This window comes from Tubulanus polymorphus, chromosome 3 (assembly GCF_964204645.1).
Source record: "Tubulanus polymorphus chromosome 3, tnTubPoly1.2, whole genome shotgun sequence".
In the NCBI taxonomy this organism is placed as follows: domain Eukaryota; kingdom Metazoa; phylum Nemertea; class Palaeonemertea; order Tubulaniformes; family Tubulanidae; genus Tubulanus; species Tubulanus polymorphus.
In genome coordinates this window covers 23213325-23357503 of record NC_134027.1, presented here as the reverse complement: position 1 = coordinate 23357503, position 144179 = coordinate 23213325, and the positions used below count along the sequence as shown (strand labels likewise).

Here is a 144179-nt window from a genome sequence, read left to right as displayed (position 1 = left end):
TTTAGAATCATTTTTAGAAACGTTAGACGCAAACCGATATGATGAACATAATTACTGTAGCGAGATTGATCCTGTTATTGGGAGTTTTGGCAATGTGCGCGATGAGCGGCTATGGTGAGTAAACAATCCCGTTCGTTTGGGGAAATATTTGCAAGAGAAGCATTTCGAGATTTATTCCGACTTAGTAAATTTGAATAGATTTGACAGTTTTGTTTCCCACTGAAGAGCGCGATTTTAGTGATGCGTTCCAATTTAGCAACTCGGGATGAGCTACATTAGTCAAAAAGTATATTCCGAGTGTTTTAATCTAATAATCATCGAAAGAAAATTAAGTTGCTAACACAGATTAAACGCTGAAATTGTTCTATTGTACGAATATCAATCCCCAAGACGCTTCCGTAATACAAAACTATTTGTGATGCATATTTATCATATTTCACCGGTATTTTGACGACTTTAGCAACATTCAGATTACATGGAATATATCTAGTTGTTTTAAATGTAAAATTGATCGTTCAAAATGTGCAACAATGCGACATGAGAGTAATATCGAACATGCTGCGGGCAATTATTTTAGTTTTTTTTTGAACTGAATAATTTTGGTAATAAAAACTTTGCGAGGGTCAATTCTAACTTGTTTTAACAAACCGGCCGGCCATCAGAAAAAAGCATCTTTTCGCCTTTCTGTAAGATACTTTTCCCGACTATTGCAATATAGAGCCTGTGATAGACATAAAAAGGATATATTGTATAGGTATGGATTCGGGTTTAGAATATTACGAATTGAAGGCGTCATAATATTATTTGCTATTTCGACACATTTCATCAGATCTACATCGCTAACATTTTGACTTCTTTTACTGTTCTGACGTTTCAGGAGGATTACTTACATCCATCTTCAGAGATTAATTTGCATAAATCAAATAAATCAAATAATTAATGATGAATGATAGCAATCTCAAATGTTAAATCTCCGAAGATGGGTGAAAGTAATCCTCCCGAAACGTCAGGACAAAAGTAATAACTAACTGTTTGTTGAATCTATATTGTGGGTGTAACGACTATAATCCAGACTGAAAACAGTCTCAACTATCTAATTCTTTTACTATTCCCTGCCTCCAGCAAATAATCCACCTCAGTATAAACCATAGATTTTAATTAAATCAGTGGTTCAACAAATGATCGGTTGAAATGATTTTTCAGCTTGCCTTCAAAAGGGTGAGACAGGATGCATCGGGATAAGCGCTGGAGGTTGTTGTAACGGGCGATGCTAGTAATAGGGATAATGGGCTTTCAGGCCAAAGGTCGAACGGTCGAGCTCATTAAAAAACAAATATTAAAAGTAATTAAAAACTATAATATATTTTCATAACCGCGTGCATTTTATATCAAAACTAAATATTTATTCTAAGATATCAATAATTTTAAATGCATATTGTATTAAATCAATTGGTCGCTCCGCTTCGCTACCGCTCCGCTCCGCGACCAATTGATTTATTTACAATACACAAATTCATATAATCAAATATATTCAAATGATAATAATTATTCTATTGTTCAACTGAAATACACGCGGTTATGAAAATATATTATAGTTTTTAATTACTTTTAATATTTGTTTTTTAATGAACTCGACCATTAAACCTTTAACCCGAAAGCCCATTATCCCTATTACTCTTAAAATATTCATATATATGAATAACATTTAAATCATTGAACTTCTAAAATCAATTTTAATAAAAAATTTAGTATTAAAATGGAAGCAAATAAGTACTACTGCCCAACATGTAATATCGATATAGATAAATCCCAAAAAGCAAGACACAATAAAACTATAACACATTTAGAAAATAAATTGAAACTAGAATATAAAGATAATATATTAGAAACTAAATTAAATGAATTAAAGGATGAAAAGGAAACATACAAATGTGATACATGTAATCAATCATTCAGTGATAAAAGATATTATAAAGAACATTTGAAATCTCAAAGTCATATTAGAAATATGAATAATGATATTATAGGTGAAGATTATTTTGATAAGGATAATGATAAGAAACAAAGCGCAATTAAAAGAATAAAAAATAAATTAAACAATAAAAGACCATACATGGAAGATGTAAGAAATTATATTAATTCATTAGATAATAAAAAAGATATAGAGATAACCGAAGCATTTAAAAGTGATATTGGTCCAGCAGCTATCGAGTTTAAATTTCATAAAGGTAAAACATTAGAAGAAAATAAAAAACATTTAGAAAATATGAAAGAAATAATAAAAATAATAACTGATGTTGAATATCCTAAAATAAGTATTTCATCAAAAGTTAAATTCATAAAATCTGAAGATAAACCAATATATAATATAAATTCTCATTCACAACATATTATATCTAAACAACATATAGATGATAAATTAGATAAATGTTATAATGAAGTAAAAACTAAAATAGAAGAGAAATACTTTGAAGGATCTGGTTTAATATTTGATGAAATAATATTTATGACTTTACATGTTTATAACACAAAATATAATAAGTTAATAAAATCAAAACCAATTGATGAAAATAATGTATCATATTATAAAGAACCAGATATTGAAGCATCAAGTTATATTAAACTACCATTTAAAACTAATGCTGTAATAAATGTACAAAATGAAGATGATAAATGTTTTCTATGGTCTATAATAAGTTGTTTACATCCTGCAACTTATAATATTTGTAGATTAACTCATTATAAACCATTTGAAAATAATTATAAGATAGATAAGTATCCTGTTATAATTAAAAACATCCCAAAAATAGAAAGAGATAATAATATAAAGATAAATGTATTTGATTTAATCAAATTACCAAATACAACAGGTAACAATATAAAACATTATACATTAGAACCTTTATAACTATCAAAAGATTATGATTCAAATGATGTTATAGATATACTATATTATGAGAATCATTATATGTGGATTAAACAAATCGATTTATTTTTTAAATCAGAAAGTGATCACCATAAAATATATCTTTGTAGAAAATGTTTACATAGATTCAGTAATGAAAGTACATTATTAAATCATAAACAATTATGTGAAAATCATGATTATTGTAAATTAGTTTTACCAAATGAAAAAGGATAAAATATTAGAATTCAAAAAATATGATTACAAAAATAAAGTTCCATTTGTAATATATGGAGATTTTGAATCATTAAATAAAGAATTAACTGATCAAGATAGAAAAGAAGTATATTATAAAAGAAAGAAATTAAATTCTAATGAAAATGATTTTTCAGATGAACCACCAAAAACAAATACTATTAAAAAGATTCATCAATCAGCTGCTGCTTTCGGGTTATATATAAAATCTGATTATCCAGAACTAATGAAAAGTGAATATTATCATTATAGAAATGAAAATGTTATCAATCATTTTTGTGACTTATTAATTGAATATGAAATAAGATTTAGTAAATTATTGAATACAAATATAGAAATTATAATGACAGAAGAAGATAAAGAAGAATTTGCGTTTGCAGATAAATGTTATTATTGTGAAAAGATATTTAATTATAAAGATAAAAAAGTAAGAGACCATGATTATTTGAATGGAAAGTTTAGAGGCGCTGCGCATGAGAATTGTAACTTACAAGCTAAGAAAATTAACTTTGTACCAGTTATATTTCATAATCTATCAGGATATGATGCACATTTATTTATCAAACAGTTATGTCATAAAATAGAAGAAATTAATAATGAAATAGAAAGATTAAATTCAAATAGATCAAAAGATAAAATACCAACTTATAAATTCAGAATGTTAGCTAAAACATCTGAGAATTATATATCATTCCAATTTGGTTGTCTAAGATTTATAGATTCATATAGATTTTTAAATAGTTCATTAGATAACTTATCAAAATCATTAGTTGATGATGAATTAAAGATATTAAAAGAATATTACCCAAATAATGATGATTTTAAATTAATGAGATATAAAGGAGCAATTCCATATTCTTTCTATAAAAATCATAATAATTTTAAAATAACTGAATTATTGAAAGAACAATTTTATGATGAATTAAAAAATGAATATGTTAAAGATGAAGTATATAATAGAACATTGAATATTTGGAATCATTTCAAAATAGAAAATCATGGGCAATTAGTAGATTTATATTTAAAATCAGATGTATTATTATTAACCGATATATTCGAAAGGTTTAGAGATGTAAACCTAAAATATTTCAATATTGATCCTTGTCATTGTTATTCATCACCAGGATTAACATGGGATTGTGGATTAAAATTTACAGATATAAAAATGGATTTGTTAACAAATATAGATCAATTACTATTATTTGAAAAATCTATAAGAGGAGGTGTTTCAGGTGTATTGGGTGATAGATATTTCAATGTAAATGATAATCCTGGATATAAATTATTATACATAGATGCAAATAATCTTTATGGTTGGGCAATGATGGAACCACAACCTTATGGGATGTTTGAAATAACTGAAGTTTTACAAATTGATAAATTTGATTGGAAGAAAAGAATCCTAGATATTGCAGATGATTCAGATATTGGTTACTTCTTCGTTGTAGATTTAGAATACCCTGAAAATATTAAATTCAAATCTAGAAATCTAGCATATTGTCCCGAACATAAAACTGTTAAACATGAAGAATTATCAAATTATCAAAAAAGAATTAAACCCGATAATCATATTCATACCGAAAAGTTAATGGTAACTCAAGAAGATAAATATAATTACGTTGTGCATTATAGAATGTTGAAGTTTTATTTGAGACAAGGAATGATATTAAAAAAAGTACATAGATATATTTCATTCAATCAATCTAAATGGTTAGAAAAATATATAGATTTTAATACTACACAGAGAACTAAATCTAAAACTAATTTTGAAAAAGATTTTTTTAAGTTAATGAACAATGCGTTCTATGGTAAGACTTGTGAAAATATTAGAAATAGAAATGATATTGAGTTAGTTAGTAATGGTAAAAGGATAAGGCATTTACAATCATATCCTAAGTTTATAGGTAACAGAATATTTGATGAAAATTTAGCAGCAGTTAAGATGAGAAGAACATCAATGAAATTTAATAAACCAATTTATGTTGGAGCTGCAGTTTTAGAAATTTCAAAATTATTAATGTATCAATTTTACTATAACGTATTACAACCACTTTTTGGAGAAAAACATATAGAAATCTTATATTTTGATACTGACAGTTACATATAAAAGATAAAAACTAATAATATAACAGATGATTTAAAAACATTAAAACATCATTTTGATTTCAGTAACTATCCTAAAAATCATGAATTGTTTACCAATGATAATAAAAAAGTTCCTGGGAAGTTTAAGGATGAATTAGGTGGTGAAGAAATGATAGAGTTCATTGGTATTAGATCTAAAATGTATAGTTATAAAACTAAAACTCACGAAGCTAAAAAGTTAAAAGGAATTACCAAAAGCGTTGTTGAAAAGAATATTCATTTTAAAGATTACATCAATTGTATATCAAATGAAGAAGTTAGAAAACATAAGATGAAATGTTTAAGATCTGAAGATCATGAAATGTATATTGAAGAGATAGAGAAGATAAGTCTAAACCCATTTGATGATAAAAGATATATTTTAGATGATGGAATCCACACAGTCGCTTATGGTTGCAATTTAGATGAATATATTAAATTCAAAAGAGAAGAAACAAAAGAAAATGAGATTATGAAAAGGATTCTAGCGTGTTAATCAATTTCAATAAAAATTTGTATAATAAATGGAGAGTAAACAAGTACACAGTGAATTCTTAGATAGAATTAAAGATACTTCAAGCGTCAAATCTGTAGATTATAAATTTAAAAAACTAACTGAGTTAACAATTCACAAGAAATATTTAATTACTAACATTGAAACAATTACTAATAAATATGGAGATAAATTAGTAATTCATTTAGAATATGAAGGATTAAAAGGAAATAAATATAAATTCAGAACTTATTTACCAGATAGATTTCATAGATTATCAAGTGAAGATCTAGAAGAATTATATTCTGGTGATTTCTATTTCATATATAAAGGTAAAAATGAAAAAGGGCACCATGAAATAGATTTCGAATAAGAAAATATGTAAAATAAATGGTGGAATTAAAAGAATACAGAATATTTGTTGATTCTAGAAAACTTACAAATTATAAATCTCATAATTTATTAATACAATTAGATAGAGAATTTAAGAATTGTGTAGATTTAAAATTAGTTAATATAAGTTTATGTAATTCTTTTCATAATATATCGGATAAAACTATTGAACATAGATTGTTTATGATTTTTGATAGAAATGCCGATAAATGGTATCATATATTTATAAGACCAGGATTATATAATTTAGAAACATTAGCGCAAGAAATTAATAGAAGAGCTAGGGCAAAAATGGGCGCGGCTGCTGGATTTGTAATTAAATTTTTAAAAAGTGATATCAATAATAAAGTAAGAATAAAGTTAGATAAAGGTGAACAATATAAATTTTTAGTTAAAAAACCTATGGCTAAACTGTTAGGAATTCTTCCGGATAGACATTATTCAAATATTGATACTTATACAAATATAATACCTTTTACACATTTTTATATTTATTGCAATTTAATCAATCCTACAAAAACATTTGAAGCAACTAAAGATACAACATGTAATTCTAGTATATTAAATATTTTACCATTAAAAAATGTTAAACAATTTGGAACGCAAATAAATTATAATTTAGCTGAATGTGATTTCAAACCTTGTATTCCTCAATTTAATAATTTTAAATTAGAAATAAGAAATCATAATGGATACTTAATTGATTTGAATAACTTTCCTGTAATTTATGAATTAGTTATAAGATGTAAAGAGTAATTTTTCACCTATATAAATGAATATAACTGTTGGACCGAGTATATGTTTTGGGTTTGATTTTAAACGTGAGAAAGAAATGAAATTTAACATTAATGATGTAATAATCAAAAATATTGCATTTTCTAATGAAACAACATTTGAGTATGAAACAACAATTGATAAAGAAACTTTTAATGTAGAAAAGATTACCGAGTCTTTAAGATTTTATGAATTAGATGAAGATTTTATCATCGATGATATTAAAAACATATTAACCAAAATATATGCTAATCATAAAAGTAGTAATGAAATAAATGTTGAATTAATCATAAATAAGATAACTAAATATTTTGAAGATAGTAATTTTTTTGATAAATAAATGAGTGATAATAAGTGGATAATAACTGGATTATATAATGGCGCATTACTATCAGTTGGAACTGTTGGTTATTCAATGGTATTAAAAAAAGTATTCAAAATGGGAAGTGTAAATGTTGATAGATTTGATATCAATGATATCTTAAAATTAACATTAGCAGTTACTTTATCTAATTTAACTATTGATTATTTGGAAAAACAAAAATATATTCCTCCCATATAAATGCATAATTTTTTTGCTAAATAAATGGCTTCTGCAATTATAACTATTATAGGATCGGCAATTGTTAACGCTTTAGCATTTACTGGTGGTGGTTATTTATTTAAACATATTGATAAAAATAGTTCATTAGGAGAACAAAGAAGACATAACTTAGCGTTAGAGAAATACAATAAAGCTGCAGAAGAATATAGAGAAAAGAGACAAAACTATATGGATTACATCAATAAAGAATTATATGATCAGAAGATTTCACATAGAGATTTTCAATCAGTTGATGATGCAATGAGTTTATATAACGCAGTAACAAATAATGAAAAATTACATCTATACAAACCTTAATTATCAGATTATTATACCCCAAGTAAAGAACAACAGAAATATGAAATAATATGGATTTTAGGTGGAACAGTTATTGTTATATTTGTTGCTTATAAGTTTACTAATTAGTAATTTTTATTCTAAATAAATGGAAGATAAAGTTGATAGTATTGATATTATTCCTCATGATATAAATAAAACTAAATTAAAAACATATTTAGAAAAACAAATATTAGAATTTGAAAGTGACTTAAAGATAAAAAAGAAAAAATATTTAAAAAGTAAAATTATATATTATTTTATTATTAGTGGATCTGTTACAATTAGTTCTGTAATAACATTTTTAGCAATATTCAGCCCATTAACACCTTTAGCTATATCAATTGGTGTATTAGGATTAAGTTCAAGTGTTTTAACTGGTATAAGTTCAAAATTAAATATAAAAAGTAATAAAGAAAAAATTAAAACTAATATAAAAGAAATTAATAAATTAAAGAACACACTAGATTATATAATAAGTTTAAATGGCCATATAACAGTTGAAGAACAAGATAAATTATTAAAAGAATTAATAAATTATTAATTTTTTAGTTATATAAATGGGGTTTCCAAAAGCTTTCCAATATAATAAATCAATTAAATATAATATTCCGGCAATAGATTTTAAGAAAAATATTACATATAAAAATGTAGTTTTAAATTCATTAACTAATTTAGAAATTTATGTTAATGAATCACAGTTTTTTATTTCTAAAATGGAAAATATATTAAATACATATGAAGTTACTTTTACTCGAGATGAATATCATATATATAAAGTAAAATCTAATATGAAATATTGGCAGAATCAATTAAATTTTGCTGTTTATTGTGCAACAACAGGATGTGGAATTAGTTGGAATGATCATTTAAATAACTTAGATAAAAATTTGAAGTATTCTGATTTAAAATTAATTCACACAATATTTAGATTTCACACATATTTTCAAATCAGAATAATATTAAATGAATTAGAATGTCCTTTACCCGGGTCTAAATATTTTAAAGAATTGGATAATAATATTAATATATCCAAGTTTTATAAAATATGTAATGAATTTAATATAAATATTAATTCCGATTTCAGAGCGCATGGTAAATTGCAAGGTGTTGGTGAACAGTATGAAATAAAAAGAATTGATTATATGCATAGAATTGGAGCTTATCATAATTATAAAATTGATAATAATAATGGTTGGGTTAATTTCATTTTAGAAAATGGTGAAGGTTTTACAAAATCAGGTGTACAAAGAATAAATCAATCTATTAGAATTTATTTGATATGTATTTTAGGCGCTCAAGTTGAAACAAGATCCCCAATAATTGGAAATGATAACACTTCATTCGATGCGCAGAAACAGTTTAAAGTTTTATTTGAAGATTCAATTCATAATGATAAAAATAGATCGATTCCAGAAAACATTATAAGATATCAAAATTATTTAGATAAATCTCATGTAAGACTAAATTATTGTATAGGCCCTAATCTATTAATTATTTCTAATGATTTAGTATTGAAGATGGGAAATATAATTGGTTATATTAATCTAATTAAAACTGCAACAATAAATAATTCATTTGGGTTAAATGATATAAATAAAAAGATTATTACTGCTCCAAAATTAATAGAAGGTGAAAAAAATTAAAAACACATTCAATCAACTGAAACTAAAACTAAGAATATTAAATTGAATAATGATTCTAAAATAAAAGATTACAATACATCAGAAAATAATAGAACTGATAAAATTCAACATGATATGATTAAACTAAATGATGATAATAAATCCCATGAAAATACAAAATTAGCTATAACTTGTATAGGAATTGTAATTGGAGGAATATTATATTTTAAATTTTAATTTTTTTATTATGTAAATGGATGTAGAAGGTGGAGAAGATTATGAAATGGGAGAAATGGGAAATAATAATGAAGGATATATTGATGATGAACAACAACCTGATTTTAATGAAACTAATATTGATAATGATGATGAATCAGCATATAATTCTAATTTAGCAGATAGTGGTTCTAAAGCCCCATCAACAGATGAATTTGATAGAAGAACTAGATCGAAAATAAATCCTGAAAATGAAATTCCAGGTTTATCAAAGGAAGATATAGAAAATAATGAATTTATATATAAGTTTCAAGATGTATTTGAAAGATCTGGATATAATATAAATTACAGAGGTGCCAGATATTTAGTACAAGAATTAAAATCTTTAGATGGTGAATATTATTATCATTTGAAAGATGATTATTATATTGATATCACTAATCAAAAGACAAAACTAAATAAAATATTAGCGGAATCAACTTTGAGAAATTTAGAAACATTTAGAATTAAGAGAATAAGTATTAGTAATGAAATAACTGATGTTACACTAAAAGAAAGAGATGATAATATAAGAGTATTTAGTCAAAAAATTGATGACTTATTTAAGATAATCGATGATAATCCAGAAACGGAAATGGAAGAGAATAGAGATCGATTAGATAAATTAAGATCTTCAACACCCGAAACATCTAGAAGAGATATTCAACAAATTGATAATGATTCAAATCAATTACAATTAGGAAAACATTTTGATAGCATGTTAGATGCAATTCATTCATTTGACGAAGAGATGAATAGTATTTTAGATACACCCGGTACTGAAACTGGAATAAATCGAATACAATCTTTACTAGAAAAAGGATTATTTGATTTAACTGATGAAGAAATAAAAGAATTTCCTGAACAAGCACGTAGAGAAATTAAAGGTATGCAAGAATCAGCTGGTGAAATTGCGCATGAAAAAAGTAAAAGAGATATTAAAATTAGATTTTTAGAAAAAGATAGAACTGATAAAAATAAAGAAATAGAACGATTAAAATTAGATAGAGATAATAAAGTTATTGAAGAAATTGAATTTAAAAAAAGAAATGCATATTTAGAAAAAGTAAAAGATGATTTAGAATATAACATAGAATTACAAAAAGAAGAAATTAAATTATTATTAAAATCATATGATTATAATATTAATAGATTAAAAGTTATTTTTAAAGATTTGTTGATTAAACCAAATTCTGAAATATTATTAAAAGACAGAATAAGATTATTATTTAAATTAGAAGGAATAACAATTCTTTCAATTCTAACATCTGTAACTATGTTATTTACAACAATTGGTTTAGCAATATCAAATGCTTTAAAATCTACTCCTACTCCAAATAAACCAGATAAACCTCCAGACAATAATTCTATACAAGATAAAGTTAAAGATGGTTTAAAGAAATTAGCAAAATATTTATGGGAACTATCTAAAAAATCTGCTGCAGCATTGCCAGGAGTTATTGCTTCAATTGTTGGTTTTATATTGAAATCTGCAGGAAACATTATTAACTTTGCTGCTGAACATATTATTTTATTTTTAATTACAGTTGTAAGTGCTATTATTTTTGGTTTAGTAAATATGATATCAAAAAATATCAAGTAAACATGATATCAAAAAATATCAAGTAAACATGATCAAAAATAAATAATTAATTTTTTTGTTAAATAAATGAGTGGGAGTTATATCAATCCTTCTAAGAATCATAGAATATCTAATGCTATTAAAGCAGAAAGATCACATCATATAATTACTCATAACCCTTCAAATATTAATCCCGATGAAACTTTATATGTTAGAATTCCGAGATTAACACAAAATACTTTTTATGTTCCAAATAGTATTTATTTATCGGCTGATATAAAAGTAATCGGTAATAATAATAATTATGTCGTTGATAATGTTGGAAGATATTTGATTAAAAAGTTAACAATAAAGATTGGTCCAGAAACAGTTTTCTCATTAGATGATTATAATTTATTTTCACATTATAAAGATTTATGGTTAACTAAAGAAAATAGAAATAATATGATATTTCAAGGAATTCAATCAGAAAACCAAAATAAATTAAGATCAGAAGCTAATAGCGCAATATTAACTAATGATGTAGATAAATTGATAAAAAGTATATATGGAAGCAAATATAAAATTCCATTAGATTTTGAATTGATAAATAATAATGCACCTTTATATAAATACGCAATTCAAGAAGATATTATATTTGAGATAACATTTGCTCCTGTAAATGAAATTGTATTATCTAGCGTTAATAAAGATACGAGTTATAAATTATCGAATATATGTTTAGAATATGATACAGTAACTGATGGAAATATTTCAAGTATAATTCAAACTAAATATAATCAAGGGTTTTCATTATTATATGATTATATTGATAAATTTAAAACTGTAACTATTAATGCAAATGATGAAATTATTAATGAGAATATTAACTTTCCTAGAAGATCTATTAAAGGTATATTAATATTTTTTACCATTGGAACGTATACTAATGGCGCAATAAATGTTGACAATTATTATAATCCTGAAATAACAAAAGTAGAAATAACTATTGAAGGTATAGCGAATAAAATATTTTGTCAAGGAATGAGAATGATTGATCAATGGCCAGAAATTAGAAAACATTTTATGAATGAAAAAGTGTGAAATCATCTGAAAATTGTAACATTAATCAAATTGATTATTATACCGGTAATAAATATGCATTATGGTTAGATTTTAGAACAACTGAAGATAACTTATTACATGGTTCTGGGAAAAAACTACAAAATACAAAAGATGGAATACAATTATTCATGACAAAGAATAAAGGAATCAAAAATTTTAAAATGCACATTTATATTATATCTGACGCGCAATTAAATATTGTAAATTCACAATTAGATAGTGTTATGTATTAAAATTTTAACTTTAATAAAAATATATATAATAAATGGAAGGAGGTAAAGTATATGAAAGAATCAAAGCTGATAAAGAAATCAATGATGATTTGTATTATGTAATACCTTATAAAAGAATAAATGAATATATTGGAACATTTTTATTAAATGAATTAAATCAATACAAAGAATATTTAATTGAACGTAATAATAATATTGATATAAAAATAGAAGATAATATTGAAACAAAAATAGAAGATAATATTGAAACAAAAATAGATAATAATATTGAAACAAAAATAGATAATAATATTGAAACAAAAATAGAAGATAATGTTATACCTTCTATATCGAATGATGATAAGATTGAAACAAAAATAGAACATAATATTGAACCTAAAATAGAAAAATCAAATGTTCAACCAAAAGATAACATCAGATGTATGTATTGTGAAGAAGATTTTGATAATTATAATGATTATTTATTACACATCAAAAAAGATGAACATATTTTACAATTAGTAAAAATATATGCCAATATATATAAAGATAAATGGAAAGAGGATCAGAATTATTGTGCCTTCTGTAATGAATGTATAACAAAGGCTAATTGGGCAAAACATTATAAATTAAAAACAAAAGGTGGAAATGATTCAGCCCATGCAATACAGGTATTTAAATCTTGGTGTGAAAAATGTAAAGAATATGTAATATATGATAAACAATTGAATCATAAATACTCAATTAAACATATTGGTACAGATAATGTAATAGAAAATCCAACAGTTATAAATCCAAAATTTAATAAAATGAATATATTAGATTATCGGTGGTATAGAAAAACATTTATAGATTATTTCTTGAGTAATGATATAGTTACCATATTGAAAAAGTTAGATAACTTTAAACCAAATGTAACTTATGCAATGAACTTATTTGAACTTAAATATAATGATTTTAGAGAATTTTTAAATAAACATCCATCTAAAACTGAAATCGAAAATTATATTCCAAAAATATTTTCAAGAGTAAAATTCAATAAATATTATCTCAGGAATCATTTAGGAATTAAATCAATGAAAATGCAAAGGAATTTATGGTTAGAATACAATAAGCTTAAAGAAAAATATGAAAATGAAAATGAAAAAGATTAAGTTCCATATATATTGATGGATGAATGGATGAGTTGGATGAGTTGGATGAGTAGAAGAGTGGATGAGTGTAATAATATATATATATTTTACTTTTTAACACATGAATTGGAAGAATAGTATGAGTATAAATATAATATTTGTATTCTTTATCAAATTTAACACAATATATATATTATTAAAATAATATTTAAATATAGTATAAAATTGATAAAATAACTTCAAATCAAACTCTTACTGGTTTAAAAATAAAAAACATATGTAAATTATATATTATTACACTCATCCATTCATCCACTCATCCAATTCATCCAATTCATCCAATTCATCCACTCATCCATCAAACATATTCGAAATTCTCTAATATTTTAAATTAGGATTTTATTTTATAAATTTATATTCATAGGGAAATTGTAATCTCAGTAATAATTTTGAACCTTTATTATTCTTTAATTTATTCATATATTCATCATGTAATTCAGGATGTATAATTTGATTTTCTTCCAATGATTGTTGCATAGATTTTCTATCTTTGTTGTAGAATAAAACTAGAAATCTTATATTCTCTCTAAAATCTTTCACAATTGAATTATATTTCTGATTTAAAACCCAAGTTGTTATCCCAAAATGTCTACCAGAGAAAGCTAAATAACATAACTCACTTTCTCTAATTTTAGAATCATGTAAATTTGCGCAATCATCAATAATAAATAATGTATTAGATCCTTTATAAATATCTAATGCAATTTTTATACAATTATCTAAATTATCTTTCACTGTTTTAGAATTTAATATAATAAACTTTTTATCTTTAAAAACTATATCTCTATTATACGTTTCATTCATTTCATAAGTTGGGCAGACTAATATTATATTATCGAAATGATTTTTATAAATAGTTTCTAATAAATATAATATGAAGTGTGTTTTACCACAATTTGTAACTCCAGTAACTAACATATTATGTGGTTCAAATATAAACAAATCTTTATTCATTTATTCTTTTAATTTTACTAGATAAAATCCATTCATTAAATTTATCATCATATCCTTTATATTTCACCAAAGAATACTTTTTTCCTTTAAGAGTTTTTGTTTTCAATACTTTTTCTATTTTGTATTCTATTTCATCTGGATTTGGTACTAATGATAATTCTTGTTCATAAAAATAACCTAATATTTCTTCATCTTTTAAATCAAACAATTTATAAACAAATGGTTTAGTTAATATTATCTTTTTAATTTTAAATATTTCTTCAGTAAAATTAGGGGTATAACCTTTATAAAATGTTTTTCGATATTTAGAAATTCTAACATGTTGTCCTATTTTAAATTTAGGTACTCCAAAATCATGTGTAACAAATGCTCCATATAAATTATTCCAAACTATTTCTGAATTTTCTTCTTTTCTAGCTTGTATAGGTTTCATATTTATAGAACTATGTTTAGAATTATTATAACCTTTAACTAAATCATCTAATGTATTTATAGACTCATCGATATATTTATATGTTTCATTAGCGGTGAAATATTTCCACATTCTAGTTTTCAATGTTTTATTAAATCTTTCTATAACAGATGCTTTTTTATCGTAATGTGTTGAAAAATATTCTACATCGTTATCAGTTAATAGTTTTTTAAAAAGTTTGTTATAAAATTCTTTACCTTCATCAAATTGTATTTTATCTGGGATAGCTTCTTTAAATATTAATTTGAAAGAATTTGTAACTTCTATACCAGTTTTATTTTTAATCGGGATACTCCATGCGTATCTACTGAATATATCTATAACATTTAGTATCCAAAAATATCCTTTGTTATATTCTTCTTTGCTATATTCTAAGTTTTTCATATCAATTAAATCAGCTTGCCATTGTTGGTCAATATATGAAACCATTACTTTTCTTGTTAAATATTTTTTATCCATCTTTTTATGAATTTGATATGTGGGTTGATTTTGTAACCATGATTTTAATTCACTATATTTTATTTTTTCTTTATCAGATTTAATTTTATCCCATAATTCCGAAACACTTGAATATGAAACTTCACTTTCTGGATTATAATATAAATCTCTTAAATATTGTTCTTTTTTCATCATATTTTAATCCATCAATAATATTTTAGATTTATTTTCATTTGATTTATTTTCTGGTGGTTTATTGTCTGTACATGGGTAACGAAGTTTCCGTTCATCATTATCATTATCACTTTCATTATTATTAAATTTATATTTATATATTACACCAGAGAATATAATTACTGTGATTACTCCAATTGTAATATATAATTTATTATTACTTCCAGCATTATAAGAATTAGATGGATTATTATTTGAATTAATACCAGATTCATTTATATCAGTTAATTTCTTTTTCTTAGCTTTTTTTAATTCTGCAGATCTTTTACCTAATTTCTTTGCCCATTCAATTTGTTTCTCAGATCTAGGCTTTTTTTTAATATCACCGTGTGGGTGTTGAACGACACCATCATCACTCATTTATTTTAGTTAATTTTTGTTCTGATTCATCTTCTGTTTCGCGGTTTGGTTGTAGTACATCTGTTTCGTTCTTACCTGATTTACTTTTATCTTTGTTTTCCATAGGTTTGATATTCGAAAATGTTATAACTCCAGTAGAAATCAATGTCATAACCGATCCTAATTGGAATGAAGCATATCCAACCCATTTTTGTAATTCAGTCATAACTAAGAAGTCATTTTTTAAATCACTATATAATTTATTTTCATCATTAATTGGCATTAGCCGGTTACATAATTTTGAATAACATTTGATAATACCATTAGAAATAGAATCATTTATTCTAGCTAATCTTGACTCTTCATAAATCTTAAAATATTTGATTACTTTTTCTTTGTTCATATTATCTAATTCTTGAAAAGTTATTGTTTTACCAATAAACTCTTTAGATTTGCCACTCGCAATCAATAGTTCGAGTTGATGCTTAGAATATAAATAGTACTCGTAATCAATATTACTATCAATTTTATTATCACATTTAGTTGCCACATTATCATTATCATCTGTTAGGCCTAAATCTTCCAAAGTTTTTTCAACTTTAACATTATTCTTATTCGATTTCTTAGACATTTATATTAGAGAAATTTAATAAGAATAGTATTATAAGTATTATAAAATGATACCAGTATCTCTTTAGATTAATACTAGCTAGTTAAAGCTAAAGAATTCTAGTATTAGTTATTGTTTTTTTAGTATTTTTTATTTGTGATATAAAATATTCTTTTTGAAAAGAAAATATTAAAAATGAAAATAGAAATAATAGATAGTTGAAGGTATGTAATTTTTATTATATTTTATTTAAAATCTATTTGATATCACCATGTGGGTGCTGTACAGCACCATCTCACTACTTTTGTTTATCTATTAGGAGCAGTAGTTATAACTGTCCAGATAAGTCATTTCGGATCCTTGATATCAAATTCCTCAACGTATTGTTCATTATTTGGATTATTATTCCATTGATCAATAAATTTCTTTGCTTTTGTTAACTGTTCAAAATATAACTGTAAATCTAGTTTATTAGATTTGATTTGATTTTCTTTCTTTTCTAAAGGTCTTAAATTTTTCCAACCCCAAATAAGTTTTTTATTGTATTCATCATTCATGTTAAATTTAGATATTGGTAACACGTGATCAATATGGTAATAATCCCCATAATTATCTATATTCATTTTATCATCGAATTGATATATAATCCATGATTTGAGAAATTCATCTGAACAACCCAATAAATTAGATAGTGTTTCTGAATGTGTTTCTTTGTTGAATAATTGTGTTAATCTAGATCTTAAGCATTGTTTCAATCTAAAATTAAGATCTGTTTGATATCTTTCTCTCATATATTTTGTCATATAATAATTATAATGTTCTATATTATCTTCTCGATATTGTTTAGTATATAGTTTAATGCAAGTTTTACAGTAATATTGAAAACCATCTTTGCTAATCTTACGCTTACTAAATTCTGTTAATGATTTATCTAATTCACATTTAGAACACTTCTTGTAATATATGTTTATAACGCCAGTGTTATTTGTAATATTGATAGTTTGTGGTTGTTCTGGTTCCATTTATTATACATATTTTTTTACTAAATTGGTTAATATTTTATAATCCTCTTCCATTTCTTCGACCAACGTCATCCTTTTTCATTCTTCGTTGCTTTTGATAAGTTGTTTCGATTCCTTGATATCTAAATAATACCAGTTACAATACCCGCGTCACATGCGGCCATTTATGGCCGGTTTTGCTTAATGCACATGTGTTAATCATAATTATAAATTCATTCTATAAATTCTGTAAAATAGAAACAACTGAACATAGAAAATTCAAACGCATTCATGTCCCTCGTCACATGCGTTACATGTGTCACATGCGGCCATTTATGGCCGGTTTTGCTTAATGCGTATGCGTTAATCATAATAGAAACGACTGAACATAGAAAATTCACAAATCAGATTTACACAATACATTATACAAGTTGTTCAGTCATTTCTTCTAATACATCATTTGATTTCTATAAATACAATTTATAATTACAAACATTTTTTCAATTGCTGGTAAATATTTAACTACATCAACAAATGTTAAACTTAATCATTGGAGTCTCAATGTTTTTGAAATTCTTATATAGTTTCTTCGTTGATCTTTTGGTGTTTCTTAAGTTAATTTCTATTGGTTCGATATCCATTGCTGTTGATTCCTCAGTCAGAAAGAGTATCTTGAGTTTCTCTATCGCTTCTTGATGCGTATGACTTTTTATTAATCTAAAAGATATTAGCGGTAACTCTAGCTATCTAAAAGATATACTAAATACACTTAAATATATCTAAAGGTTTCATTTTTAATAGCCTTAATAACTACAACAAACAGTACTTACATTTAGATTTATAATTGTATACTATAAACTCCTAATTTCGTTTCGAAAGATAGAATATCCTGAGCACAATATTACGGCGCCTTTTCATTTCCGGGGTGATTTCTATAATGAACACGTCGTTGATTATGCCACGTCATCTGGTTCCGGTTCTAGAATTTTCTCTGCATGTTTGTAATAATGATTCATAATGTCTCGGCGTCATAGTAACAGCTGTAACAGCTGTGAATTTATAGATTTATTCTATAGCTCTGTACATTGAATGTATATAGGCTCAAATAGAATCATTTTCTAGTATAAACATCAGATCCTTGATATCAAATTCCTCAACGTATTGTTCATTAATTAGATCAATGCGGTGTTTATGAGACTGTTATGATACAGCGTTTATGAGAATATCCTGGTTATGACGCAACGTTTATGATACTATATCCTGGTTATGACACAATGTTTATGAGACTATATCCGTTGAAAAGCGATCGATATATGCTGGTATTTCGTTCTGTGTGTGTATACGCAACTAATTGCTTTTCACCCGTAGACTGTCAAGCGTCTGATGTGCGCGCCTATTTATACTATTCTATGCTCAGAAACATCTAGAACAAGTGTGTTGAGACTTGCGAATTATGAGACTTTTGATTGGTTAGAGCTTAATTGTCCAGAAACATCTAAAAAACACGTTGAGACTTGTAAATTATGAGATTTGTGATTCGCTAACATCCGCCGTATGATGTATAATACACAACGCGTTGAGATTTGTAAATTATGAGATTTGTGATTCGCTAACCTCCGCTGTATACACAACGCGTTGAGACTTGTAAATATAGTTGAAAAAAAAATCAATAATAAAAGCATTTAGATCAATGAAATTAATTAACTCTTTACAATTGAAATATAAGCTGGTAACATATGTTTACTAGAGCTAATACAACCAACTATATAGCTGAGTATTATCAGGTGTTTATAACGATTCAACATATTTTTCATTATGTGTTGAGTTCTATAATTCGATAAATGTCTTTGCTTTAACCAACTGGACTAAAAACAAATGTGTTATTGTTTTATTGTGTCTTGCTTTTTGGGATTTATCTATATCGATATTATATGTTGGGCAGTAGTATTTATTTGCTTCCATTTTAGTACTAAATTTTTTATTAAAATTGATTTTAGAAGTTCAATGATTTAAATGTTATTCATATATATGAATATTTTAAGAGTAATAGGGATAATGGGCTTTCTGGTTAAAGGTTTAATGGTCGAGTTTATTAAAAATAAATATTAAAAGTAATTAAAAACTATAATATATTTTCATAACCGCGTGTATTTCAGTTGAACAATAGAATAATTATTATCATTTGAATATATTTGATTATATGAATTTGTGTATTGTAAATAAATCAATTGGTCGCGGAGCGGAGCGGTAGCGAAGCGGAGCGACCAATTGATTTAATACAATATGCATTTAAAATTATTGATATCTTAGAATAAATATTTAGTTTTGATATAAAATGCACGCGGTTATGAAAATATATTATAGTTTTTAATTACTTTTAATATTTGTTTTTTAATGAGCTCGACCGTTCGACCTTTGGCCTGAAAGCCCATTATCCCTATTACTGATGCTTGAGCGGTACTTGTGTTGGTCGTTAAACGGGTTCAACTAAAACGCATGGACTACTGTTCCGAATGTACGTAACTTTCGGAGACGTCAAAAAGCTATGAATAAAGTCTATATATTCAAATTCATCGGTTTTTCCTTAGTTTTGTTCGTGGTTCACTTTATTCGAGAAGTAAACGTAGATTCCAACTTAACGTATCTTATCCATCGGTAGACATCGTTAACGCGAGTTTTTAGAACCGTATCCGAGAGGTATGGATGAGATTGCAGGCGATATAAGTTGCTAAAACAGCTTGTAATAAACAGTCAGGGGACCGATCAAATATAGTGTGGAACCAACGATGCGGTATTCGTACAGAAAGCGATTTTTCGGACAAACCATGAGTCCGGCAGCTAATCAGACACCGTGAACAAAAGAAACACGTGGTATTTCTATTTCAGTAAAAATACAGACAATTCGACTGGTTCAAGTCAGCGTTCAACGGGGCATCTTTATACACGTTGGATTATTAACTCAATATGATTAGATTACGAATAATAGAAATAAGTACTAATGGTATGAATTCTCTAGTTCCTCCTGCTTTTTGGCTGTTATTCGAGGGGGAGTGATGTTTTAGTTAACTTCGTTTGAATGGAAATAAAAGCATCGAAGTGTCTGAAACAGTACGTTGTATTATGAAGTTGACTCTCCTCGGAGGACAAGGACCACAGGCGCTGAAACTAAATGAATAACGACTTATAGGCGTAGAGTAAATGCTTTTTGATATAGATAAATTGCAGAGTTTTTTTTAAATCACAAATTCAAAAACACCAATGCGCAGAAGGCGGTGTTTATTGAACATAAACAATGAACAATATAGTTACTGCTCTATGCGGAACATTGGATTGTCGGTTATGCTCACTCTCGCTCCGACTTTTATAGTTGAAATGAGTAATCCAATGTTATATTGAACATTGTCTTAGAAATATTCAACAAGCCGCTGGTAAGATAGATGCTTAGACAATTCGGGGACGCAGCGAAATAGATCAGTGCTAAGTATCGTACAAATACGTGTCTGTCAGTTGATACTGGTATTATAGGGAAATCTAACAATGAACTCACTAACTACACAAAAACAACAGACATTATAACTTAATCATTAAACATCAAAACAACCTACTCCCTGGTGGGACATCATGGAATTGATACTTACACGACATTGATACTAACAGAATCTCTGAAGATATTCTGAGCTGAAATTGAAAGATTATCACTACAAAATATGCATTCTGGTTTCAAACATGAAAAATATGCCTGACTTCAAGGGCGGATCTAGCGAGGGGGGGGGGGGGTCCGGACCCCTTCCCTTTGGGGTTGCCCCTGTCATTTTCATCGAAATATTTTGCTCGATCATAGTCGAAATCATGAAAAAGATTAGATCTCGTTATGTCACCAATGGGCTTCCGTATAACCAGCTAATATTGGTAAGATGATTTTTATTTTTTTCGCTCGTAGCTGATATTGATACAGTTACTTTCCTCGCAACCAATACACTCTATGATTATGAGAACATTACCAGTAGAATAGCTGTAATCTATGTTTCGAACCTTAATTCGGACGTATTTCGCCGGTCTCAGTTTATCCGCGTTAGGCGCAGGTTCAAAACCTTTATCATTTAACGTAATGGTGGTATGTACTTGAAACATTCAAAAATCAAATGGTTTATGATACGAGATACTTCAACTATCACGTCAGATATCGCCACTGAGATATCAGACGCACACGATCAAAATTAGTTTAATTTCAAGTAATTTTGATCTCAATTTTCGGTCTTCCAATCCAAATTTTGGGCAAATCACGCATCGAAATAAACTCTAATTAATCTTTAGAGTTCATATGTGCCACGATTTTCATATATCATGCATAGAATTCGAGAAATTATTGTTAGATTTTAATTGAGTTTGAGAAGAAATCCAGCGTCGACGTCGTACTGTACACTAGCGATTATGGTGGAATTCCGCTTGCCACAAGTAGTGTTGCCGGAACCCCATTAACTCCTATCAGTCGCCTGCCGTTTCAGACTGGTTGAGAGATTGTTTGGATGAACTGAATTTCCCAATTATTTGCTTCGATTTAAACAAAAACACTGGATGCATTCAAATCTAAAGATGACCTCACTTACTACACTAGGGCGCTAACAAACGCCTAAACATAGAAACAAACTTACTTTCGACCGGAACAAGTGCATGGAATCAAAAAGATTCTTCGGTCTAGAGACAAATTTGGAAAAGGTAACGAAATGCTCGACAATCCAACTCTCGACAATTGCACCCTCCAGCGCCCCCTGGTGAAAAATTAACGTACGGACGCCAATGACATTTAATGTACCGCGGTAAGAACTAAACTTTCGAATTCAATGTGATATTCAGAATGCTTAATCACAATGGAATTCCAAAAGACTTACTTAAGAACAATATCGTTGTATAATTATGTATTTGTTAATCAATTTTTGTACACAGAATTATCGACAGAACAACGTCAAATTATTCAATGATTGAAGTTCTATATGCGAAACTCATTCATTTCGGAATCTAACTGCGGTAATGAAAAGCACTTTCATCCGTCAACGGACAAACGACTGACGATGACAAGTGAACGCAATAGAAAATCTAAAGCTTCATCTATCTGTTAGATCCGTATCGACGAATATCAATATAAACTATAGTGAATGCTCAATTCGAAAGCAAAGTGAAAATCATGTAAAATCATGTAAAAGCCCGCCGCGCTCTTAGAATCCGATTATTTGATCAATAACAGTCGATTTAGCCAGAACAAGTCACCAATAACTAGATGTTTGAAATCAACCGATTCCGCTGTTTTCCGCAGATCCGCAGGTTTATTTTCAGAGAACCCCACGACACTGGAACGAGTACACACGCTGAACACACACCCGACCGCGTTCATTTGAAAATCATAATAAGGTATAGCGAAAAGCGACACAAAAATTCAGATCAACGTTATATTGATAATTCGTGATATTAGAAAAAGAAAGGTTTATCCATTATTAGATGATGTTTAATTCTCCTGAATGTATAAATGTTTGGTGAGAATCCTGAGATCAAGTGCATTTCAAAGTACATGTACAGTGTTTCTATAGAAGATTCATTCATTTTCTATGAGTGTTTGGAATCGAAGGATTTCCATGTCGGTTTGGCTAAGAGTTCGATAAATATGTGTGGATTTCATATCGAAGTAACCGGTTTATATGAACTTATATTTTTTAGATATTCCTTTTACACAGCTGCGACAAAGAAAAAAACGAACTCGCTTCTTCTTGACGAGAGAAATCCCACAATAACGCATCCTCGCTTGCCAGGGGTCCGGTATCACTCCGGAACTCGCTTCCACCAGCCCCCTAGCCTCACGAAGCGTGATTTCATTACTGGCGCTGTTGCGCGTGACGTCATATTTCGATTTGCGAAATACTTCCTTGTTCGGTAAAACGTTCGCTGATTGGTCAATTTAACGGGAAAACCAACGGAAGTCTACTGACGGTTTGTTACAAGCGCTGTGATTGGTACGCCCGGATTCTGGTCGGCTAGTAACGACTCCAACGACTCGTGAGGTCAAGGGGTTCGGGGAACAGCTTTAGCGTAGTGGGTTCGAATCCCTTGACGGGTGAAGATGACAATAACGAAGCAAAGATTGAAAATTGATTCTATACCAGAGTGATTATATTTGAGGAGTGACGTTTCGGCTAACAAGTGTTAGCCATCATCAGGCGTACTTCGTTGGGATTTCTCTCGCCATCACCATACACGGATATTGTGTATCTTCTCGTCTAATCGCTTCTTCTTCTTTTTAAACCATCGCAAAAACACGCTTTGAATTCACCTTCACTATGCGAGCCGTTTTGTCATGAATCTTTAACAGCGCATGTTTTTTTACAGCCAATGCACGGTTTTAGTTTTCAACTCCTGCATGCAGTAGTTAAAAGCAATCTAAAACTAGTCCGACATCGGGTGTCAAACAATAGGCAATCGTTTAGAAAGAACTCATACCAATGATGATGGATCCATAGCGGACAAGAAACTGATATGTGGACAAAATGTTCCACAATATCGATTGGTTTGATAAATCTACCATCCAAGGTCACTTTTTTGTTATTCGAATTGGTGACATTTGTCCGTTAAACGGCTGGTGGTTGAGTGGTATCGATCTTATCGCCAACCATTGTTCCACAGTAAGTTGCTGATCAAATATAGCATAAATTGATTTAATGTCAGAAGTGCTGAAACATTCGAAGCTGTAAATGGCGTTTTTAATGTAGTTAATTAATTTGCAGTTTATCTGGTATTTCTTTCTTTTGATTCGTGATACCCCACGAACCGGATACTCCGTCGTGTCGTGAACACAAAACCAAAATATAATGCAGAGCAACGATAAGGGGTTTTCTGCTTAAATCGAGGATGCATTTTTAAAGATCGGTTTGTAGAACCGGTTTTAACATCGGTTTATTGCTTCCCAAGCCGGTTTGGCGTAGCAAAAACAAATTGCGATAGTTTACTGTGGGTAATTCCAAAATGGCTGATGACAGTGTTACCAGCAAGAAGCATCACTTCTATAAGGCTCGTCATTTTTGAAAAGTCGGATTGTGATGTTGCAAACCGCTCACCTAACGATTGTGTGAAGACTGTGTGAAGACACTGGCTCGTCAAAATCGGTTTGTAAACCGATATGAACAAGGACGGTTTTCCTTCAAACCCAAACAATGATTGCAAACCGATTTTAAACGAATATTGCGTCTTTAGGCTTGATATGCAAACATTAGAGGGAATATAATTGAAATGAAATAAATCAGACTTATTTTCGGCGTTTCTAACCTGATATGGTGACTGCATAGCGACGTTAACATGACATATCACGACGTGGTCCCCGGAATTATCTACTGGCGCTTAGCTCAATAAAATTTACTTTGAATTGATGTGTTTTGGATTCCTAAATCCGGGGACCGAATCTGAATTCAATTTCAATTGGATTTGTACCACCCGATTTGATAAGTGCTTTTTTAACGTTGATTCATTAACACAATGGTGGGGTATTTGTAGATCTTAAGGATATGCTATTGATTTCATCGAAAATTTAGCGGCAAGGTTAGAAAGACTATGTATACTTTTGCCAAAAATAGAAGAATTTTCATATCGCCAACGAGTTAAAGTATATTTGTAGATTTCATATCGAGGTTAACCGTGTTCGGAGTATATGAAGATATTTTTACACAGCTTTTTTCCTTTTACACAACTGCTACCGAAAAAAAACTAACTCACTTTCTATTCTTTTTAACCATCGCAAAAATACCATCGTTTGGAATTCATTTTTACTAAGCCGTAGTTAAAAGCAACCTAAACTAAAACCTGTCCTACATCGGGTGTCAAACTTGAGGCCAACGTTTAGTACTCGTATCCACGACGATGGGTACTAGCGGCATCGTAACTGATAAGAAAAACTGTACCATATGGATTGGTTTGATATATATATATATATATATATATATATATATATTATATATATATATATATATATATATATATATATATATATATATATATATATATATATATATATATATATATATATATATATATATATATATATATATATATATATATATATATATATATATATATATATATATTGTTATTATTCGAATTGGTGAGCGATATCGATCTGGTCACCAGCGATTGTTCCGCAGTCACTGATCAAATATCATACAAATTGATTTTGTGCCAGAAATGCTGGAACATTCGAAACCCGATATGTAAGTGGAACTCTTCGCATTCCATAAAACGTACAGGATTCAGCGTCGCAAAACACCCTAACTGGAAACCCTGCTGCTGGAGGTAAGTTGTCGACATCATTCTTTTTCAACGAAAAGGTAGGTACGGTTCTCAGAATGGTTTTCTATCAAACTGGTACCATTACAATAGTCTATTGAAATATCTATTTCGGCTTAGGTACGTTGGTGGCTGGTTCGGGTCTCATCGAAAAGAGAAAAAATGTCGCTGAATTTCCCCATCAATCTTTTTCACTTTTCGTTTGAACGACACATTTTCACAAAATCAAACGCTCTGTGCTTTGAAGGGCGTTTGAACGAAATATTCGTTTTAACGTGGTTTATGTCGATTTTAGGCCGCGCCAAAACTTATACTATTTGTCATCTAAAGAACTTAGTTGATATTAAGTGTCATGATATTGTTCTTTTGGTTTAGGCCTAGCCCGAAGTCGCTTAAAAATAAAAAAGTTAGTTTTAACTTGGGCGTTAAAACGAAAATCACTACTTTAAAACAAAATAGGTTTTAACGTGGATTAAAACAAAATGTAAAAATGTATAAAATGATTGAAATCTTTTAATGAGGCGCGAATCGGCCACATATTCAAAGAACAAAAACGTATTCGTATCAACAACCATTACATCGATAACAAGACTTCAAGCTTCTCGTATTCGAAATGGTTACTCTTTTAGTTGAGACTTAACTATTCTGAAAAGGATACAATCATCATTTTTAGAAACGTTAGACGCAAACCGATATGATGAACATGATTACTGTAGCGAGATTGATCCTGTTATTGGGAGTTTTGGCAATGTGCGCGATGAGCGGCTATGGTGAGTAAACAATCCCGTTCGTTTGGGGAAATATTTGCAAGAGAAGCATTTCGAGATTTATTCCGACTTAGTAAATTTGAATAGATTTGACAGTTTTTTTTCTCACTGAAGAGCGCGATTTTGGAGATGCGTTCCGATTTAGCAACTCGGGATGAGCTACATTAGTCAAAAAGTATATTCCGATCGTTTTAATCTAATAATCATCGAAAGAAAATTAATTCAAGTTGCTTACACAGATTAAACGCTGAAATTGTTCTATTTTGCGAATATCAATCCCCAAGACGCTTTCGTAATACAGTTCGTTAGTTTGGTTTATTATACATCATAATCATATTTCACCGGTATTTTGATGACTTTGGCAACATTCAGATTACATGGAATATATCTAGTTGTTTTAAATGTAAAATTGATCGTTCAAAATGTGCAACAATGCGACATGAGAGTAATATCGAACATGCTGCGGGCAATTATTTTAGTTTTTTTTTTTAACTGAATAATTTTGGTAATAAAAATTTTGCGAGGCAAAAAGCATCTTTTCGCCTTTCTGTAAGATACTTTTCCCGACTATTGCAATGTTGAGCCTGTGATAGACATAAAAAGGATATATTGTATAGGTATGGATTCGGGTTTAGAATATTACGAATTGAAGGCGTCATAATATTATTTGCTATTTCGACACATTTCATCAGATCTACATCGCTAACATTTTGACTTCTTTTACTGTTCTGACGTTTCGGGAGGATTACTTACATCCATCTTCAGAGATTGATTTGCATGAATCAAATAAATCAAATAATTAATGATGAATGATCTCAAATGTTAAATCTCCGAAGTTTGGTGAAAGTAATCCTCCGGAAACGTCAGGACAAAAGTAATAACTAACTGTTTGTTGAATTTATATTGTGGGCAAAAGGACTATATTCCAGACTGAAAACTATCTAATTCTTTTACTATTCCCTGCCTCCAGCAAATAATCCACCTCAGTATAAACCATAGATTTTAATTAAATCAGTGGTTCAACAAATGATCGGTTGAAATGATTTTTCAGCTTGCCTTCAAAAGGGTGAGACAGGATGCACCGGGATAAGCGCTGGACGTTGTTGTAACGGGCTAAGATGCTTGAGCGGTACTTGTAGTACCGGTCCCAGCGTTGGTCGTTAAAAGGGTTCAACTAAAACGCATGGACTACTGTTCCGAATGTACGTAACTTTCGGAGACGTCAAAAAGCTATGAATAAAGTCTAAATATTCAAATTCATCGGTTTCTCCTTAGTTTTGTTCGTGGTTCACTTTATTCGAGAGGTAAACGTAGATTCCAACGTATCTTATCCATCGGCAGACATCGTTAACGCGAGTTTTTAGAACCGTATCCGAGAGGTATGGATGAGGTTGCAGGCGATATAAGTTGCTAAAACAGCTTGTAATAAACAGTCAGGGGACCGATCAAATATAGTGTGGAACCAACGATGCGGTATTCGTACAGAAAGCGATTTTTCGGTCAAACCATGAGTCCGGCAGCTAATCAGACACCGCGAACAAAAGAAACACGTGGTATTTCTATTTCAGTAAAAATACAGACAATTCAATTGGTTCAAGTCAGCGTTCACCGGGGCATCTTTATACACGTTGGATTATTAACTCAAAATGATTAGATTACGAATTATCAAAAATAAGTACTAATGGTATGAATTCTCTAGTTCCTCCTGCTTTTTGGCGGTTATTCGAGGGGGAGTGATGTTTTAGTTAACTTCGTTTGAATGGAAATAAAAGCATCGAAGTGTCTGAAACAGTACGTTGTATTATGAAGTTGACTCTCCTCGGAGGACAAGGACCACAGGCGCTGAAACTAAATGAATAACGACTTATAGGCGTAGAGTAAATGCTTTTTTAATATAGATGAATTGCAGAGTTTTTTTTTAAAATCACAAATTCAAAAACACCAATGCGCAGAAGGCGGTGTTTATTGAACATAAACAATGAACAATATAGTTACTGCTCTATGCGGAACATTGGATTGTCGGTTATGCTCACTCTCGCTCCGGCTTTTATAGTTGAAATGAGTAATCCAATGTTATATTGAACATCGTCTTAGAAATATTCAACAAGCCGCTGGTAAGATAGATGCTTAGACAATTCGGGGACGCAGCGAAATAGATCAGTGCTAAGAATCGTACAAATACGTGTCTGTCAGTTGATACTGGTATTATAGGGAAATCTAACAATGAACTCACTAACTACACAAAAACAACAGACATTATAACTTAATCATTAAACATCAAAACAACCTACTCCCTGGTGGGACATCATGGAATGCAGGCATTTCAACAAAAGAAAAAAAAACAAACGAGGGTCCACGGATGCCGTGCCCATTAAGGAAGTGGCACTGCAATGCTCGACAATCCCAATCTCGACAATTTGACCATTCAGTGCCCCATTGGTGAAATACATGACATTGATACTTACAGAATCTCTGAATGTATTCTGAGCTGAAATTGAAAGATTATCACTACAAAATATGCATTCTGGTTTCAAACATGAAAAATATGCGTGACTTCAAGGGCGGATCTAGGGAGGGGGGTCTCTGCGGTCCGGACCCCTTCCCTTTGGGGTTGCCCCTGTCATTTTCATTGAAATGTTTTGCCCGATCATAGTCGAAATCATGAAAAAGATTAGATCTCGTTATGTCACCAATGGGCTTCCGTATAACCAGCTAATATTGGTAAGAAATAAAGATGATTTTTCTTTTTTTCGCTCGTAGCTGATATTGATACAGTTACTTTCCTCGCAACCAATACACTCTATGATTATGAGAACATTATCAGTAGAATAGCTGTAATCTACGTTTCGAACCTTAATTCGGACTTATTTCGCCGGTCTCAGTTTATCCGCGTTAGGCGCAGGTTCAAAACCTTTATCATTTAACGTAATGGTGGTATGTACTTGAAACATTCAAAAATCAAATGGTTTATGATACGAGATACTTCAACTATCACGTCAGATATCGCCACTGAGATATCAGACGCACACGATCAAAATTAGTTTATTTTCAAGTAACTTTGATCTCAATTTTCGGTCTTCCAATCCAAATTTTGGGCAAATCACGCATCGAAATAAACTCCGATTCATCTTTAGAGTTCATATGTGCCATATTCATATATCATGCATAGAATTCGAGAAATTATTGTTAGATTTTAATTGAGTTTGAGAAGAAAAGCAGCGTCGACGTCGTACAGTACACTTATAGCGATTATGGTGGAATTCCGCTTGCCACAAGTAGTGTTGCCGGAACCCCATTAACTCCTATCAGTCGCTTGCCGTTTCAGACAGGTTCAGAGATAGTTTGGATGAACTGAATTTCCCAATTATTTGCTTCGATTTAAACAAAAATACTGAATGCATTCAAATCTAAAGAGGACCTCACTTACTACACTAGGGCGCTAACAAACGCTTAAACATAGAAACAAACTTACTTTCGACCGGAACAAGTGCATGGAATCAAAAAGATTCTTCGGTCTAGAGACAAATTTGGAAAAGGTAACGAAATGCTCGACAATCCAACTCTCGACAATTGCACCCTCCAGCGCCCCCTGGTGAAAAATAAACGTACGGACGCCAATGACATTTAATGTACCGCGGTAAGAACAAAACTTTCGAATTCAATGTGATATTCAGAATGCTTAATCACAATGGAATTCCAAAAGACTTACTTAAGAACAATATCGTTGTATAATTATGTATTTGTTAAACAATTTTTGTACACAGAATTATCGACAGAACAACGTCAAATTATTCAATGATTGAAGTTCTATATGCGAAACTAATTCATTTCGGAATCTAACTGCGGTAATGAAAAGCACTTTCATCCGTCAACGGACAAACGACTGACGATGACAAGTAAACGCAATAGAAAATCTAAAGCTTCATCTATCTGTTAGATCCTTATCGACGAACATCAATATAAACTATAGTGAATGCTCAATTCGAAAGAAAAGTGAAAATCATGTAAAAGCCCGCCGCGCTCTTAGAATCCGATTATTTGATCAATAACAGTCGATTTAGCCAGAACAAGTCACCAATCGCTAGATGTTTGAAATCAACCGATTCCGCTGTGTTCTGCAGATCTGCAGGTTTATATCATATATTGTACCTTGCGTCTCAACGTTTTCCGAACATTTTGAACTCACTCAATTTAACTACGTACATATGCTTCACATGAACAGAGACATACATTTTTGAATTCGAGGTGGTTTGTAACACGTAGAATACGACATCACCATCCATGAATAAGTGCTGTGGTTTTATTTTTATCTTCGAACCAAAATATCAATTTTAGTATCATATCTACTGTTGTGGGACTGAAACCCCTGAATAACCTGTGTGTCGTGTATCATATCTAACGTTGTTGACCAATACTGCACCACTGGATCCTCTATGAAGCTTGTTCTTCTCGGTGATCTGCCTGTTTATTCTGGTTGTTCCACCTCGGCCTTCTTCTTCTTCAAGTAGGTATTAAGTACTAACAATTCTTTTTCAGAGTATGATCACGCTTTGCTTTCTTAATTATTTTCCTACGAGTTGCATTCTCTCTTCGTTCTTTTGATCTTCCCTGAGCCAAAAACCTTTGAATTACATACTAATTTGTACATTTCTCACATTCCCAAACCATGACCTCACCCGCTTCTAACCTTACCATATTTGGTATGTTTAGTCCCTGCTACCCTTTCTACTCCCCGTTCACTCGACCTAACATTCTCATGTATCATAATGATAGTAACTACCTGCTTTTTCTTACTTCTTCTCAAACTCTCACCCCGTCATTTGAGCCATTTCCCTACAGAGTCCGCACACGCATACATCTAGTGTGCGCTATCGTGCGCACACTGCGCACACTGCGCACACTATCTACTCCCATTCACAGTCCGAGCAATCATGTCATCATCTCATCTTGAGATGATTGCTCGTAGCATACACATACAACTATTGACTCTACACTACTTGCTAGTTATAACCGAAACAATACGACGATTAACCGCCCCCTAGACTGGGCCGCACGGTGCACAAGTAACGTCTTACATGAAATATGGAAAGACGGCAGAGATCGAGTGAAATAGTATTTTTCATCTTGTTTGTGAAACTAATCATATCGCATGCACAGTGTTTACCTAAGTCCCTCAATTACTAACACATATCGGCTGTTTTAAATAGCAATCTTAAACTGGCCCAAATGGTCAACGGTGTGGCTGAGAGACAGTATAACCAACGTTTTGACCAGTTTCATCTAAAAAGAGTCGAAATGATGATATATAATTCGGTGCTTGTTTCTTGATCGTACATTATCTTTAATCACCGATATGATGAATAATAAATATATGGATTTTTGTGTGAAGTTTAGAATAACAGTTCACATTTAATTTCACCAGCAAGGCATAGTTTACTCAGCTTATAGAGAAAATGTACTTGAGTTTATATGATATGTCTAGAATGCACATCTATTGTCGGCTTTTGTTACTCATTTGGTGACGCTGCATCTGTTTTAACAGACGGTGGCGGAGTGGTAATTTATCTCAATTTTCCGTCCGCTAACGACAATTTTGCTCTCACTTGTGAAACAAAATAATTGATTTTATGTTAGAAGTCAGATGAAATTTTCGAAATGCAATATCTAAGTGGAAACCATCATATTCCATAAATGTTAGTAATAATTTCAACAAGTATTCGAATTGCAAACTCTGTTGAAGGTAAGTTGTCCGACACTATACTACGGAAACGATGAAGTACGGAAGCAATAATACGGAAGCGATAAAGGGCCTCGAGATGTCACGTTCCAACTCGACAAGTCGCCATTTTTATGTCGACATACCGCGATATATCGCGTCAAGTCGACATGAATATGTCGATATATCGTGACGTTTTGACGACATATTTCGTTCTCTCGACCACTTTCCTCGCGACAAGTCGACATATTCATGACGACTTGAAACTCAGTCGTCATGTCACTGGCGTCCTCATCTTACATTTAGACGTGTCTCCAAATTACGGAAGCGATAAAGGGCCTCGAGTTGTCGCGTTCCAACTCGACAAGTCGCCATATTTATGTCGATATATCGCGATATATCGCGTCAAGTCGACATGAATATGTCGACATATCGTGACGTTTTCACGACAAATTTCGCTTTTTCGCCCATTTTCCACGGGACAAGCCGTCATTTGAAGACACGTCTAAATGTAAGATGAGGACGCCAGTGATATGACGACTGAGTTACAAGTCGTCATGAATATGTCGACTTGTCGCGAGGAAAATGGTCGAGAAAGCGAAATATGTCGTTAAAACGTCACGATATAGCGACATATTCATGTCGACTTGACGCGATATATCGCGGTATGTCGACATAAATATGGCGACTTGTCGAGTTGGAACGCGACAACTCGAGGCCCTTTATCGCTTCCGTACTTATCGCTTCGTATAAATGACTGAACGCTTAATATAAATGTTTATGATATCTATTATAACAACAGCAGAATATTTCCACCTTTTTGTATTTGAAGTTGTTAATCCTACGCATTCTAAACTGACTGTTGTTAATTTCTAGAAACATTAGACGCAAACCGATATGATGAACATGATTACTGTAGCCAGATTGATCCTGTTATTGGGAGTTTTGGCAATGTGTGCGATGAGCAGCTATGGTGAGTAAATAATCATGCTCGATTAGTTTAATTCATTATTCATCGTAAATCAAACTTACACGAGGAGTGTAGATGCAAAATATATTTACTGTTTTACAAAGCTTCGTATACGTAAGCGTCCTGGGGATATGAGAAAAACATATTTTCGAAATTAATTCTGACATTACATTCTGACGCGGAATAAAATCGACTAACTTTAACTCAATCGAAATCGTTTCTTTTTGTTGAGGTATTATGTCTAAATCAATTTCGAAATATTTTTCATCTCATGTCCCCAGCAAGCTTCTGTAGCGTCGTATAGTTATGCAAATGAAGAGTATTTAGATAATACGGAAGCGATAAGGGGCCTCGAGTTGTCGCGTTCCAACTCGTCAAGTCGCGATATATCGCATCAAGTCGACATGAATATGTCGTCATATCGTGACGTTTTCACGACAAATTTCGCTTTCTCGACCACTTTCCTCGCGACAAGTCCACATATTCATGACCCTTGAAACTCAGTCGTCAAATCACTGGCGTCCACATCTTACATTTAGACATGTCTTCAAATGACGGTCTGTCCCGTGGAAAATTGGCGAAAAAGCGAAATTTATCGTGAAAACGTCACGATTTGTCGACATATTCATGTCGACTTGACGCGATATATCGCAATATGTCGACATAAATATGGCGACTTGTCGAGTTGGAACGCGACATCTCGAGGCCCCTTATCGCTTCCGTACGTAACTGATAGGTATCGGCAGGCCGGATTTCTTATTTTTTGCCGAATGATTTCGACTTGTTTTTAAAGAATCGGCCTGCCATCAGAATTTTTTTCAGCCTAGTCACTTTTTCTCTCCTACTCTGCGGATTTGTGAATAAACTTTAAAAGAATATTTTGCTTACGTACATGTTGATTTGATTTGATTTAGAATTATAAATTTTGCACCATCGCAATATCATTTGTATTTCCACAAACTCCATCAGATCTACATCACTTACATTTTGATAGGCAATTTACCCTTCTTTTACTATTCACTGCTTCCAGCAAATAATTCGCCTCTGTATAAACAATAATTTCTAAATGATCGGTTGAAATAATTTTACAGCTTGCCTTCAAAAGGGTCAGACAGGATGCACCGGGATATATGGAGGTTGTTGTAGAGGGCTAAGATGCTCGGGCGGTACTTGTGGTATCGCCAACGTTGGCCGTTAAAAGGGTTCAACTAAAACGCATGGACTACCGTTCCGAATGTACGTAACCTTCGGAGACGCCAAAAAGCTATGAAATAAAATCTAAATATTTAGATTCATCGGTTTCTCCTTTGTTTTGTTCGTGGTTCACTTTATCCAAGAAGAAAGCGTAGATTCCAACTTAACGCATCTTATCCATCGGCAGTCATCGGTAACGAAATCATGAGTCCGGCAGCTAATCAGACACCGACTGGTTCGACTGGTTAAAGTCAGCGTTCACCGGGGCATCTTTATATACGTTGGATTATATACTCAAAATGACTAGAATACAAATTATCAAAAATAAGTACTAATGGTATGAATTCTCTAGTTCCTCCTGCTTTTTGGCGGTTATTCGAGGGGGAGTGATGTTTTAGTTAACTTCGTTTGAATGGAAATAAAAGCATCGAAGTGTCTGAAACAGTACGTTGTATTATGAAGTTGACTCTCCTCGGAGGACAAGGACCACAGGCGCTGAAACTAAATGAATAACGACTTATAGGCGTAGAGTAAATGCTTTTTTAATATAGATAAATTGCAGAGTTTTTTTTTAAATCACAAATTCAAAAACACCAATGCGCAGAAGGCGGTGTTTATTGAACATAAACAATGAACAATATAGTTACTGCTCTATGCGGAATATTGGATTGTCGGTTATGCTCACTCTCGCTCCGACTTTTATAGTTGAAATGAGTAATCCAATGTTATATTGAACATTGTCTTAGAAATATTCAACAAGCCGCTGGTAAGATAGATGCTTAGACAATTCGGGGACGCAGCGAAATAGATCAGTGCTAAGTATCGTACAAATACGTGTCTGTCAGTTGATACTGGTATTATAGGGAAATCTAACAATGAACTCACTAACTACACAAAAACAACAGACATTATAACTTAATCATTAAACATCAAAACAACCTACTCCCTAGTGGGACAGCATGGAGTGCAGGCATTTCAAAAAAAGAAAGAAAAACAAACGAGGGTCCACGGATGCCGTGCCCATTAAGGAAGTGGCACTGCAATGCTCGACAATCCCAATCTCGACAATTTGACCATTCAGTGCCCCATTGGTGAAATACATGACATTGATACTTACAGAATCTCTGAATGTATTCTGAGCTGAAATTGAAAGATTATCACTACAAAATATGCATTCTGGTTTCAAACATGAAAAATATGCGTGACTTCAAGGGCGGATCTAGGGAGGGGGGGTCTCTGCGCTCCGGACCCCTTCCCTTTGGGGTTGCCCCTGTCATTTTCATTGAAGTGTTTTGCTCGATCATAGTCGAAATCATGAAAAAGATTAGATCTCGTTATGTCACCAATGGGCTTCCGTATAACCAGCTAATATTGGTAAGAAATAAAGATGATTTTTCTTTTTTTTTCGCTCGTAGCTGATATTGATACAGTTACTTTCCTCACAACCAATACACTCTATGATAATGAGAACATTACCAGTAGAATAGCTGTAATCTATGTTTCGAACCTTAATTCGGACTTATTTCGCCGGTCTCAGTTTATCCGCGTTAGGCGCAGGTTCAAAACCTTTATCATTTAACGTAATGGTGGTATGTACTTGAAACATTCAAAAATCAAATGGTTTATGATACGAGATACTTCAACTATCACGTCAGATATCGCCACTGAGATATCAGACGCACACGATCAAAATTAGTTTATTTTCAAGTAACTTTGATCTCAATTTTCGGTCTTCCAATACAAATTTTGGGCAAATCACGCATCGAAATAAACTCTGATTAGTCTTTAGAGTTCATATGTGCCACGATTTTCATATATCATGCATAGAATTCGAGAAATTATTGTTAGATTTTAATTGAGTTTGAGAAGAAAAGCAGCGTCGACGTCGTACAGTACACTTATAGCGATTATGGTGGAATTCCGCTTGCCACAAGTAGTGTTGCCGGAACCCCTTAAACTCCTATCAGTCGCCTGCCGTTTCAGACAGGTTCAGAGATAGTTTGGATGAACCGGAACCGAATTTCCCAATTATTTGCTTCGATTTAAACAAAAATACTGGATGCATTCAAATCTAAAGAGGACCTCACTTACTACACTAGGGCGCTAACAAACGCTTAAACATAGAAACAAACTTACTTTCGACCGGAACAAGAGCGAAACTCATTCATTTCGGAATCTAACTGCGGTAATAAAATGCACTTCCATCCGTCAACGGACAAACAACTGACGATGACAAGTGAACGCAATAGAAAATCTAAAGCTCCATCTATCTGTTAGATCCTTATCGACGAATATCAATAAAAACTATAGTGAATGCTTAATTCGAAAGAAAAGTGAAAATCATGTAAAATCATGTAAAAGCCCGCCGCGCTCTTAGAATCCGATTATTTGATCAATAACAGTCGATTTAGCCAGAACAAGTCACCAATAACTAGATGTTTGAAATCAACCGATTCCGCTGTTATCCGCAGATCAGCAGGTTTATTTTCAGAGAACCCCACGACACTGGAACGAGTACACAGGCTGAACACACACCCGACCGCGTTCATTTGAAAATCATAGGTATAGCGAAAAGCGACACAAAAATTCAGATCAACATTACGTATATTGATAATTCGGAATATTAGAAAAAGAAAGGTTTATCCATTATTAGATGATGTTTAATTCTCCTGAATGTATAAATGTTTAGTGAGAATCCTGAGATCAAGTGCATTTCAAAGTACATGTACAGTGTTTCTATAGAAGATTCATTCATTTTCTATAAGTGTTTGGAATCGAAGGATTTCCATGTCGGTTTGGCTAAGAGTTCGATAAATATGTGTGGATTTCATATCGAAGTAACCGGTTTATATGAACTTATATTTTTTAGATAATCCTTTTACACAGCTGCGACAAAGAAAAAAACGAACTCGCTTCTTCTTGACGAGAGAAATCCCACAATAACGGATCCTCGCTAGCCAGGGGTCCGGTATCACTCCCGAACTCGCTTCCACCAGCCCCCTAGCCTCACGAAGCGTGATTTCATTACTGGCGCTGTTGCGCGTGACGTCATATATCGATTTGCGAAATACTTCCTTGTTCGGTAAAACGTTCGCTGATTGGTCAATTTAACGGGAAAACCAACGGAAGTCTACTGACGGTTTGTTACAAGCGCTGTGATTGGTACGCCCGGATTCTGGTCGGCTAGTAACGACTCCAACGACTCGTGAGGTCAAGGGGTTCGGGGAACAGCTTTAGCGTAGTGGGTTCGAATCCCTTGACGGGTGAAGATGACAATAACGAAGCAAAGATTGAAAATTCTATACCAGAGTGATTGTATTTGAGGAGCGACGTTTCGGCTAACAACTGTTAGCCATCATCAGGCGTACTTCGTTGGGATTTCTCTCGCCATCACCATACACGGATATTGTGTATCTTCTCGTCTAATCGCTTCTTTTTCTTTTTAAACCATCGCAAAAACACGCTTTGAATTCACCTTCACTATGCGAGCCGTTTTGTCATGAATCTATAACAGCGCATGTTTTTTTACAGCCAATGCACGGTTTTAGTTTTCAACTCCTGCATGCAGTAGTTAAAAGCAATCTAAAACTAGTCCGACATCGGGTGTCAAACAATAGGCAATCGTTTAGAAAGAACTCATACCAATGATGATGGATCCATAGCGGACAAGAAACTGATATGTGGACAAATGTTCCACAATATCGATTGGTTTGATAAATCTACCATCCAAGGTCACTTTTTTGTTATTCGAATTGGTGACATTTGTCCGTTAAACGGCTGTTGGTTGAGTGGTATCGATCTTATCGCCAACCATTGTTCCACAGTAAGTTGCTGATCAAATATAGCATAAATTGATTTAATGTCAGAAGTGCTGAAACATTCGAAGCTGTAAATGGCGTTTTTAATGTAGTTAATTAATTTGCAGTTTATCTGGTATTTCTTTCTTTTGATTCGTGATACCCCACGAACCGGATACTCCGTCGTGTCGTGAACACAAAACCAAAATATAATGCAGAGCAACGATAAGGGGTTTTCTGCCTAAAATCGAGGATGCATTTTTAAAGATCGGTTTGTAGAACCGGTTTTAACATCGGTTTATTGCTTCCCAAGCCGGTTTGGCGTAGCAAAAACAAATTGCGATAGTTTACTGTGGGTAATTCCAAAATGGCTGATGATAGTGTTACCAGCAAGAAGCATCACTTCTATAAGGCTCGTCATTTTTGAAAAGTCGGATTGTGATGTTGCAAACCGCTCACCTTGTTTGTGTGAAGACTGTGTGAAGACACTGGCTCGTCAAAATCGGCTTGTAAACCGATATGAACAAGGACGGTTTTCCTTCAAACCCAAACAATGATTGCAAACCGATTTTAAACGAATATTGCGTCTTAAGGCTTGATATGCAAACATTAGAGGGAATATAATTGAAATGAAATAAATCAGACTTATTTTCGGCGTTTCTAACCTGATATGGTGACTGCATAGCGACGTTAACATGACATATCACGACGTGGTCCCCGGAATTATCTACTGGCGCTTAGCTCAATAAAATTTACTTTGAATTGATGTGTTTTGGATTCCTAAATCCGGGGACCGAATCTGAATTCAATTTCAATTGGATTTGTACCACCCGATTTGATAAGTGCTTTTTTAACGTTGATTCATTAACACAATGGTGGGGTATTTGTAGATCTTAACGATATGCTATTGATTTCATCGAAAATTTAGCGGCAAGGTTAGAAAGACTATGTATACTTTTGCCAAAAATAGAAGAATTTTCATATCGCCAACGAGTTAAAGTATATTTGTAGATTTCATATCGAGGTTAACCGTGTTCGGAGTATATGAAGGTATTTTTACACAGCTTTTTTCCTTTTACACAACTGCTACCGAAACAAAAAACTAACTCACTTTCTATTCTTTTTAACCATCGCAAAAATACCATCGTTTGGAATTCATTTTTACTAAGCCGTAGTTAAAAGCAACCTAAACTAAAACCTGTCCTACATCGGGTGTCAAACTTGAGGCCAACGTTTAGAACTCGTATCCACGACGATTGGTACTAGCGGCATCGTAACTGATAAGAAAAACTGTACCATATGGATTGGTTTGATATATATATATATATATATATATATATATATATATATATATATATATATATATATATATATATATATATATATATATATATATATATATATATATATATATATATATATATATATATATATATCATCCGAGATCACTATTTTGTTATTATTCGAATTGGTGAGCGATATCGATCTGGTCACCAGCGATTGTTCCGCAGTCACTGATCAAATATCATACAAATTGATTTTGTGCCAGAAGTGCTGAAACATTCGAAACCCGATATGTAAGTGGAACTCTTCGCATTCCATAAAACGTACAGGATTCAGCGTCGCAAAACACCCTAACTGGAAACCCTGCTGCTGGAGGTAAGTTGTCGACATCATTCTTTTTCAACGAAAAGGTAGGTACGGTTCTCAGAATGGTTTTCTATCAAACTGGTACCATTACAATAGTCTATTGAAATATCTATTTCGGCTTAGGTACGTTGGTGGCTGGTTCGTGTCTCATCGAAAAGAGAAAAAATGTCGCTGAATTTCCCCATCAATCTTTTTCACTTTTCGTTTGAACGACACATTTTCACAAAATCAAACGCTCTGTGCTTTGAAGGGCGTTTGAACGAAATATTCGTTTTAACGTGGTTTATGTCGATTTTAGGCCGCGCCAAAACTTATACTATTTGTCATCTAAAGAACTTAGTTGATATTAAGTGTCATGATATTGTTCTTTTGGTTTAGGCCTAGCCCGAAGTCGCTTAAAAATAAAAAAGTTAGTTTTAACTTGGGCGTTAAAACGAAAATCACTACTTTTAAACAAAATTGGTTTTAACGTGGATTAAAACAAAATGTAAAAATGTATAAAATGATTGAAATCTTTTAATGAGGTGCGAATCGGCCACATATTCAAAGAACAAAAACGTATTCATATCAACAACCATTACATCGATAACAAGACTTCAAGCTTCTCGTATTCGAAATGGTTACTCTTTTAGTTGAGACTTAACTATTCTGAAAAGGATACAATCATCATTTTTAGAAACGTTAGACGCAAACCGATATGATGAACATGATTACTGTAGCGAGATTGATCCTGTTATTGGGAGTTTTGGCAATGTGCGCGATGAGCGGCTATGGTGAGTAAACAATCCCGTTCGTTTGGGGAAATATTTGCAAGAGAAGCATTTCGAGATTTATTCCGACTTAGTAAATTTGAATAGATTTGACAGTTTTGTTTCTCACTGAAGAGCGCGATTTTGGAGATGCGTTCCGATTTAGCAACTCGGGATGAGCTACAGTAGTCAAAAAGTATATTCCGATCGTTTTAATCTAATAATCATCGAAAGAAAATTAATTCAAGTTGCTTACACAGATTAAACGCTAAAATTGTTCTATTTTGCGAATATCAATCCCCAAGACGCTTTCGTAATACAGTTCGTTAGTTTGGTTTATTATACATCATAAACATATTTCACCGGTATTTTGACGACTTTGGCAACATTCAGATTACATGGAATATATCTAGTTGTTTTAAATGTAAAATTGATCGTTCAAAATGTGCAACAATGCGACATGAGAGTAATATCGAACATGCTGCGGGCAATTATTTTAGTTTTTTTTTTTGAACTGAATAATTTTGGTAATAAAAACTTTGCGAGGCAAAAAGCATCTTTTCGCCTTTCTGTAAGATACTTTTCCCGACTATTGCAATGTTGAGCCTGTGATAGACATAAAAAGGATATATTGTATAGGTATGGATTCGGGTTTAGAATATTACGAATTGAAGGCGTCATAATATTATTTGCTATTTCGACACATTTCATCAGATCTACATCGCTAACATTGTGACTTCTTTTACTGTTCTGACGTTTCGGGAGGATTACTTACATCCATCTTCAGAGATTGATTTGCATGAATCAAATAAATCAAATAATTAATGATGAATGATAGCAATCTCAAATGTTAAATCTCCGAAGTTTGGTGAAAGTAATCCTCCGGAAACGTCAGGACAAAAGTAATAACTAACTGTTTGTTGAATTTATATTGTGGGTAAAAGGACTATATTCCAGACTGAAAACAGTCTCAACTATCTAATTCTTTTACTATTCCCTGCTTCCAGCAAATAATCCACCTCAGTATAAACCATAGATTTTAATTAAATCAGTGGTTCAACAAATGATCGGTTGAAATGATTTTTCAGCTTGCCTTCAAAAGGGTGAGACAGGATGCACCGGGATAAGCGCTGGAGGTTGTTGTAACGGGCTAAGATGCTTGGGCGGTACTTGTAGTACCGGTCCCAGCGTTGGTCGTTAAAAGGGTTCAACTAAAACGCATGGACTACTGTTCCGAATGTACGTAACTTTCGGAGACGTCAAAAAGCTATGAATAAAGTCTAAATATTCAAATTCATCGGTTTCTCCTTAGTTTTGTTCGTGGTTCACTTTATTCGAGAGGTAAACGTAGATTCCAACTTAACGTATCTTATCCATCGGCAGACATCGTTAACGCGAGTTTTTAGAACCGTATCCGAGAGGTATGGATGAGGTTGCAGGCGATATAAGTTGCTAAAACAGCTTGTAATAAACAGTCAGGGGACCGATCAAATATAGTGTGGAACCAACGATGCGGTATTCGTACAGAAAGCGATTTTTCGGTCAAACCATGAGTCCGGCAGCTAATCAGACACCGTGAACAAAAGAAACACGTGGTATTTCTATTTCAGTAAAAATACAGACAATTCGACTGGTTCAAGTCAGCGTTCACCGGGGCATCTTTATACACGTTGGATTATTAACTCAAAATGATTAGATTACGAATTATCAAAAATAAGTACTAATGGTATGAATTCTCTAGTTCCTCCTGCTTTTTGGCGGTTATTCGAGGGGGAGTGATGTTTTAGTTAACTTCGTTTGAATGGAAATAAAAGCATCGAAGTGTCTGAAACAGTACGTTGTATTATGAAGTTGACTCTCCTCGGAGGACAAGGACCACAGGCGCTGAAACTAAATGAATAACGACTTATAGGCGTAGAGTAAATGCTTTTTTAATATAGATGAATTGCAGAGTTTTTTTTAAAATCACAAATTCAAAAACACCAATGCGCAGAAGGCGGTGTTTATTGAACATAAACAATGAACAATATAGTTACTGCTCTATGCGGAATATTGGATTGTCGGTTATGCTCACTCTCGCTCCGACTTTTATAGTTGAAATGAGTAATCCAATGTTATATTGAACATTGTCTTAGAAATATTCAACAAGCCGCTGGTAAGATAGATGCTTAGACAATTCGGGGACACAGCGAAATAGATCAGTGCTAAGTATCGTACAAACACGTGTCTGTCAGTTGATACTGGTATTATGGGAAATCTAACAATGAACTCACTAACTACACAAAAACAACAGACATTATAACTTAATCATTAAACATCAAAACAACCTACTCCCTAGTGGGACATCATGGAATGCAGGCATTTCAACAAAAGAAAAAAAAAACAAACGAGGGTCCACGGATGCCGTGCCCATTAAGGAAGTGGCACTGCAATGCTCGACAATCCCAATCTCGACAATTTGACCATTCAGTGCCCCATTGGTGAAATACATGACATTGATACTTACAGAATCTCTGAACATATTCTGAGCTGAAATTGAAAGATTATCACTACAAAATATGCATTCTGGTTTCAAACATGAAAAATATGCGTGACTTCAAGGGCGGATCTAGGGAGGGGGGTCTCTGCGGTCCGGACCCCTTCCCTTTGGGGTTGCCCCTGTCATTTTCATTGAAATGTTTTGCTCGATCATAGTCGAAATCATGAAAAAGATTAGATCTCGTTATGTTACCAATGGGCTTCCGTATAACCAGCTAATATTGGTAAGAAATAAAGATGATTTTTCTTTTTTTCGCTCGTAGCTGATATTGATACAGTTACTTTCCTCACAACCAATACACTCTATGATTATGAGAACATTATCAGTAGAATAGCTGTAATCTATGTTTCGAACCTTAATTCGGACTTATTTCGCCGGTCTCAGTTTATCCGCGTTAGGCGCAGGTTCAAAACCTTTATCATTTAACGTAATGGTGGTATGTACTTGAAACATTCTAAAATCAAATGGTTTATGATACGAGATACTTCAACTATCACGTCAGATTGCGCCACTGAGATATCAGACGCACACGATCAAAATTAGTTTATTTTCAAGTAACTTTGATCTCAATTTTCGGTCTTCCAATCCAAATTTTGGGCAAATCACGCATCGAAATAAACTCTGATTAGTCTTTAGAGTTCATATGTGCCACGATTTTCATATATCATGCATAGAATTCGAGAAATTATTGATAGATTTTAATTGAGTTTGAGAAGAAATCCAGCGTCGACGTCGTACAGTACACTTATAGCGATTATGGTGGAATTCCGCTTGCCACAGGTAATGTTGCCGGAACCCCATTAACTCCAATAAGTCGCTTGCCGTTTCAGACAGGTTGAGAGATTGTTTGGATGAACTGAATTTCCCAATTATTTGCTTCGATTTAAACAAAAATACTGGATGCATTCAAATCTAAAGAGGACCTCACTCACTACACTAGGGCGCTAACAAACGCTTAAACATAGAAACAAACTTACTTTCGACCGGAACAAGTGCATGGAATCAAAAAGATTCTTCGGTCTAGAGACAAATTTGGAAAAGGTAACGAAATGCTCGACAATCCAACTCTCGACAATTGCACCCTCCAGCGCCCCCTGGTGAAAAATAAACGTACGGACGCCAATGACATTTAACGTACCGCGGTAAGAACAAAACTTTCAAATTCAATGTGATATTCAGAATGCTTAATCACAATGGAATTCCAAAATACTTACTTAAGAACAATATCGTTGTATAATTATGTATTTGTTAAACAATTTTTGTACACAGAATTATCGACAGAACAACGTCAAATTATTCAATGATTGAAGTTCTATATGCGAAACTCATTCATTTCGGAATCTAACTGCGGTAATGAAAAGCACTTTCATCCGTCAACGGACAAACGACTGACGATGACAAGTGAACGCAATAGAAAATCTAAAGCTTCATCTATCTGTTAGATCCTTATCGACGAACATCAATATAAACTATAGTGAATGCTCAATTCGAAAGAAAAGTGAAAATCATGTAAAAGCCCGCCGCGCTCTTAGAATCCGATTATTTGATCAATAACAGTCGATTTAGCCAGAACAAGTCACCAATCGCTAGATGTTTGAAATCAACCGATTCCGCTGTGTTCTGCAGATCTGCAGGTTTATATCATATATTGTACCTTACGTCTCAACGTTTTCCGAACATTTTGAACTCACACAATTTCACTACGTACATAGGCCTATGCGTCACATGAACAGAGACATATATTTTTGAATTCGAGGTGGTTTGTAACACGTAGAATACGACATCACCATCCATGAATAAGTGCTGTGGTTTTATTTTTATCTTCGAACCAAAATATCAATTTTAGTATCATATCTACTGTTGTGGGACTGAAACCCCTGAATAACCTGTGTGTCGTGTATCATATCTCACGTTGTTGACCAATGCTGCACCACTGGATCCTCTATGAAGCTTGTTCTTCTCGGTGATCTGCCTGTTTATTCTGGTTGTTCCACCTCGGCCTTCTTCTTCTTCAAGTAGGTATTAAGTACTAACAATTCTTTCTCAGATTATGATCACGCTTTGCTTTCTTAATTATTTTCCTACGAGTTGCATTCTCTCTTCGTTCTCTTGATCTTCCCTGAGCCAAAAACCTTAGACTTATATACTAATTTGTACATTTCTCACATTCATAAACCATGACCTCACCCGCTTCTAGCCTTACCATATTTTGTATGTTCAGTCCCTGCTACCCTTTCTACTCCCCGTTCACTCGACCTAACATTCCCATGTATTTTAATGATAGTTACTAACTGCTTTTCTTACTTCTTCTCAAGCTCTCACCTCGTCATTTGAGCCATTTCCCTACAGAGTACGCACATGCATACATCTAGTGTGCGCTATCGTGCGCACACTGCGCACACTATCTACTCCCATTCACCTACGAGCAATCATGTCATCATCTCATCTTGAGATGATTGCTCGTAGCATACACATACAACTATTGACACTACTTGCTAGTTATAACCGAAACAATACGACGATTAACCGCCCCCTAGACTGGGCCGCACGGTGCACAAGTAACGTCTTACATGAAATATGGAAAGACGGCAGAGATCGAGTGAAATAGTATTTTTCATCTTGTTTGTGAAACTAATCATCTCGCATGCACGGTGTTTACCTAAGTCCCTCAATTACCAACACATATCGGCTGTTTTAAATAGCAATCTTAAACTGGCCCAAATGGTCAACGGTGTGGCTGAGAGACAGTATAGCCAACGTTTTGACCAGTTTCATCTAAAAAGAGTCGAAATGATGATATATAATTCGGTGCTTGTATCTTGATCGGACATTATCTTTAATCACCGATATGGTGAATATTAAATATATGGATTTTCGTGTGATGTTTAGAATAACAGTTCACATTTAATTTCACCAGCAAGGCATAGTTTACTCAGCTTAAAGAGAAAATGTACTTGAGTTTATTTGATATTTCTAGAATGCACATCTATTGTCGGCTCGTGTTACTCATTTGGTGACGCTGCATCTGTTTTCACAGTCGGTGGCGGAGTGGTAATTTATCTCAATTTTCCGTCCGCTAACGACAATTTTGCTGCAACTTGTGAAACAAAATAATCGATTTTATGTTAGAAGCGCTGAAATTTTCGAAATCCAATATCTAAGTGGAAACCATCATATTCCATAAAATGTTAGTAATAATTTCAACAAGTATTCGAATTGCAAACTCTGTTGAAGGTAAGTTGTCCGACACTATACTACGGAAACGATGAAGTACGGAAGCGATAAAGTACGGAAGCGATAAAGGGCCTCGAGTTGTCGCGTTCAAACTCGACAAGTCTTCATATTTATGTCGACATATCGAGATATATCGCGTCAAGTCGACATGAATATTTCGACATATCGTGAGGTTTTGACGACATATTTCGTTTTCACGACCATTTTCCTCGCGACAAGTCGACATATTCATGACGACTTGAAACTCAGTCGTCATATCACTGGCGTCCTCATCTTACATTTCGACGTGTCTAAAAATGACGGCTTGTCCCGTGGAAAATGGGCAAAAGGCGAAATTTGTCGTGAAAACGTCACGATATGTCGACATATTCATGTCGACTTGACTCGATATATCGCGATATGTCGACAATAATATGGCGACTTTTCGAGTTGGAACGCGACAACTGGAGGCCCTTTATCGCATCCGTACCTTATCGCTTCCGTATAAATGACTGAACGCTTAATATCAATTTTTATGATATCTATTATAACAACAGCAGAATATTTCCACCTTTTTGTATTTGAAGTTGTTAATCCTACGCATTCTAAACTGACTGTTGTTATTTTCTAGAAACATTAGACGCAAACCGATAAGATGAACATGATTACTGTAGCCAGATTGATCCTGTTATTGGGAGTTTTGGCAATGTGTGCGATGAGCAGCTATGGTGAGTAAATAATCATGCTCGATTAGTTTAATTCATAATTCATCGTAAATCAAACTTACACGAGGAGTGTAGATGCAAATTTATTCACTGTTTTACAAAGCTCCGTATACGTAAGCGTCCTGGGGATATGAGAAAAACATATTTTCGGAATTAATTCTGACATAACATTCTGACGCGGAATAAAATCGACTAACTTTAATTCAATCGAAATCGTTTCTTTTTGTTGAGATATTATGTCAAAATTAATTTCGTGTTTAGAAGTACCAGTCGCATTTTAAATAGATTCCATTGACTCGCTAGTCTTTAAAAGGATTTTGCATACGTACATGTTGATTTGATTAGATTTAGAATTGCAATTTTGCACCATCGAAATATCATTTGTATTTCCACAAACTTCATCAGATCTACATCACTTACATTTTGATAGGCAATTTACCCTTCTTTTACTATTCCCTGCTTCCAGCAAATAATTCGCCCCTGTATTAACAATAATTTCTTAATGATCGGTTCAAATAATTTTACAGCTTGCCTTCAAAAGGGTCAGACAGGATGCACCGGGGTAAGCGCTGGAGGTTGTTGTGACGGGCTAAGATGCTCGGGCGGTACTTGTGTTACCGGTCCCAACGTTGGTCGTTAAAAGGGTTCAACTAAAACGCATGGACTACCGTTCCGAATGTACGTAACTTTCGGAGACGCCAAAAAGCTACGAAATAAAATCTAAATATTTAGATTCATCGGTTTCTCCTTTGTTTTGTTCGTGGTTCACTTTACTCGAGAAGAAAGCGTAGATTCCAACTTAACGTATCTTATCTATCGGCAGACATCGTCAACGCGAGTTTTTAGAACCGTATCCGAGAGGTATGGATGAGATTGCAGGCGATATAAGTTGCTAAAACAGCTTGTAATAAACAGTCAGGGGACCGATCAAATATAGTGTGGAACCAACGATGCAGTATTCGTACAGAAAGCGATCTTTCAGAAAAATCATGAGTCCGGCAGCTAATCAGAAACCGTGAACAAAAGAAACATGTGGTATTTCTTTTTCAGTAAAAATACAGACAATTCGACTGGTTCAAGTCAGCGTTCACCGGGGCATCTTTATACACGTTGGATTATTAACTCAAAATGATTAGATTACGAATTATCAAAAATAAGTACTAATGGTATGAATTCTCTAGTTCCTCCTGCTTTTTGGCGGTTATTCGAGGGGGAGTGATGTTTTAGTTAACTTCGTTTGAATGGAAATAAAAGCATCGAAGTGTCTGAAACAGTACGTTGTATTATGAAGTTGACTCTCCTCGGAGGACAAGGACCACAGGCGCTGAAACTAAATGAATAACGACTTATAGGCGTAAAGTAAATGTTTTTTTTGGATATAGATAAATTGCAGAGTTTTTTTTTTAATCACAAATTCAAAAACATCAATGCGCAGAAGGCGGTGTTTATTGAACATAAACAATGAACAATATAGTTACTGCTCTATGCGGAACATTGGACTGTCGGTTATGCTCACTCTCGCTCCGACTTTTATAGTTGAAATGAGTAATCCAATGTTATATCGAACATTGTCTTAGAAATATTCAACAAGCCGCTGGTAAGATAGATGCTTAGACAAGTCGGGGACGCAGCGAAATAGATCAGTGCTAAGTATCGTACAAATACGTGTCTGTCAGTTGATACTGGTATTATAGGGAAATCTAACAATGAACTCACTAACTACACAAAAACATCAGACATTATAACTTAATCATTAAACATCAAAACAACCTACTCCCTAGTGGGACATCATGGAATGCAGGCATTTCAACAAAAGAAAAAACCGAGGGTCCACGGATGCCATGCCCATTTAGGAAGTAGTACTGCAATGCTCGACAATCCCAATCTCGACAATTTGACCATTCAGTGCCCCATTGGTGAAATAAATAAATATATATATATATATATATATATATATATATATATATATATATATATATATATATATATATATATATATATATATATATTTATTTCACCAATGGGGCACTGAATGGTCAAATTGTCGAGATTGGGATTGTCGGTTATTCGAGGGGGAATATATATATATATATATATATATATATATATATATATATATATATATATATATATATATATATATATATATATATATATATATATATATATATATATATATATATATATGACATTGATACTTACAGAATCTCTGAATATATTCTGAGCTGAAATTGAAAGATTATCACTACAAAATATGCATTCTGGTTTCAAACATGGAAAATATGCGTGACTCCAAGGGCGGATCTCGGGGGGGGGGGGTCTCTGCGGTCCGGACCCCTGCCTTCCCTTTGGGGTTGCCCTTGTCTTTTTCATTGAAATATTTTGCCCGATTTTTCAAATTTCTATAGTCGAAATCGTGAAAAAGATTAAATCTTGTTATGTCACCAACGGGCTTCCGTAACCAGCTAATATTGGTAAAAAATAAAGATGATTTTTCTTTTTTTCCTCTCGTAGCTGATATTGATACAGTTACTTTCCTCACAACCAATACACTCTATGATTATGAGAACATTACCAGTAGAATAGCTATCAATGTTTCGAACCTTAATTCGGACTTATTTCGCCGGTCTCAAATATCCGCGTTAGGCGCAGATTCAAAAACTTTATCATTAACGTAAAGGTGATATGTACTTGAAACATTAAAAAATCAAATGGTTTATGATACGAGATATTTTGGATAAAGTGTTATCGTCCTAAGACTGTTTTGAAATACGTGAATCAGACCTGATTGGAGTAAGTTGCTAGTTATTCGAATTTCGACTGGTACGTATGATGCACATGAATATTCACCATTTTCGTGCAAGAATATAAAGATATCTATACGGTATCGATCACTTAGGGCCAGTTCCATGGTTTCAGACTTTAATCCAAAAGTGATCCTTAATCTCAAAACTGGTCTTAAGTTGTTAGATTGGTTAGGATGGGCTTATTGCATTGCGCTATATTCCTCTTTTATCCTTTTGATAGCCATGCGCAAGTGTTTCTTTAAAAGCGTGACGATATCAAATTTGCGTATATCAATGAATGTCACAAAAAATCCTGCGAAATCATTATTTTCTTTGCTCTCTTCCGGCCACCTTGTAATATGTAACATGTTTTGTAAGACAAAATTATCTGTGCTCAAATTATTATTTTTTTTGTAGAATATGGAGCAAGTAAATAAAGTTTGACCTTGTTTATTCATCGACGGAGCTTGAACTGGTCATAAGTACTGACTGGGTAGCCCCAGGGGCTTTGTTATATAAGGCGAATATCACTAACACTGTCCTAATAATTCCGCGATACCAAAACAGTATTGCAGTAAGTAGATCCCCGGCGGTGCTGGATTATGCAATAGAATTTCCCTCGCCGCGTTGCTTGTCAACGGGTTCCGTCCTGAGCACCTGAAAAACGTGCCATTACGATCAGACAAAACAAATGAGAATAGGATTTTTTCTCTTCTTTTTCAATATTGTTAAACTCGACGTTAAAAAACGACAATTCAAGAAAGATTGGAATTGTTTAAAAGTTTTCCTTCAGTATTTCAATATCGCCTATATTTCATTGTCACTTCTGAATCGTTACAGTATCTGAATTTTTTACATTGATAGTGGTTGATTTTGTGAATTTGCAATTATTTGTCGCGTTAAAGGTTTGAATTAGTTGAAAATGGATTTGACGGGATGAAGCGTTCCTGGATAGTTAGTATAAGAGTCAACAGAGCGAGGCGTGATCCGTGCATGGTATACGGTAAAATGTCCCGGGAGGAAATGTCCCGGGAAGAAATACGTCCCGGAAGCAATGTCCCCGGAAGAAAATGTCCCAGGGAATGAAAGTCCGAGAAAAAGAATGGAAAATCTGTCCAAAAATTACCGTCAATAAATTACCAAACTTGGTAATTTAGGCAATTTCACACCAAAATAACATGAGAACACAATTACCAAGTGATCCTTGCCTTGTCGTCCCGTTGTGAAAGAATTAAAAACTCGAAGAATTTCTTGACATTCGATTTTATTCAGCGGACAGACGTGCGTGCATTCAGGGTTACAACGAGATAAAAACATACAATAACACCCTTTACAATACTGTTTACATTACAAACTGTAACTGTATCCATTATTCAAGGAGCCGTTGGCTTTTCAAAAGACAATTATAATGAATTTATTTTGTGGTTAGATTGATTTCATGATTTTTATTTTCTTTTTGATAATGAATTGAAGGAAGTGGAAGTGCAATACGTCATCATCGGGGCTACACCAGTTACGTGTCAATTCATTTGAATTCTCGATATATTCAAATTCGAAATAAATTTATCGACCGTTAACATTTACTACATGCGTATATCATCTATATTGTATATCATTTATTGTCGACAATATTAAGCAATACAGTGTATAGGGCTATGTGTTCTTTTTGAGGGGTTAATACATTACTTGTGGCAAGAAACCAGTTAAGATTTACATCTACTGATGGTGAAAAAATACCGTCAAAAATGTCAGTGCAGATGTATTGGAATGCATGAAGTAAATAGAAAAGAGAAATAGTCTAAAACCACAAAGGCAATATCTACAGCGAAGTTGACAGTCCAAACAGTTCGGATCCACCGTTCTACGCGAGCTGGGTTGGTGACCCGGTCCAGTTACACAAAAAAACTTTAACTCAAATTTTTGGGGTAATCGCTATTGGTTACTTGACGTTTTCAATGAGGACAATTCAAACTTAACCATTTTTTGGGGGTTCGTTAGGTTCCGACTGTAAAACCCGAAAATGTTATTCATTTTTCGTTAATCCCAAATTTCCAATGTAAAATTATCGATTAAGGTTTCACCCGTCATCTGGACTGCGTATAAATGCTCTTCTTTCGAGGGGTTTCCCCGCCTCAAGCCATCCACCTTCCCACCTATCTGTGGCGGCCTCACTCTCTTTATCAACATATCAGATTCTTCGAATGGCTTTATTTGTTCATTTCCGAAATAAAGAATCCCGTTTGTACATGTCGTTGAAATCCATTTATCCGAATCGGGCAAAAGGTTAATCCGATATTTCGAAGTTTTCTTCGACTGAACGCGTTGACACGCGAACAACTTCTTATTGCGATCGAACCAAGCGATGTCGAAAAGTTTGCATGAAATAGTGACGACTCCGCGAGGTCCTCGCGAGACAAACGAAACCGAGTAATTTCCCATCGCGTTCACGTCCTTTGAATCGCCGAAAACTAGTTTCATAGTATTCGATAACGATACAGTTTGACTGTTATCAACACCTTTGACCAGTTGAAGTTTTCCATTTTGACGAAGCTCGTTTTCGGCTTTCATATTCGCCCCCTCGCCGTGTACGATTCCTTTTTCGGTATCGACATTTTCGAAATCGTAAAAGTAACGGAATTTTGGGGGATTTAACTTCTCGATGGCGGCACCTAAAGATAGAAATTAAACGTTTTATGCCTTGAGTTAGTGATGCACTCAGGACTGACTTGGTCATATCGTTATATGTATACAACGTTGTATCGAAATGTTTGATTAGTTTACTGTGAGGTCACGTGATACTTTTACGAGGACAGTTGAACCTGGGCATATTGCACACGGTCGTTTTCCAAGAGTCAGAAGTTGGACGCAAAATCTTAAGACTTGTTAGATGAGCTATGTAATCATAAAGATGGTATTAGACTGGTCCTAAATTCTAACTTTTATTTCGCTATAATGGGTCCGAGTTAAAATTCAAATCATTTGAAGTATAAATATCTTACTTGTCGTTGCTTGAGGGGTAATTTCGGTACCAGTGCTACTACTGCTGGTGTCGGTGCTGGTGCTGGCACTGGTGGATGATGATTCACGATTGGTCTTCTGAAAGAACGTAGAGCACAGATATAGTAGTTATTCATGATTTCGAACCACACAGTGTAACGCTATCGAACTGGACATGTTACTGCCCTTAAACCTCTGCACTACGAACAACAATAATGATATAAAGATGTAATGTTATTGCCATTTAATTGCATGTAAAATACGTATTTGGCTTACAAATTATGATGCATGAATTAAAAAATGAAGTAAATGAACAATTAACATGAAAGAGTATTTAACAATGAGCTTTAGTAAAGGGATGGCTAGTCTTAATTTCAGATTTATACGTTAGCATCCTAGGATGGCTAAAGTACACAATGGTGCTGTAACTTATTTCAAAGAAATTGTAATATAAATGGCAATAGCAAAGGGTCCTATGACCAGCAAATACAGGTTCGACTCAAGGTGGACTAAAAATGATCGCACTATCAAATATTTTCATCATCAAAATAATTCTATCCACCCAGTTACTAATATTTTCAACGATTTTGTTTATTACGTAATGAATGTGCACATTTACTCTTACCTTGTAGTACTTGGTTTTGCCGTCAGTGGTGCTGCACTCATCGTTAATGCCAACATCGAAGAGGTAACAATTTCCCGTGTCCTTAGCGAACGACATCATTGAACATTTCTCATCGTTCATACAATCAGCACCGCACTCGATAGCGCTACGAACCTTTCTGCTTCCGATCACGTCAGTTTTATTCGCCCGGTTTGGCGAATTCGTCTCGTTTCGTTCTCTCGAACATTCCGGCAGTCGAACGAATTTCTGAAACTGAACCTCAGATAAAACCTTAGCGACGCCTAAACAGAAAATAACCAGCAAAATTTTGTTCGCGTTCATCGTGTCGAAGGTTTGACGACAAAATTGCCAGTTGAATGCGATGGATGCTCGCAACTAGTGGTAATATATAATCGAAAAATCTAGACTAACCCTAGTCTTAATTTGATTTGTTGTTTTTCGATTTCGTCATTGAATAGATTTAACTGCTCATTGGATCTCAGTTTATTAGAAGCTTTTCCTGAAAAGATTTTCTATATCAAGATGCTAATACCTAAATGTATCTCTTACACTTGACGAAGGCTATGAGGATCAAGAAGAATATGATTGGCCCAACATTTCTTCACGCATTGTATTATGCAGATATTTAAAATCTGATTGGCCCATTGTCTCATCAACCATTTGCAGGCACCAAACTGAAACATCGAGCTTACAGTGCGCCTGGAACAATGTATCTCCAAAATAGAAAACGACAAAGAAATTACTGCACCCAAAAGGCGTGAAAGATGTACAATATGAAAACAAGCCATTCCCAGAATAATTCATAGTTAAATACCTTGAAGTATTTCTAACCACGTGTATAGTAGACGTGTTTAACATATAACCTGAAAATGACACGTATGCAGAAAAAAAACATTCGTCCTTTCGTAGGGAGGATTTTCCTGGCTATTCAAATAGTGGAGCTGGCAGCTTTTTCATAAAATAATGAGTTTAAGTATATGACGATAAAGCTTTGGGTAATTATAGAACTGATCTCACTTGGGGCTGTCGTTCTGTAAAAGAGGATTTTCTCATTACACCAAATTGCGGCCCAGAGCCTCGAAGCCAAAACAATGGGAAACATTTCTGAATTGGTTAGAGCGTTAAACTCTGGGCTGGAAGGTCGTTATCGTGATCTCTGTTAACATTTGGCGACGCTTATCTTCATTGCCTCCCACCATCCAGGAGCAAACGGATTTTGGCGTTAGTGTCAATCTTTATCAGAAATGATTACAAAGGGTGCTTAATCTGTTAGGAGGATTTCCCTATCGAATGTTTTACGCTGAAACGTGTTGATGCTCGCAGCCAAAGCATCTCTGAATTACAGGATCGACCCAACAGTGGCAAAGTTTCTGGTTGGATTTTTATAAACAAATTGTTTTTGTCCAAATTCTCGAATTTTCAAAGTAGCTCATAATTTCACCTTATCCAATACAGTCAATTATTTAATGTGAGATAATTGTATCGCGACTATTCTGAATTTTCCATTCCTCGCGCAATTTACACAATTAAGTTTACTGATTAATCGACGATTGAAAATCCCAACGCCATTCGTCTCATACCCGCATATATTGGGGAATTGGGGGCCCGAAACTCACTAAGCGGTCGATAAATCCAAAACCTTCGCAAACGATTCATGTTACACCGAGCTCTGAACTGCACTAGTCATGTTGTCATCAAACAACTCATAAGCTGCAACAGCAACCTCTGGAAGGCATCGATTAGATTATTCTATTGTACATATGTTAAACCTCTAATGAATTATCTTCCATCGTCATATCATTTCACAAGGCACAAGACATCGAACGTACAATATCCAAGAAACATTTCCCAATTAAGTTTGTACTGCCCTACCAGTAGAGAGCAGGGCATTTTGAATGGTTCCGTTCACAAAACTTATTTTCAGTTACAATATAACTGCCTTCGCAATAAGATGAGCCACAGGACGAAGTTTTACATATCTTACAAAGCAGCGCACATAATTTATTTCGCACGTATTGCGGTATATGCGGGACCGGTGTAACGTTCTTTTGGATTCTCTGGTTTTCCGTAATATAACCGCATTGTTACCTCAAATCGATATACAGTAATAATAATGATAATAAATATAGCTGCAAGGCAGCGATAGCCGGTTTACTGCAAAGCTCCCTCGAATTCGAAATGACGGGAATTATGGAAAATTACTTAAGTTTGGCTGAATGACAACTGCCATTTTTCAGCCGATTCGTCGGGACTGAACTTACAGTCGTATCATAATTACCTCTTAGTTTATTAGCATCAGTAATCGCGAACCAACACCAACGTTTCGGGAAACAAAAACAACAGCTACAGCAACAACAACAACGAAAACAAAATTAGGTTGAAGTAAAATACCGATACTTTCTTCCCTTTTGAATTCACCTTATACATTTTTGTCGAGAATTAACATCAGTATTATCTTAACTTTGACTCATCTCACCCTACCACGCAATTCTAAATGTCCGGAAACCATTTATTACTGGAACAGAAACACCTTTTAAGAGTTTGTGTTACGTACGTGGGTTGACCACGAGCTATAGTACTACGCGTGCGCACGTAATGATAATCTGACTTCATGGGATGAAATAAACTTTAGTATTAGTTTGCAATTCAAGCGTTCGGGTTGTGTTGATCTACTCCAAGCTGACTTCAAGTCACACACACTGTCACACACTTTCACAATTTTCAAAGTAAAAAACTGTTACGTTCCTTTAATGACTTTTACCGAGACCAGATATATGTGTTGACACATATACAATAAGTATTCAAAAGTTTATATCGCTATTGAATCGGATTGAAAAGTCGATTTATTTTCATTCCGGCCGCGTGTGGGAACTCTTTTGTTACGGAAACTGGTATTTCCAACCGATTTTATGAGTACGTATTCCTCTATTAACAGTATTACCGAAATGGACGATATAGCTGCGGGTACGTATGATAATATAATCCTCGATTGTTTTACTTTCAAACGAGCTAAAGGCTAACGTACACGGTATTCGAAATCTAATAAGAACTTTCAGAGAGTTTGACTAAAAGCCGCTCCATTACAGTAAGCCTTTTTACTTGTAGTGAAGTATGTAGTATCGATTATTATGGAAATGTCGGAGGTCTTTCAGCATTTTTTGAGCTCGACCAAAGTACAGTTTGACCGAAATGCCGGTCAATAATTTCGTTTTATTAATTAAAAGCACGTACGCCATTAATTAGACAACAATTAGATTTTTTTTAATGACGACCCGGTGTCATCGTCAGTGGGATGATTGGTCGAATTTACATATTCTATTTTTCATTTTATTACTTTATTGGAAATTTCCATTTTGGTTTTAGCCTGTACCGAAAATGACAGTTTAGGGTTAACTATATTGGCTGTCTAATTCAATGCATCAAGATTTGGAAGAAACTAAGGGTTGAAAATGATGTATTGGCCATTTCTATATTTTTTGTTTGTTTTTTCCGACGTGTAAATATTACATGCTGTTTTAGACGAATCGATCTGGGAAGAGGTGAAAGAGGCCTTGTTGGCGAATCAGTTCTTCCTGAAAGACTGGAGATCGATGCTGAAGAAAATCGGCCTGACACCGGTGGACATCACCGAGTTAGAGTACGCTTACTATCGCGACAGTTTGAGGGTGAAAGCCGAAACGGGTTTGGACACGTGGAGACAAAAATACGGTATAGGCGTCGATGGTTGGTACGAACCACTGCGAAGAGGGCTGAATAAAGTTCAACTGAAGCTATTATCCGGTATCTATGAATAACTGAAGGGTACATTGTGACCGATCTCTCATCTGCCGCCCATATCTGATACCCTCGGAGCAATACCGTTTGACAGGCGAAGTCTGTATGATATCATTCCACCACGCACGGTGAACAATATCTTTGTTCGTGGGGTCAGGTGAAAAAAGATGCCCGAGAAAAATTAAGCTTCAGAGAAATTAAGATGCTCCGGATAGGAGACCTGGTGAAGTATTGGTGATCAGTTTTTGTTAAGATATTGATAGGTTATTTTGATGGGGCCGGGTAAAGACAGCAGTTTGAAACTTCATGAAGGGTTGCATTTCTAACCGCTTTTCATACGATGTCATTTTTTCTTTTTTACTTTTCTTTTCGCTTTACTTTCTTTTCTTTCAAAGTCGGTTTAATCGACCAGAAAACCTCGAATTTTCAAAATATATCAATAATTGGTCGCAAGCACTAGATTTTCTCATTGAAAGACGGCAATTGCAATATAGATTGGATTGATATTTCGTTCTATATTTCCAGATACGGTTGAAAAAATAGTCATCGCGCACAAGAAAACTGAAGGTGACAATTTTATTAACAATTTCTTCTTTACTTCAATCTCATTCCGACCGAAAACTTATTAATTCAAATTATAGATCGCTGTACCGGTCCGGGGAACGTGATGGTTCGAAGCGAATCCACTTCCCGAGATCAAAAAAAGGTAAGTGTTTATTTTGCTAACCGTGCATGAGACAAGTATACAGTATAGTAGCGTGGTAACCCCCAGCCAGTTACCACGCAAATGTAGGTTACTAAAATTCAATACGTCAAAAAACGTTTAAGTTAGTTTTCTTGTTTTCATTTCAGAATGCTCCTTCCATTCTAATAAGCGTTCATTGCGTCATCCTGAATAAAAAAGCGTCGATATTTCGCCGGCATCGTCGCGAGTCGTCTGCCGCCGCGACCGAGCGAATATTCGTCGAGTTCTTTCCGTTTTTAGACCTACCGTTAGACCAGCTAGAAACGGCGGCTTCCGCGTGTGCGATTAAGCCGAATAAAATCATTAGACTCGACTACCATCGAGGTTTGTACTCGAGGAAACTCTGTATATGTTTCCCGATATCCGCGCGCAGTTTTACGCGGGTATTCAATTCATTTCGTTTCGATTATAGTATAAAAACATCTAAAACATGAATGTGAAATTCATTGAACAGCTAGATTAAAAAACGGTCTATGATAAAAAGAAACTGATCAATATTCCAATACTATTTATCTTTATTACATCTCTCCTGAAGATTTTGCTGATTTGTCTCAAGCGGTTTGAAAATGACAGGCAGTTCTTTATGTATAGTATGAGACAAACACCCTGTAATATCCAAACCGAAATAGTTCTTTGATCTTAAAATAGGGATTGTCCCCATTATTTATTTATTTGGCTGGTAAATTTTGTTTGATTTTTCGATTGAGTGTCCCTTACAGACCCACCACACCTGCCGGGAGCAAAACAGTTTGATTTTGAAATCGGAAATCGAAGTACAGATATAGATGTGTGATCGGCGGTCGAGTTAACAGAATATTTTAAAATCGAAGTACATAATTGGAAATTCGGTTCCGGTTCATCCAAACAATCTCCCATTCAGTCTGAACCGGCAAGCGACTGATTGGGATGAATTTTTCTGGCTGCCTAATTTAATACAATGAGATTCTGGAAATAGCTAATTACAAGATCATTTTGTCCATTTTTATATTTTTTTGGTCGTTTTCTACGTGTAAATAGTCCGATAGTTTATTGTGGTTTTTTTTTTCTCGGGTAGATGTTGATGTAGAAGTCCTCTAAGTTGATGATCCCGCGTGTTGACTAGATAGGAAGAAAGCACATTTCGAAACGCAAATTTTCCTAACCGCCTTGTTATTTGTTGCATCTGTTAATATAATTATTTCTACATTCTATATTTCAGAATTTTGTATTGATGCCGAACAATACGCCACGAGGGTAATGCTATTGTCTGCATTAGCGCGACCGAAGCGTCCAGAAGAAGGCAGGTAGGTAACCCTCCTCAGATGCAGAATCCCTCGACGACAATCCGCGTGATCTGTAGAATTCTACGGAAGCCGTTGCGATTTATCCAACCCAGAGTCCCTCGATTGATTTATGATTTAGAATATGGAATCCGCAGGCAGCCAAACTGCTAGATTGAAAAAGGGCCACGTTCATCATTTCCAAAAATCAATTAGAGATATTTACCAATCCATTCTTTCTTTTGAAACTCACAATGCAGAATTCGGTTCACAGTTGTCAGCGATCCGTTGGATAACGATAAAGAATGCGAAGATATAGGTGTCGCTTACGTCAATTTCCCAGATATCGTCGCATCGAGAGAGGACTTGGTTAAGACTAATCTTCGCGGTAAGTGTTTGGAAAAAACCAATTATGTAGGCGGTCATTACTTTAAGAACCTTAATCTCTCATTTTTACGAAGTGTTACCTAGCTCTTAACTTACCGTACTTTGGTAAAAATGCTCTTAATTTGTGTTTGCTCGTGCCTTTAGAAAAAATTCTTTCTGTATTGAAATTCCTTCGCTTGGAACTTACAAGCATTTTGTTGCAGGCCCTACGGAGTTGATGTTAAGGCCTACATATCGTTATATCGGTGTCTGATTCTAGGCAACTGCCTTTTTAAGGGTTTCTCTGCCCTCCGACATTCAAATACAAGGGGTGTAGGACAATTTATCCATTTAGTTCAATTTGTTGTCGCCCAGTTTCACTGGACTTGGAAATAGAACGATAACTCTCCTATTTGATCGCGGAACTGAGTTCGGCCATATACAGTTCTATCTTAGCCCGCTGTTTGCATGAACCAGTTGTTTTAAAATTTTCGATTCTATAGCTTACAATTGCGAGGTTTATCTCTCTCTCTTTCTCATCCAGTGCTGGACAAAAATGACGAAACCGAAGAAATAGGATTCATGAATGTGTCTGTTATTTGTTTGAACGCCGCCAGTCGTTTGGGAATCGCTAGTTTTTAGTCTACACCGACGGATGTGGTATAGCATTGTATTAATCATGGTTGATGAGTAATGTGTATATAGATACAGTTGCACAGTCGTGGCGTAAAGTCCAAAAGCTGTCTTAAATTCTAAGACTATGCTCAATCCGTTAGTATAGATTGGATAGAAGTAAGTGATGTCTTGTAAACTGGTGGCACATCTATGACTGTTCAATTGCCCTCAGGACAGCACAGCCACGAATTGATTCTGAATATGTTCTGTTTCATGGTACATGTACTATAACTCATTCAACTCCATTCAACATTCAACATTCAACTCCAAAGGGAAATTAATTTTAGTCCAACGCGCCACTTTGGAACACTTTGGAGAGAAACAAGCTTTTAGATAACGGCAAAAAGAAAACAGAATAACAAACAAAATTACTTTTAATTGAATATACTTTTCATGAACAAACACACGATGATAATTGATGGCAAAACATTGCTTAATATGGCAATTATTATATCGCAATTACGCAGCTATAACTATAAGTGTCTGGTTTTAGTGATCGGGGTCTTATTTATTTCACCCAATGGCACTGCAGTTTTAAAAAGTGTAGAGTTTAAAACTTTCTATCTTCGCGGATAAGATCGAGTTAAGCTTTTTGTAAATGTGCCCCTTACCACAAACTACAAACGGTCGTAACTGTTTTCTTTTGTCCGGGTTTCTTCGTTGTCTGAAATTAACCAGTTGAATATATTAACCTCGCCGGGTATCGCCGGAATTGCGCAATCATTTTCTATTTGACTGCGGGTATATTCTAAGCGATATAATCGAAGGTGGGAACTGGCATATTGTAACCCTGGTGGAGGAAATTGTAACTCTATGATATAGCAATTTTGACATTTTGAAAATTACCAGTTGCTTCTTCCGTTGACTTTTAGTTCCACGTTTCACCACCAGGGCTACAAGTCGCAATCGCCGTCTCCAACCGAAACCGTAGAAAAACCGACCGAAACCATAGAAAAGAAAACCTAACCATCGTGGTCGTGTGTGATAGTGGTGATATTTGTTCGAAATAGTTTTAATTTGTCGAAAAGAGAAAACGGAGACGACCGTACACATTTTTGTAGATCGTGCTTTTAGTTCCTATCGCTAGTGTAACGGCTGTAAGACTGCTTCGACCCGCAATCCTGTCCTAATTTACTGTATTCGACGACCAAATCACTTTGTTCTATTCGAATAGGGCGTCTGACAAACGCACCGGGTTGTATCAGCTATATTTGCCAAGGTGATATATACTCCTTATAATATGTATGATGGACACACTGTTAAAGCATAGTAGGGTTTATGCGGAATACCCAGCACCCCTAATACATTATTTATGATATCAGTGTAAATACTGAGAAAGGGCGTTGTATGTAAAATGAGCTGATTTAAATACAAATAATGTACATAAATTATATGTTACATTTCGCATCTTCAAATCAATGTTGCATTCATCATAAGTTCCTTTATCATTAACAAGTTGCATCAAGGTTGAGTGATTAAGAAGACTTTTATGCACAGAACAGCTTTATAACGGAATGCCGACACCTCTTCCCGCTACTGGGACAAAATCTCGATTTTCTGCTAAGATTTTTCCGGCTGGCTGGATCGGCGCCGAGTTCGGAGGAGTCTTCTGTCAACAAAACGTAAGCACCGATAGATACACTATACAGACTCAATCGGTTCCTAGTTTACGGAGCGGGCTACTGGAGCTGTTATATGTTAGCTCGGCCAATCGCAAATACGATTTACGATCATTTCGCTGTAGATAGCGTTAATGTCACCGTCCACGTGGAAGAGACGCGTACTCGAGTTACTGTTCTCAACGATCTGCAATAAGAAAAACGATCTAAGCAACTTTACATAAAGATTAGATATACCGGTCTTCTTAATTCCCCTATAACATCAATCGGCTATCAGGCCCGTGCAGAGGGGAAGGGGGATTCGGGATTCGGGGTAGCGAACGAACCCCCTTAAGTTTTCAAGGTACCCTTCAAAAATTCAGGAAATTTGATTTTTCAAAGCTTAGATACAATTTTCATTTTAATGGTAATTGAAAATGATCCATTCTCAAAAGGTTTATTACGGCACCCGTGTTCAAGATCTGCCCTTTTTCAAAAATTGCCCCTTTTCGTCGTAAAAAGTGTCCCTTTCTTCTTAAAAGAACTGCACCTAAAAAGCACGGAACGGGCCTGGGCTATCAATGAACTGTATTATAGGCTTTTTCTCTCAAGAAAATACGACCGCGAAATTATCCAATCCATTCATTGTTGTCATAAGAGGCAACCATTTCGCAACGACTGTCAGACAAATGCTTTGACAAATGCCCCACACCCCGAATCGGACCTAGCCCAACACACGAATGCCTTATATGGATGGAAATTCAACAAGAAAACTAAAGAAAAATATAAGAAATATAACACCGCGCAATATTATCAAGTCAATACATGGTCATCGACAATGGATGATATTATATAATATCAAAAAGTTATTTTGAATTGAATTGACCGGCTACCAGTCCAACAAGGCTACCCGCAATATCTATTACGAAGGGCGCATACACTCAAAATTTATTATTGAAAATACATGGAAATTTATTGAATAGATAACAAAAGTCGTGAAATGTATTTGATTACAAAATAAATGCAAAATTCACAATAAACCATTTTACAGTTGCTAGCCGCCATTTTGTTAGGGTACTTTTGTCCCGTATTGTTGGGTCATTTTTTTCTATCTTTTAAAAACTGTCCGTGATGCGTGTTGTATCATATTTCATCTGTCCATGGATGGATTTTGACAACTTCAGCAACATTCAAACTGCGTGAATCTCTAGTTTTCAGTTATGTAAAAATAATTTCTCAAATTTACAACAATGCGACATGAGAGCGATATAAAAATCGGTGGTCAGTTTTTGCCGTGCGCATAGAAATCCAGGGTACTGAACTTTGAAGTTCGTTATTTTCAGAAATAATTTTCTAAAAAATCCTAGCATTTCAAGAACTGTGCGCATAAATGCCCCCTTTCAGGTGAACTTTGAAATTTTAAGATATCTTGCCTAGTTTTTTTTCTATGGCACTTTAACTGCAGCGCGTGTATTGTCATTCCGAGATTCGGCGCTGTTTTCTTTGCGTGTATTTCAGTATATGGGTGTTATTTTTTCACTTTTACTACACTTGTCTCTACGGAAAATGGTTTTAATTGTTGGTACGAGTATCAGGTTTTAATATTACGTCATTTATGCAATATAATAGATCGAAGACATTAGAGATGTTGGAGTTAAAGGGATTTTTTTACCAGTTTTAGCAGCGAGACTGAACGGCATTTTGATCACGTATTCGAAGTTGCGCGCGGGAAGAGAATATATGGGCCTATATTGAGATGGAAGAAGAAAAGAAATATAACACACAAAATCGAGTATGATGACCATTTAAATCAGTAGTCTATCAATAAATTTACATAAAAATCTACTGAAATTAGATGGATGGAGAAGTGGTCAAAAAGCTGGACAAATGGATTGGGGCAAATATTCAGCTACTTTCTATGAATACTTTCTATTAAGTACACACAAGATTGATTAGATTGGGAAGAAAATATAGGAAAACGTTTTCTTGTTTTGGTGGTGACATATCAAGTATCAAGTCCTAATGTCAGACACCGGTGATAAAAAGTAAAAAGTGACATCTACCATCACAAAAACGCAAGAAGTGTGTGGATTGCATTTACAACAAAAGAGTGATATTTTGGGTTTTCTTGGGTGCATGTACGTAAGCCTCTGCCTGCTGTAAAAGCGGCTACCAATACAGCCATTACGAACTAGCGCCGGAGAACGGAATACAGTATTAATGCCGTAATATTAAAACCTGATACTCGTACCAACAATTAAAACCATTTTCCGTAGAGACAAGTGTAGTAAAAATGAAAAAATAACGCCCATATACTGAAATACACGCAAAGAAAACAGCGCCGAATCTCGGAATGACAATACACGCGCTGCAGTTAAAGTGCCATAGGAAAAAAACTAGGCAAGATATCTTAAAATTTCAAAGTTCACCTGAAAGGGGGCATTTATGCGCACAGTTCTTGAAATGCTTGGATTTTTTAGAAAATTATTTCTGAAAATAACGAACTTCAAAGTTCAGTACCCTTGATTTCTATGCGCACGGCAAAAACTGACCACCGATTTTTATATTGCTCTCATGTCGCATTGTTGTAAATTTGAGAAATGATTTTTACATTACTGATACTAGAGATTCACGCGGTTTGAATGTTGCTGAAGTTGTCAAAATCCATCCATGGACAGATGAAATATGATACAACACGCATCACGGATAGTTTTTAAAAAAGAGAAAAAAATGACCCAACAATACGGGACATAAGTACCCTAACAAAATGGCGGCTAGCAACTGTAAAATGGTTTATTGTGATTATTATTTCGAAACGCTGATATTGATGACGCAGTGCACAGCGCCTCACACAGAACCCCTTGAATGTAGCAGTGTATATAAACACTAAAGTAATCTATCACCGAAATCAATAACGACCTTGTACACGTACCTTATGAAAGTGACACGCGCATTTTCCTTGCATGAAATCTTTGTATCTGGCCATAGTGATACCGTAAGTGTCTACGATGTTATATCCTAGTCTACGACCGTGGTTCAACAGATCTTGATTTAAGGAATGTAAAGTTTGAAAGTCGCCCTGTAAAATGTCGTCGATAGTGATAGTATAATCGGTAAAGATGGATTAAGCAATGGATTATTATCATTATTATTATTATTATTATTATTATTATTATTATTATTATTATTATTATTATTATTATTATTATTATTATTATTATTAATGTTGTTATGATTGTTATCATAACTTCATTACTATAGTATTCATTATTATTATATAATAGTTACAGGGCATCTCCCCTTATGGTACAGCCCCCGGCTTGGAGATGTCCTTTTCTCAAATTGTATTTATGTGTGTATATTAATTATTTGTATTTAGAGAGAATAAAGCATTCATTCATTCATTCATTCATTCATTCATTCATTCATTCATTCATTCATATACTTACTACGCTGATCGTTCGCATACCGTTCACAGGTTGATGGAACCCGGCTCCGTGTGACTTGATCACTAATTTAGCACCAGAAAGACCAACCCTATACGCGTAGGCAATGATGATATTAAATATTCATATTTCTCAAACATAAATTCAGTAAAATATGAAAACCTTCTCATTCCAAATGAGTTCAGCGAAATTGTGATAAGTTACTCATGACAATCTTCTCACTCTCGATGACTTATCGATTAAGCAAAATTTTGATCATTACTAATAACGACTCCAAGTGACTTCAAAGATTCAGTAAACTTACGACTTGTCGTTAAAGGCAACCTTATCATTCTCAATGATTTGGAGATTCATTAAGATTATGATTAGCACTTTTTAAATTCCTCCATGATTTTAACAATCCAGTAAAATTATGATTAGTTACAATACGGCGATCTTCTCCTTCCTAATGTTCTAAAAAGATCAGTAACGGCTCGACCAATTTGTAATCAAAACCTTTCATTCTCATTGACTTCAACGATTCAGTAAAATTATAAATAGCTACATAAGCCCGCCGCACACGGCACCGAAAATACGTTTTTTTCCTCGTGAAAAAATGTTATGTCATGTTGTTTGTTATGCCGTGTGCGGGGGAGTCAAAACACAAAACGCCGAACAGAAAATCGTTTTTCGCGAGCAAAAAACGTTTTTCACGATTCAAACACTGCTTGATTTGCGAAAAACGTTTTGTGTAGTCGAGAACGTTCTGCGTGTTTTCGCTCCGTGTCCGTTGAACGTTTTATCGTTCGCGGGGCCTTCTCACCGATACCAGACATTCGAAAAATTACTACGTTATTATTGACCTCAAATAATCATGACAACCTATTCATCGCTGAGTGTCAAAACTTTCAGTAACTCGACCAGAAGTTAGAGAAAATCTCAATATGAACGCGTATAGTGATTTGGTCAAGAGCCGTGTTGGATATAACGATTAATTAAGAAAGCCGATATACGTCGCGTCGCGCGAACGTCTTAAAATATTGTCAATCAAATTCTTTAAGCTCTTTAATAACGGAAATATGAAACGAAAAACTGTAACGCGAATACTTTGTGGCTGATTGGAATAGCTACGTTACACGATGGAAATTAATCTTTTCGCGTCGGAACGTGCGCTATCATCGCTCAGACCGGCCCGATTAGTTTTATTTTACAAAAAAAATAAATTGCAATCGCTTTTGCTCGGCACCGATGCCATAATATATAGAATAGAAGTATTCGCTTTCCAGGCGATACGAAAAGCTGAATCGCAAAGGAGATCGAAATCGCTACGTTTTCATAATCTCGACATCAGGTGAAGTAAAGTACAAACGATCAATGAGATAGAGAGATACGATATCGATTTAATACCTGTTTAGAGTTGAACGTAGTAGATTTAGATGATGCATAGCTAACCACTGGACTCCGCCGATCACGAACACTGTACGCGAGTCGTTATGAAGAGGGACACTTCTATGAACAAAACAAAAACCAAGAATTTAGGTTTAATCATATTCTATCATTGGATTGCCTAGGAATATAATGATATTTCGACGATATTAGAGCCGACCTCCCATTTTTGTTATGACAATTTGATCTTGAAATAGTGATCTATTTATTCCATACCTCCCGCGGCAGGGATTCGAACCTGATGACATCGAGACTCGAACGAAAGCCTGCGATACCTGAATGCGTAGCAGCTTAGGTGATGTGAATCCTGTCTCAGCGATTATACAATCTGATTGGTGCAGCTAGTTTACGTGCGGATTTACCTGCTGCACACACGGTCTAGTGTGGCAGGGTTTCGTGCCGTGGCCGATTTATAAAAGATGGTTTAGATGTATATAGATCCCTCCTGTAGTCTGTCAATTGTAAATAGTACACTGTATTTGTATATTTTGTAAATACCCTTGTTATGTTTTAAAAATATTTTTTATTTTTCTCTCGATATGTAAATTTTTGTAAACAAAATCTTTTTTTTCCTCCACGTACCATGGAAATGGTTGGAGAGTAATAAATTATCTTATCTTATCTTATCCGAGTCCAGCGATACCATCAGGTTCGAATCCCTGCCGAGGGTTCTAGGAGATTTGGACACTTTTTGAATATGCGATTTCATTAAATTGTTGATACGGGCGTGAAGTAAAGTAAATCGAAATATAGTTGTTCCCTTTCATATAGACTTCGAGACATTTCTCTTTAGACTTGCTATAGTTTTACCTTTTTACCAGCTGTTGCAGAGCCTTCTCGAGGCCCGGTCGCTTGTCTTGAGGCAGCCAGAACTGCGGGTAATATGCAAAACTGGTCGACGTTCGACCGTCGTTAAGATAGTCGTATACTTTGATATTGTGGGTTTTATCCCATTCGGTCAGCGTGCCGTTTATTTGTTCCATGATGTAGTGCATAATACCTCGATTGGTCGAATCTCCGATGAACAAAAGCTTAAAGACAATTTCGTAGAAAAACGGATTTTAACAAAAACATTCTCCGACATAAAACCTTTTAATTCTAGTCTCTCTTCCCGCATCTATAGGCCTCCATTGTAATGTTTGATTGAATTCATTTCTTAGAAAAACGCGTTGGAAATTGGGAATTAGGTGATCTATCCCGATATTATGTCGATATGAAATGATATATCAGTCGTAAAAACTTTGAAAGAAAAAATTCTTTTATACGTTTCATTTTCTTCAAGGGAAAATGACAGTGGCTTTGACACGTCGGTAAAGCATAGTTTTGTGAGAGGAGAATGCTGCAAATATCGGTGAATGTTAATATTCTCGAAGTTCATGAATATATGCGCACGTGACAGGCCTCAACGGAACTGAATTTTACGGAACTAATCAGTCTAATTGCCGACGACAACAGCGCTCGATTAGGCTCGAATCCTAAAATTATGTACAGTTCAATTTTCTTACAATGTACCTTTTTCGAGGCAAAGCATTCTTTCAATTTCGATCGAGGAATCTGTCTGTCTTTACAACCGTTTGAGATCCACCTGGACTGACGCCAATAACAGGAACTGCTCCGCGAACAGTTGTCGCACGGTACAAACCAGGCGCCTGGAAATATATATCATACAGCAGAACCGTTGACAAAAATCAAAACAGCCAGCAACTTAGTTTGAGAAACGACAGTGAAGAAAGTGTAAACGTGCAGGAATTCTAAGCGTTGCGTGTTTGCCTCTCTGGCAATCAGGCGCGCTTCAGAGGTCAGGGATGGGCCCAAGAATCAAGAATGTCTTTTAGAAGTCAGAAGAAAATTTGAAAAATTGATAATTTTCTGAGCATCTACATGATGATATGCAAAATTTCAGGGTGTGAAGATTGTATTTAGGCAAAAAAGAAAGGGCCCCTGACTCCATCTTATTCCCTGCGTATATGCTGCCGGTGATGGTTACTCTATGGGAGAGCATATTGCTGCTGCCAATACCTGATTTTTCTAAACCGCGACAAGTCGGCAGGCGTTCTGTAACGTCTAAAAGCTGCAACCACGATTGATAATCAGAATCGAATAAACCACACGGCTGACCCGGTAAATACAGCAGATCACATTCCTAAAAATAACCAGACGATTAATTAGAATGGATCGAATTCCCCTCTGCCTCTCCCTCTCCCAGCCTCTCCATTTCCCGGTCTCTCCCCTATATCTCCCTCACCCGGTTTCTCCCCTCTCTCCCTCCTCTCTCCCTCTCCCGGTCTCTGCCCTCTCTCCCTCCTCTCTCCCTCTCCTGGCCTCTCCTCTCTCTCTTCCTCTCCCTCCCTTTCCCAGCCGATCTTCTACCGGCCTCTCCCTCTCCCGCTTCTCCCTCTCCCTCAAAAAACCTCAAATAAATGTGATGGTAATATGTTTAGCTGAACGCCACGTGAGATTGGCGTGATTACTGCCATCGCCACCGAGATGACGAGAATAAAAAATCTTGGACGATCGACCGCAATATCCTTTTAAAAAACAACCTACCCGCAGCGACAATATCATACGATCGAGTTCATTTTTCAGACAGAGCGATGAAACCACGTCAGCAAAAATGAAAACGGTTTATGCGCCAGTAGTGCACATAAAACTACTTAATAGCTCACCGGTTAGAGTTGGGTATGTTTCATACGCACTGATACACACATCCTCTGATCAGATCGGGAGAAAGTTTGGTAGTTGTCGTTCACAGTGAGTGAAAGCTATAATACCAAGCCTAGAGGCTGTTTGTCGAGGAGATATCTGTGTTGCGCTTGACAGACCTATAATAAGTAGTCACACCAACCCCCGGAGCAGCCCGTGACTTGCGCATTTGCTTTAAAAAACTCCGCTTTTCCGGATGAACGGCCGTTTTTGGTCGCAATACGAAACATCTTAGAAGGCTCAAAAATTCATTACTATGCATCGATAGGAGTTACACGATGATCAAAGACTCTTTGATGGAATAGTACTACAATGCGGTCGAATTGACTGCGTTCATAGTTGCGTAAAACACCAACATTACGTAGAAAAATAAAGATAAATGCGATTGAATAACCAATTTTTACTGATGCTCAACGAGCACGACGCATGGGGAAACAAACACGCGGCCGGACCAGCGTCGTGTGATAGGCCTAATGGCGACTAGTTCACGTATGCCTTTGTAGTAGGCTACCTGTGTAGAGTGTTCGGTGTAGATTTTAGATCACATTGTCTACGATGAGATAAAAGTCAGAGCCATTTTCGTATTGCCTTTCGTGTGGAAAATGAATTGAACTGTAAAAGAACTATGCTTGGACCGATGTATATAACGATAAAATAACTTGAAGTACATCTAGTCTTGTTTGACAATGTCCTAGGATAAAAACCGAAAATCTTTTTTTTTTGATATAAAATGAATTGATCTAAATTCGTTTCTTCATAAAGAATAATAAGGTTAATCTGGGTTTCGGATCCCACGCGAAAAAGCTTGAAAACTTTGATACCTGAACTTGTTGACAGACTTGATGCTTGGCGTAGGGCGCAAATTCGGGTGACGTTTCGCCCAGTTTTTGTCGATGCAAATGGAATATGTACGTATTGATGATGGCGTCATTTTGCGTATCTATGATGTAAACTGCGATTCGATTGGCTCCTAAACCCAGCGTGTAATTCGTCCTGAAAAACAATCCGAATGAAATTATAATTAACACGATGATTTTCAAACTACAGAATAGTAATTCAATCTAGCTCATCGGGCAAGGAAGGTACTTATTACTCTATGAGCGTAAATCCGAAAAGATTTCATCGAAAACTTGAAAACTTTCATGCATTGATTTATATCGGCATGCGTAAAGTCTGTTGATATTCAATAGTGTCTGCGTTGTGACGATTAGAAGGATGGGGGTGTAGCTCAGTGGTAGAGCGCTCGCTTCGCATGCGAGAGGCCCCGGGTTCGAACCCCGGCACCTCCACATGCGTATATTTTTTTTCGATGTCACTTTAGGCAGGTGTGTGATAACGGAAGTTTGTGGTTACTCTCTACCAGGCGTGAGGTTAGAATGGGGGTGTAGCTCAGTGGTAGAGCGCTCGCTTCGCATGCGAGAAGCCCCGGGTTCGAACCCCGGCTCCTCCACATTTTATTTTGGGCGATGTTTATTTTGAAAGGACATTTCTGTGATGTATTTCTAAGATATTAAGTAGGAAGAAGGGAAGTTGTCATCGATTTTTGGTGGTAATTCTTTTCGCTCTTCTGTAATGCACCATTAGGCTTTCGTATTCGTTTATTATTTGTAATGAGAGCTGGTGGTTTGTATTATCAGGTTGTAAATCATGCTTGTTCAAGATGCATTAAAAACCGATTCGTTGACCAATTCTCATCGATCATAGGATTAACTGTGATGACGAATAGGGCCCGCTGATTTTGCGTCTCCGTTAAACCTGTTTTATGATGAAGTCATCTAGAGCGCGGTCAGAGTGATTGAACGTCCTGACTCTTGCCCAGGGAAAGCTCATTTCATTCGTGTATATAGTCGTTCGGAGGATTATCAAAAAATTATCAATTAGGATTGAAGATTGCCGCACAACTCTGAAATACTTAGCCGGTTGAATGAATATTTCATTTGATGTAAAGGCATTTCTGTTTGGGTTGGCTTTGTGAGAGGGAGGACATCGGTGGGATCCGAAGTTTCACCGAAAAATTAAATATATCAAACTTCTGGCCACAAATGTTTAAATTTATTTAAGCAGTGCTCCGTATTTCGGAAAATGAGCTACATTTTCAGATTAGCTATAATACTTCAGGGTAGCCCCCTTTTGTTTATGATATGCGGGGATGCATCCCGCTCTGATTCGGACACTATAAAGCCGCCCTTAGAGAGTTCAACTTGCACAGTAGGGATATAGCAAATATAAAAAGCGGGGTTACGAGGGAAGAAGGGAATGAGGGTGACTGTGATGATGAATATACAAACACGAGAAGCTGAGAGTGGAAATTAGCAAATGATAGTGTCACTAACGGGATCTTTGAATTCCACTTGAGTGATAGAATGTTAACAAACGTCCACGAATAAACGAGTCGCAACACACAGAGTTCCTGTCTTCAAAATTACTTTTATTTCACGAACCGATCTCAACGATCTAAAAATTTCTAGCGGTCTCCCCCACGGTCCAAAAACCCCAGTATATATAGTCAATTCTCCAACCCATCTCATTAGCGAACGACATTGCCAAAGCCCGTTAATTTGTCGTTAGCGCAACAGCGTTGCCCATAAAAATATCATTATTCAACCGAAATAATTACAAAAGGACATTATACGTGACAGTTTCCCATAAAAATGTAACATTAACTTTGAATTATGTTCTTCAGCGGCAGTCGTTGCTCGCAGAAGCAAATACTTACGAACAACTGACGCGCATTAGTCGTAATTTTCCTAAGGTTCAATCTCAGTACAAAAAGTTATATGAAAGCTGACGCTGGAACAAAGTTCGAAAGTTTTATCACGAAAGATGGCACTGTTGAATGAGTTGGATAATGAATGCGGAATAGTTTATGATATCGTTAGAAGATGGCAGCACTGCCTATGAATTGAGACTGCTGTTGAAACTCAATAATACCACTGTCACATATACCCCCCTTCCGCAAAGGCCCTGTCCTCAGGGACTAGAATTGGATAATACAAATACATGTTAAATGTTAAGTAAAAAGTGACATTAGGTCATCATGACATGAGACAGGAAAAAAAAAATTTCCATTCATTGATACAACTACAACACCATTATGTAAAACATTAACATCCGATAATAATGGTTGCTTGGATACAGAGTCATAAATCTTGACTAATGGCCATTAAGAGTAGCAAAGCATCATACCGGCGCGCAACGGCAGATACAGCATACGCCATGGATTACAAGCGACCAACACAACCGTACAAACGGTAAGTAATTATTTTCTTATACATTATACTTATATGTTTAAAATGAACAATATCTATAAGAATATAAGATGAAATCCACAATCCATGTGCATAATATATAATAGTAGGTATCATTATACGAAAATAGGTGAACACAGCACACTATACCAAGACATTAAACACATCACAAAGAATGTTTGTTTTTTTTTTTTTTTTTTTTTTTTTTTTAACACATATACGTTATACACCTACATCATTATATATCGTAAATACCAATAACCATACATGATTATAAGAGACACTATCAATTAGATATCTAATACAAGCCATTAAATGTAAACATTACAGATATAACTTCATAATCACTACCATATCACACGCACATCCTCAAACATCAATTTAATTCCATTACAATAATCACACTACAATTTACGTACATACGTAACTTTTAATCTAAAAGCAGCCTACATCAGAGTCACGTAAGAGGTTACTAGCACATTACGTGAAGGCCGAACGGGTCATCCGCACCCAGCCTCTCAAAACACTTCTGCACCGCAAGAGCTCTGATGCTGCCTAAACGCTCGCCTAGATAAATACAATATTCAACATATAATATCATTTCATATTCCACTACAATTTATTCACTCAAGTAAAATACGCAGGCCTGACCTACACTATTACAAACATACAATCGAAATCGAGTACTCATTGCGCCTCTTCATTATAATATGCCTCTTACTATGACAAATATATTTATTTATCATCCTTTATAATCCATTTCATATCATCGTCTAATTATCGAAACCATACATATAGACATTATCGCCTATATCGAAATCATCCCCCCTGTACATTTTCATTGATCCCTATTTCAGTTTCATTTATCTCTTCTTCATTTTTATTTATCCCCATGGGGTACAAGGTGTCTGTGTCACGTCCAGCGTTGACCACAGCCTTGCAATCATTTTCATTGGAGCTATTACTCATTAATATATCCTCAGCGCTTAATTCATTATTATTATAAGTTATCATTACGCGTGCGTCATCGCGCGCGTTATAGGCATCAGGAGGCGATTCAAAAGATAAGGAAAAACCCTTATTGTTAATATCAATAATATCATCTACACATCCACACTGAAAATCACAAGTACAAGTTTTACAATCATTTGTTTTTTCATTCATTTTACCACCAATTTCAATTTGAAACGGATATCCATCCTCGTTACTACCAATAATTGTTGGGATTGAATATACCGGTCTCGACAAAGCGTCTGCATTTAAATGTTTCTTCCCCGCTCTATGAACAATATCAAAATCATACTGAGACAATTTCATTGCCCAGCGAGCTAAACGACCGTTCGGATCTTTCATAGTCATTAGCCATTTCAAGGCACTATGATCCGTAACTACTTCAAATTTCTGGCCATACAAATAGGGCTCGTATTTCTTTACACCATAAACTACCGCTAAACATTCTTTCTCACTGACAGTATAGTTTTGTTCGGCTTTATTGAATAATCGAGTCCCATAGCATATAACTCGCTCTGGGTCTTTTCCTTGAGAAAGAACGAATCCAACGCTATAATTGCTAGCGTCAGTGTATAATATGAATTTTTCATTGAAATTTGGATATGCTAAGACTGGAGCTGTAGTCAAAATTTGTTTGCATTTTTCGAATGCCTGTTGACATTCCTCGGTCCAATTAAAAGGTTTACCCTTCTGAGTTAAAGCCGTGAGAGGTCTGATTATTTCGGAGAAACCCTTCACAAAAGCCCGATAATAGGACACAAGCCCAACAAAACTACGTATCTGTTTAACTGTTTTAGGGGCTTTGTAGTTGACAACAGCCGAAATTTTTTCGGGGTCAACCTTAACACCTTCCGGTGTAACAATATGACCTAAGAATTTCAATTCTTTCTTCCCAAATTCGCATTTTCTAGACTTCAGCCTTAAGCCAGCCTGTCTAAGTCTTTCGAAAATTCGCCTTAAGTTATCCAAATGATTTTGCCAACTGGAGCCAAAACATATTATGTCATCTAAATATACAAGACATATATCGTACGTTAGTCTGTGTAAAACCCTTGACATTAATCTAGAAAATACTGCAGGGCTAATACTACATCCCATAGGTAGAACAGTATACCGATATAAACCACGCGGTGTTATGAAACTAGTATAATCCCGACTCTGAGGATCAATTTCGATCTGATGAAAACCCGAGAAAAGATCTAAACTGCTATAAATAACCGGCTTTTTCTGACCTAACTTACTCAATAATGAATCAATTAATGGAAGTGGATAATGATCCTTACGCATTCGAGAATTCAAGGCTCTAAAATCTACAACGAACCGATATGTAGAGTCCTTCTTCTTAACCAGAATACAAGGACTACTCCATTCGGACGATGATTCTTCAATCAATTTCATTTCCATCATGTCGTCTAATTGTTTTTCTAATTCCGTTTCTAAAACAGGAGCCAATCGATAGGGTCGTGATTTAATTGGTGGCCCTTCAATTTCAATTTTTGGTGTAATTAAATTTGTACGGCCAATTTCTCGAATATTATTAGCAAAAACGTCCCTGAATTCCATGCATAAATTCATTAACTCACTTTTCTGTACATCAGTTAAATCTGAATCTTCTAAATCGATATCAGGACTACCCTGTAATTCATCAGCGGATAAAAACGGTTTAGCGGTCTGTTTGATTTCCAAACCATTCACTGTTACAATTTGATTTGACGAATCTACTTTCGATTCCCCATTATTTCCGCTACATATATCAAAAGCAGGTTTTCCTTTATCACCAAATTGTGGCAAGAAAAATGCTAATTTTTGATCCGAATGAATAATTATATCATCATCAGTGCAATTCAACACGAGCATCGGTACTGTATTAGCCGTTACGGTGCATAATGATTTACCAACCAATAATTGATCATGGTATTTGTGCAATAAACCAGGATATCCCTCTATCATTCCAGTGGTTCCGTCTGGAAGTGATTCACATAATTTAACCGGTAGAATAACTTGTGATAATTTTGGAATAGATAAATCAGTCATTACTTTCAATTTTACAGCACCACACATATTATGGATTCCGTTTATAGCAACCGAAGTCTCACCCTTTATGAAAATTCGTTTGTCTTCAAAACTAATCAAAACTTTATATTTTTCCAGAAAATCTACACCTAAGATAATATCTTGAACCAATCCTGGAACCACATAGAATTCGTGAGAAAATGGTTTCCCGGAGACCTCGATCGTTAATTCTACAATACCAGCCAAGCGAAATGAATCACCCTTGACAGTGTGCGCATTTGCATATTTTCCTGGAATTAGCGGAGGCTTTTCATTCAATGAATCATACAGTGATTGGCTAATACAACTAACACACGCGCCAGTATCAACAAGGAAACTGGTGGAATTACCATGAATCTTTCCAGGAACTGCTAATGCAACAGTTGCTAAAATTGGAATAGAATTAATAGTCTGATCGTTTGTACTGGAATTAAAGCCTGGAAATATTTCGTTCTTTATCAGTTTACTCTTACCACAATGAGATGGGGATTTAATTTCTAATGGCTCGGAATCATCCCCTAAAATCCGGGCCTGGGGTTGTTTCCCGGCCTGAATCTATTAGGATTATCGTTGGAACGATTACCGAAATTATTGTTAGAATTATTAAACCGTCTATCCGGCCGATAACTACCGTTCTGCCTAAAACAATTACGTTCGTGATGCCCAACTCGATTGCATCTACCACAAACTACAGATCCGGAAGCAGATCTGAAATTTCGTGGCGGCAGGTTATTATCCTGCCTCCGGACCTGTACCTGAAGTCTCGAGACTTCCCGGCTTAAATTCCTGATTTCATCCCTGAGATCCGAAATTTCATTTCGGTTCTCAGTGGATGGTATGATGCCGGCAATTGGAGGCGGTTTCGCCTGCAGCGCCAACACGGATTCATACAAGCGCGCGTATTGTTCGGCTTCGTCCATAGTTTTTGGTGATCTAGATACGACAAACGCTCTCAAATTGTCAGCCAAGCCATTGATAAATAGGACCATTAAATCATGATCGTTCTTTTCAAGAGCCGCCGAACGTATTTGGATGTCTTGAAGATAGACGTCCAACGATTCCCCCGGTAATTGTTTTCTGTTCATTAAACTTTGCTCACGCACCCATTTCATTGATCCAGAATCGAATTTCTTTTTGAATTCCCTTTCAAAGTTGTCAATATCTGATAAGATACTATTCGCCGTTGTCTTAACGGTTGCGTCTTTTGACTTGCTTGCCTCGACCACGGTCCAATACCAAGCCGAAGCAAGTCCATCTAAAAACAGCCCCACTGCTTTAAGTTTCTTTTCGTTGGTCCAGCCCATGAAAGTAGAATATTGGGTGAACCGCCGCCACCAAATATTAGCGTCTTCGCTTACCGTACCGGTAAACTGTGGCGGTTGTAGACGAGTCATGCCCATTGGCTTATCGTCAATTTTGGCTGTCATTTCAGCTAGTCTATCTGCCAAAGCGCGGTCCATTCCAGACCTCGTTTCGACCGGCATACACAAATTCAATCAAATAATTTCTAGGTTCTTCAATATTAAGTCAATTAAATGTACGATAGACCGGAGGAGACAGCAAAATATTCGGTCTATCCACAGAAAATTGTTCTACGCACACGACGAAATCAAAATTAAATAACAAGTATTGTTCAATATTTACCAAAATCCATTTTCCGTGCGTTTCTCGAGTTCCTACTTCCTGTATTGTTCCAGTGAATTATCTTTGTTTCCGTTGGTTTTGTTAAATGGCTCGATACCTCACTCAAGTAAAATGCCCGCCAGGTTCTCCACCATTTGTCACTAACGGGATCTTTGAATTCCACTTGAGTGATAGAATGTTAACAAACGTCCACGAATAAACGAGTCGCAACACACAGAGTTCCTGTCTTCAAAATTACTTTTATTTCACGAACCGATCTCAACGATCTAAAAATTTCTAGCGGTCTCCCCCACGGTCCAAAAACCCCAGTATATATAGTCAATTCTCCAACCCATCTCATTAGCGAACGACATTGCCAAAGCCCGTTAATTTGTCGTTAGCGCAACAGCGTTGCCCATAAAAATATCATTATTCAACCGAAATAATTACAAAAGGACATTATACGTGACAGTTTCCCATAAAAATGTAACATTAACTTTGAATTATGTTCTTCAGCGGCAGTCGTTGCTCGCAGAAGCAAATACTTACGAACAACTGACGCGCATTAGTCGTAATTTTCCTAAGGTTCAATCTCAGTACAAAAAGTTATATGAAAGCTGACGCTGGAACAACGTTCGAAAGTTTTATCACGAAAGATGGCACTGTTGAATGAGTTGGATAATGAATGCGGAATAGTTTATGATATCGTTAGAAGATGGCAGCACTGCCTATGAATTGAGACTGCTGTTGAAACTCAATAATACCACTGTCACAATAGAAAGGAAGAGGGTGAGACTAGAGTTAAGATATGGGGGCAGAGATGATGAGGGTGTCGATATTATAAAGAAGAAGGGGAGGGCGAACAGAGGAAGAAGAAGGACGGGGTTTTAACAAGAAGGGAAGGGCATGTAGATGAATACGAATTGGTGAACAGAGAAGGACAGAGAAAGAACTGTAGGCATAACCAAAACGAACAGGGTAAGGGGAGAGTGAACAGAGGAAGTCGGGAGACGGTAAGAGACAGCGTATGAAAAAGGGAAGGAATTAATACAAATCGCAAGTTTTTTGACGCGCGGTTAAGTATGCGATCCTTGGTATAAGACCGTAACTGCGTTAGAAGAATTTAATAATCCCCGGCAGATTACCGGCATTTCATTTCCTTGAAAATGGTCTATAAATTGAATTAATCAAGTAAGGGACTGCATAGCTATATGATATTCAATCAAAACATATGTTTTAGAAATGAGCACAAATTATCGCAACAATGGGGACCTCGAGGGACCGCCACAAAATTGCGCCTTAGAAACTAATTGGAAACTTCTTTCATAGAGAAGGGGAGCGGGGTGAACAGAGGATAGGGTTAAGGCATGGGAATAGAAATGAAAAACAGCGTATACTGATAAATGGAAGAGTGAACAGAGGAAGAAGAAGGCGTATAGAAAAAAGAGGGGTTTAACAAGAAGGGAAGGGCATGTAGAAGAACGGGAAGGTGAACGTGGAGGGCGTATAGAGATAGGACAGTTTGACATGAAGAAAGGGGTGGGTATTTTGAAGAAGGGCGAACAGAGAATGGATACCGCATATACGGAAGAAGGGAAAGGTGTACAGAGGAAGGATAGTGTAATAATGAAGAAGGGGTATAGGTATTTTGAAAAAGAGGAGCGGGGTGAATAGAGGATGGATACCGCATAATAATACGGAAGATTGGGAAAACAGAGGAAGGGGGCGGTTCGGATGGGTATAGTGTACAGGGAAGGGAAGGATAAGGTATACAGCAGGGATCAAGGGTAACTTACCCACCTGGATACTCCATATTTATCGTCTATACGAGCAGCCATAAAACAGCCGGTTGCGGTGACGTCGATTTTGATGAGATGGATACTGTACGGTACATTAGAGCTGTAATCAGTTTTCTGAGGATCGAATACCGGATTCAGTCTGATATCGGGCTCGAACGTGATCGTCTCCAAAAATGGCACGTGACATCCATATTCTGACATCTTCTTCGCTCGATCCTGTATCGGACGTAAAATATTGCGAAATAATTCAGCGTCGCTTCTACGACAAAACATTAAAAGTAATTCTAACTTTTTCGTTTTATATATTACAAGATTATCCAATTGCTTTATCGCTCGGAAACGAGACCCGCGGGTACAGACAGACATGGTCTAATGCCAGATAGGAATTACCAATTCAGCGAATTGTTTTTTTTTGGTATTTGATTATAATTCATGTCTTGCTTTCATTTGTAATTGTCTTCAAGCAATTCTGCTATCTTGAGAACATACGTATAAATATTTACGGAACAGACTCATCGATTTCGCCTAAAGAACGTTTATCAAGGAACGGGCCTCCTAGAATGCAACTTTGATGTAACTCGACTTCTTGTCATTCTGACCTTCACCCCTCAAACTCTAAACCTGTCAACTTTGACCGCCCGCTTGCTTCCGACTTTGACCGACTTTCTTGCCCAGTAGCCGCACTATTAACCGGGTGATCTTGAACTTGAACTTGAAGTTTTAGATAGCGAGTCATCATTCCGATTTTGAACTGTTTATTTAACTGCATCTTATTGCATGAACTGCATCTTATTGGTTAGCGTGATAGGCGAATAAGAGACAGACTTTCGCGGAGGGTTCCATATACCGGCAAACATACTAGGATTAGTTGTATACATTTCATGATAGTGAGAGCCATGGTGTGCGAATCCCATTAGGGGGTTGGGAGTCCTCCAAGAAAACTTCGAATGAATTGATCATCATTTTGTTCTGAGCATAATGAATCTAGATCGGAATGATCAGTAGCAATCATTTGCCACTGTGTGTGTTTAGCTATCATAAGCCGGATTGTGAAAAGATTATCTCGTTAAGGTTTTAGATCCGTCCCTAAACTGTTTAACGATAAAAACATTTTCCCCTCTGATCGGTCGCCAGCCCGCCGATAGCCGATATGTCCGATGTTGTCGTTACTAAGTAGCGATCCATTTCGGCAGCTTCCCGGAAAATAACTCGATTAGGTCTCCCGACTAGCTAGTTTATGGCCGTTCATAATTTGTCAACGCGCACGAACATTCAGCGCAATTCCGACGATAGCATTGGCTATTTTTACAGCGCATATAACGCGCAAGACATTCTCCTGAATTTCGTCATTATTTATAGCCGGCTTAAGTATATCGTTTACGGCCGAACCGGCGACATATTCGCGTGTTTATTTGTCGTTTCAACTTCAGCGTATCGAAGACAGGACGACGAGACAATTACATGAATAAGTCTTAATATACGATTATGATTATATACGATGTTCGCGAATACATTCATCGCACCGCATATTTTCGTCATCGTGAAATCAGTTACAGTTAACCGCTAAAAACGATTAACCGTTTGTTTAACTTTGAACGGTTTGAGATCATTCGTAGCTGGGGCCATTTGCTCGAAAGTTTATGAGGCTAGAATTATGAATTCTACCTTTTCAGAGCAATCTCTGGTTGTTAAAGTTAAGGATACCTAAAAATGCCATAAATGAGAGAAAAACTTTTGAGCATGAACTTAATAAACTTTTGGGCATGCACCGACTCTGCAGTTAAATTGCCACGGCCTGCACGTTAGTATTACTCGCCCCAAAAAGTCTGGAAATTGAACATTTCTGTAGCGTGCCACCAGTTGATATAGCTCAGTGGTAGACTTCCAAATTTGAATATTCGAGTAGCCTGGCATTAGGGGATGTAGCTCACTGGTAGAGTGCTCGCTTCGCATGCGAGAAGCCCCGGGCTCAAATCCCGGCATCTCCACTTCTTGAGTTTTTGAAAGTTTTTGTGCCAGTGTTTGAAAAAGCGTCGATGTCCGGAAAGTATCGATCGACTCGGTCGATGCTTTCCGCACATCTTTACCCTTAGAGTAAAACGAGCATCTTCTTTTTTACCCTTAGAGTAAAACGAGGACTCACTCAATAATCGATTCGCGCGTATACTTGTCATTACGTACATACGTCATATCAATATTGCATCAATCTTTTGAGGCGAAGGCTCATCGGCATCGCTAGTGTCAGAAATGTCTCCTAATTATTCACGCTGTTATATTTGTCGTCTCTTAGATCTTTTCTGCGCTCTCTCTCTCTCTCTCTCTCTCTCTCTCTCTCTCTCTCTCTCTCTCTCTCTCTCTCTCTCTTTTATTCTTTCTTTCTACGGCCTGTCTCTCTGAGTTTCTATCCGCGTCTCTGTCGCTTTTTGAGAATTTCTTTTGGCATATCAATGAAAGGATGACTGAACGAAAGATATCCGGATGGCACGAATATAACCGTATTACGCGCGCTCTGCACGGTATAAATACATTATAAAGATATCCGCAGGGGAGAATACGACGACAACATATACACAATCTAATTACATTTTAATAAATCCACGCGGGAGCAGCAGCGTGACGATGATCGATGTCATTTTTGAACCGTTTGATTTTTAAATTCTCGACACAATCGTTAACGATTCGTTCTCGCTCGACAAACGTGCGTAAAGCGTTTGTGAATAATAATCAGCGAGGATTGTGTAAACGGCTTCTCTCATAATCCTGATCTTAATCTCAATGGGATATCGGCGAGGCTACTGAGGTAAGCGAGCGTTCGGCGATAATCCCCCATAATCGGTAGTGGCACTGGGTTATCGCGCTTCGATTTCTTCTATATTTCAATTAAATTAAAATCAACTTTTTTCCGATTAGCAAAAGTTCAGTGCATTATTTTCCATACACTGAGTGAGAATGCGGATCTTATATCTATTCGATGACTCGTTTGATATTTTTTGGATCAAGTTAGAAATCAAGTTGAAATTGAACTGATTTTCACTACGAATAACTCGGTGTTTTATTTCGCCATCTGGTGGTGCCGGTGTCCCTTGAGATCAGCGGTCAGCTACATATCTTAGATCAATAATCCACTTTGGTTCGAAAGATGACTTAGCCCATTCTAAGCTCTGAACGTAGAATTCGGACATTTTTAGAGATACATGTATTTTCATTAAAGTATCATCAAACAAGTTGATATCGATTTCATGTATAGGGAGGCGGCTCGATAGGTCGTCAAATGAATATTAGAATATGTTTCTAAGCAGACCTATTGTTGTGGCGCCTGTAACAGAAAGAATGACCCGGAAGTTGTCTGTGATTGGCAGAACAGTGTAGCCAATCATAGACGCGGTTACGAGCAGCAGCGCCCGCTGGCTAAGAGGGCGCTAGCTGACGGCCCGGTTGTCGCGGCGTAAATATTGTTATGCCTCGTTTCGATGCAAAACCCTCTTTGGTGAGCTTGGAGCTCGCATTTGACCTAGTACTCTATTTGCGCGCATACAGGAGCAGCAAGGTACCGCGGTGAAAATTCAGATGAGAAAATGGATTTTTTTCTTTGACAAGTAATCTGTAACCTGGTCTAGGTAATTTACTGACAGCGACTGCACGGTTTTCGTTCGTAAATTGCCAATTTCAAAACACCCTGCGTTGAATGTTGATGTTATTTGTTTTACCGCCAAACAGTGGCGATGTAAAGACGGGTTAAAAGTTGAATTCAATCGCTTGATCTTCACGGTATTGCCTCGAGGATCTATGTTAGTCCGACGGGCGTTGTTTTTGATGTTTGCCGTGAAAAGCGAATTTCGTGCGCGACCAGTTAAGAGAACACACTGATGATAATAACGGTAGTGATGACAATTCATTTTCTTATATGGCATAAAATGTCTCAAATGAAATTTTTTACAATTACATAAAATCACGATTGAAATGAAATGCAATTTCAAGCGGAATATTCAAGATCGAAGAATTATCTGTTCGATAGAAAATTAGGACTATATAATAGGCTAAACTGAAAAATTAGTTTTCAAATTATCTATCAATATCTATCTAGAATATACCACTGCGATACTATATTATACTAATTTGCAAAACGTTCCACGGTGCAGGTGTGGAATAAGTATTAGTACTATTCCCACTCGCTATTGGTCAGTTAGCGACAATGAATCGTTTTAGACCAAAGTTTTTACGATAAGAACAGAAAAAAAATCGGATTTAAGGTTAGATTGTTAGGAGCATTCGATTCGGTACGGATGGCTATACCGCTGACTATGACGTCACTATAGTGAGAAAGGGCAGCGCACTTTTTCTGGATTGATGAAAATAATTAAAACGGCATATCAATTACAGAAGAGAGATGAAAACAAATGTTTTTCCAAGATGGGCAAGAAAGAGATATGATGATTTTCGGCAAGCTATTTTAAAACAAACGAAATCTAGATAGACTTATTGCGTAGTATAGGACCACTATAATACGAAAGGAATGATGTTTTTTACATTACTGAAGCGCATTACGATATAGCATTGGCTGCGTGACTAAGAGACAGTTCTTATATAGATCAAACGCCGAGTAGGAGTACCAGCCAGAATGAAATTAAAAGAAATTAGATTCTGTAAATGTGGCGCGCGGAAAACCCAGTCGCGGAATCGAATTTGACTGCGTCTGTCTAACGGAATAAATTCTTCGACTAGCGCGCGATAGATCGTGTACGGTCCCTGCTGGTTTCTACGAACCCAAAGCGCCCATTTATACAACAATCGAATAGAACACCATTGTGATATTATCGTAGGAATGAATTGTAATTAGGTTCTTAAGTGGAGAAGCCGTTTTCAGCGGGTGAAATGCGCGGGATTCTGTCGCACGGGGATTCGAATGCGCATCACACGCGCGCCGATCAACCGGTGACGCAATTAACGGCAAAATTGCGTCGCTAATGTTCTATGCAGGGCTTATCGCGGAAATCATAAAATAATTAATTATTTCGAAGCAATTAAAGGAACACATCGGCACATCGAGAATTAATGTCGGTTTAAAGTCTTTAAGGTATATTTTTCGAGCCAACCCAAGGTAATCTAATACAGTATGAGAAATACGCAGTGAAGTTGAAGTTTGGAAATGTGGTATAGACTCTGTCGTACTTACGTCGGGACAGGTAAAATTCTATGCTGTGTTGTTGATAATTACCGAGTTAGAATTTGATAAATCTTGGGAGTAATTATCTTGGTTAGACTGTTTCTTACCGTGTCGAGCTATAGGACTGGTAAAATTCTACCCCGAGTTGCGAGTTTGAGTTTGAACAGTAAACTCTGTCTCTTCTTACTGATGTGAAGTCAGGACTGGTAAGGAAAATTTACCCAGACTTGGTGCTAAAAACCGAGTTTGAATTTGATAAGTCTTGAGAGCAATTATCTTGGTCAGACTGTTTATTACTGTGTAGAGTAAGGACTGGTAAAATTCTAGCCAGAGTTGGTGCTAAATACAGTGTTTGAGTTCGATGAATACATCATACTCAGTCTCGTGCGGGTAAAGTTAGTACTTTTGCAACGGTACTTTTTGGGTGTTCACTTTTACCGGTTTATTAACGTCTCGATCGCATGGATAGCAGGCACAGAGTGATACAATCAAAGAGCGTATTAACTTCAAGATCCTATTGTTGGCTTAAAAATGTTTCTATATGGACTGGCTCCAAAATATCTGCATGACCTTTTAACACCTTACTCCCCGACTAGAATGTTACGTTCAGCAGATGATCTTTTGCTTACTCAACCCCGTTCAAGATTAGCTTCTCTTGGAGACAGAGCCTTCCCAGTCGCTGCTTCACGTTTGTGGAACAACCTTCCTCGCCATGTAAAAGCGGCTTCGAGTATCTCTGTCTTCAAGAGAAGCCTCAAAACACATTTGTTTTCACCACATTAGATTTATTCAGTAATAAAGTGTCATTGATCACTTAAGTGGATTCTGGCACTTAAAATACCATAATAATAATAACAATAATAACAATAATTGATTAGAAAGCAAGGCTTTGTTATATTACTGGTAAAATTCCACGCCAAGTCCGGGTTAAAAACTACGAGTTTGAGAAATTACAGTAGCCTCCATTCAGCAGTATGGGCCGATGTCGACTAAAGAAGATATAATATTTGACACAATTGACGTGCCAGGATCTCGTTTCGACTAAAACAGACTCGAATTTTTATTAGTCATCATTGGAACAAAATACTTCCGAAACTTTATAGTGAAATTCTAATTGCGCTTCAGATCTATCTCAATAACAGTTTTTGGGAAGAGTTGATTGCGATTGAGTCTGAATGGAAATTTACCTGCCTAAGTTTCCACTGCAACGTGGCTAAAATACTCGACGAATTTCGCGGCAAGACCACCCGATCGATCGGAAGCCCGTTCACTAGAATCTGCCTCCTCCTATTGTTCGCGCCCCCGTCCGCCTGCTCCCTCGTGTCGACGGCGACTTTCCTGTGCACGTTCGAGCGTTGTCGCATCCACACCTGCTGCGCCTCCGTCGGGTTGAACTCGTTTCTCGTGTACTGCAGGGACAGGAACATGCAGGTGGCCACTAGGAAACACACCGTTCCGCTCCACAAACATCGGGCCATTCGTATCATTTCCGCGCCTAGAAAATATAATTCGATAAGAAATGTCTTTTCATTCATTTACTATACATAAACCCAATGGCGACCCCAAACCTGATAAATCATTAAAGCAGATCCCCGAAGTTTCTACATCTCATTGGCGAACTTCATGCCCGCCGAATGCGCTGATTCGGATATTATCGGAGCCACCCTCATCTACGTGGCTTCCTGTTATCGCTTAAAATGCGTTTGCGGTACTTTCTTTTACTTTGAAATTACACACGACTGATTTTAATCACTTTCGAACTCAGTCTGAAATTTAGTAGACATTGAAACAAATTGTTACTAAGTCATTACTCTTCAAAACACTCATAGCCTCAGACTCGGACTTATAACGGCTGCCTCCGACGATTACATTGATCGGACTTCGTTTTCGATGAATGTCCGTTACGTCCATCAGAAATTGTCATATTCAGAACGAAAGAATTTCTTTGAATATCACGAAGAATGAACAGGAAAACTTGAAACTTAATTGACGCCTTGTAAAATAACACGGGCTCAGTTTTTTTTAGTTTTTTTTTATTAGAATGGTCGATGATTGAATTTAATCGACCGGCAACCAGTCTAGCCACGATATATTGATGACGTAGTGCATAATATAACCTCTGAAAAATAATTAGCAAAATTTATCAAAAGTGAAATAAGAGTTATGAAATATACGTTCTATCTGATAACAAAATAAACGCCAAATTCATAATTGTAAATGTTATTTTGAAACGCCGATAGTGATGACTTAGTGCATATCGACTCACACTGAATCCCTTATAATAACGCATAGTATCAATATATATATATATATATATATATATATATATATATATATATATATATATATATATATATATATATATATATATATATATATATATATATATATATATATATATATATATATATATATATATATATATATATATATATATATATATATATATATATATATATATATATATATATATATATATATATATATATATATATATATATATAAACATTATTGTAACGGTTTTTACGACTTCAAAAATTGTCATCGTCTTTGTGTATGGGGTTCTCGGATTTCATTCTCAGCGTTGCTGTAGTGGTCTCATCATTTCTATGATTTTTAAATTCTACCGTGACGTTTAGTGTGCGCGGTGTGTGCGCGTCGTTTGCGGTAGCCGATGTTTTTTCTTACCGAGAAGTCGTCGTCGTTTCGGTAAAGAAACAAGAAAAACGACGTGGCAGAATTTTCCGTGCCGCACTCGCGCCGGGAGCGCGAACCTCTCCCGGCGCGCTTAATGAGAATAGGAACAAATATAGACGTCTTCAATTTAGTCTTGTAGCCCGGCGAAGGCGCAGAAGTGTTTGCCCTTTGGGTCATTAACTTTGCAAACCTATTCAGAAAAAGATAGTCGCGCGCATCCATCAATTTCAGATAATGGAGCATTTGACGGGCTAATTTTGCATTTATATGCCGAACATGTTCATAACGGTGGTAACATGTATCTGTGAACACCATGTTACTTGATTTAGTACTTGTTTAGTAAACGCGCGCCTAATGGAGAAATATTGTCCCGTGTTTATTTTACTTCTGAAACGTTATTTTCTCACTCGACGCCTGCTCGCCAGACTAATATGCTTATATATGTATTTTGATCGGGAATGAAAATACTCGCATTGCTTAGAAATACTCCGTGAAGTATTTGAACTCATTCGTGCAAAAACTACGGTTTAGACCGATGAGGTAGGCACACCATATACCGCCAGCTCTATCCCACCAGATAACACGCGATGGACTGCATTGGGATAAACTTTTTAAGTTTACTTTTACTTTATTTGATAAAAGCTTTCCTCAAAGGTTAGAGGTTAGGCAAAGGTTAGGCAAATCACGTCTATAGATGCATTCACTGTATTCGTTGAACTTTGAAATCTTAAGCTATGTTTTTACTGAACCCGAGGAGAAACATAATATGATGATTATCCTTGCAAAGACATTCACAAGAGACCCATAGTGAAATCAGCCCTAATTTGTTAACTGTAGAAATCCAACTTATCTACTAATTTAGATACCGGGTTTCTCAAAATCAATTTTACATAACTATTTATTTTCTAGACATATCAACTTTTTTTAGATTTTGGTTAAAAATGTCACTCTGCTATCTCGAACCCCTTCGTCTCTACTGAAATAATATAGTATCTATTCATTCGTAACTGTTTAGAATTTAAGTTTTTCAACGGAAATCCTTGCTAGTTCCATTTATTTTATTTCTAACACAAAGCTCCTGGACGTCCCGTGAGTTAACGCTTTGTTGCTACTGTTTCTGGTCATTCCACGGGAATTTGCGGCTTCATTCTAATAAATTGCACCGTATAAAATTCTATTTCGTGACATTCCTGATATGGTGTAGTGACACCTAGTTGATCCTGACTTGCTACAAGTATAGGATCGCCAAATTATTTTAATTGTTTTAGTTGAAAATATGCTACTAGCGAACCTTTTAGGGGTTCTTTTTTCATATTTCTTGATTTGACCGTATTGAAATCGACGAACATCATCAATCTTGTTTCGAGTTTTGGTTTGCTGAGATAACCGGAGTAGTGACGGACGGATTTTGTGGTCAGATCATGGACTTAAACGATTGGAATCCATGGTCAGACGGATAAAGAATGAGTTTGAACGGGAAACGGGCGACGAACGACGATTGTTGCCGCGTTACGACGGTGAAAGATATATTTCTCAATCGCCTAGAGACGGGCCGTCGAGTAACAGCGAGAGTCTCGTCGTGTCCGATCGAGCGTGAACGAGCGCCGTTATGACATCCAGAAATAACGAAGCAAATATTCGAACGGCGCGATGTTCGGAGCCGAGAGGTCCCAACTGGACACGATGCGGCTTTGTGTGTTTGTGTTTGTTCAACGCGCGTTGATGCGGAGATGTGTCCTGTTTTCGTATGCTCGATATCGAACTAGCATTCGCGGGATGAGTGAATTAATGCCGCATTAATTAAACACGACGATGGTAATGACGTGGCTATATACGTGCATACAAACACCTTCTCCGTCACAAACACACTACTGAATACAAATAGTTATCCGACAGTTTGTACATATACTTAGGCATGGATACATTCTTTAGGCTACATTCTTTACTAATTTAGATAGAATATCTTAGAGAAGAGGGGTGAGGGGGCTCGACACACTTATAACGTTTTAGGGCCCTTTCGTAAAATAAGGGAAATACTTTGACGCCACTAATTCTGACATTGCGGGGTGGTTATAGGAGAATCGGATGGCCGCGGTCCAGAAGACAATAAAAGAGCATTTCCAAGGCAGCTATGTCAAGGGCTACAAGCGGGCTCTTACCCTTGGAATTTAGATGTTCCTCAAGAAACTGTTCATATGAAATAATTTTTTTCTTGAAGGAAAGGGCCATCTCTCCGAGACCAGCCCCTAAGTCCACCCTTGCATTGTTACCCGGTATGAATAGAAAAATATAATCTTTCCAACTAGCAGAGGGTTCAGACTTCACGAGCATGTTTATTTCATTGATAGACATGTAAACTTAATGAATGCGGGCATCAACTTATCTATAGGTAAAACATTTTATGAAACTTTGGAACCAGGAAGATACGTTTGCACCCGTGAGGTTCACGCAGAGTTTTGACGAATCGATCATAGCAACACATTCTTATAAGAAGCTCGGGAATTGTTCATGGCTTTTATATTTATATATTTAATTGGTGTTGGTAAATTCGAAAAATGAATTGTATTACAAACGTGTTATTATCGTAAGTCGATTTTCGTCGGGAAATTGTCGACGTGTTCCGAATACATCAAATAGGTTTATCGGAAATTGCCGGAGATATCCGATGTTGCTTCGTCGGCGCCGGTAGCAGACGATGATGTATTGAAAGCTATTTCTTGCGCTATCGCTCATGCGAATAAGTAACGACCGATGATGAAGGGCTGTACTTCATTTTGCGCCATCACCTCCGCTGATCTATGGGTCGTTTCGATGATACGATACTAATTGTTCATTAATTCGTTGGGTACACTTTACTAATTGATAGCACCACTAATACTGAATAGTGTTAATACGATAACCATTGGTTAAAGCACTCCGTCAGTGCTACGATACAAAATTCAGCATATAGGTAATGAAAAAACATTCGAAGAATTCAAAAAGTCGAAATGTTTTCACAATTGATAAAACACTATTTCCGTATTGTGACGGTAATGTACAGAGAATCCCTCAATAAAAATTACATGAAAAACAGTCAGAAAATGTTACTGGAGCTAGTAGTTTATTCGACTTTTCGACTATTCTAATAGCCATCTTCGGGAATACTTCAGAAATAGGGGCAGTTTTTTAAGCTGGTATCAACTTAACCCGGGGCTAAACAGCAATTGAGTGTCCATGGGTTTATGTTAATACCAGTCCATAAAACCGACCCCTGAGGTAACACAATGGACATATATACGTAGTTGAGTAAATCCCCGGGTCTTAGATAACCCTATAGTCTATCTGGCAACCTTCTATTCCAGCAGTGGTCGGAAAACAAACATTGACGTCTATTGCCAGACTGTTATGTTCTCTGTACTGATCGGCACGGCGCAGCGTTTGGAAGATTTCGAAATAGATAAAATTCGGAACTAAACGATATCGATTTTCTAATTCTAGACTCGCGTCGCCTCTTGAAGTCTCGGATACACCTCTGCTCGCAGCAAATAAACGCAGAACGCGGGATCTGGTAAAAGGTTTCGTCGAAGATTAGAAAGGTTGGCACATCTGAGTACCGCCGCGAAAGAAGCATTCTATTACGTTTGGCAATCAGAGATCCGCCAGGGGCGCGTTTTGCAGGTGGCGATTTTAAACTTAGCGCCTTTTACTTCAGGAATTAGGTTTCTATCGAATAAAAACGTAACTGCGACGAACTGTTAGTTTTGATCAAGTTTTCAACCTTTTCCAAAGCTTTTGATCAGAAAGTAAGTATTCTCCGAAATACACCCCGAGGCAGTGATATATACGGGGGCTGTTTGACAGGTTTTTAACTTTGCGTTCGACGCATCTATCCTTTAGAAATAGGAGAGTCATCTGAAGTTCGGTTTGAGAGAAGATGACGGTTGTTGAGAGCATCATGCACTTAGCGAATTCGTGTAATTCGTATAATGCTGGCTTTACTTGGAAAATTAATATTTGTACTTTTAAAGACTCATGAACGTGACAGCCAGGTCAAAGCTGATTAACTTTCGCGCGTCTGTCTCTTGACGGCACCCGGGCTAGTCGCAACGAGGGGGCGGAACTTAGTCGGCCTGAATGAAATCAACAATCTCACCAGGACGGATTGCGACCAACCATCCCCGTATATGAGCAGCGCCCGACTCCATCCGATATTGAGTCCACAGGCGGTTTGATCTATGCCTGGGTAACCGGACCCAGGAGTGTTATGCAGTCAATCACGGGTTGCAGCAACATCGACTGACTTAAAGATAACCTTTATCTGTGAGCCATGGCTTAGGTTAAGGCCAATCTAAGCTTATCTGTTTTATACTCAGTAGCCAGACGAGTAGTACTATATAGGTTAACTATTTATTTGACGCTCGAGCTTTCGCTACTAATGTATAGAAGCTTCATCAGGTGAATGAGTGATATACTCCACTGTGCTATACTCCACATTCTTAATTTCTCGGACTTAAGTCACAACTTAAGTCACTGGATCTACTACTATCCTCCAGGTCCACAACAAAGAATGTTCGATTTCGAGTAATCTCCACACAGACTAATAATTTTACAGATCATTTTTAGTATGTATGGATAATCGGGGACTCGACACGCATTTGCCAGGGGACGAATTATGCTTTGGTTTTGTATTCCAAAAATCAAGTAAACAAAACGAAACTACATTGAAATAAGTATAGAATAGATGTACTAGAATCGATACGAGAACATTCGATTAGGTTTAATTCAATCAACTGACGTGGAACGGACTTACATCGAAATCTAATACTTCGGTGAAGAGATAATTGAAAATCGTTGAAAGCCTCAAACGAATTGGTGAGAATCGATTCGTAACTGCAGATCGTGAAGTTAAACAACTTTCGCTGTCGAAGTTACAAAATATCTTACTATGATTGTTCGTTTACAAATTTAAGTTCCAGGGACGCGCTCGCGCAAAACTCATCGTTTATGTAATATAATTATGTATACATACCGATGACTTCATGAAATCTCGCGATTGAAAGATTGGCGGCGAAACCGAGTATGGAAAAACCGACTGATAGACTGGTTGTCGGTCTCTATACATTCTGACTGCGAATGCAGGTGGCGCAGAATTTGACAGACGACCAGTCTACCGACTGACGCATCGCTAGGCTGTGGCAAGTTTCGATGCCATCAGGTTCGAATCCCTGTCAAAGGGAGGAGGGAGTTTGATATTATACTTATCAAGTCTTCAGCGTTGTTTGGCGAACACACTATAACGAGTAGTAATCAGACAAAGTTAGCTTGGCTTTTAATTTGACGAGTATTACTCTAAATATGACGTAACGCACCGGACGTCCTCTATATAGTGATGTTCTATGTATTTCGTTCGAAGATGAAAATTGCATTTTTGAATCTTAACCTTTAGCGTAACATTTGTTGCGTTTTTGATTTGTTTTCCGTGGATAAAATATCTCTTCAACGATTTCTCTTAATTATTCATTATTTGTATTATTCAGCGCACGCCGCACGGCACCCACTGATCCCGGCTTTATGGTTTGTCTTGAGAAAACGAGAAGAACGCATCGCGCGAGACTGAGATGGCATGTCAAATTTCAACCAACCCGTATCCTCCCTAGAGGACCGTATTCATTCTGTCGCCGCAGATGGACTGAAAAATTGAACGACAGTAGAAATTCTCCGACACGGAATGTGAAACTATCCAGGAAATGAAGGGATACCATAATGGAACAAGGGGACTTGTACGTGACGTCATATTTTGTTTAGTTCGATTCGTTTGTATAGAAACACTTTCGAAAAGAGGAAATACAATCTAGGTGGGCCTCAGTGGAGACTTGACAACTTACTTAACGACACAACAGTTATTTCTGAAAGAGAATTCCTGTTAACAGGACATAATGGCCAGGTAACGAGACAAAATACCAATTCAATTCAATTCAGTTAATTTGCATAGAACCATTTTCAAAAAAGAGGAAATACAATCTTTGTTGGCCTCAGCGGTGACTTGGCTTACATGAAAATACAACAGTAATTTTCCGGATAACAAGACATGATGGTCACAGTAATGAGACACAATATTGGATGCGAAAGACAACAAAGGGGAAGCGGGAGTTGATGAGACGAAAACGATAGGCGTAGCGAGTGTGGACTATCCAGATTCGTCGGGTCATATCATACATCGTTAAGGTTTTGAGTTTGATAAACGTATTATTTGTTTCATTCGGTGACTCTCATAATTTGAGTTGGTAAAATGACCAATTTGTTACTTCTTGGATGACCTTTTCTGTATTCTGAAGGAATAAGTGATTTCCGTGAAAGTCTTATAGTAAAACTTAAAGGCTTCATTCAAGAAAACGTTTCTTAGATTACATAACTCTGGTCATTGATTGGAACTGGTCGAATCAGAGGACATTGTTCAGGACACCCTGAGTTTTTTTTTAGGAGCAACTGTCTTGCTATGAATACCTACGCCATAATAGAAAAGCTAAACTCTAAAATGGAAAATAGATGACAAGATTAAAACCCACTTTATGCAAATTTAAAAGATTTAAACCAAAACTCGGAACGGGAGATAGTATTCATGCCGCGACAACCTAGCCGTCAGCTAGCGCCCTCCTAGCCAGAGGGTGCTGCTGCATGTAACCGTGCTCTGATTGGTGGCACTGCGGTGCGCCAATCAAAGATAACTTCCGGGTTTATGATTTTTGTTACAGATTCTTGAACAAGGTCAATTTCTAAAAGAAATATCCTGCGACACATTGAGCTGCTATTGAATTCTATATGCACGATATTGTACGAAAGAATGTTTTGAATGGAAAATAAAACGATCCACAACCAATAATTGTCCTTTCTTGAAGAGAGATCTTGAAAAATGAAATAATTACTAAGTTCTTTCTTGCTAGCGTGTGGCACAGTCAGTTTTGGAAGTACATTGATATAGGCATTAATAGGACCAGCATAGATGAGCAGCTTAAAAGATAGAAATGATAGAAACCACAATTGTACATGGATCATTCATTCGACTACTAAAATGGAGAAATATACTTTGGAAAAATAGAATCATGAGGAGAAAAATGTAATGTTTCAACGAAGATCAAACGGTTCAATGTTTTTGTTCTGGGTTTATTGTACTCGGATAAGAATATGAGGGCGCGAAAGCTGATGTAATATCTCAAAAAGCAATAAAGTATTAATTGCATTTAATTGAACTGAATTTGCAACGAATTTGTCCCGCAAGACGGAGCTCTTGTCGAGGTTTGAGCCCACTGGAAGGTGCCACTGAATAAGATCGGAAGTCATTCGCCAAGATATTATGCTCCACCCCGAGGGGTGTCGTAAAAATGTTCGCTTTCGATTCTGTTGTTCTGCTTTGGTTGTCGTGGCGTAAAAGTATACGACGATATGGACTCGCTCTAGAGACCATTGTCAGAACCATCGTCTATGAGCCACAACATCATGCCTTTAAAACTTTTGATTTTAATTTCTGTTTGTTATCTTCCAAATGTTTATGCAGTTGGTTTTAATCTCATACATACGCCATAATTGAATCGTTCCGAAATAGTCCAACCCCGGCTAAGGTATCTCGTAAATAGAATGAATAAAGCATATAAAACGGGATTTCTTTGCGTGCAACCATCGTTATTTCACTTACCGATGATCTCAAGGGGGTTAATTTTTCAGACTATGTTGTAAACGGACGCGTGCGACGCAGTCGAAAAAGCTTCATATTATATTCGTTTGAAAATAAAAGACCGCAGGTTAAAAGCCGCGGTGCTATTGTATAAGAAAGCCGCTTAATACATGTTTCCAGCTCAAAAGATGGCTTTTTAGACTGGCGGAGTGAACGTTTGTTAATGGGTTCTACGAACAGCGACTGAATAGGAATTTGTTTTCATTAGAAAAAAATATGCGTCGAATTTTCTATGGTTAACGTTGAATTAACGGAGGGTGAGGGATGGGAGATGGGTTGACTCGGTAGTTGAAACCGAAATAACCGATGTCTGATGTGATTTTGAGTTGAAAGATTAGCTGAACAAATGGAATCAAGAAGTCAGGATGATTGATGTTGGAGTTATGTTCGAAGGTCAAATATTGGTCGTTCCTTTTACAAAATGTCAACCGTCTCATTCCCGGCGAGTGCGATTGACTGTGTCGTACTGCATGGCGCTCGCACGGCTCCCCATTTCAAATACAAGTTGCAGGGTTTATAGCGGTCCTCGAAAGTCTTTAACAGTTTCAAGTGAGAATGGGTCGATTCAAGGCCTGGAATATCATTGAATGGGCTCTTAAGGCCTTAAATTATTGTCATGGTCTTTGGACGGCATCGCCTCACCACGCGATTACAATATAATGCTTTTGGTTACGTATCAGCTATGGTATACAGTATATGAAATCATTTACACTGGATGGACCCTATGTAAATTGGAAGTTTTTAAAAAGTCCTGATATCGAGAAAGTCCTGGAATCAGAGGTTAAACGTCATTGAAAGCCCTTAATGAAATTGGTCATGGGAACACTATGAACCCTGAAATTGGACCTTAATTATAGAAACGACTTCAGGTAATGCCATATAACTTATCCAAATGACGTCACTCGTACACGTAGTAAATTGAATTGGAAATAGAAAACGCGACTAGAAATAGTCGGTTTATATCAACTGATACGGATTGACGCAGGCAGAGCACGGACGACGGGAGTGTATTTCAATATTCACGGACGCCTGGCTCACGATCATATAACGACTCGAATCGGGAGAGGATCCGAAATAAAACCCTACTACGTGACGTCTTAAACGACCGGACGAATCGGTTTCATTTTCCCCCTGAGACGAACAGTTCGGCCGCGGCGTTGACTACTAAGTCTCCTCGCGTGCTTTACCCGGATCACCAGAGCTCGGACACGGTGTAACCAGTCATCGTATCAGAGATATTGCGTTCGGTTATTTATCTACCGAAAATGCACTTAATCCGAGCAATATGCATCATCAAATCTAGCTAAGTGATGATGGATATGACCGAACCGGTTCGGTATATATGGAAGCCGGGGTATTCCGGGTGTATGGGCGGTCAGTGCGCGATCGTGTCTCGTAAGCCGATCCGAAGACACGCCACTCGCTCGGAAACAGAGAGAGAGATAAATAAAAGGATTTTGTCTCAGCGCTCGACGTGCGAGACATATCGTAATAAGACTTTCGCGTTCATGATCGGTTTATTATTTTGCGTGTGGTTCGCGAACGCCGCATCGTCGAGGCTTATACGTCCTAACTTATATTCGTCTCACGGTCTCTTCTTATGCGTAAGCTTCTATGAAGCCCAACGCACACGACGCAGGGAAACAGGCAGAAACATGTTTGTGGCAGAAACATGTTTCCGAGTGTTCTCTTGTAGCGTGTGCGCTCACGAGAAATTAGAAACATCGCTTTGGGAAGAACGTTTCGGAAATAAAGCGTAGTTGTTTTCGAGTTTCTGTGTTCCCGTGTTTTTAATTTCCATTTATCTTGATGGGCATTGGGTAAAAGCGATAGACACAATGTCATAGTTAGCTTACTTGAATAAACTGTAGTTAAATTCGGCTGGGTTGTTATTTTCAACGGGGTAACATAACTAATTTGCATAATTTATGCATCTAAATGTATCAAAACCTAAAGAATTATATGTCTAACTTATGTGATTACAAGAGCGTGTGCTATCAGTCTTCATGACACGATATGAATAGAACTTTAGTAAGTAATGTTTAATTTGTTTATTAAGGGATATGCAAATCTAAAAGGGGTTGTGGGTTCGAATCCCGGTGGTTGGTGCAGTCGGTGCAGGTTTCCCGGTCGACCCCCGTGCATTAAACCTTCTAATAAAGCCATCGAGCTGCGCCTATACGTGTGAGAGAAGAAAAGAAAAGCACCGAAATAACCCGCCGAATACTCGTATTACGGAATCAGTATCGACGGATGCGCGGCGTATTCACAGACAATAGGATGCGGATTAAGCCGGTCAACGGTATGATTAAACCGGTTTACGGTTACCGTAGTTATGAACAGACAGTCACACACACGCGCAAAAATATCGCGGACGGAAAACTATTATACGAAACACGTATTTCTCAGGCGAAACGAAATTGTTAATTAGCATCGATGGCCAAGTGCGTCGCGTCAGAATAGTATTGAAAATGAATCGCGCAAGTTCATTTTAACTGAATGCGCACACGTCGGGCTCTACTTCTACTGCGCACACCGCACGCGATGTTATGGAAACATACATGATCATCAGGGCGCATTCACCGGCATAAATTCCGTGCCAATCCAATTTGAAAAAAAAATGCAAATATAAAAGGATGTACGTGTAATTAGTAACTATATTGGGTGCGTGTAAAGCATCATTTTGTAAATTGTTGTTGCTACTAATTATAATTATTAGGCCTATTATCATTATCATTATTATCAATATATATGATGGGGTATATATATTATGTATTATCAATATATATTATATATTATCAATATATATGATGGATTTTCGTTATGCTATCATTGTTTTGTCATGCGCTCTAAATGTACTGGGGTTCAGTGTCTTAAATCTAAACGCGGCCTGGCCAAAAATAAAACCAGAAATGAACATTACGTGATCTTAGCCCCTTACAGTTATTTCCAAATCTAGATGCGTTGACTTTTGTAAATCTTAATTTTCGAACTGTTTATTTGCTAGAAGTAAGTTTTCTTCATTTCTCCAATCATTTGAATTCAACTCGTCACAATTTTCACTTTTCAGTCATTGCAGTGGTAAATACTCGAAAGAAATGAATATTGGATAAATATTCATTGTTCGCTTTTTCATTTTTTAAACTCTTGTAAAAAGCAATTCTCTCCTTCACCCTCCCATTTTTCCTAAAAAAATCCGTACTCCGTGTTACTTAAAAAAAGGCCCAGGGGCCTTTCTTTCCTTTAAATGATAAATTGCCATCGAAATCATTCGAGAAATATTTTCGCTATGAAAAATAGATCGCCGTCAAAAATAAATTCCGATTAATTTTTCATACAGGAATGATATATATTTATCAGGAAATATTTCGAAGGCAAATTATTTTCTGTCGTCGACTGATCGTCGGTCTATCGCCCCAGGAACTGCTAACGGTATATCAAATATTAATAGCCCGTTCTGAATATGTAATGAGATAATGAGACGAGAAGTTTGCGCAGTTAATAGTTCAATCTTTTAGTTAATTGGATCAATTAATCGAATGCGTTCATGGGAATTATCACGCGTTTCGAAATGGATACGCTATACAAATCAGATTACCAGAACCTCACCGCGCGCGTTCTCCGCAATAGCGTATACTCTTCATGCAGGGAAAGTTGAAAACGTGAACCTAGCACAGGTGCGCGCTTTCGTATACAAAAGCATCATTGATTTGATTTGAACATTTTATTTTTCAAATATAATTTACAGCATAGTGTACAAAGCATAATACAAAATACAGTAAATTAGCCCTGGAGGGGTCTGTAGAAACTAAGGAATAGTTTGTATAAAACAGGTCCCTCAAAAGAGAAAAGAAAAAAAGAGAAACGCAATAAAGAAAATAATATGCTCACAGTCAACCCTTAACACACAAAATGCAATCAAAGTAAACTATGATAACAGCTTGATTAAGATATAATCATTTAATAAGCCAGTTATTTTCTGAAATATTCCAAAAACAATAATTTTAGTTCGAATAACTGTATGATAAAATCAAGCACAAAGTTGCTTTCTATAATTTCTTAGGAACAGTTTAGAATTTTCCATGTTTTTTAGATTTTCACTGATGTTATTCCAAAGTAAAGGGCCGGATACTTTTACTGAAAATTTTCTTCTTAGACTATTGAAAGAAAGTGTTTCATTAAGACCGGCTTAGTTGTATATAGATCCCTCCAATAGTATATATAGTATTGTAAATAGTTGATGTATATATATTTTGTTACGTTTTCATTCTCTAAATTTTAATCACTTCAGTGTTGTTTTGTAAATATTTGTATATACACGTGTAATAGTTTTCCTCCATATACCATGGAAATGGTTGGAGTGTAAATAAAATCGTAATCGTAATCGTAATCGTAATCGTAAGAAACGGATCGGTTGTTCAAAAACCGTTTTTCTTTAAAGGTAACCACAGGGCTCGGTTTCGTGAAATAGCGCATAAGCTTAGTTTGAATCGATGTCTGCGTTGAAAACATGTATTAGTAACCGCTAGCAATTGGGCTTTAAGTTATGTTAGTTTCAGTTTTAGTGAAAGCATAGCAAGCGGACAACTGACATGTGACACTAGAAATCGTTTTAGCACGGTATTTGATGATGAATTTAAATCCTTCGAACAACTGGGATCGTAAAGAAGCATCCGCGAATGTACGGTTCCTTCTTCGTGGATGTCCCTAACTCTAGGCATTCTAAAACGACTATTCTTGAATGGGAGAGATTGGGGTAACATCTATCTGCTTAGCGACTACTGCGTCGCCCAAATCTCATTTTTCTCAAAATCGTTCCAGAGCCAATACGGCGTTTAAATGCTAGATACGCCTGGGGTTTGCAGACGGAAATTCGCGTTTAGATTTTCTACAATTTGTATGAAATCGAACACCACCGAATAATATTATTAGGTTGGTTGCCCGCATAAATCGCCTTACCGGCTGCCTACGAACCCAGTTCTAAACAAATTGCAACCTGCATAAAACACACGAGACTATCTCAAATCTTAGATATCAGACTTTGCTGCATTAGAGAAGCATCTGCAGACGCAAAAAAGTCTCCCCGGCCGGGAATCGAACCCGGGTCTCGCACGTGACAGGCGCGGATACTCACCACTATACTACCGAGGACCGTTAGCATATTGCAGATAACAATTTGTGGGACGTTTGCATCTGGTAGATGGAATAATGCAGAGCGTGCCAAAAGAACATGTAAATTGTGTGATAATGGGATCATGGGGACGAATTTCACCAACTTTTCAACTGTACATATATAAATGATAGTACGGTATTTTATCTAGACAGCCGACTTTATACGAACCCTAACCTCTTCAAACAAAAGTTATATATTAATGCAAACCAAAGACAGAGCCGAACTTCGTAAATTGGGTATTTTCATTGGTAAAATAATGAGATTTTTTTTACTTTTTTCTTAAAAATCTACCTAACTGTACTTCGCATATAATCTATCTTTTTTATGTACTGTATTTATCACTCAAATTGTCTTTGTTTTTAAGACCAAGAGTTTGTCAAATAAAGCTAAGTAAATGTAAAGCAACATCAAACCGACTTATTCAAAATGGCGGCCCCAATGGAAGCCATGCTTCTTACTGGTGACACTATCACCAGCCAATTCGGAATAACTCGCAGTAAACTGTCGCATTTGTCCTTACTGCGACTAACCGATTTTTACAAACGGATTTTAAACAAATGCACCTTATTATTACGAGCTCTCTATTAAACAAATCGTCTAAGAAATTGTAGTTTCTTATATCGAGGCTATGAGCCATCGACCAGAAAAAAATGATTTCCAATGACATCGAAACATCACCTCTGATTGATAGATTTGTCTGTCATTGTTTTGGACTGTATTTATATTTCTTAATTTCTGTTGTCAATCAGTATTCCCGGAGATGACTATTAGAATATAGTCGAAACGTCGAAAAAACTATACTGGCTTTAGAAAACATTTTCGGGCTTTGTTTTTCGTTATCATTGTGGGATTCTCTCAATGGCATCACCGAAATTGTGGTGCGATGCAACTATATCAGAAATTGTGGTGAATCAGCGATTCATTCGCAACAAAAGCTTCATCACCGTGATGGCTGCCGTCCTTTGTGATGCGGCCTACTTCAACTAAACTAATTGTTTTTAATGACAACACTCCGCCACCGACTCTGGCAGTCGATTACGACGACTAAACTAGCGCGTATGATTTATGGCCCGACACCTCTCGGGGACTGGGGTAATGTTTCACCTATGTACGCACAGTCTGGTTTTAATGATCAAGCGTAATCGTGAATTTTACATGACCGAATCGGGGACAATATAGAAACCGCCGACGTGCCGAACGTATTACATCAATTAACGAGGCAAAACCTGCGCATCACGCTGTGTTCTACGCGTACCATGGTGACGGGGCTTTACGCGCATAGCTTGAGCGAAAATTACCACGCCGTGCGAGAACAAAAAAAAAACGAATTGAAAAACCCATTGTTTCATCTGATGAATAAACTTTATCAAAAAACCGTATCGCTATGAAATTAGTTTCGTGGAAAATGTAATATTATAGTTGAACAATTTAGACTTTTTTCACTGGATAATATAGCTTAACTTACCGCAGCTTTCATCTCTGTTCACCAACTGGGGTTTCCTCTGATGACATCATTTTGGGATTCAGATCGGCTGAATTTGTCGGTGTCTCCCCCAATTGGTTCGGTTCAGCGGGTTATTCCAAACTAGATGAAAGCTCCAATGAGTTAAGGTTTATCATCCAGTGAGTTAAGCTTTATCATCCAGTGAACATAGGTTTAAAAATGGTTCAACTATATTAACAGACCTGGATAGATGACTTATATACAGAATTCTATTGTAGCTAGTGTATAGGTGAAATTTGTAATGATACAGGACCGGAAAGAGAGGAAATAATAACCTTCTAACAATTAATTCGTACAAAGTTGAAAAAGACTCCGAACTTCTGTTTTTTTTTTCGAGTCTATAGAAAAGATTTTTCGAGTAAAAATGTAATTTCAACGAACTATCGATTTAAAACGCACCGAACTCAAACCCCCTGTTTCGCTCCCGGCAGGTGTGGTGGGTCTGTAAGGGACACTCAATCAAAAAAATCAAATGAAATTTACCAACCGAATGAATAACAGGGACAATCCCTATTTTAAGATAAAACTGCGACGAACTCCGTTTTTACGACCCGTCGTCCTTGAAAAATTTGGGAATGGCGTTGTTCTACGAACAATCTTACTAAACACGCATCAACTTGCTCATAGTCGCTTTGGGCACTTACTGTTTTCATCAAGCCTATCAAAGATGATATCGAAAACGGAATAAAAGTAACTAGGACTAACAGGGACCGGCAAAATTGGACCCAGGCAAGTGATGTCCGAGTTAAGGATAGGAAAATACGTCAGGAAGTTGGAAAGACGATTTCGTATTTTTCCGAATTAGTCAAAAGTCTGAGTTGGCAACATCCGAGTAAGTTACGAGGTTTAAAGTAGAGTCCATGAAATGACTAGTCTCGGGTCGCAGTTAATTGTATCACCGTCCATCCCGTCTATGTGCTTTAATAATTGTCTTTCTAATCAAGGACGTGGTGTCTCCAACTCGGCAGACGATGGACGTATCAATTTCAATTAGGTATGTTTGCGGTGTAGCGGCCGACTGGACATCCGATAAAATATACACAAAGCAACAATTAATAGATATACATGACGTTCTGTTTGGTGATTAATTTATGGGTTTCACGGCATTCCTGCGAGAGATAACTATCAGTGTGGAATAATGAGATCACAAACATTATTAGGTCGACCGTTACACGATCATCAACAATATATACGTTATTACATCTCGTCTGTATTGCGGCTCGTTGACGCAGCCGATATGCCGATCGACAGACCGGGACAAAGTGGGACCAATTTTTGATTAAAAAAAGTGTGTTTCAACTTTGACCGTCTTTTAATGTTAAGGCACACGCAGTCCTGAATGTGGAGCGGATCTACGTAATTTGGGAGGCTAAAAAATAAACCGGAATATATGCAATGTCCGAAACGATGAGCGTCAAATTGGCAGGTTTTATTGATCTATGTTTACGAAAAGGGCAACCTCAATGGGAAGGCCGGGATACGGACCCCTGAGACCACTACCCTAAATCCGCTTCTGGAATGAGCATCAAAAATCATTTTCAAGACTGGTATCATGTTGCTGGTCCGTGGTTAAGCGGTTACTTGGATCGGCTACAAAACCCACATATTGTAAGCTTAGACTACTCAGGTCTTTGGTTTTGCCAGAAAACCCAACACGAGCAGCTTAACCGGTCTCAGATTGTTAGATGTTTTAGAAGAAAAATCAGCTTACATAGCTCTGAATCTATCATAAAGATTAGTTAGAGCCGACATCTCTTATAACTGAGTTCTGACTCAAGCTCTCCAGTAGTAAGATTAGCTAAATAACTTAAATCGCTTTACCAAGTCTTAAAAACTAAAATTGTCTTAGGCTTAAATCCTGTTGTCTCTAATCGACAGAACAATCAATCAGCTCAGTAAACGGGCCTTTTAATTGAATACATTTATTTTGCGCTGTAATTTCAACTATATAATTACAGAATTAATTAACATATATGGTAAACAATACTTTATATTTTGAGCAACTCCTGGGTTGCATCAATGCCAAAAAATTCCATTCGCGCCGTTTTCAGGACAAAAAAGCTTGCTCATACTTTCATTCGATTGTGTAGAATCATAAGGGGACGAATTACTGTAGTAACGAACATATGGATAAGGATATGAGTTCCAGTGGAATCATGTAAGCATAATGCCCCCGGTTTGTTTATTATATTGCTTTGTATTTAATCAGTGCGTTACTCTTGACTCTGTCATTTATTAAGTGTTCATAAAATAATACGTGACAACGAATTAATATCGGGTCGCGCGACATCAGTGAGTTATATTTCTGATTAATTGCCCGAACATCCTGACACACGAATGCCGGTATAAGCTAACCTAATGATGAATGCTGTATGGTGGTATGACCGGCGCCGATTAACCAAACACTTAAGATACTCAATACGTTGAAAACATACTTCCAAAGAGTTCGAAAAGGTTTTTACTGAGCTAGTAGAGTTTATTTCAACGTTTCGCTATATCCTAATAGCCATCATCAGGAATAGGATTTTACCGTATTGGCGTTTCAATACGGACAGTGTTTCATCATGATTATTCAGGACGTTTCATCGATGCATAGTCTGGATGATCGCATTTCGAAAGTGTTTGTAGTCCATAATTTCAAAAAAAATTCCCTGAGGTCGGTTAGGTGCTGAATACACATGGGGCCTGGGCGATCACACTGAAAGATTGCCGATAAAGCGTCTAATTGCCAGTGTTTTCAGACATTTTGTTATATTAAATCGGCATAAAACCTGCGTTACTCGGGAGCGTCAGAATCACATTGACGCGTGGAATCTATCAAAATATGATTGTTCTGAAATATGTTTTGAGATATCTACCATGAACCTAACACTGATTGACGTGTTCAGACCCAGGGGTCAGTTGCATAGTCTTGACTTAAGTCCAAAATTGGTCTTAAATCTTATGACTGGTTGTAAGTTGTTGAATTGGCTATAGAACTAAATTGGTCTTAGACTGGTATTTAGTCTAAACCGTAACTATGCAACCGGCCCTTAGTCGCGAATTAACTCCAAAAATGGTCTCAAATCTTAAGACTAGTCTTAAGTCGTTAGATTGGCTATAGAACCAAGTTGGTTTTAGACTGGTCTTAAGTCCAAGATTATGCAACAAGCCCCTGGGGCCGGTTCCATGGCTTGGACTTTAGACCAGTCTAAGACAATCCTCTTAGTTCAATGGACAATCTAACAACTTAAGACCAGTCTTAAGATTTAAGACCAATTTTGGACGTAGTCTCGACTATGGACTCGACTATGGAACCGACACCACACGCATCACCTACGTATGTGGATTGTCGGGTGTATGGACGATTTCAACTGTCAGCATTACCTCATGCACCGCTTCAACCGAGAATTAAAATGAACAAGAAACCATAAAAAGCGAACTCCTTTTTTACGACGAACCGTCGCCGACTGTTCAGATAAACTCTTGAAAGAAATGAAAATTCGTCGGTGCTTCGGACGCGCTTTCTTCGTCGTTTAATAAGACAATGTTATGCGCATAAACGGAAGGAAGTCCCGTGGCAATATCCGCCATCTTGCCCTTTGAGATGTAATAATTTATAGCGCAAACGTTACCTCAAATACGAGACACTCAACAGCGCACAATATAATAACGCAATATACCGGGCGCAGTTCCCGGGGACGTGATACATTTAATTGCCATGTTTCTTTTCGAGGCGAAGATTGAAGTGTGAATCCTTGACATCAAAAACTCGACAAACTTTTACTCTACAGTCCTCAGCTGAATTCCGACGAATTACGATGTCTACCACGAGACAAATAAAGTGTAAATCTATTATATTTTCGGAAGTTGGAATAGGTAGCGACAGTTACACGTCGGTACGTGTTCACGAGCGCTTTAATTTAAAAAATAAAATTTATATAAAGACCTAGAATTAATCTATGTCATGTATATAATCGAAAGTTGGAAAAGGTTGCGTCGTTCAAAAGTTTGAACGATCAGCGCCCTCATCGGTGGCAATGAACAATGGATTCTCTGTGAGATATTTTCTATCAAATATTTTCTCTTCGCGACCATTGAGGATAGCATTTTTCAAAATTTGGGAAAGTTTTGATACGCATCTGGGAAAAGTTAGGATGAAGTTAGGATGACGTCATTATCGTTAACCCAGTACCAGGGGATGTAGCTCAGTGGTAGAGCGCTCGCTTCGCATGCGAGAAGCCCCGGGTTCAAACTCCGGCATCTCCAATTTTGGAAGTTTTTGCCGATCAATATTTTCATACTGCGCATGTACTTCTATCAATACTTTCAACCAAGGACGCCTATACATGCGCAGGTTTTGCCACACGGCAAACTTGATTGCCTGTTGTACAATCACTGAGGCAAATTTCACGATGAATGGACAAATCCGGGCTAAGATAAAACGGGATTTCATGTAGCACGCGCGCTCGATCTAGTGTGGCTGGGTTTCGTACCGTGGCGAGTCTCGGCGCCATCAAGTTCGAATCCCGCTGGGGGAGGATGCCAAGCGCGAGGTTAGTAGTAGCGAAGCAGAAAGTCGTATGGCCGATGTCAATCGCGAACATACGATACGCGAGACGTCGGCGAAGAACATCTCGATAAACGACCGAACGAGAAACAGATTATTCTCGGTGGCGTGGTCGGTATGTAGAAGAGTACTGCAGACTCGTCGTGTGGTAATTACTTAATGAAGCAGCAACTCCTCAGGGACTATCAGTCAAATTAGCGTGACCGTCAATAATTCTCCAAACACAATTCACTACGCTTTCACACCACGCCATCTAAATCATAGACATCTTAATCGGTATTTGCGGCGCGCGAATACATGACATTCGAGTATCTTATTCCGATGTCGTTCGCGTGACGAAGTACAATCCCGGTTACAGACACTGGCGCGAAAACAACGAAGCCTCGCTACATCGCCTGGAGACCAATCACGGCGCGCTACTCGAACCGAGCCGATCAACTTTTTTCCGCCAGGGAACGCGTTTACCATCGCCGCGCTACTACTGAACCGTGGACGGAAAAAATCGAGCTTTAGAATAGCGACAGACTAGACGGCTTCGTGGACGTGGCGATAACCACAAACTAGCTACTTGTATTCACTATTGTTTTAGATTATGATCACCTCTTAGTTTGCCTTAATATGTTTTGTTTGTAACTGTTCTTATAATGTAGGGATGACAATTAACAATTTATTCATCACATCTTGCTCGTCAGTCATTTCATCAATTGAATTTAATTGTAACTTTGAAATGTATATACACTATACAAATATCTTCAATAAAATGTATAATAATAACCCTAGTTTGCTTCACTCTTTGATTACATTTGACCGTCTCTAGTTCTTGAGAGGCGGATCCAAGGGAGAAGGGTGCAGCGGGTACACATCCCTCCTAAAGATGTTAAGTCGCCTTGAAATGGGAAAATGAAAGTCCACGGGAAAATGAAAATTATCAAACTGATACGTAAAAAAAGTTTAGATTCATAAGCTTGTTGTGTGTTTCCAAAAATGCTTTCCGATGTCCTTTCTAAATTTTATGACATGGCCTATTAAGGAGGTACCCCTCTCCCTGTATCAGACCCTAGATCTACCGCCACTTAATAGTAAGCTTGAAGGAAACTTTGCGGACGTCATCTTTCTCGCTATATTATTATGGGATTCTCTATATATCGTCACAACACGGATATGGCGGACAGTTCATCAATCGTGTTACCCTAGCTGTACATATCTTCGTGCTATCAGCGCTCGGTCAGTTGAGTCATTTAAAGGCCTTTGCGCCGATCTCTTAACGATAGAAATGACACTATATAAACGGTCGCTCGAAAGCCGACGAGAAATTGATGGAATGCCGGATGACGTCATCGCGCTTGATAAACCTCGGCGTTGTATGTATTCGCGTCGTGAAATGCCGGGAGTAATTGCGTTATCGAAACCTATCAGATCGTTAACATTTTATTACATTATCCGGATTCATCGAAATTATGACGATCAATCCGGGGGCGTATTAAATGCAAAGATAAAATTTTCTCTTTTTATAACAAAGTAGGGATTGACCGATGTTTTTAGTTGATTAGTAGATTCGGTTTGATTTGTTACTACTATCATTACCATATCTATTGCTGTTTAAAAAGTAAAAGCACGCACATGCTCCAAAGCACTTACAGGGTATTCAAACATGGTAACTACAGTGACTTAAAACAGGGCCACGAAAATACCTGGATAAAAAGATTTTTAAAACACTTTTTGAAAGAGTTAAAACTGTCAATAGATCTTAGTATGGATGATAAGGCATTTCAGATAAAGGTCCTGAAAAAAATTCCAAACAACGTTCACCATATTGCGAATTTGCACGGGGCACTTTTAAAAGATGTACTGATTTGGTGTTCCTTACAGACCTGCCACGCATGAGGTCCTGACAGTGATATTCGCAGCTCGTGGTGCGGTCAGATTATTCAGATGTAAGAAAGCCCTCAATAACTTCGGCAAAAGACGAAAAGTTCAGAAAACAAAGATGTGCGAATGCAAAGTTGCCCATCGACATTTTTTGCGGCAGAAATATAAGGCGATTCCCGGTTGTCCAGCTGGTGGCGCCACCCTTGAGCTCATATGCAACCAGCCAATCAGAACCACGGAGGTACGTTCTTTCAGTTCCGGAGCTCTGGCGTAAAGCTAACATTTTATGTTTCTCCATTCAATATCGACTTTTCTGTTGCAAAAATTAGTAGCCTATATATTTAGAGCAATGATGTACTAATAGCAATTATCAGACAGACTACAAAAATCCGAAAACGCCGAAACCTCCCTTCAAACCAATACTCATTTATTACAAGAACTTTTCCTCTTTTGCTGAACTCATTGTGGGATTTCTAACGTTTTCGACGAATAGAGAAATTGTGAATCTTCTCGACCCGATTTACATAAATGAAAACGATCCATGGACTCATACTTATTGTCAATCCTAACCGGCACGCTACAACGTAAGCCGCGATCACACGAGCATTTTTGGCCCGGGCCAAAAACGTCGGACCAAGCCCGAGCCAAATTCTAGAACCAGACAAACGATTGCGTTTGAATTGCAACTGGCACCAGAAATGACGTAACTTTCTTTGTTTGAGCATTGTTTAGTATCGAGTGAATGGTTTGGTGTGAACGCGCTCTCTAATTAGGCACGGGCCAAATTTGGCCCGAGCCTGATCCGTGCCAATTTGGCCCGGGCCAAATCGACAGCGTGTGATCGCGGCTGTAAGGTCCGACCGATGTTACTATTTACTAGACTCATTTGACATGCGCATATTTACATAGATATAAGCCTACTCGCGCATCGTTACATCATATTCGTATTTTTTCGCAACATGTCTCAGAGTGATCTCGAATCTCATATTTGAACACTCGATTGGTGTCATCGTCGTCAGTGTATGTGAATCGGCGCGCCGGAGTCTGAGAGAATCCATCCACATTGAATGTATCTCAGGCACTGATGGTGTGGGGAGACGACGACATCGTCGATATACAGAATAAATGACTATATATGCATATACATGAATATACTCGTATCGGGATTTAAAGGGATTTAAATCGATAATCTAGAACAAGAGGAGTCGAGTAGTTGTAAATACTGGGTTTCGTTTAGCGCCGGGTTGTATTCCAACGTAGCCGAGTTAGATTCGACTAGCCCAGTCCAGAGGATTTAACCTTTGAGTCAAATTTCGATCGGTTCCTGGAATCTTGTGAGTACACGGCTGGGCTTTCCCTAAATATTGTAAAGGTTGTAATGCTGACGACACACATAGAATCAGGAAACGGATACGCGTTAAGCCCAACGCACACGGCAAAACATTTGTTACGCCGAAACAGAAAACACGTTTTCACAAAACGTTTTTCGTAAAACGTTTTGCCCGCAAACGATAAAACGTTCAACGCACACGGGACGAAAAACGTTTTCGACTACACAAAACGTTTTTCGCAAATCAAGCAGTGCTTGTTTCGCGAAAAACGTTTTTCAGTTCGGCGTTTTGTGTTTTGCCTCCCCCGCACACGGCATAGCAAAAAAACATCGAAAACGTTTTTTTCACGAAGAAAAAACGTTGGGCTTTAGCGAGCGTTTCCCTGCGTCGTGTGCGTTTGGTGAAACAAGGAAGATGTTTCTTTCTGCGCTTCTATGTTTCACCGCGTCTTGGAAAAGCACTGAAGTTTTGCAAAACAATGTTCGCGAAACAGCATGTTTGATTCCGTGTTGCTATGTTTCACTGCGTCGTGCGTGGCGTTTATGAGAGAAACGAGAAACATGTTATCGGGAACATGTTTTGTTCCCGCGTGCGTTGGGCTGTAGGGAATTTAAAGTAAGACTGCCGTTGACGGAGAGTTGAGATGGAAAAGTTCTCCAAGAACCCAATCATCCGTTCTAGTCATTCGGGGTTATCCGTAGCATCAGTCGCATTAGTTCCAATTAAGGTTACGTGTTCTGGTCGTGGAAGAAACGTAGATTCCAGGAACCAACCCCGGTATTAGATTTGAAGAAACATCCGAAAAGTTGCAATTTTCGAACATGGATGAATATCAATGAATTTACAGGTTTTTAACGATATCTATCTATTAGCAAATGGGAAACCTCAACGGGAAGGCAGGGCCAGACCCTTTAGACCAACCCTATAAATCCACCTCTGGTAAAGCAGAGCAATGACTATACTCTGATCAACCCGCTCAACTGCTCCAGTTTCACGGGAGAAAATATCTCAGAGCCTTGAATTAGAAAAAAGAGTAAATTACAAGCATATTCGGATATCAAACCGTAGGGATATGTAAGTTATTTACTAAATGATTTTTTTCTCGTTTTGAATGGTTCACGCATGTCAGTATAATCTGCTGGCCGCGTTATTACAAATACAGCAGGTGTAAGACATCATAATTATGTTTGTGGATTGCGAAAAATCTACACATACGCGCGCGCGTATATTGATGCTTTTTCATCAAGTTTCATCAATCGACGAAACCACAAAAATAAACAGATTCATCCCGCACATGTACTTTTAATAGAGAGTCGATCAAAGAACGGTCTGTTTGAATGTTTACCAGATAGAAATATCTGATTTATGCCGATCGATTCGGTCGTCGTCCCTTTGCGGTACCAACATAGCTTTCCTTAAATCTCTTACTATCCATATCCCGCGTTGCTTTATCCATTCTTTTGCATTTTTCTTCAACATATTTCATCTTTTCTCTCCCCATTTGCAACTACCCTTTCTCAATGCCCCCAAACAGGACGTAAGCTCAGAATTTACTCAGAGTTAGTTCGTGGGTCGTGGGTGAGCCAGGTCGTGGGTTTAAACCCCGTACTTTACCGCAGTGTCCTCGGGCAAGACACTTATCCTCATTGCCCCTCTCCGCCCAGGAGTAAATGGTTACCTGCTGGCCTGATAGATGACTTCTGAGCGTTCAGCGGCTGCTCGGATGCTAGTTCTCCCCATGGAGATGGAGACTGATACATGAATAGACTTATAGGCTGGGGTAATAATACCAAGTTTGAAGTTCAAATTAAAACCACACTGTGGAATTTGGTCCTGAGACAAATTAAGCCCGCGCAGCACTGTCGAACTGGATTCAGAGACAAATTAAACCAACACAACTGAGAGTCAAACTGAATCCATGCAACAGTGGAACTGGATCCGGAGTCAAACTCAACCCATACAACGAGAGTCAAATCGAATCCATGCAACTGCGGAACTGGATCCGGAGTCAAATTCAACCCACACAACTGATCCATATGCAACTGTGGAACTGGATTCAGAGTGAAATTAAACCCGCACAACTGCGTGATTGGCCCCCCATTAAAATCAAACCCACAAACCAGTGGAACTGGATCCAGGGTCAGATTAAACCAACAATAAGAAATATTCAAATATCAAAAGAAATTAAGTTCCAAAAACGGCTTCTTTTCTTTAACCTTTTATCTTCACATCACAAAAATATTGCGAAATCGAATCTTTTTTTGTTGTTGTTTGTTGAAAATACTTTCGCTTAAAGCACTTTATCATCATTCAAACAAAAGACAACAGACAAATATCGGAAATCAACGATCAAAGAAACAGAGACGATTATCGATTCGTGGAATCTGTGGTTCATTTGCTTAGAAACACATCAATATCAATAAAAACCGTTCGTTTTTGTTTAGCAATATTTACACGTATATTAACTTTGATATGATATCATATAAATGTCAAATTTTGAACTGGAGCCTTAAGACAAATAATATTCCTCATCACCAAATCGATGACTTAACAATAAACGACAACACGCGAGCCCTTTGAGTAATAACTTGATTTGACCTTTTGTACGTCTAATTCGAAGACCCAGTCGCGCCGAACGTCAAAGAAAAATCATAGCTACGGGGATCTTAAAGACTAAACATATATCGGTAATATCAGGACCTCAAACGTTTTATAATGGCCTCAGATACCTGAGCTTTATAGCAGGCTTTGGAAGCTTCGGGCGATTTATATAGATAAGGGTTTTTGGCATAAGGGTTCTGGATCAAAGAAGTTGAGATGACTAGATGGTAAGTTAACCGTTTGCGAATGCAATTCGTTACGGTACAATGAAGTGAGTCAGCCCCGAAGTCGAATCTAACCCCGGGATTCAGTTCCGGAGTTCTTTGTTTAAATTTGACTAGAATTAGTTCATTCCATATGTTTTAAAACCAAGCGTCAGATTCTAACGAAGGAATTTGCACCCAGATGCCAATAAGCGAGTAAAAATTTGGTAAAACTTTTCAAATTTTAGAAGTCATTTTTTTATGAAATTGTTGGTGGGAACATGATATTCCGTCAAATCTCGACTATAGATTTGTGTCTTGCATCAGTCGATAAGTAATACTCAATGTTCAGAGTGGAAATTTCTGTTGCACATTAGGGTTAAAATAAAATGAGTGCGCCCTTATAAAAGATTCCCGTGCATTCACGTAAAACGTTGGAAGTCCGCTGATAGTTTTGAAAGTATGACTTTATGGCCTGTGTGTTTTAGTGTGGCTTATTTCACTGTAAAATCCAATTCAAAAGAAAAATCAACTTTTAAACCACAAACTATCGTCATCAAATCAAATTTTGACATTTTTTTCAATATCTTTGCTTTCAAAACATAACCAAAACCGATCGCCGATCTAACAGATCGAGAATAGTTTCTTTTCTACTTACAAGCTGCAGTTTGACCAGGGAGACTTTACATCCACAATGTTGCTGTCATTTCCGTTGTTGTACACTGTTCCGGCGATATTTTGAAAAGTCCGTGAGTAATCGAATATGTCTGAGAGCTGCAGTGATCGCGCTTCTGGCTGATCGCAATAGCGGCCGGCGTTAAACGCTGATAGATCTGAAATGAACTCTGTCTGTCGCCGAACATGCGAGATACGCGGCGGCAGCAGACTCGAGCGACAGTAGATACAACTAGCGATTACAACGCTACTCCCACGATCGCTGGCTCGTGGATGCTAAATCTGATTCTCGATCCGTGTGTCAGTTCCGAGCTAAAAAATTTGATATGTGAGTTAAACCTGCCTCAAGCCCCTGTTCCACGCGTGTATTTTGATTCTGCATCAGCGTTCCACAGTAAGCTGTCAGTTGACTCCCGATCCACTTCCACAGTTGTCAGTTCATTTGACTTTAAACCTTATAATCCCGTTGTGCGGGAAGACTCTAGACCCAGTTCAACATTTTTGTATGCTTCATTTAACTCTTGACCCAGTTCCACGTATGAGAGTTTAATTTGACTCTGGATGCAGTTCCACGGTTGTGAGTTTTAAGTGGACTCTGGATCCAGTTCCACCGTTGTGTGGGTTTAATTTGACTCCGGATCTACGTAGTTCCACAGTTGTGTGGGTTTAATTTGACTCTGAACCCGGGTCCAGTGCGGGTTTAATCTAACTCTGTGGGCTATCCAGTTCCGCAGTTGTACGTAGTTAATTCGACTCTCAGTTTCAAACTAAAACGCATGTATCCATTTTTCAAATACATCATTGAAAATCTAATCAGCTACTTAAGGGCTCTAAATGCCAATCAAACATTACCGAGAACGCATGAAAGACTTGCATGGGTGCACGACTGTCGTGTCTGAGTCGAGTCTGTAAGATCGACAGAGATGCGGTTATTCATATCCTTCACGCCCATCATACGCTGATCCGGAGATCGCTGTGTCATCTGCCGATTATCGTTTTGTAATTACCAATCGGCGTCTAGTGTTTGCGCAATCGATTGACACAATAATTCAATGTAAACACTGTTTCGCAGACGACGCGGCTAATAAGATGTTGTAGTTTTCGCTATTTTCATCCGCTAGGCAATCAATGGGAGTAGATCTACAACAACGATTGGTAAATAGACCCAAAAAAACTAACTTGAAAGTTGATCAACGCCTTTAAAAAATTAATGCCGAAATCTGAATTCAAATTGGAATCCATTTCCGACTCAAACAGAAATTGTATCAAAATCGACAAAATAAAATAGACAAAAAAAAACTAACTTGAAAGTTGATCAACGCCTTTAAAAAATTAATGTCGAAATCTGAATTCAAATTGTAATCTATTTCCGGCTCAAACAGAAATTGTATCAAAATCCCCGGAGTTAACTCGAAAATTACTTTAAACTTTATTATTATTCGACTCCTAATTGTAGAACTGGATTCTAATATTCGAGCGTTATTTCCTCGTAAGAAAGTATCAATCGTTCGCGTACTAGACCTAGATTTCTGTAGTCTTTTGATAGGGATCGACCCTGTTATCTATGTGGTTGGTAGATTTCGTTTGATTTTTGTATCCCTTACAAACCAACTACTTCTACCAGGAACGAAACAGGGGTTTGATTCTGAATTCGGAAATCATAGTTTTGATATATCGGCGGTCGAATTTACGATACAGAATTTTTTTGTATAAATCGATGTATAATTGGAAATGTCAGCGTTCCAGTTCATTCCGGTAACGATCGTCCAAACAGTCCGAACCGGCAAGCGACCGATTCTGTTAAGGGTAATCAGTTTTGAAGACATTTTATTCATTCAGCAGATCAAGCTGTTAATTGCCTACGTATTTTTACTTTAAACATAATGTACTCTGTTGTTGTTACAACTGGTCACAGTTTACATCTACAATTTTGCTCAAAAACTTATTTCTGTATTCAATCTGTGAAAACAATTACTCCACGAGGTATAAATATGTATTCATGTACGTATTTCATATCTAACACGTTAGATAGAGTGCACTTCGTCAATAAGTGTAATCTTTGGAACACCTGAAATATACGAGATGATTGCTCGTAGCAAATACGAGATTATTGCTCGTATCAAATTATGTTTAACATAAAAAAAAGTTGGAGATGCCGGGGTTCGAACCCGGGGCTTCTCGCATGCGAAGCGAGCGCTCTACCTCTGAGCTACATCCCCCGATAGTTTGTCGGCGAATCGTTTAAATTTTCGAAATGCTCTAAACGCTCTAACCTTTTCGCGTTGTAGAGATATAAACGACGAATCGGGAAAATCGATTCACCAGGGGGAAGGAAAACACACGGCGATTAAAGTTCATAAAAACTAACGACAATTTATGCTATCATATTTAACCCCCATATCGCAATAATAATTCAATATAGATCCCCGCGGTCGCGGGAGACGGCAGCGAAATCGGTGCCGGGCAATTATCGTTTTCATGTTTGATTAGTTCGCCTGTTATTCTCGGTCGGCGAAATCCTCCCGCAAAACAACGCGTTATTGCCGGCCTCGTCGAGCAGAAATTGACGACGACGAAAATTAATGCTCGCCGTGATTGACTTGAACAATATTCAGCGTTGAAACGTTACCTGAGATGTTAGCGGCGGGCGAACGATAAAAACACTCTAAAAATGATCACAACAACGACAACGACGACGACATCGAATTCTACTTTTGCGAGTGTTGAAAATGAAATATGGACATTTTCTGGTCGAAAAAAAAATTAAAACGCGCAAATTGCGTTCTCTAGGATTCTGTCTCGCTCTCTTTCTCTCTCTCTCTCTCTCTGCTTCGACGCAAAAACAAGAACATCTACATCGATTATGAGAATTAATGGGTGGAATTTTGATAAACCATTTCGATGTTCGGGTTGTTATCTCGACGAATGCAGGCACAGTCGAGTCCGTTCGAGTTCGCGCGTTTGTTGAAAATGTCGATGCGCCGAGGAAGGAAACATCGCATTTCAACGCGCTTAAAAATCGCCGAGTAAAATCGCTGATCCTACTTGAAAAATTGATGCCAAATCTAGACGAGATTGAGAAGATATCGACGTTTTTCGAAGGATGCGGTTGCGATCGGATCTCACTGTCTAAAATCTAGAGCAAGTACTCACTCCCGCGCACAGTAACAATAGCAAGGCCGAAACTTCCGATTTTGTACTTCGATTTCAAACAAAAATCCGGCCGGCGATTCGAAAAAAAAAACACAAATAAACTCGAAAACCATAAAGATTCGCCGATCACACAACCACATTATATATCTTTACTTCGATTTCAGATTTAACGATCAAACCCCCTGTTTCGCGCCCGGCAGGTGTGATGGGTCTGTAAGGGACACTCAATCAAATCAAAACAAATCAGAATCTACGAATAGAATGAATAACCAATAGGGTCAATCCCTACATTAAGATGAAAAAAGTGTCAATTAATGTTGATGGTTCATCATCGATTTACCAGTGCTTTTGACCGTTGAAAGTGGTTCAAGACACGGAATACGAATACAATCATGTGCGACGACGTGCGCCGTAAGAAGTTACAGAAAAAGTTATAGTAAATAAGCAACGTTTCGGTTATACATATTCTAATAGCCGTCATCAGGCGTACTATTGACCGCGTGACTGCTGATGATGGCAATCAGAACATAGCCGAACGCTGCTCAACAAAGTAAACGTAAGGGACTTAAATTGGACTGATTCTGGAATTTCCTATACGTATACAACGGAAATTGCGCATCTTCTCGACTCCACACGTATATATGACGTAATTAGATTAGTTACAATCAGCTTTCATCCGTCTTTCGCGAGGAATACTTACGCATTATAGATTCATGAAATTCTTTATATCGTGTAAAAGATATAGATATGTTTTGAGGTATTTAAATTCGTAGATGACAATGATACGTTATACCTCGAGATATGGTATATTTACAGAAATACGTAGATAAGAACAAGGATAAGGACTGCCGATAAACGACCCCCGAAGCAACACTTATCATATGATGATATCTGAAATGGCGCTGCCAATATCCTAAGGACATATCATACGCAGTCGCGACTGGATAATGCGAGGGTATTTCATTATGAAATTGATACAGGCAGACAGAGAGAGAGTCTCTAATAGACCGGGGCTACTGGATATATCTAAATATCCTATCAGCGAATTGTTTCGATACGTCTCTTCATCCAGACTGCGTTGATCCAATTACCGAGTAAGACGGTCTATATTCCGTGGCGCGGATTATGCTTGAGTTTATGGATGCACGGATTAGGCCACATACGTGAACGATTACATGGCTATAATATCAGTATAGGAAGTGTGTCCATCATTTCCAAATCCCTCAGTGCTTACACGAACGACCAGAGTGAACCGAAATTCAAATGTTTTCCATTTCGGTTATTCCAATTAACAAAAAAATAATAAAACCATTTTGAAGTTGCTAGCCGCTATTTTGTTATGGGACGTTTGTCCGGCGTGGTTGCATCCTCCTTCAGCAGGGATTCGAACCTGATGGCATCGCTAGACTCAGTCACGGCACTAAACCCTGCCACACTAGACCGGCTGCGCAAATACATGCGCAGGTTTGCCGCACGAAAACTTGCGGCACCAATCAGATTGCTCGTTGTATAATCGCTGGAAACCCCGGGATAAACTAAAACGACTGACATCATTTAAGCTGTGCATGTAGGCCTACCGGCGCACCTTGTGGTCTAGTAAAGTGGCAGGTTTTCGTACCGTGGCGAGTCTCGATGCCATCAGGTTCGAATCCCTGTCAAAGGAAGATGGAATGGTTGGGTCGTTCCTATCGTCTTTTCTGAATAATACGATGCATGTTTTATGTCATTTTCATAGGTCTTAAGATGGATTTTAACAACTTTGGCATGGCGACAAATTTGCAAATTTGCAATTTCACAAATTTGCAACAATTGAACATGGAAGCGATACGATATGATGACCTTCATCTGGTCCTGTCCACACTGAGAAGGTTTGTATCGTCTTCCGGAAGTGGAGATCGCTGCTGGTATGTGATTGACATGTCCGGACTATAGTGTAATGTAATTGTGCCGGAAGTTTATTTTGCGATATATACGAAGCGCAATAGCGTACAATAGCCTATCTTCCTCCTGGCCCGCTACTCGGGACCACATTGGAAATTCCGAGGATAATTTTTCCAAAATAAGGAAGAACCATTGACCAATATACCGTTACACAAAAACGAGAATCCGGATGTTTTCTTCGTGGTACAACTAGCTCTTTGCCGCGCGGCTAGAGAACCATCGACCGAGAAATTCGGGATTCGAACCCATCGCCCTTGGACCGACCGAAGTCGTGCATATATGCGAAACCATCCGATCGACTGGTATATTATGTTTGCGTCGAGGTTTTTGCTAGAAGAAGGTGTTTGCTCAAAACACATATTTCAAGGAAGTACACACGGTACACGAGACTAAACGCTGCCTGGGAGTAAATATTAATAAATGCTTCATAGCGGCCGCGAGTATATTAGTACAAGTGAGGCTCGTATAGATCACTGAATTTATGAGCTACTCTCTCGGGCGTGATCGCTTAAATGCGCGCTTTCGTTGATATTCCTTTCCGACGAGAAATGAAAGAAATATCTACCGCGTTCTGATAAGAATTGCTGGTCGAATGAAGAACCGGTACTCCGCCAGATTGCGCAAATAGTTTGTCGAAAGTAGATTTCTGGCTGATGTATCGACATTTTGAAATAATGTCCTTTATTGAACATATAACCCATCAATCAACTTAAGATCTTGTGGTATTTTGAAGAAAAATCCTATCTAAAATGTGCATTTTGTTCGAATAATCTGTCACACTAAGTATTTTTCTAATTTCATGTGGATTTTTATCTCAACGTATTAACTACGTATGTTAGCTCTACTTGGTTATTGATTGAATCCAAAACCCTTGACTCCGTGAATCCACAGAATCATAAACAGATCATTAGAGAGATCAGAGCGATTTATTTATCCTGAGCGTATAGTCTAATGCTCGTGTTCAAGTCAACCAAGGATTCTGTCGTGAGAATTCATCGATTCTTGGCCTACCTGGTCCCTTTGACCTCAGACTTTCGTGGTGAAATCTCGGAAATCATGATACAAACGGAATCGTTAGCCTAGTTAATATGTCATTTCCTTGATAGATGGCGCAAGCCACAATCGGGCTCCTAATGATTACAGTATTCAACAAAACGTAACTGGAAAAATCATCAATATTGTTGAAATCAATACATATGTTATTGTTTGCAAATAAATCTCTATGGAATGAACCATAAATTCCAACTGCGCCTGACACAAGCTCCAGCGTTAACACATGTGAGTGGCATTAGTGAACCTCCAGCACAGCCAGCGCGTATAGCAGCAGTGTATTAATACGCGCGTACATCGTGTGTGAGAAAACCAAAAAGACGAACATTTATACGCTTTTGACAAATCATTTTCATGAATAAACTATACTATTTGAAGGTACACCAACGTTTTTTCTAGCTATCCACGGACCCGTCACCTCCATGTCAGCATCAAGCATTCCCACTCAGTCGCCAGCCGTTCATGCCCATGTCACAGCTGCAGCTGTGACATGGGCTGTTACAGGGGTGGATCCAAGCTATATTCCACAATATTCCAGAATACAGTCAGAAAAATGTGAATAACATACTTTCTAGAAGAACCTAATCTGACAGGTCCAGAATGCCTTTAGAAGGAAAATGAGTAATTTTTTTTGGATATCGAATCCCTTTAATCAGCTTCGTCACCGGCAGATAATTTGAGCAGTAATTTTCAGGAATACACTCAAATTTACCAGCATGGATCCGCCCCTGTGCTGTTACATGTATCGGCACTCTATCAGCAGGCCGGGTCCACACATATGCCGGATTTAGGGTCCGCCATACATTTCAAAGAATTCTAACCTGCTCTCAGAGCGCTATCCTTACTACATTGATAAGAGCGCTTATTTGCCGATTGAAATCTGAGAGAGGATACATTTTATGTTGGAAAAAAGTGGATAAATAATAATCCCGAGGAATACAACAGGGTTTTCTGCCCTGTCTCTCCGTACGCGATTTCAATGCCCTCTAAAAAGAATCAACGTCTGTGATTTCAACGATCATCTTGATCACTAAACGAATTATGAATGACGCGAAGCCGAAAGTGAAAGGGAGTAGGCCCAACGTATATTCTCATGTGACCCGAAGAAGTAACCGACATTTCGCGGGAGAGCGGCGGATTTCCCAATTATGTACTTCGATTCAAACAAATAATTCTGTAAGCTCGACCGCCGATCACACAACTTTATCTGAACTTCGATTTCAAAATCAAACCCTCCCGGCCACTTATGGTGGGTTTGTATAAGAGTCACCAACTCAAAAACTGAAACCCATCAAATAAATAACAGGGTCAATCCCCATTTTAAGATCAATTATCCGCTCAATGACTCAAACCGAGTAATCCGCGAGACCAACAAATGAAAAAGAAGTTAACTACTCGATTGAAATTACGAGATAATCCTCACAAAGATTTAATCTCTTTTTAATAAGTTCGGTCTTATTTCTTATCAATCGACGTCTTTTTTGCCAGCTTCTTGTTTCCTAGTTCTTTCTATATTTCTAGTAGTTGGTCTTCCTCGGGAGTATCCCGGTGTTCGACAAGTAGTTCGAGCTATATGTCTCTTTTAATACTATCCCAGAAGTGTCGAAATATTCTCGAACAAGAACAAGAAACAAGAATCTCGATTCATCATCAAGCTGAAGGAATTACTATTTTCGGCGAAGGACTTCATATCTATAAAAGCGAAAAAGGACATTAAGTTCAACACGGCAAAACAGGCCCGTTTATGAATGTACGAACCACTCAAGATCTGAAGAACAGATTTCAGGATCGTGGACAGGCTTGGGTGATTTCGTTTGAAAGACTTGAACTATTTATAACTTGCGCTTTGTTTTTCGGGTTTGTGTTCCAAGAAGTGGTGATCAGAGAAACCTTGAAGCGTATGTACAATGTGACATCTGCATGTATATATGAAATAAAACAAGGGTCGGCAGCGTCAAAATTAATGATTTCATTCGCATATATGAAAGGATTGAAAAAAATAAAAAATCTTTTGATCGAAAATAGGCCTACAAGTGCAAGCTCCTCTTCATTTAGTGTGCTGGCTTATTAGATAAGCCAACTTGTTGGGACTCAGTAATCTTACTGGTACCCCTTGTTTTTAACTAGCGTGTTAACACATTCATATATAAATTGTTTTGAAGGTACATATATACATTTTTGTACATAATAGATGTTTAATGAAAGAATATTTCAAAAATGTTTTGTTTATTTTCTATATTTTCATATACGCATTTATACACACGTAAAAACGTAGTGTTTGTACTCGCACAATCAATCAATACAATATTGCACTGAGCACAATATGTATGAATATACACAGTGTATAATTGGCGTCCTAGTTTGAATCTATTTATCGGATTGCTTTTACTTGCGCGCAAAACAACATAATATGAGCGGTGGTGTCAAGCTTCGTTGGCTTCATACGGCGCGTGTCCGGGCCGAACAAGTTCTCTCGGTATACGGTAAAAATGTCCCGGGAAAAAATGTCCCGGAAAATATGTCCCCGGATAAAATGTTCCAGGTAAAATATGTCCCGGGAAAAAATGTCCCAGTCTATGATTACTAACTTGGTAATGAAGTTAATTTCACATCATAATAACACCAGAGATACAACTTGGTAATAGATTTTAATTACCATTTTACATTTGATAGCAAAAATGGCTCTACTTGATTTAATTATTTGTATTATAAATTCAAAATCTTCTTAAATTTGACGTTTCATGTAGTGAGTTCACATGTTCTCAACACGTGAAATTAATTAATCTCGAAATTCTAGGCCTATAATTCTCATTGTCACTCAATGAATTATTTTTTTGGGAAAATTTGCTAAATTAGTAATGATAGACTAGGACATTTTTTTCTACATTAAGGAACATTTTTTGCGGGGACATTTTTTTAAGGGACATTTACCTACATTCAGTTCTCTCGATATCACATTTGAATATCATTCACTGCGCAGTACCGACTATGAGGCCCGCATGCGGGCGTGTATTTATGAAATGCTGTCTCACACCGCGTCAGCTCTGTTGCGACGCCTGGCTTTCCCGCCCGATAACCGAAATAACATTAAAATGTTTCATTGGGGAATATGACTACCGAAATGGTTCGATGCGCACCCATGAAAATGGTCCCTTCTGAAAGAGAAACCAGTCTAGCCCAACTGCCCCCCTCCCCCGCCACGCCGGCGCGGACTGCAGATCTTAGTAAATATGTGGCCCAGGACTATTCTCTTAATGTTGTATAAAATGTCTTTGGTCGGTAAATCGCCCGTTGCAATAAACAGCCACCAAACCCTACTCCGTCCCTGCACTCACGTACCCACCCAGCGTTTGCAAGTCCGACAAAAATTACTAAATCATTGAATACCCGTATGTCTGAAGAGAATGAGTAATTAAATAGCGTGGGCGGGAGGCTGCAGAGCGCCCCATAACACGTCTAACGTATACAACTGACGTAATCTATGAAATATGAATATCATATACAGGTAAAAAGAGTTAACACCATTCATAGATAGAGAAAAAATTTTGGTTCAATAGCCCCATGCAAGTGTGATAAAGGACAGGTCTTTATAAGAAACCTGTGGCATTTGGACGAGCAACGAGAATGTACAATATAGGCCTACGTCGATTTTAAAGACAACCGGTTCTTATGAATGCACTTGAATGTGGCCAGATCTATAAAGTAAATCTTCTAGAATGCAATCAGTCGACCCTAGATCACTTGCCACCAACGATGACCAAAGCTTGCAATGATCCTTCACAAAGGAACACAAAATGAATTCAGACCGTGGAAAACCTTAAATCCAAATTTTTGAGAAGTCCATAAGCAAAGTATAGGGTCGACGATGCACTGGAAAAACTGATTTTAGCTTTTGGATTTGGATGAGCTTCAAATCGCCCCACACAAATACAGTCGATCCCGAATTCGTCACTCTCTTTTACACACTGGACTTCGGATTTCAACACTTTAATGGTCTTTCTATAGGACTGATTCTATCATTTGTCCTACTCTAAAAGAACGGTCTCTCAATGGACACTTATCATTTTAAAGGTCCTCCTCCTTTGAACTGTTATCATCTTATCATCATTAGATATCTTTTTTGCTGTTATTCTTTTTACTACGTATACTCATAAAATTGTGACTAAACATGCTAGTTTCTGATGTTACATCTGAATATAATGGATGGAATTTGAAATGTAAGTACAGGCCAGCGAGGACGATACAAAGAAAGCTGATGCTTGTTATAACTCTCAAGAGTTACATTAAAAAAAAAACAAAGACAACTAATAGATTATATCATGACAAAACGTGAAAATATCACGAACACATTATGTATCTATAAAGTGATGATTGAAAAGTATCAATAGAGACTAATGTACTGGACCCAGTTCCACAGTTGCGAGTTAGTGTCAACTGTGAGATAGAGTTAGTTCATTTTCAATGAGTTAACTTAAGAGTTAAATCTTAACTCGGAACTGCGGACCTGGACCCTGAAGAATATTATCCAGCAAAAGGAAATACATGCATTCATAGTCCTTCTACAAAACTGGATTGTTTTATCTAAATACATCAAATTTATTTAATACATCAAACTCGGCTGTTTTAGGAAGGCATGAAGGGGCATATCTCGTAGTAAGAATTAATGTCAATTAGCGTTGATAACTGGTTCAGTTGTGTGTCGTTTTTGTGTTTGATGTCCGTTAACCTTGATAATCTTTCAAGTTTATGTCTCAGATCAATAGGTAAAATTCTGGATTGGAAATTTGGAAACGAGTAAAAATCCTTCATGGATCTATAGTCGAGTGTCTAATATTCACGTGTTTGTGGACCAGGGCAACTCTAGGCTAAGTTCGACCCTGGGTTGTTAGGATGTTTATTTCTGCGGCTTGGTGAGCGAATCAGCTTCCGAGTTTTGTTGTCGGTCTTCCCCGAATGTCGTGGAGTTGGTCACGAGAGTAATTCATGGATACCAGCTTCTGCCGAGTAAAAAAATAAGAAACATCTTGAAATTAATCGGAGAGCTGTAAGGCTTAGTCCATCAGTGCAATGTTTTAAGTCAAATTTAAAAACGTACCTTTTTAAAAGGACTTATATGTTTTAAGCTATTTTACCGTGTCTTTGCTCCTGCTGTTTTATCATATGCTTTTGAAGTTCTTGATTTTATGTAAATGAATTAACCCTTTGTACAGCGCATAGATTATTATTAAGAATATATAAGAAATAAATCATTATTATTATTATTATTATTATTATTATTATATTAAAGCACCGGAAGTATTTCAGGAGAGCGCTCTACTGGACTAGCCTCAACTCGCACACCCCAAAACGAAGACTGACCGCTACACTGACCGCACGTGACATGTATGAATAGCCTGCCATAGTAATGAATGAAACGTCTGGCCTAATACAGTCGGTATTCCATTCTTGCGTTGACAACTGACCAGGCAACAAGGTAGGTATATGTAGACTTAGCATACGCGTAGCAATGTGTGCTGTATATATTGCCTAGAAAATGAATGAATATTCGTACATTTGATAGCATTTCGATAAATCTCCTCAGTCTCGACACTTAGAGTGATAGAAGCCAATCTATAGATTCAGTTAATTGCCATATGTCGACGGTGGATATTTCTTTCTTTGTTGTAGTTACTTGGGGCGGGGGTGGGGAGGCGGGGTCCCTGTCTTGAGTTTAACCATCCCCAGTTGGCCAAAGGTTTGATAACATATTCTAATGGCAAATATCTGGGATACATACTTGGGATAGTAGCTTCATGCGGGAGTAATTTAACAACAGCTACTTTTGACAAAATTCAACACGTTTTGGTAGGAATAGCCAAAACTCAAACGTGGGGAATATCGATTCATACGATGAAAATCTACTTAATACGTTGTACAGGTAATACGTAATAAACATCTCGAAACAAATCTTTTAATTCAAAAATCTAGAATAAGAAATAAATCGATTTTCATACAAGAGTTGATTGTATCCTTATAAAAACCGGACACAAGTCCCCGTTTAATTCACCTCGGCAATCGTTCTACGGGACAATCTAACGATTCATAACTAGTCTAAGCATATATCTTGGTTCACCCAATCCACAATCTTACAACTTACACCGTCCAAGCGCACTGTGGTTCAACTTAACTTGAATTGAACCCTGAATGAGTGATTCAATTGAAAATGTATGTTATACACAGGTTTTGTATTTTGTATCTTGTAGTATCAACGTCATGTCGTGGGATAGTTATATCGATAATTTAGCCGGCCATGCTAGTGGTTCTGCGGACAAAGTTTGGATAGGAGGCAAAGATGGAACACCTTGGACCACGGCCACCCACGCAATGGCTATCACAGATATGAAATCAGAGAATGTCAAAAATATAGTTGCCGCTTGCGACGGTCGAGACGCAACACCTTTGCAGTCTGGTGGAGTACATGTAAACGGGATCAAATTTCAATTTCTGAGGGCCGATGCGACGAATAAAATGGTACTCGCCAAGAAAAAAGATAACGGCTACGTTACAGCCGTTACGTCTAAAACAGCGGTGGTGATTGCAATTGGAAAGGAGGGGACGCAGCAAGGCAACCTGAATAAAGGGGTGGCAGTCATTTCAGAATATTTGGAATCACTTGGCATGTGATTGCATGGTGTATCCACACATTGATACATTTATATGCGTTAATTCAGTCATTATTAAAACCGTATACAAATATTCGTTTGTTACAGAGCAATGTCGTTATTTCCAATATATCCCTAATAAAATATAGTGAGACACTCAATTCAAATTTGTCAGTGTGGAATGATTTTTATGTGCGTTTATTCATCTCCACGAGACAATCATTCTAAATAAGATAATCGCATTTCCGACTATAGGCCTACGTACCTAGATAATAGATTTTCCTCTCTGTTGATTTCTGACTCGTGGAAATTTTAGTCTGGGTAGTTCCTTTGAGAGACGATCGATGTCCTTGCCTTGCACTCGCTATGTTCCACAAACAAAAGTGCGATAGAACTATACCTTGAAGCGTTACAATATGCAATAATGTAAGGGTCGTAGCGTCAAAATAATGATTACATTTGGACACAATTGAAAACTAAAAAAATCAATCAATTGGAAATCTTCAATCCTTTATTTCGTAGACGTGACACAGTGTTGGGACTCCGGCAACCCCTTTGTTTTGGACCGCATGGCTTAAATATATACTTAGATATAAATTGTTCATAATTTACGCTTGCATTAAAAGAATATTTCGAAATTTGTGTTTTCACTCCATAGAAATATTCTAGTACGAAACCAGTTGCATATACGCAGTACACGGCGTGTAGTGTAGCGTTGAACGTATAGAGAGTTCATATTAAAATGGGCGTCCTAGTTTGAATCGCTTGTATTGATCGGCTCTTGCTTTTATATACGTACATAACAACACAACACGGAGGTGATGTCAGGCTCGCTTGTCTATATACGGCGCGTTGTTCGGGCCGAACCAGTTCTCTCTCAATAGCCTGCCATAGTGATGAATAAAACGTCTGGCCTAGTATAGTCGGTATTCCATTCTTGCATTGAGGACTCTCCAGGCAACAAGGTAGGCGTAGACTTTAGTGTATTCTATGTATGGATGTATATAGTTGCGCAGAATTAGAAAATTATCATTTGCGTACATAGGATAAAAATTTTGATTTATTTCCCGCGATACGTGTATGAAAAAGCGATGGAAGCCGACCCAGTGATTCAGTAAATTGTCATATGTCGATGGTCGGTGTTTTTGTTTCATTCGATAGGGTATATTTATTTTTTGAGCTGCGCGGGCGGGTCCCGAAGTAAGTTTTATGAACCCCTAGTAGGCCGTGCCCTTTGACACTTAGCCCGGAGACGATTTGGCCCGGGCCAAGTGGGAACATTAAATCAGTTCCGAGTCAAATTTGGCCCGTGTCTTATTACACATCAAGTCCACACGTTAACCACTAACTCGATATACTAAACATTTGCTCAAACAAAACGATGTGAGTCGTATATCCATTCACAAATTTTGTAAATTTTGCACGGACTGAATCGTGTGATTTCGGCTAAAGCCGAATGCCAACTATCTAGGATACAGTGTTTCATAAAACGAGACCCCCGAAAGCATGTATGCAACAAATAAGGAAAATACAGTTAATTTCCCTGTTTTCGGCTTAAATTTGAAGTAGGTGAAAACCTGTTTTCTTTGAATTGATGCCACGGGAACCACTTAACCTCATTTTCAAGCCGGCTTAGAGTTGGCGATGTCGGGTTATTATGTCATTGATTTGCACAAAACGGACACCAGTATAATCAAATTCCCATCCTCGATGGTAAGCGTTTCCAAAAACCAAGCAACAGTGAGTTCCGGGAACGCATTTTGACATGGAATGTCGGAATCGAAGCCTTCGATAATTTCCCGTCTTTCTAATGGCCAAATAGGGTCAAATACCGTGATTTACGGATCTGAGAGTTAACGCGGCATTAAAAATTCTAAACCTGCCAGGCAATCGAATTTAAATCAAGTAGAAAATAAAGAAAAACTCCTAAAAAAACTATTCTATCTTATATATTACTATTGTTAAGTCCATTACATGTAAACCTAAATTGAAACCTCATTAATCAGTGGGTTGTGCACTATCATCTTTATGATATATTATGATAATCGAAATCTTAAGTTCCAAAACCTGAAACAAAGTTCCCGTAATTATGAAAGTCACAATTATTATAGGGAAGTTACTTTATGAAATTCTGATAAAGTAACTGTAACAGTAGGCCATAATGGGCGTCAGGAAATAAACGGTCAATCTTTACTACAATGCTGCATAAGTGCTTTGACTTTTGATATAAATCTCCAACAATAATCTATCGCGATGCCCGCACAAATACCCGTGCCTAAATCCGTATTATCGGGGTAGTAAAATGGTCTGATCGCTTTTGTTTTACATGGCGAATTTATCGAATTCAATCGAAAAACATACCCCAAGCACAATATTGTTTCTGAAGTATACTTCAGGAACAATATTCTTTATTATTCTCAATTATCATTTGATCACTGTCACCTAGAGTCGATAAACAAAACAAGGTTATGAAATAGTAATTCTAATCATAGATCATTTTAGAAACCCGTGGATAGGCCTAATATTTTTCACAACGGTGTTGAGGAATATATGTATGTAAAATCAGTGAATTAATGCTAAATAGAAATTATTCATTTTCACGTGACCTTAATTAGCCAATGGTCTAATTCTATGGGCTGAGTTTCGAATCTAATCAACAACTCGTACTCCTCAAATCAAAATATCCTCAAGTTGTCAATCCTTAAAATGATTCTTGTGCCTCGCTAGCATTTTCAGTTCACTTTGAAGGGATTACTGTCGATCATCTAGTGCTCAGTAGAAATAGTCAAATCATTATATGTTTTTCTTAATCAAGATGAGAATCATCGATTAACATGTTATGAAATTCAATTTGGAAGGGCGAGATTTTCATATGGTGGATTATTACCCGTTACCCGGATAGACTCACGCTTATCAATCAACAACCGTATTAATGCGTCATTTTTCTTAACAAATACACATTCAAATATTATCAGAAAATTACGTAGACCTGCAATGGGCCCGATAACTAAATTATGTGTATTGATGTATATCGTATTTTGTATTATTAATCTATATATACAATGTTTGAATTTGAAGGTCAGTATTTGCCTAAATATGTTCATTGCACATTTTAGACATCATCGTTTTTGAGAGTGTAGTTTTTTTCTTTTTTCTTGCAAGACATGAAACGAACTGCAGAGATGTGTTCGGATTTTCGCAGGTCCATTTTAATTTTAAAGCAGAGTAGCGAATATTGGATCCCGTTGACTATTGACCTCCTCAGTTGTTTTTGTTATAGCGAGCCCATGGTGCAACTATGGCGATATGCTCTTGTTTTTGTATAAGGTAACGGGCTTCAATACAAATGGCCCAATTTATTTTGGGATGGATTAAAACTAAGTATTCTTGAGAGCTCTTGAGAGCGGCTGAACGATCGTCATTAATAGGTGAACATTAGCAACCCTATAGTTTATACAGTGAGACCATCACCTAAAGTGTCTCCTATGCGATCTTTATGTAGGTTCAATAGCATAGATTCATCAAATACTGGTTGGACACATGAAAAAAAAAATTTCTTTACTAGAATTTAGGGTGTAGGAGTCAGCACTTCAGACCCTATTTATCATACACTAGTTTTCATTACCGATTATTTTAATCTGTGTCGCAATAGACTTTTCGTTTTCAATATTATGTTAACCATAGCGTGCCTTCATAGTCTATGTGTTAATATTAACTTTCGGACTATTTATTCGTTGAAATCGAGAGCAGAAAATACAGTCAATATGGCTCAGTTATTTCAGAATTTCAAAGTAGGCCTATATAATGACGACGCTAAAGGTTGAATGGAATTGTTTACTGAACTGGAATTCCCTAACGGGATGTTTTATATAAACTGAGGAGGTTGGAAAATAAATGCGCTTACACTCTACAAATATGTTTTACACTCTATCAAGCATCAGAATTTGATAAAGTAACTTCCCTATATTAATTGTAACTTTTATAATTACGGGAACTTTGTACCAGGTTTTGGAACTTAAGATTTCGATTGTTATAATATATTATAAAAAGATGTATAGTGCAACCCACTGATTAATGAGGTTTCAATTTAGGTTTATATGTAATGGACTTAACAATAGTAATATATAAGATAGAATAGTTTTTTTTAGGAGTTTTTCTTTATTTTCTACTTGTTTTAAATTCGATTGCCTGGCAGGTTTAGAATTTTTAATGCCGCGTTAACTCTCAGATCCGTAAATCACGGTATTTGACCCTATTGGGCCATTAGAAAGACGGGAAATTATCGAAGGCTTCGATTCCGACATTCCACGTCAAAATGAGTTCCCGGAACTCACTGTTGCTGGGTTTTTGGAAACGCTTGCCATCGAGGATTGGAATTTGATTATACTGGTGTCCGTTTTGTGCAAATCAATGACATAATAACCCGACATCGCCAATTCTAAGCCGGCTTGAAAATGAGGTTAAGTGGTTCCCGTGGCATCAATTCAAAGAAAACAGGTTTTCACCTACTTCAAATTTAAGCCGAAAACAGGGAAATTAACTGTATTTTCCTTATTTGTCGCATACACCCTTACGACAGGAAATGGCCCATAACATGAGTTGAAGACAATATATAAGGCCAAACTTTATTGAGATCGCAAATGGGTGTGTTCGAAGGCTGAAAAACAACAAAAAATGATTGACAGCATGAGCATTATGACAATGCAGCATGGAATGGGGATAAATGGAGCCATCGTTGGGCAATCGTTCTACGGGAAAATCTAACTATTCATAACTAGTCTAAGCATATATCTTGGTTCACCCAATCGACAATCTTACAACTTACACCGTCCAAGCGCACTGTGGTTCAACTTAACTTGAATTGAACCCTGAATGAATGGTTCAATTGAAAATGTATGTTATACACAGGTTTTGTATTTTGTATCTTGTAGTATCAAAACGTCATGTCGTGGGATAGTTATATCGATAATTTAGCCGGCCAAGCTGGTGGTTCTGCGGACAAAGTTTGGATAGGAGGCAAAGATGGAACACCTTGGACCTCGGACGCCCACACAATGGCAATCACAGATATGAAATCAGAGAATGTCAAAAATATAGTTGCCGCTTGCGACGGTCGAGACGCAACACCTTTGCAGTCTGGTGGAGTACATGTAAACGGGATCAAATTTCAATTTCTGAGGGCCGATGCGACGAATAAAATGGTACTCGCCAAGAAAAAAGATAACGGCTACGTTACAGCCGTTACGTCTAAAACAGCGGTGGTGATTGCAATTGGAAAGGAGGGGACGCAGCAAGGCAACCTGAATAAAGGGGTGGCAGTCATTTCAGAATATTTGGAATCACTTGGCATGTGATTGCATGGTGTATCCACACATTGATACATTTATATGCGTTAATTCAGTCATTATTAAAACCGTATACAAATATTCGTTTGTTACAGAGAAATGTCGTTATTTCCAATATATCCCTAATAAAATATGATTAGTGACACACTCAATTCTAGAATTTGTCAGTAATTGTGGAATGATTTTTATGTGCGTTTATTCTTCTCCTCGAGACAATCATTCTAAATAAGATAATCGCATTTCCGACTATAGGCCTACGTATCTAGATAATAGATTTTCCTCTCTGTAGATTTCTGACTCGTGGAAATTTTAGTCTGGGTAGTTCCTTTTGAGAGACGATCGATGTCCTTGCCTTGCACTCGCTATGTTCCACAAACAATAGTGCGATAGAATTAAACCTTGAAGCGTATCAATATGCAATAATGTAAGGGTCGTAGCGTCAAAATAATGATTACATTTGGACACAATTGAAAACTAAAAAAATCAATCAATTGGAAATCTTCAACCCTTTATTTCGTAGACGTGACACAGTGTTGGGACTCCGGCAACCCCTTTGTTTTGGACCGCATGGCTTATCTATATACTTAAATATAAATTGTTCTGAATTTACGCTTGCATTAAAAGAATATTTCGAAATTTGTGTTATCACTCCATAGAAATATTCTAATACGAAACCAGTTGCATATACGCAGTACACGGCGTGTAGTGTAGCGTTGAACGTATAGTGAGTTCATATTAAAATGGGCGTCCTAGTTTGAATCGCTTGTATTGATCGGCTCTTGCTTTTATATACGTACATAACAACATAACACGGAGGTGATGTCAGGCTCGCTTGTCTATATACGGCGCGTTGTTCGGGCCGAACCAGTTCTCTCTCAATAGCCCAGGGGCGGATCCAGACCGTATTAGCCGTATTGCCCAATACGGTCTAGAATTGTTAAGTGCCCTTTGAAATTTCACCGGCAATAATTTTGACGGCATTATTTCAGCAACCGCTAATTCCGTGTCCGTAATCCGGGCATAATTATAAAATTAATCGGTAAATACTGCTGCCGAGAAAGTGAGGAGAGATAATCATATTTGTAAAGCCTTTAATCATGATAAATTAAATAGGGCACTTTCCTTTTGCAAGGGGCACTCATGCTTTAGATGAGGGCACCTTGTCCTTGCCTTTTCAGGGAGGGCTAAAGGGGCACTCGTACTTTAGAAGAGGGCACTATACGCGGAAAATGTTGAAGAAAAGGGCACTTTTTTGCCTAATTTTTAAAATTTTACGGGCACTTTTGGTTTGGAAGATGGCACACGACATGAGGATGAATGTGAAGACGAGGCAATTTTTGCCGATTGTTAACAATGAAGGGGCACTTAGCCGTATTCTGTATAATTGTTAAGGGGCACTTTAAAGATTATAGGGGCACTAGGCGAAGTTGGCGACAACCATTCTTTCATGGGTTCGCCAGCTTCATTTTTTATCCGCATCTGTTGAAATCTTGTCTCGAATTCGTTTATTCTGGATTGCTCTGCTAGCCTCTAGAAGCCCTCTAAAAGCCTTTAAATGGTACCATATTTTCAAAATTTGACCCCCCTCTAAGCACTTCGCGCCTTCGGCGCTCGCATTGACCTGTTTACTGGGTGTGCCCTAAGATCAGAAAGGTGCCCTTCAATTGTCTTCCAATACTGTCTACACATCCCCCGGGATCCGCCCCTGTAGCCTGCCATAGTGATGAATAAAACGTCTGGCCTAGTATAGTCGGTATTCAATTCTTGCATTGAGGACTCTCCAGGCAACAAGGTAGGCGTAGACTTTAGTGTATTTTATGTATGGATGTATATAGTTGCGCAGAATTAGAAAATTATCATTTGCGTACATAGGATAAAAATTTTGATTTATTTCCCGCGATACGTGTATGAAAAAGCGATGGAAGCCGACCCAGTGATTCAGTAATTGTCATATGTCGACGGTCGGTGTTTTTGTTTCATTCGATAGGGTATATTTATTTTTTGAGCTGAGCGGGCGGGTCCCGAAGTAAGTTTTATGATCCCCTAGTAGGCCTTGCCCTTTGACACTTAGCCCGGAGACGATTTGGCCAGGGCCTAGTGGGAACATTAAATCAGTTCCGAGTCAAATTTGGCCCGTGTCTTATTACACATCAAGTCCACACGTTAACCACTAACTCGATATACTAAACAATTGCTCAAACAAAACGATGTGAATCGTCCATTCGCAAATTTTGTAAATTTTGCACGGACTGAATCGTGTGATTTCGGCTAAAACCGAATGCCAACTATCTAGGATACAGTGTTTCATAAAACGAGACCCTCCGACAGGAAATGGCCCATAACATGAGTTGAAGACAATATATAAGGCCAAACTTTATTGAGATCGCAAATGGGTGTGTTCGAAGGCTGAAAAACAACAAAAAATGATTGACAGCGTGAGCATTATGACAATGCAGCATGAAATGGGGATATATGGAGCGTGACTCATTTAAACCCAGTCAAATTTCTACTTGTGCCAAACTGACCACGAGCGATTGAAAACAGGATCGACAGGATTTGATTTGTTACAAATTTTGCATTGTAATACATAGGGTATAGTAGTTGTTTCATACCATCTGGGAGGGACATGGTTTCTTCCCCAAAAAATGAAAGCTATCTTTTACAAAATTCAACACCTTTCAGGAGAAAAGCCACACTTAAACGTGGAAAATATAGATTTACATGATAAGAATCCACTATTTGCGCACAATTTGAAAACTAATTTTTTTAAATTCCATAGCATTTAAAACTAAAAACAAATCGGTTGTTATATAAAGAGTTGAAATTCTCATTGAAACTGTTCACAAGACCCCCTTTAACTTAACCCGGGCTTGACCCCATACAGAATACAATAGTCATTGATGGACAATCTTGAAAACAAAAAAAAAAACTAGTTTAAGCATATCTTGGTTCTCTTTTTTGATTTTCACTTGACAAGTTAAAGCTCGCCGAAGTTCCACTCAAACTTAAACTGAACCTAGTTGAAATTAGCGATTAAATTGATATATGTGATCGTCGCTTATTTGTTATACAAGGGGTTTGTTTTTTTTGTAGGGCAACATCATGTCGTGGGATAGTTATATCGACAATTTAATCGAGCAGGCTCCAAACGATGTAGACAAAGTCTGGATAGGTGGCAAGGACGGAAAACCTTGGACCTCGAGCGACCACGCTCATTCATTTACACTCGGAGAAATTGAAGTCGACGATGTTATAAATATAGCTAGAGCTTGCGACGGTGGAGACGCATCAACATTGCAGGCCGGTGGAGTACATCTAAACGGGGTTAAATTTCAGTTTTTGAGGGCCGACGAAGCAGATAAAATGGTACTCGCCAAGAAAAAGGATCAGGGCTACGTTACGGCGTGTACGTCCAAAACAGCGGTGGTGATTGTAATCGGAAAGGAAACGTCACGGCTACAAGGCAACGTGAATAAAGCGGTGAAAGTCATTACAGAACATTTAGAGTCGTCTGGCTGTTGATCTCTTAACCGCATATATATATATATATATATATATATATATATATATATATATATATATATATATATATATATATATATATATATATATATATATATATATATATATATATATATATATATATATATATATATATATATATATATATATATATATATATATATATATATATATATATATATATATATATATATATATATGAATATTCGTTTGAATATAAAACGCAAATGCCAATCTTTCCTTATTAGTCCCAAAATAAAGCATGATCGATGCGACTCAATTCTAACAATTTGTCTGATGTTTTGCTGTGGAAGGATTTTTCTGTTCTTATGATTAGTTGATACTCATACTGCAGCCGGGGTTCGAACCCAGCGCTAAATCGGGAGTTGACTGTGTAGCGTATGGTTATCCTTTACTTTGAAAATGACTATGTACGGGCCAGCCTAGGCTATCAACTGACCATCCTCCCACCGCAGGGATTCGAACCTGATGGCATCGCTAGACTCAGCCCCGGCACGAACCCCTGCCACACAAGACCGGGTGTACAGGTACATGCGCAGCTTAGCCGCGCGAAAACTTGCGGCGCCAATCAGATTGCTCGTTGTATAATCGCTGAGGTAAATTTCACGGAAGAATTATAAATAGGAAAACCCGGGCTAAAATAATACGGGATATCTGATTGGCTAATAATGACATCATCTAAGCTGCGCGTGTAGCTGCGCACTCGGTCTTGTGTGGCAGGGTTTCGTACCGTGGCAATCTCGATGCCATCGGGTTCGAATCCCTGCCGGGGGAGGATGTCAACTGACATGGAACGTAATGTTCAGGTTTTCGGTGTGAACAAACAACCAGTCCAATATGATGATGTCATACATGTATATAGATTTGGAACCAAGTAAACATGGCGCCTGAAGATGATCCGCAGTGAGAGTTCGAAACACTGTCTTTTGAGTCCTGCTAAAGTACTAAATGAAATACGAAACGAAATTACGGAATGACCCGTACTGCCTTTAAATCTTAATTTTTAATCTTTTCAGTTTTGGGTAGGCCTACTAAATTCTATTATCTATTCTCCACGTCAGAGTGCTGCTTTTCTACTTAGATGGCGTCATTTTGCGTGGATTGATGGTATTTATGTCAGATACGGTATGTCTTCTCATAAAAAAATATTGGGTGTCGGAATACAAAAAGAACTGCGTAACAATGGGCTTTCACCCACCGTACATATAAACACGGCATCGTCTAGTCGACGGTTGGGGGCGTATCGATTCGTTTTATTGTCTACTATTGAATCTGATTTGAACTCCTCGACGTAATTAAATCCCTGTTGGGGTGATTTGCTAATTGCATTGTCACAACTCGGCCACCAAATTGTAACACTGCCTTCATTAGACGTATCATGCTACTGTATACGAAAATCGAAGCCGACGACATATTATACAGAATTTGGCCAGCGCAAGAGCTGCTGCCGCTATAGATAAGCGGTTTAGGTATGGAAGATCTCAGACGACATATATGATATGAGATATATCATACGAGATACGACATTATGACATATGACATACGAGATACATTTACAGCGCGCGTGTCGGTCCGCTGGCGCCACCGCTGTGAATATTTTTCAGCATTTAATGAATTGTACCAAGTATGATTCTGCCAGGAATGGAAGACATTAGACTATGAATGAAACTTTCAAGGAAAATGATACACTTCTTCTGCTTACAGACCGACTATGGTAAACAAATACATATGCCTCTTTTTCGGCTAGCGTCAGTTCAGCTTATATACCTTTGTTATCGATTGAAATGTGCAAACCTTTTAGAAACTTCCAGCTCACCATTCTAAACTTTGCGAACCCCAGTTTCCTTGAAGCACGTTTAGATCAAGAGCAGCTTCTCGATGTGTTTCACTGGAACTCAAACATTCTCTCCCGAGTACCAATCAATTGACTTAGAATAGTGTTGGACACATCTGAAGACCCATCTGTTTTCAGAAAATGCTTTAGCTGCAAGGACGCATTTAATAACATACTATATAGAATTGCCGATAGGTTATCTGCGCTACATGAATGAGATACGTTGCTAGAATATTTATATTAATGAATATTATATTATCATTATTATTATTATCAAAAATATCATTCGTTTTATGAAATAAAACAAATTTGCGAATAATGTTTTAAATATCAATTTATTGTTATATATCCTCCATGTTTGATGAGTTCCAAGAAGCACCTAGGTATTTGTTTTCGAAAAGGCAAATCCTCGATTTAACGAACATACTTAACTTTTAGACAGAGATGTTCGAATAGACCTGAGCTTATCAGTATGATACTGTTTGCAGCGGCGACGTTTTTATTGTAGCTTATTTGACGACAGATGCGCTGCAGCCTTTTCAGACCATTTTACAGAAATTAGATTCTAATCGACCAATTACCATAACGGTCCACTTAGGTGAATTCGCGGATGAAGTATTCTCTCATCGCTTAAAGTCAATTAACTTAATGCTGTTTCGTCGTGGGAACGATGTCAAATACGTAATTGTCATATTAATGACACCGACAGTCGGAAAATATCATCAACAATTTCACAAAAATGATTTGTCGTGAACAGCGAGCGCTATTCCAACGAGTCGGCGCGACATTGATCGTTCATCGGTACATTAGCCTTGAGTGGAGGAATTCAGAAAGTTTGGGTCCACTATCCCGGCATCCCCATGGTGGATCCAGGATTAGACATGAGGGGATTCAAAGGTTGAAATTAATCAGCAGTGAAGCAAGTGCCAAGCACCAAACTTTTTCTATTTGAAACCTCCAGATACAGTTCCTGCATTTAACCAGTGAAATGAAACACTCAGTCACGAAGGAGATAATTCTATAGAGAATTCTGTACTGATTTTTCTCAGATCCATTTTGAATAGCAGTGTTAAGAAAATAATTTTTTTGACGGGGTTTCCCAGACCCCTGAAATCCCCCCTGGAAACGTCCCTGCGCCTGTCATTGGTCTATCGTCAAATTGGTTAATCATCTAATCGGTCTTTCATCATATTATCAGTTCCGCAATGTATCGATGGTCATTTCCAGTCCCATTGGTCTCTACAGAATAACTAAATGGTGTCGTTCCTTGCCTATCTGGTTTATTGAGGCGAATGAACAATCAGAATCAAGCATTATATGAGGCAACCTTCAAAATGGAAATTTAAAATGCAAAAAGAAAATCAGTTCATGGCAACAGAAATAGATAGAAATATAAAATAAAAACCAACGGTGTCCTTCCTCGATAGGGGCATATCTATTCTTTTTTTGGCGTAACAATCAGAACCAAGCATTATTAGGCAACCTTAAGAATGGAAATTTTAAATGAAAAAACCAAACCAATTCATGATATCAGAAATATACAAATGTACATGTATTTCAATTTTTCTATAATGTGATTTCTAGTAGATATTGCATAAACGTGGGCTCGAAACAGTTCTGTGCTGGAGTTGTAGCGTTGCTTGCGGTTCTATCATCGAGCGATCAATCCATCTTTCCGCGAACTCATCGCAGTGAGAAAGCCACCGGGTGTTCATAGGTGTTGAAACGTTATTAATTTTTGAAACTTGTGCAATTCACGGCAGTGTGTGTCGTCGATATGCTTATATAGCTATATCGTTCCAAGAGAGAAAACGACCCCCTTAAACCTTTATTCATGCTTCGCAGCTGAATAGGTGAATGCGTGTACTTCGGTTATCGGAGTTAGTCGACTATTTTGCGAACTGAGCGCAAACCGAATGTCAGAATAGTCCAGAAATATTGAATGATTAGAATTATTGGCTAGGTCGCTGTAGTCCGGAACTAGTTCCAGGATGGCCAACACATGCATCGTAAAATGGAACCGAAACGCGCAGTGCGCTCGATCGTAATAGCTCCGACCACTAAAGTCGACTAACTACGAACTATGAAGTTCGCCCAAGGCTTCGAATGTCGCGAATTCATCCCCTCCACGAGGAGACGTGTGTGTGTGTGTGTGTGTGTGTGTGTGTGTGTGTGTGTGTGTGTGTGTGTGTGTGTGTGTGTGTGTGTGTGTGTGTGTGTCTGTGTCTGTGTGAACTCAAAATGTTCAAAATCCGCGAACAAGTCTGATATAAAGCTTAAATTGTCAATCTTCTTTGGTATATACGCTTATTATAGCGCGCACCCAATCCCTACCCTTAATAAGTGTTATTACATATTACTCGATTCCTCTGCTTCAAATTCATCTTTCGCTCCGTTTTCAGTTTCGACGTTTTCGTTGATGTCACCGTTAACCGCCGCCGTCGCTTTATCTACGTTTTTCTCATTCTCCTCTCGCTGGTATTCCAGCTCTATTTCGGCATCTTTGATATTAGCGACGTCCGATTCATCGTCGATCGTAACGGCTTTATTCACGTGCGCTCCCTTTTCGCCCTTTTCCTCGTCTTTACTGTCGTCGTCGTTGTCGTCTTCGTTGTCGTCGATTTTCTTTTTGCAGCAACGCTTTCGTATTTCTAAAACGGCCACGGCGATCAGCAGCGGTAGCGGAGTGAACATCGACGCCACTATCGGCGCCACGATCGCCATGTCGCCTTGCGGCGACGACATCGAGAACGTTATCAACAGAATCGGCACCCCCGTGTTCTGAATTCCGGTTTCGATGGCGATCGTCAGGATGCGGTTTTTCGGCCGACGCAACACGAGCGGGATGAGCGCGCCGAGCGCGAACCCTGTCCACGGCAGCAGTATTCCGGCCCCGATCAGTTTCGGCGTGAACAGCTTGAACATGTACAAATTCACCCACACCCCGAACGAACTCATGAATAAGACCAACACGATGAGGAACGGTTTGATGCCCTTGCCGAGCTTTTTAGAAATTCGCGGCGCCTTTTTCTGCAAAATGATCCCCACCGCGGCCGGCACGAGGATCATTACTAACGATATACAGATATTCTCGTACGGTACTGCCATGTTGGGTATATCGCTTATGATCAATTGTCCTAACGTGAATAACCATAGCGGTATCATACCTGAAATACAAAGATTGCGACGAGTCAGTTATAAAGAGCGAGGTTGTAGTTCGGGTTTGATTCTGTATGTTGATATAGTCTAGGAGTCGTGGGTTCAATTGGACCCTGCACCTTATTGAAAAACGCCCCGAATATAACGAATCGAATATAACGAATATATATACATATATATATATATATATATATATATATATATATATATATATATATAATATATATATATATATATATATATATATATATATATATATATATATATATATATATATATATATATATATATATATATATATATATATATATATATATATATATATATATATATATATATATATATATATATATATATATATATATATATATATATATATATAAATCTATCATCGGTAAAATTTTTGTTTTAAACTACATGATTTATAATATCACTGTGATTCCAGTTTTATAAATGCCGGTTTGATTGGATTCTTGATCCAGTTCCGTGCGCCTTAACTGATATAGTCACGTATAAAATTGTGTGGGTTTGATTTGACTCTGGACTCAGCAGTACGAGTTTAATCTGACTATATGGATCCAATTCCATATAGTTAGGTAAGTTTAATTGGACTGTGTGGATCCAGTTCCACGGTTGTGTGGGTTTAATTTGACTCTGAATCAAATTCCATGGATATGTGGGTTTAATTGCACTGTGGAATAAGTTCCACAGTTGTGGTGTTCATTTGACTGTGGACCCAGTTCTACAGTCGTGTGGGTTTAATTTGACTCTGGAACCAGTTCAACAGTTTGTGTGAGTTAATTTGACTCTGGATCCAGTTCTACGGTTGTGTGAATTTGATTTTACTGTTGATCCAGGTCCAATTTAATTAATTAATTTTGGGTTTAATTGGACTCAGTTCCACAGTAAAATGGATTCAATTTCACTCCGGACTCCCACGTAGACCCGAAGACGGTCAGAAAAGAATTTGTGATAGCTCAACTATTACTTAATCTCGAGAAGGCTTTTAATTTTGTTTTTTTTTCTTACCTAAAGACGCGATAGTTGAAACAAGAGTCATAGTTATACTCAGTGATAGACAACCGCCTAACAAATATGTGTAAGTATTACTCGATCCACCACCAGGGGCGCACCCTGCCGCGAATAGGCCCAGCGATTGGCTGGGATCCAGTTTCAACAGTTTTGCCAAGCCAAACGCCAACTGAAAAATAATCACGAGTCGTTTTATATCTGATTAAGAATAGAATTTTAAGTTCGATGAAAATCCCTGAAAACCAATCAAAGTATTATCGTGATTCTACAGAAGCGTCCTGAGCACATTAAAGTATTGTTTTCGGATTTTTTTGCCGATTCCAAAATTTAAAAGTCGGAATCAAATGGCTGCCTATTAAAAAATATTCAATCGAAAGAAAATTGTACTTTTAGTTAGCTTTCTAAGATTTTAGTTTTCTAAGATTATCTAATCCGCAAAAAAACAATGATGTCCCCATGACGCCGTAATTTGTACTTCAATTGAAGCAATAAATGAAATATGTAAAACTTGACGGCCGATCACACAAACATATAAGTACTTCGATTTCCGATTTCAGAGTCCTGTTTCGCTCCCGGCAGGTGTGACGGGTTTGTAGGGGACACCAAATCAAAACGAAATCTGTCAACCAAATGAATAACAGGGACAATCCCTATTTTAAGCTTAAAAAACTGTATTTAATTTCATGGTAGACTTCTCTGAGATATTTGAGATTGACAACAATTGAGATTTAGATCATTCCACACAGAAATGAGTGTATTGGCTAGAATGATTATATATTGCAGGATGGGAGACACTGTTTTGATCTTGGATGTTCTGACCTGTCACTATTGTATTTTGTATTTCTTTCTAAGTTTAATGAAAAATAAACTATTATTATTAATGTTATTGAACGGGATTAGTTTTTCACATGTTTGCCGAGACACAGTTCATGTATAGGCCTGTATATATACGTACCGGGGGCATGATCAGGAACTGAGTGCAGAAACCGATCATTGGCGAATACGGTCGTTTCAGCACGTCTTTCACGACGTTCAAGTCGATTTTCGTGCCCATCATCATCGTGCTGATTACCACTAATACAGAAACCGCCACTCTGAACACGATATCGACGGCTCGCTCGGGCCTGTAGACCGTTACCTTATACTCCACCGGTAACTGACGCCAGGTGGTCACGTTACTGTCCGCCAGCGATTCGTTATTGACGAAAATGTACAGTTTAGTGAAGCCTAAAAAGTGCCCGTGAAGGGTTACGTTTTGCGAGCCTCCGAAAGTTGATATTTGCGTCAGAATGTCCGCCGCTATGCCTTGGTCCGGTTGGAGTTGGAACGTATCGTTGTCGCCGACGGTCATCAGTTCCGTATTCTCCGAAGCGAACCTCACTTGCCAGGGAACTTTCGCTTGTAAACTGTATCGAAACTCGACGGTAATCACGCCATCCCACATCGATAGATTCGTTATCTCGGTCGGTCGCATTTTCAGAAATAGCGGGTGCATCGCGTAGGTAAGGTTGCCGCTGTCGGCTTCATCCTCCGCGGCTGAAGTCCCGCCGATCACGACGAGCACCAGAGACAAAAGCACCGCGAAAACCGTCTTCGCCGAATCGCGCATATTAACTATCAATAATGCGTAAAACCTTAACGATTAGATTCATAGAAATACTCTTATTTCGGCATTAGCGCAGGTACCGATACATACACGTGCGATGTCTCCGGCACCTTATAAATCATTTTAGTTGATCCGTTCATAGTTCACAAAAAATCATTCGCAATACGTATATACTGACATGTTTTTGTATATTCCTTTTTAATGTGGATATCCTTTTGTGTACGAATGACAACCATCAGAAAATTTAATTAGAGCCTTCCGAACGCCTCCGGGCCATGCGAACAATAGCCGGTCTACTAGGCGGCGCGGTACTGCCAACTGGAATGAGTCAATTGTTACTGTAAGACTAAAGAACAAATCGCTTATATAAGCTCTCCTGAAGACCCCCACTGTCATTTCGAGGGTTTTTTTTAATGTTATACGCAAAATGAATAGAGAAAAAAAGAAATAGTTGAATGGACAAACCTTCTTCAAAATGACGACTGATAGATATTTGGCTTCGCATACGTTTTTCGTAAAAGTTTATAAAGGACACTTATTTTCGGTAATTAAACTGGTTTTCCTATGAATACGTAAGCCCTGTTGGGAGCCAATCTAAAAAAGTGATAATGCTAGCAGCCTATATAATGACACCTCGAAGAATGAGCGGTCGCAGTGGCCTTCGCACATGATAGAATTGCCCAATATTATATATTTGACGAAATAAAAATGAACGAGGTCCCTCGTATGCGTCGATGATCAATAAGCTTACCGTATAATTGACGATTGATTTTCTAATACGATAAAATCCTTTCTTCGCGTATTTTCGAATTCGAGGTAACAAATTTCAAATACGCAACAAATCCTTAATTTAGAATCGATAGCGTTTATAACATACACCACAGATGTATGAATTTCCTTCGCATTTCCTATGTGCGTGTTCGTATATTTATAGACCCTGTCGAAAGTGTCTGTATTAGGCGGATTGCGATTTTTACTTTACAATAATTCCCATCGCGTGAATGCAGATAAGAAAAGGGTTAGATTGCGCAACTAAGTCAAAGAGAAACCGAAGATTTAAGACTCGCAGCAGAGGAAAAATGAAAACCAATCAATAATGTTCTGAATAAGTCATTATACACAATGCACACTCAAATATATACGTATATGATATAAGATTGGCCTTTGTTGTGTGGAATTTTATCGAAACGGTGTCAAGGAATCCTCGCTGAACTTCAACAAATATCAGTCATATTTCTTCAAAGTATTTAACGACGATAAGTAAACAATTAAACATGAATTACATTCGACCTACCTGGTGCGAGATTTCTATGAGTTTTATATATTCGGGCTGGCCAGTCGATGTATTATACCATGGACGAATAATCTAGTTTATACGTCCATGATTATACTTTGCGTGGATTTTAAATTGTATCTTAAGTTTACAACTTAAGATACAATTTTGTTCCGGTGCACCAGTGGCGCACAGTTTTAGCACAGCTATTTTCAGTCCTATTCTCGAAGAATGGTCGACGACGGAAATCCTGAACAGAGCAAAAGAGTAACGAGTGAACTATCAGTTTGGAATACTAAAACTGGACTGACTATGACAGGTTGATACATGGGAAATGATACAAAAACAAAGGTTGTGACATGACAGTGAGACAAACCACAATCAACGCATTCTGACACAGGCAAACTGTCTCACAGGACAATGAGTAATTAGATGGAGACATAAAACCACTAGTTACTCTTATGCTCTGTTCCGG

At 36.9% G+C, this 144179-nt stretch overlaps 5 protein-coding genes, 1 long non-coding RNA gene and 6 other non-coding genes across 15 annotated transcripts; 6 read left to right on the top strand and 6 right to left on the bottom strand.

Annotated features, from left to right (window-relative positions):
- The first annotated feature begins 56798 nt into the window (after positions 1–56798).
- Positions 56799–62118, top strand: LOC141901549 (protein fantom-like). The gene is made up of 8 exons (XM_074788860.1): positions 56799–56893; positions 57449–57709; positions 58229–58270; positions 58345–58409; positions 58556–58772; positions 59647–59731; positions 59968–60095; positions 60618–62118. The coding sequence occupies exons 1-8, from the start codon at positions 56839–56841 to the stop codon at positions 60713–60715; spliced, it is 951 nt and encodes a 316-aa protein (XP_074644961.1). The 5' UTR covers positions 56799–56838; the 3' UTR covers positions 60716–62118.
- A 3-nt stretch (positions 62119–62121) lies between these two features.
- On the bottom strand, positions 62122–71212 carry LOC141902205 (cadherin-like and PC-esterase domain-containing protein 1). Its single transcript, XM_074789846.1, has 9 exons — positions 71205–71212; positions 70742–70913; positions 69237–69360; positions 68730–68866; positions 68028–68248; positions 67179–67280; positions 65796–65883; positions 65279–65425; positions 62122–62554 (listed from the first exon to the last, which is right to left on the bottom strand). Exons 1-9 carry the CDS (start codon positions 71210–71212, stop codon positions 62447–62449), a joined length of 1107 nt encoding a protein of 368 aa, XP_074645947.1. The 3' UTR covers positions 62122–62446.
- On the top strand, positions 71138–71209 carry Trnaa-cgc (transfer RNA alanine (anticodon CGC)). The gene has a single exon. It is a non-coding gene; the product is annotated as a tRNA-Ala (tRNA).
- An 86-nt stretch (positions 71213–71298) lies between the features above and the next one.
- On the top strand, positions 71299–71370 carry Trnaa-cgc (transfer RNA alanine (anticodon CGC)). The gene has a single exon. It is a non-coding gene; the product is annotated as a tRNA-Ala (tRNA).
- An 8265-nt stretch (positions 71371–79635) lies between these two features.
- LOC141902204 (uncharacterized) lies at positions 79636–113347 on the bottom strand. The gene is made up of 3 exons (XM_074789845.1): positions 113111–113347; positions 86005–86312; positions 79636–79869 (listed from the first exon to the last, which is right to left on the bottom strand). Exons 2-3 carry the CDS (start codon positions 86302–86304, stop codon positions 79636–79638), a joined length of 534 nt encoding a protein of 177 aa, XP_074645946.1. The 5' UTR covers positions 86305–86312; positions 113111–113347.
- Trnaa-cgc (transfer RNA alanine (anticodon CGC)) lies at positions 81570–81641 on the top strand. The gene has a single exon. It is a non-coding gene; the product is annotated as a tRNA-Ala (tRNA).
- Trnad-guc (transfer RNA aspartic acid (anticodon GUC)) lies at positions 100302–100373 on the bottom strand. The gene has a single exon. It is a non-coding gene; the product is annotated as a tRNA-Asp (tRNA).
- Positions 106076–106147, top strand: Trnaa-cgc (transfer RNA alanine (anticodon CGC)). The gene has a single exon. It is a non-coding gene; the product is annotated as a tRNA-Ala (tRNA).
- Positions 113348–115274: 1927 nt separating the features above from the next.
- On the bottom strand, positions 115275–115346 carry Trnaa-cgc (transfer RNA alanine (anticodon CGC)). Its single transcript has one exon. It is a non-coding gene; the product is annotated as a tRNA-Ala (tRNA).
- A 9347-nt stretch (positions 115347–124693) lies between these two features.
- Positions 124694–126849, bottom strand: LOC141902572 (uncharacterized). The gene is made up of 3 exons (XR_012618901.1): positions 126712–126849; positions 126178–126276; positions 124694–124797 (listed from the first exon to the last, which is right to left on the bottom strand). It is a non-coding gene; the product is annotated as an uncharacterized LOC141902572 (long non-coding RNA).
- On the top strand, positions 126640–134785 carry LOC141902571 (profilin-like). 3 transcript variants are annotated; one of them, XM_074790367.1, is made up of 2 exons: positions 126640–126877; positions 134351–134785. In XM_074790367.1, the coding sequence occupies exon 2, from the start codon at positions 134360–134362 to the stop codon at positions 134777–134779; it is 420 nt and encodes a 139-aa protein (XP_074646468.1). In that variant the 5' UTR covers positions 126640–126877; positions 134351–134359; the 3' UTR covers positions 134780–134785. The 3 variants fall into 3 exon arrangements, with proteins under 3 accessions (XP_074646468.1, XP_074646472.1, XP_074646469.1); XM_074790371.1 differs by lacking the exon at positions 134351–134785 and adding an exon at positions 130844–131409 and having other exon boundaries at positions 126666–126877; XM_074790368.1 differs by lacking the exon at positions 126640–126877 and adding an exon at positions 132966–133049.
- A 4055-nt stretch (positions 134786–138840) lies between these two features.
- LOC141901967 (ileal sodium/bile acid cotransporter-like) lies at positions 138841–143533 on the bottom strand. Of its 2 annotated transcripts, none has more exons than XM_074789578.1 (4): positions 143183–143533; positions 141781–142749; positions 140823–140994; positions 138841–139801 (listed from the first exon to the last, which is right to left on the bottom strand). In XM_074789578.1, exons 2-4 carry the CDS (start codon positions 142432–142434, stop codon positions 138984–138986), a joined length of 1644 nt encoding a protein of 547 aa, XP_074645679.1. In that variant the 5' UTR covers positions 142435–142749; positions 143183–143533; the 3' UTR covers positions 138841–138983. The 2 variants fall into 2 exon arrangements, with proteins under 2 accessions (XP_074645679.1, XP_074645680.1); XM_074789579.1 differs by lacking the exon at positions 143183–143533 and adding an exon at positions 142897–142975 and having other exon boundaries at positions 141781–142777.
- Positions 143534–144179: the final 646 nt, after the last annotated feature.

Excerpts from the sequence above, each read along its gene's own strand:
- LOC141901549 (XM_074788860.1), top strand. The coding sequence starts at position 56,839 with ATGAGTACGTATTCCTCTATTAACAGTATTACCGAAATGGACGATATA. Across the intron at positions 57,710-58,228 it reads TCAACTGAAGCTATTATCCG|ATACGGTTGAAAAAATAGTC; the intron begins GTATCTATGAAT and ends CTATATTTCCAG. Across the intron at positions 59,732-59,967 it reads AAGCGTCCAGAAGAAGGCAG|AATTCGGTTCACAGTTGTCA; the intron begins GTAGGTAACCCT and ends CTCACAATGCAG.
- LOC141902205 (XM_074789846.1), bottom strand. Across the intron at positions 69,361-70,741 it reads AAGTCTGTCAACAAGTTCAG|GAATGTGATCTGCTGTATTT; the intron begins GTATCAAAGTTT and ends GGTTATTTTTAG. Across the intron at positions 67,281-68,027 it reads CTGCAACAGCTGGTAAAAAG|AAGTGTCCCTCTTCATAACG; the intron begins GTAAAACTATAG and ends TTTTGTTCATAG.
- LOC141902204 (XM_074789845.1), bottom strand. The coding sequence starts at position 86,304 with ATGATACGAATGGCCCGATGTTTGTGGAGCGGAACGGTGTGTTTCCTA. Across the intron at positions 79,870-86,004 it reads TGCAGTGGAAACTTAGGCAG|GATCGAGCGAAGAAGATGTC; the intron begins GTAAATTTCCAT and ends CGTCCGATACAG.
- LOC141902571 (XM_074790367.1), top strand. The coding sequence starts at position 134,360 with ATGTCGTGGGATAGTTATATCGACAATTTAATCGAGCAGGCTCCAAAC.
- LOC141901967 (XM_074789578.1), bottom strand. The coding sequence starts at position 142,434 with ATGCGCGATTCGGCGAAGACGGTTTTCGCGGTGCTTTTGTCTCTGGTG. Across the intron at positions 140,995-141,780 it reads AGTTCCTGATCATGCCCCCG|TTGGCGTTTGGCTTGGCAAA; the intron begins GTACGTATATAT and ends ATTATTTTTCAG. Across the intron at positions 139,802-140,822 it reads TTCAACTATCGCGTCTTTAG|GTATGATACCGCTATGGTTA; the intron begins GTAAGAAAAAAA and ends TTTGTATTTCAG.